This window comes from Sturnira hondurensis, unplaced genomic scaffold (assembly GCF_014824575.4).
Source record: "Sturnira hondurensis isolate 20B ecotype Veracruz unplaced genomic scaffold, ASM1482457v3 Scaffold0021214, whole genome shotgun sequence".
In the NCBI taxonomy this organism is placed as follows: Eukaryota; Metazoa; Chordata; class Mammalia; order Chiroptera; family Phyllostomidae; genus Sturnira; species Sturnira hondurensis.
The window spans coordinates 1325200-1469378 of NW_028093845.1; the positions used below are offsets into that span (position 1 = coordinate 1325200).

At 46.5% G+C, this 144179-nt stretch overlaps 2 protein-coding genes across 2 annotated transcripts; one reads left to right on the forward strand and one right to left on the reverse strand.

The window, feature by feature from the left end:
• The first annotated feature begins 8804 nt into the window (after positions 1 to 8804).
• PITRM1 (pitrilysin metallopeptidase 1) lies at positions 8805 to 42912 on the forward strand. Its single transcript, XM_037031871.1, has 27 exons — positions 8805 to 8901; positions 12143 to 12245; positions 15273 to 15379; positions 15880 to 16031; positions 16515 to 16629; positions 16709 to 16805; positions 17944 to 18104; positions 20453 to 20579; positions 20859 to 20947; positions 21759 to 21887; positions 22512 to 22625; positions 25320 to 25416; positions 26041 to 26175; positions 27582 to 27720; positions 32986 to 33102; positions 34517 to 34649; positions 35840 to 35960; positions 36065 to 36141; positions 36392 to 36557; positions 36889 to 36989; positions 38421 to 38541; positions 39234 to 39305; positions 39870 to 39982; positions 40998 to 41123; positions 42065 to 42210; positions 42592 to 42694; positions 42788 to 42912. Exons 1-27 carry the CDS (start codon positions 8849 to 8851, stop codon positions 42879 to 42881), a joined length of 3108 nt encoding a protein of 1035 aa, XP_036887766.1. The 5' UTR covers positions 8805 to 8848; the 3' UTR covers positions 42882 to 42912.
• Positions 42913 to 44390: 1478 nt separating this feature from the next.
• Positions 44391 to 99666, reverse strand: PFKP (phosphofructokinase, platelet). The gene is made up of 22 exons (XM_037031858.1): positions 99461 to 99666; positions 89475 to 89548; positions 78822 to 78899; positions 75837 to 76026; positions 74717 to 74882; positions 73979 to 74023; positions 73663 to 73771; positions 70719 to 70814; positions 68288 to 68380; positions 67487 to 67612; positions 65919 to 65983; positions 65337 to 65406; positions 64991 to 65137; positions 63186 to 63256; positions 61582 to 61669; positions 60604 to 60756; positions 52531 to 52695; positions 50787 to 50848; positions 50284 to 50395; positions 49267 to 49366; positions 44908 to 45010; positions 44391 to 44784 (listed from the first exon to the last, which is right to left on the reverse strand). Exons 1-22 carry the CDS (start codon positions 99573 to 99575, stop codon positions 44640 to 44642), a joined length of 2373 nt encoding a protein of 790 aa, XP_036887753.1. The 5' UTR covers positions 99576 to 99666; the 3' UTR covers positions 44391 to 44639.
• Between the last annotated feature and the right edge of the window lie 44513 nt (positions 99667 to 144179).

Here is a 144179-nt window from a genome sequence, read left to right on the forward strand (position 1 = left end):
CCTGCCACTGGCTGAGGTGAGCCTGTGGAGAGACCGTCACTGACTCGGGGGCCCATTTCTGTACCAGAGACCAGACCTACTGGATGAAAATAAGTCAAAATTTTGAAACCCAGTCTCACATCACATAATGATTGATCACAGACAGGCAATGGAATCCTGATCAGGCTTTCCCATGAAATAAATGGATCTATAAACCTACCACATACTGATTTCGAGGTTGCCTTTACAATGCAATCAAGAAATGGTTAGAATTCATTTAGAAGATCTTAAGGCAATTAATTCAATTACAATTAGTTGGTCCAAGTCACTTATAATGACAAGCGAGAGAGCTCAACAGGTTCGCCCATAACACATACTTCCTCTGAATATTGGATTTCATATTCTTCTTTATAATATTCTAAGAATTTGGATATTCAAAGGTCTTTTAAAAGTCAGACTCTGTGTTTAAATAGTTTATATACAATTTATACCAAAAAAGAGAGAAACCTGAGGTGTTTCAAGTCAGTGTTTAGATTTTCTAACACAAATGAGTAAACAAATACACAACAGCGGACGTGTTGACTCACGCGGTGGTTAGTGGAGATCAGTACACGGGCTGCAGATGCACCCTAGTGGGAAACAGTGTATTGACTCTGGGTGATTTTCTAAATACACCCTTCTGTATGCTAACGTCGTAACTAAGAGAGTAATTTCCAAGCCTGAGTAAAGGCACTCATAGAGTGGAAACCCTCTAGAGAAGCTAGAACACTAGAAGACAGGATGATTACAAAAGACTCTGACAGGGTAACGAATAAAATATCATTACAAGGGCTATTTGGGGGGCACTGTGGCTAGCATTTCAGATCCATTGTCTCCTCCCATTCTAGCAAAACATGGTGCCACGAGTTCTGTGATGGTTAGCTCTATCTTGTTTTACCCAGGAGAGTAGTTTTATGTGATGGGCTTTGAAGGGTTGACTATGTCCTGGAAAGGCTATAGTAACCTATTTGGGGGGTTAATTGAAAATACTCTTAAAATATAAATTTCAAATTGAAATTTTTCCAAGAGAAGAAAACTTTTGATCATTTATCAAAATTGTAAAGAAAAACAGATTGTGAACGGTTGTGTTCTGTTTATATGAATTTAAACTTTTTTTAATCTTCAACCAAGGATATATTTTTTCATTACTTTTTTAGAGAGAGAGGATGAGAGAGAAACATCCAGGCAAGAGAGAAGCATCAATTGGTGGCCTCCTGTATGCATCCAAACTGGGGATTGCACACACGTGATTACCCCCGATCGTGTCTGTGCCATGACTGGGAATCGAACCTGCAGCCTCTTGGCTACCAGACAACGTGCCAACCAACTAAACCACACTGTCCAGGGTGTTTATATGTATTTATATGTACATATATATGTTTATATGTGCATGTATATATATATGTGTGTGTGTGTGTGTATACATATATATAGTGATTTCTTTACTAAGTGGTAGAGCCAGTGAGAAATCTGTTTGGAATAAATTAGATTATTAAAATGACAATTACCACCATAATGGTAGTAACAGGTAATATGGGCTTTAAAGCTTTTAAGGGACCATGTATTCAGTTTTTTGCCATCTAAAGACACTATGCTAATTTTCTATCAATAGTATTGATAAAAGAGTAATTTTAATGACTAGTATGTTGAGAGGTTGTTGAAACAAATCTACTTTAATAATATATTCTATGAATTTAAAAAATAATCAACTGGGAAGTAACAAAAACAGCTTTCCCCAAGGAGATTTATGCTGTATAAGGATGATATTGCTTCTTGTTTGTTTCCACTAAAAAGACATCTCACTAATGAATATTTATTTCACTGCCACAAACAATAATGCATAACAATGTCATCGTAGGTGTTTTTTCCTTTCTTCTGTCCTCTAATCTGTACCCATTTATTTTTTCTCTGAGAGGTATTTGTTTCAAAGCTCCAAAAAGTGATGTCTGAAAAAAAAAGTTGTAATATTCCTTTCCTTTTGTTTCTGTCATATCAAAATTCCTCCTTCGTACATATAAACTAAAAAAATTGTAGAATATTTTGCCCAAAACACCAACAATTAGCAATAAAACTTGACATTTATTCTGTGAAATAGTGATTTTGACCAGTGAATAAAACTCAGGAAAGATGCCCGGGAGAAAAGCTAGAAAATATATGTACATGAGAGTGTGCAATACACAATAAACCTGACAATTTTTTTAAAGATTGTATTATTTATTTTTAGACAGAGGGGAAGGGAAGCAGAAAGAGAGGGAGAGAAGCATCAGTGTGTGGTTGCCTCTCCTGTGCCACCAAATAGGGACCTGGCCTGAACCCAGGCATGTGTCCCAACTGGGAATCAAACTGGCGACCTTTCAGTTCATGGAATGTCACTCAGTCCACTTAGCCACAACAGCCAGGGCTGACAATTTTATACTAAAATATCAATGACAGATTAGGAAGACATTAATTCAATCAAGTAAATATTTTATTTTTTAAGACTCTTCTTGGATTCCATAATGCAGGAAGAAGATTTATTTTAACATAATGATAGCCAGCATAATGACCCCCAAATATGTCCACATCCCAATCCCTGGAACCTGGGACTATATTATGTTACAAGACAAGGACAAATTAAGGTAGCAGATGGAATTAAGGTTGCCAATGAGAAGACTTTAAAATAAGGGGATTATCTTGAATTATCTGGGTGGGGCCATTGTAATTATAAGAGTCATTAAATAGGGAAGCAGGAGGCCCAGAAATACGGCATCAGGAGAAAGATGGGATGGAGGATGAAGGAAAGATGGATGAAGGGGACTCAGGCCAAGGAATGTGCATAGCCTCTGGAAGCTGGAAACGGCGAGAGAACAGAATCTCCCAAAGCTTCCAGAGGAACTGAACTCCTGCTGACCCCGTGATTTGAGCCCAGCAAGCCCTGTGAGGGGCGTTTGACCTCCAGAACTGGAAGAGAATGAACCTGTGTTAACTTTAAGCGACGACATTGGTGGTAGTTATTTTAGCATCAGCAGGAAACGACTCCAAGTGTGGCGCACGGTTACTAATTCGCCATTTGGGGGACATCCCCTTCGACTTCCTTCTCCAGGAAGTCCTCATCAGCCACCCTTTTGTGACAGGCTCTTTGCCCTAGCATGCTGCATTATATGGCTCGGTAACTTTCCATTTAGTTTTCTGTAACCTATGCTATAACTAGGGTTCCATAAATGTCGGGGCCGTGTCTTTATCTCTGCCTGAAAAGCTAGCTTCCAAACTTTTAGGCAAAACTCAGCAGCAGCAAAATGTGTTGCCAGTCCTGGAAAGCTCGGTACTTATTTATCCAACCAAAGGATGATTCTGAACACATTGCAGTCCTACCTTGGAAACCAATGACAAAAGGACAAACTATTACAAGTGTTATAAAATGACTGGGCACATGAATGCTGTGATCCGTGACCACAGGGCTAGTCCAAGGTCAAACTCGATAGTTGTGTGTTGTAGCCAACTGAATGAGCAGTGGATTAGTTACACCGACTATCGAGTCATTCTCAAGGAAGCCGCAGCGTTTGAGTTGTTGTTAAAAATGTTTGAACCACACAAAATGTTCAGAATTTGAGTAATGGCTGGCCTTAGAAAAGAAATTTATTTGAAGCAAATAAATATCATCTTTGGACATTTCCAGGTTTTATTTTCCCGTCTTCATTTTATCACTTCCACTTGGAGATGAAACCCTTTTCCCACATCCTTTGATACTTGCTATCTCTTTTCCCTGTGAATAATTTCCCTTACAACATTAGTCAGTTTGCTCTCAACATAAATTTAAGAACATGAGTATTTGCATTTCAAGCATTTTGCTCACTTTGGAACAGAATTCTGTCTCCGGCTAGAGTATTTCAGGCATCAGCACCTGCATGCCAGGGGAGACGTGTGGGGGCAGGTCCTTTCTCTGCCTGGACGCCAACTCTTGAGTTGTGCCATGAGTTTTGGTCGGGGGCGGGGCGGGGGGGGCGTCCAACTTAATGAGTTATTCTGAGGTCATTTTAACCTTGAGGATTTTCTACTACAGGAAGCAGAAACAAATTCAAACCATGTGCAGTAAAAAAAGTAAAACTTTCAAGCCCGTAGAAGAAACATAATTTCACTGTGGCCTTGGGGTAGAGGCAGAGTGATTTGAACTAGCCATTCAATTTTTTCCCCATACAATTATGAGAGTTCTTGACGGCCCTACTTCTAGGTGTCTGTTTCTCGCGTTCTCTGCATTTGTTTAGCCTTTTTGCCTGTCTCTGTGCTAATACACACGGTCTTATATGTTGTAGTTTTAACACTTAATAAGTCCAAAAGTCCTGAATAATAAGATTTGTCTTCATTTCTGCAAAAATAAGTTTCCTGCATCATCCTTCTTCAAAATTGGTTTGCCTGTTCTTGACTCTTTTCTGCATCGCCTGTTGTAGGATTACTTTGTGCTCCTAATCCGTTGGTATTTTTATTGGAATTGCATTGCATTTTTTTTAGCAGCAAATGGTATCTTTATCATATTGGGTTTCCTATCTATGAACATAGAATGTCGTGCCATTTATTTAGATCTTCCTAAATGTCTCTCATTAAAGTGCTATATTCGGTTCATAATTAAAATCTCATGTTGGCTCATTCCACTCGAATGGGAGTATATTTTTCTCACTCAAGTGAGACCTTCAGCTTGCATCTGATTTCCTTTCCCTTTACTAATTTGTGATAGATATGTGAGTGTGTATCACTATCTTTTTAATGTTTGAATAGTATTTAGTTATATCACAGTGTTATATTTTATTTTTTCCTCACCTGAGGACATTTTTTCATTGCTTTTTTATGATCATTGCTTTTTAGATAGAAGGGGAAAGTGGGGAGAGACTGTGAGAGAGAAACACTGACTGGTTGCCTCTTGTAGGTTCCTCTATTGGGAATCAAACCCTAGATGTGTGCCCTGACCAGGAATCCAACCCCACAACCTTTCAGTGTATGGACAACAGTTTAAGCAACTGAGCCACACTGGCCAGGCTGAACATGTTATTTTTTTTAAAACAAAACTTCTTGGTAGGCTTTCAGGTTGTTCAGTATTTCTTGTAATAAAAATTGCCGTAAGAACATCTTTACACATCATTGTGCTCTTGTGAGACCATAACTATAGGGTAATTTTCACAACGGGAAATTTCTGGTGAAGGAGTACATGCATTTAAAGTTTGCATTTAAAAAGCCACATCTTTTTATAAATATGTACTACAAACCAAATGGCTTAGAACAACATAGCTCTCGAGGCCCGAAGTTCACGATGAAGGTGTTGCAGATTGGTTCCGTCTGGGACTGTGGGGGGGCCATGTTCATGCCTCTCCCCCAGCTCCTGTTGTTGCCGGCAATCCGTGGTGTACTTTGTTGTGCAGGCACCTCAGCTTTGTCTTCACAGTCAATGTGTCCAAAATACCCCTTTTTATAAATACGCCAGTCATATTGAATTAGGGTCCATCCTAATGACCTCATTTCAACTTGATGCCCTCTGCATAAACCCAATTTCCAAATGAGGTCCTATTTGGAGGTTGTGGGGATTAGGATTCCAACATGCCTTTTGGGGGAGACATAATTCAACCCATGAGACTCTAATATTCACTTGATTGCCCAAGTCCCAGTCACAATCTATTCTGACCAGTGCACCCTTGCTAATCTTCCTGAAGCAATGAGTTTTATTATAACACAAGATATGTTTTTGTAATGTAATATACTGCAGAGACCATTTTTCATTTTGCATTGCAATTATTTGTGTTATTATAAATAGAGATGACGTGAGGGTGGTAAAATGCTAAGTGTTCCTCAAAATGATTATTTATAGTTTTTTATTTGGTAGATGTGTGTGTTTCTACATAGGTCAGCCAGCCATCAGTGAGATTGTATCCTGTGGGAACATACTAGCAAGTGGCAATTACTGGGTTTACCAGCATCTGTTCTTCAAAGAGATCAAAACAGCCTAACCTCCCACCCAGTACCCCACTCTCCTGCTCAGTCACGGGGTTAATAACACCCAGCTGTCTCCCCCAAGATCACAGAGCTGCTGTGATGAGTCAGAAACAATTATCACCCAAATCTTCACTAAAATGAAGGTTTCTGCAAGGAGTGTGTTTGTACCAGTAGCTTCTCTTCGTCACTGTTGTTTGTTCTGGTTTAGTTCGGTTGTCCTCTGACTAAAGAGGTACTTTGTTAACTGCGGAACCTGCTGAATTGAACGGTGGACAAGTTCCGTAAGACTCATTGCGGCTTTCCATCAGGGGCTGGCCCTCTGCACTGCTGCCAGTGTTCATAGGTTCAGACTGATCACACTTGGCTGCTTAGCCTTCTTTCATTTAAAAAAATAGTTTATTTTTATTGTTTTATTTCCATCACCATTCATCCCTCTTATACCCTCTTCTACCTCCACTCAGCTCCTCTCCCCTGGCAATCCCCACACTGTGGTCCCTGAGTCCTTTTGCCTTTTTGCCCAATCCCTCCAATCCCCAGTCCTCTCCCCTGCACCCACTGCCAGAATGGTCAGCCTGCTCTCTATCTACGAATCTGTCTCTTTTTTCTTGTCCAGTTTGTTCATTAGATTCCACATATGAGTGAAATCATTTGGTGTTTGTCTTTCTCTAGCTAATTTCACTTAGCATAAATTTCTCCAGGTCCATCCATGCTGTCACGAAGGGTAAAATTTTCATTTTTAAGGCTGAGTAGTGTTCCATTCTGTAAATGCCTCATCGTTGTTTTATCCACTCATCTACTGATGGATGCTTGCGCTGCTTCCAAATCTTGGCACTTGTAAATAATGCTGCAATGAACATAAGTGTGCTTATATTCTTTGGAATTTGTGTTTTGGATTTCTTCAGACAAGTTCCCAGAAGTAGAATAGCTATGTCATAAGGTAGTTGCATTTTTAATTTTTGGAAAGTAGCTCCATACTGCTTTCCACAGTGGCAGCACTAGTCTGCATTCCCACCAACAGTACAAAAGGGACCCCCTTTCTGCCCATCCTCACCAACACTTGCTGTTTGTTGATTTGTTGATGACAGCCATTCTGACAGGTGTGAAGTGATATCTCATTACAGTTTCAATTTGCATTTCTCTGATGATTAGTAATGATGAACATCTTTTCATATGTCTATTGGCCACATGTATGTCCTCTTTGGAGAAGTGTCTATTCAGTTCCTTGTCTCATTTTTAACTGGGTTGTTTGTTTATTTGGCATTGAGTTTTGTAAGCTCTTTATAAATTTTGGATATTAACTCCTTATCAGATGTATCGGTGAATATGTTCTCCCATTCTGTAGGTTATAGCATGATACAGAATATCCAAAAATTAGTTGCAATTTATATGCCAATAATGAACTACCAGAAAGGGAAATTTTAAAAAACAATCTCATTCACACATGCTTCAAAAAGAATAAAGTACCTAGGAATAACTTTAACAAAGAATGTAAAATATCTGTACTTGGAAAAAATTATAAGACACCAAAGAAATAAACTGAGGAAGATAAAAGTAGGTGGAAATACATACTGAGTGTGGATAAGACAAATTAACATTCTTAAAATGCCCAGAGTACCCCAAACAATCCATAGATTCAATGCAATTTCTATCAAGATACCAATATGTATTTCACAGAACTAGAACAAATATTCCAAAAACTTAAATGGAACCACAAAAGACCCTGAAGAGCAGAGCAATCTTGAGAAAGAAGAACAAAGTACGAGGAATCACGCTACCTGATACCAGAGTACACTATAAGGCCATAATATTATGCCATCAAACCAGCATGGTACTGGCATAAAATCAGGTGCATTTATCAGTGGAACAGAACAAAGAGCCCAGAAAAATAAAAACCCGAACCTTTGTGGTTGATTAATATCTGACAGAGGAGGCAAGCATACACAATGGACTAAAGATAGTTTATTCAATAAATGGAATTGGGAAAATTAGACAGATATGTGCAGAAAAATGAAACTAGACCACCTTCTTATGCCACACACCAGAATAAAGTCAAAATGGATTAAAGATTAAAACGTTAGACTCCAAACCACAAAACTCCTACAAGAAAACATAGGCGGTAAAATCTTAAACATTGCTCTTAGCAATATATTTTTTTCCTGATGTTTCTCAGGCAAGGGAAACAAAAGAAAAAATATATGGAGCTACATCAAACTAAAAACTTTTGTGTGCACAGCAAAGGAAACCATCAACAAAATAAATAGCTTCCTTTCTTTACAGCCTTGAAAAATGTGCGGGAAGCTTTGAGTCCATTTATAGTAGCACGTCAGGAGAAGAAGTAAGGGAGACAGGGAGAGGAGGCCAAAACTCTACGAGTTGAAGTCAGAAGTGGGTGCTGCCTTCTGACAAGTGCCCACGCGGGGTTAATCCCCGATGCCCCTCCCAATCCACAGCGCAGAGCCAGCCCATCCAATCACTCTCTGCCTTCTTTAAACGTCCTCGCCTCCGCGGGGTTCAAGACTCCTGGGTATTTCGGAAATCTTAGAAATCATGTGTGTTGTCTTCTCAGAGCAATGCAGGTGTGGACAATAGTGGGTTAACATCCCTCACCTAAGTAGCCTCTGTTCCCTCTGTACGCATCCCTTGCCCTTCCTCTGGCCCCTCGCCCATCCGCTAAAACCCGCCCTCTGCCGCGCAGGCGCTCCCCTCCCTAGCACTGTCACGTCCTTCTCTAGCAAAGGCCCGCCCCTCCACCGCCGTTTACTCGCCCACCGGTTGGAGGGGGCGTCGCTCCCAGGGGCCAACCAATGGGATGGCGGCCGGCTCAGTGAGTACGGATAAGTAGGTCGTGGTGCTGGCCTTACGCAGATCACATGCCATGTGGCGTTGCAGCGGGCAAGTACCAGTCGTGTTGCGGCGGCTGAACTGCCGGTGAGACGCGGATGGGAGGGAGGCGAGGAGGTGGAGAAGAGGGGCAGCAAGGTGGTGGGAAGCAGGCAGGAGGCCGACGCGAGCCTGGCGGCGGGGAAGGGGCGGGTGGCTTCAGGGGCTTGTCCGGGCAGGTGATGTTGCACCACAGCCTTCTGCTCTGGGGATTTGCTCATCCTTATACTTCGTCTGGGACTTCTGTACCCGGAGACCCCTCATCTGGGGCTGCTGTATTCTGAGATCCCTTGCTTAGGGCTCAAGGACTCCGAGATCCTGCCTCTCGGGGCTTACGTATCCTGAGACCTTGCACCTGGGGCTTCTGTATCCCGGGACCCTTTGCATGGGGCTCTCGTACCCTGAAGCCCCTCTTCTGGGGCTCCCGTATCTCGAGACTCCTCTTCTTTGGCTCTCACGCCCCAAGACCCCTCTTTTGGGGTCCCTAACATCGAGACCACTTTCCCGGGGCTTTAGTGCCCTGAGACCCCTCACCGGGGAATCCTGCACTTTTAGGCCTCTCTCCTGGGGCTCCCTTCTAGACTTCTAGACACCTCGACTGGCTGGGGCTCTTGTACCTCGAGGCTTCTTACTGTGGGGACCATTACCCCTAGACCTCTCATCTGGGGGTCCTAGACTCTAAGATCCTGAAAACCGTTTCAGGATCTGGGTGACAGATCCTCTTAGCCCCTCCTGATGAGAGTACAGCCCCCTCCAATGGCCTCCCTTGCCCCGCCCCAAACAAAGGGAGTTCTTGTTCAGGAACCAGGGTTAGGGTCATGCAGTGAGATAAGTCGTGGAGTAAAGCAAGGCCAGGCCCATGGAGCTGTCCTGTGACCTCCTTTCTCTCTGGGACATCAGAGTGGGATTGTCAAGGCTTTGGAAGTGGAGGTTGTCATTGATGTGGCTTTTAATACGTGTGATAAAAGTAACTGGCAGTTTATGGGTCCCATTAATATGTTTGCCTCTTTTTTTTTGTGGGTGGAGAGTCCTTAAGAGACCTGAGGCTTCCACAGGAAGTACTTGAATTTAAGTGCTATGTGTTTATAAAATTGTAGCCTCCAGGATTTGAACATTTTAAAATGACCCTACTTATGGGAAAAGATTACATTTAGTTTTCAACTGTGAATGAGTGTCATGCCCTATGAGTTTGTAAGTGTAACATTGTACTTATTTTAAAAACCTAAGTTTTGTTGCATGCGAATTCACAAAACTTTGTTAATTTATGGTGCTGTTAGCCTAGAAAGGGAGTGTGTCAGGGTGCCCTCGTGGTGTTGGGACATTGTTCATCTGTGTAGTCAGTTACCAGAAAGTGGTGTGGGGGAGGAGCCCTTGTTGCCCCTGACCGTTCATACACATAGCTGTTCATACATGTGGCGGTTTTGCTTTTCATGGGTTCTTTTTAAAAAAAATATATTTTATTGATTATGCTTTCACAGTTGTCCTATTCCCCCCCCTTATTCCCCTCTGCCCTGCACCCTCCCACCAGTATTCCCCCCCACCTTGCCCACGTCCATGGGTCGTACATATGAGTTCTTTGGCTTCTCCATTTCCTACACTATTCTTAATCTCCCCTTGTTTATTTTCTACCTATCATTTATGCTTCTTATTCCCTGTACCTTTTCCCCTTTCTCCCCCCTCCACCTCCCTAGTGATAACCCTCTCATGGTTAGGTTCTTGATAATAAGTAACTTCTTAAAATATCCCACAGTTCTAGAGTTTGCTTAATCAGTAAGGAAAATGTTGGTTGATTATAGCAGTCTTCATAGTATTGCCTGTTTCTTTTCTGTACGTATATTTTTGTGAGACACGTTAATGTAGAAAATCCTATGAAATATGTGATACAGCTGAAAGAAATTTTATTTAAAAATAACTCGTATCACCATTACACAGTTTAAGATTACCCCAATTGGTCATAATATTCCTTACCTCTTAGATGTAATCTCTCTCCTGGCTTACAGAACTTACCTCCTTGCTTTCCTTTATAGTTTTTCCATCTATATACATGCCCACAAAACAGTGCTACCTGTTTGGAATAACACTGTTTATCATTTGTATCCTTTATTAATTTATTCACTTATTTTTTGCTTCAGCATTACTTTACCCACATCTTTGCTACATGTAGTTGTAGTCCCTTTATTCTTATGGCTGAGTGTATTGGCTGAATAGTGTCTATTAATGGACTGAGGAATGGTACCCACCTTGTGTATGTGTGCCGGTGCTCCAGTACTGGTTTCCAGGACATTTATAGGTTTCCCCTGTGGTCCTAGAACATTCCCGTGAAACCTTTCCTAAGCCAAAATGGCATAAAGCAAAAAGCAATTTTTTAGCAGTCCCAAACTCCCAAAATAACCTATCAAATCATACCAGTTAATGCATAAAGCCCAAAATAGCACTAACATATAGTAAAAGCCAGAAGGCACAGGATAAGTTGAGGTACAGTGTAGTTGCTCACAGACCCAGCACAGAGCTTGAGCGGCTTGGTGCTGAGATGCTGAGTGTGGCTCCCCAGGAAGGAGCTTGGTGGAGCCACTCTCCCTGCTCTGCGGGCGCACGCTGCCTCTGTATTGGCTCCCGAGAAACAAATGCAGGATGCTGTTACTGATTTTAGCCTTAGAAAAATGAAAGTCCCTTTGAGATTTCTTTTGGTTGGTGACACAGATGGTAATGTAGGTGTCGCCTAAAGTGAAGTAGCAGAAGGTGGATTTTGAAAAGCATGGGATTACCCGTACGTCAGGGTGAGTGAACTGCCGTCCAAGGAATGCCAAATGCCAAATGCTGTTCCACAGTCACTGTTCCAGTTTTCACTCCCTGTAGCAGTACAAGAGTTTCTGGTAATCCTCGACTTCTTCATTTTCACCACTTATTAGGTGTATAATGGGACTTCACTGTACTGTGAGTTTATTGAGATACTGTGATGGGAAAAAACATTTTGACATGAGTTTTTTAAATACAACTAAGGGAAATTGGTGTCATAATTGTACTATAGTGATTTATGAACCTGTACCAATAAAGGTCTTCAGTGTTTAGTTATTAGTTCACGCTATGAATCTTAAGCTCAGTTGAGATAAAAGGTCACCCAAATTGAAAAAACTTTTCTAGAAATTCGTTTTCTGGAATGTCATTGGAAGATGAGAGGGTTTAATTGGAATTATCGCTATTACATGGCAGTATTTTTATTATGTTGCTGAACTACGTGAGCTGAATGTCCTGCAAATCCTGTAAGTTTGATGACTTTCTGTAACTGCAGCAGTGCCGACGGCAGATCATGGAGGTGGGGAAGCACCAAAGCGTGTGAGAGGGCACTGCGGCACACGGTCGGAGAGAAGATCCACGGATTCACCGTGAGCCAGGTAAGGTCTGTGCTGACTTCTTCAGTGAGAGACTGTGGGGACCTTTGGAGTGGAAGCAAATCAAACTCAGTAGTGTTTCTGCACCCTGACACCTGACCGTCCACAATGAGTGTGATGCTTAGAGACTCTGGATGCCCCACACCCGTTCAGGTCGGGTTTTACCGTCAAATGAGTGTGCTGCAAACTTAGCAAAAACTTTCTGGTTTTGAGCCATTTGGGCTTCCTAATTATGGAAAGAGAGTATGGTCCTATATTTACTTAAGTTTTTGTTAAAATGGATTTTAGTTTTGTTCTTGTCTTGCTTAAACTTTCACATTTTTTTTCTTTAATGCAATACAATAATTGAGAAACCTACACTCCCATAATTGCCTGGCTGTTGGCCTCCTGCTGTGCTTGACGTGCTGACACGTGTGGAGCCAAGCAGCTCACACTCTGGAGGACCCCTGCTGTCAGAGTACAGGAACAGCGTGAGGAGCTTCATGGCGGGAGTGCAGGGGGAGCAAAAGGAAGAAGGAGGAGAGGGTAGCTGCTCCTTGGCAGGGTAGGGAAGGTTCCTGGAGAAGGAGGTGTTAGAGAGAAGTTAAGTTCAGAAGGAGAGTCACCATCTCTCTCCAACACAAGGCAGGCAGAGCGGGGCACTGCTTCAAGGCAGGGGCCCAGAACAGCGGGTTGTGACGGGGTGACCCCCAAGGGGATGAGGATCTCTGATACAATATGGTAATGAGTGCCTTATTAGGAAGAGTGGATTCTTTTACTTTTCAAGGGTTTTTCCTCCGTTTTATTGAGAAATAGTTGACATCTAACACTGTATAAGTTTAAGGCATACAGCATGATGGTTTGATTTGCATGTACTGTGAAATCATTGTAACAACAGGTTCAGCTAATGCCTATCTTCTGTTATTCAAGTTTTATGGGAACTATGATAAACCGTGATCATCTTTGAGAAAGAGTTACCATGAAAGTTGTAACGAGGCAGACATCTCGCTGTAGTAGTGATTTTAACACATTGATCATCTCTTGGGAAGTGTAATAAGTTCGGAGATACAAGTAATCTAATAGCTGTAAATTACAGCTCAGCACTGAGGCGGACCCTGGCCTGCAGGACCCGTGTGTGTTGTGGCTGCTGGAGAACAAATACACACAGACTACAGAAGTCCTGTGGAGAAAAAGGGACCACATGGCCACTCTCTGAGAGAGAGAGGGCCAGAGCCCCCCAGTCCCTGTCTGGACTGGCTTTTATTGCTTCTCTGGGTACTTTACATGGAGGGTAGTCCTCGTACTATGCACAGGTTCACTGCTGGAGACTGCCTTTTACAGAAAACAAAGGAAAGAATATTGCTAATTACTTCAAAGAGAAGGATGTTGCAGACCAAGGGGAAAAGTGGTTGAACTAGTCACATTCCATACTTGAGAGGTTTAGCACAGATTTTAGGAAGTTACTGCCTCAATGCAGGGTGATGGAGTTTTAGCAAAAGCAACTCTCACACCGGCCTAGACACAATACAGGCCTGATTCCCCATGGGAAAACCTCTCTGAGGGTGTGGTCCTGTGTGCCGCTCTCTCCCCACTGGTTTTCCACGTGAGTGCTGAGCTATATTTCCATGCTAGCGGTTCCCTCCACAGCACTCCTCCCCCCATTTCTAAGCTCTGCCCTCCCAGTAACTTGCTGTAGTCAGTGTGGACAAGCCACTTCCATGGCCTCTGAAAAGTGGGGATGATAGCAGTGTGATGGTCACTGTGACACGGTGGCAGTGGGTGTTGTGATTGAAAGGAAAAGGCCCTGGTACAGTTGGGCAAGAGGGCAGCTCCTTCATTACTGCCCTGTGGAGATTTCACGAAGGCTGACGCAGAAAGAGATGGCCGCCTTCAGGGAGGGGGTGTTCCTTTTCAATGTACCGTCCTGGACCTTCTCCCCTGCCCTGTCCCCCACCAGGAACAAGTGACTGGTGATGTTCCCAGCTCAGCGCTGGGAACTTCTCATAAACTAGATCAGGCCAAGCATAGTCCCCAGGCATCCCAGAGGCCCCAAGTTAAGGCCCACTTCACATTTTCCTCTTGGGGATGTTCTTGTGATTGTGCTGGGCTCCTTGGCTTCCCCGAGATAGAAATTGAGAGGAAACGCCAGAGAAATTTCCGGACAGATTTTGTTAAGCTTATGCTCGAGCGCAAGGGAGGCAGCACAGAAGAGAGGAAGGTCCTCTGAACTGGCTCCGGGGGCTGGCGCTGCTTGCTGCTTCGGTAAACTGGGGACAAAGTGGGCTTGCATGAAGAGTCTGGATTTGGGGGGAAAGGGCTGACTTCTAGAATTTTCCAATGAAAACCTCCTCCTTTTATCAGGTTGCATGGCAGCTGTCTCCATGCCTGCACTGTAAGGGCGAACTGCACATTAACGCCACCCTAGCAAGGTTGTGTTCAGGTCCAACCTTGGTCACCTGGGCATGTGCCTCAGGAGTTTAAGCAGGCAGTTAGAAGGGAGGTAAAATCAGCTGCCTTTGAGATATGAGTGGGAAGTGGAGGGATGGGGACGTAGCTGTGGTCAGCTTATCCCCAGTTACTTCTGACCACCTGACTTTAGCTCAGCTTCCTGGCCACCCGGTATATTCTACTCCCGGACCCAGGCCCTGTGCCATCTCGTTCTGACATCCTGAGGGAACACGCTCATTCTTCAGGGCTCTGTTTGGACAGAAGGGGTCTGAGGGAGCTCTGGAAGGGTGGCTCTTGCTCTGAGCCTTGGTGTGAGGACATCTCCCTTATCGGCTGACCATGAACTGTTGAGAAAATGTCTGGCAAATACGAAGCATTCTGAAAGGGGGAGGAGTGTATTGTTGTCCGCATAGCGCTTTCCTCGTTTGTAAGACTCAGGGTTGGGGCCAGGTGGTTCCTGATGTGCCTTCGGCACCCACGTGCCAGTGTTCCGAAATGGACCTACTTTAAGGCAGACCAGCCAGGTCCCTCAGTGGACTTAACGTAACCATTCTGAATGCCTGTCCAGTTGCCTTTAGCCTGATGCTCCTGTTGTTGATTCAGGTAACATCTGTCCCTGAACTGTTCCTGACCGCCGTGAAGCTCAGCCATGACAGCACAGGAGCGAAATATTTGCACCTGGCCCGAGAAGACACGAATAACCTGTTCAGGTGAGCAGGCACCATGCGAGCCCATCCGTGCGCGGTTCTCCTTAGAGCAGGGGTGTCAAACTCATTTTCACCAGGGGCCATGTTAGCCTCTCAGTTGCCCTCAAAGGGCCGAATGTAATTGCAGCTCCTTAACAGTTAAGGAGTAGTTACGTTTACACAGTCCTAAAATTATTTCAGCCCTTTGAAGGCAACTGCGAGGCTGATGTGGCCCCCAGTGAAAATGACTTTCACACCCTTGCCTTAGAACATGGCCGTAGTTTAAAGCAATAGTACTGACACTTCCCTGGAAAGACAGGAAAAGATTAAGTGCATTTACGTTCTCAGGTACGTAAAGTTCATAGTTGCGATCAGTGATTCTATACACTGCAGTTGACAAACATTTCCGTGGGAGATTGCCATGTTACAGTGACAAACTCCAGTGATCCGAGGCGGTGGCACGTTCGGAGGCTGTCGGACGCTGTGAGCTTACACACCCTGTCGTGGCTCTCTTCTGTCCATAGCGTGCAGTTTCGCACCACCCCCATGGACAGCACTGGGGTCCCGCACGTTCTCGAGCACACGGTCCTGTGTGGCTCACAGAAATACCCATGCAGAGACCCCTTCTTCAAAATGTTGAACAGGTCGCTGTCCACCTTTATGAACGCCTTCACAGGTAAGACCAACATTCTGGCCCAAAACTGCAGCTGTGTCTGTTTCTAAGATGAGGGGGGAAGTCAGGCTCTGGAGATGAGAGTAAATATCAATCTCAGTTCTAGTTGAAAGGTGTCAGAAATTTAATCCTTTAGGAAAGCAGTATTGTGATTGGGTTATAAAAACTGGAGTTTTGGGGAAAGGGCATCTGAGGTTTTTCTGGAAAAGGTCAGAACAGTTTTTCTGTGGAACATAGCTGTAAACTTCAGCCTTTGTGGCTTTATGTCATGTTGGTGGTTGTGGTGTTGAGTTTTAGTTTTGGGAAACAGAGTGAATAGGCTGAGGGTGTGCACAGAAATGCTGTTACAAGTGCAGTTAAAGAGCAAATTAAATGGGCGTCCTCACAGACAAGCTGCCGTTCAGGCCTCTGAGGTAGTAATTGGTGCGGGACCATGGTTCCCATGAAAATCTGATTTTTACAACGCTTCCTTTCGTTTGCACTCAGCTAGTGACTATACTATGTACCCGTTTTCCACACAAAACCCCAAGGACTTCCAGAATCTCCTCTCTGTGTATTTGGATGCGGCCTTTTTCCCGTGCTTGCGAGAACTTGATTTCTGGTATGTAATGACTGATTGATTGTAGACTTCAGGATTAGAGGCGCTATCTTCATGTAATTAATTGTTCATCATTGTTTAGGCAGGAGGGCTGGCGACTGGAACACGAGAATCCCCATGACCCGCAGACAGCCTTGGTCTTCAAAGGGGTTGTCTTCAATGAGATGAAAGGAGCATTTGTGAGTTTTTTCCTTTTTATGTTGTGTTAAAATTATCTTACTCTGTAAAATAGTGAAATATAAGTAGGTTTGGAAGGTGGTTGACATTCTGTTGTGTCACTTAATATTCTCCTTGTATGGGATTTATTAAGTTAGCTGGGAGCCAAGCCCCCGGTCATCCTAGAACCCGGTCTCGCAGAGCAGTTCTGTGTGCCGGCGGCCCCGAGTATGGTCTGCTGGGGTCCGTGAGAGAAGGGCGCTTTTCCTGGCACGTCTTTTACTAAGACGTCTTTTCCACCCACACTCCTGCCGAGCTTGCAGTGGGCTTTCCCCAAGGCCATGTTACGTGGTGTGTGATGTCAGCACAGAAGCAGACAAAGAAGCCAGCTGTCTTCTATGAAGCCAGCTGTTAAAGAGATTCATAAAATATGTAAAATATTTTGAGTGTCAATTTTCTCAATATTTTTTGTTATGAAAAGTATTTTTTAAAATATACTGGTTAACATGTAATAATGATGGCTTAAGTTAGTGAACGAATAAGTAGTTTTACAAGTTTTCAGTTTTAATGTCAGATACAGAAAAGTTATACACATACGCCCCAGGATCAAGAAACCCACATCCCCAGAAGCTCTTTGGGGAGCTCACGCATGTTTGGGCGCATGCCGGGTCAGAGGCCAGACAGTTTGAGAACCCCTGTCCTGGGTCTTGTCCTCCCAGCCCCCTGACTTTGGAGCTCCTCCCCACTGCCGGCTGCTCCTGCAACTGGCAGCTGTTTCTCCTCTACAGTCCTCAGTTTGGGCATCATTTCTCTCCAGCACCTTCAAACTCAAGTTAGTGTGACTGTACCTCCCACACAGCTCGTGGGCAGAGTGCGCTTAGGACATCTGTCCTGTGGCCCTCGCCTGTGCATTTGTTCGTCACCCAGTGCATACGGCAATGTGGATGAGCCTCCTCTTCTGAGAGAGCCCGTCCCTGGGGCCTGTGCACAGATCGTGAGTGGACTGAGTGCTTTGTTAAACAGTATCAGTGTGGGTGCCCTTATCTACCATTGGGATAGTTTTACTCACAAGGTGTTACAGGTATATGCTCCCAGAATGGGACTAACTTGCTATGTTGTAATAATGTGTGTTACGTATATGTGTATTTTTTTAACTTGAAGACAGACAACGAGAGGATATATGCACAGCACCTTCAGAACCGACTCCTTCCTGACCACACGTATGGGGTGATCTCTGGTGGTGATCCGTTGTGCATCCCAGACCTCACGTGGGAGCAGCTGAAACAGTTCCATGCTACGCATTATCACCCCAGCAATGCCAGGTGATGTTTTGTTTTTAAAGCTTGGTGGGGGTTTGGTTAGGAGTCGCTTTGTTTGTTTATTCTTATACTAAATAATAAGCTTCTCTCACATTTAGCAAGGAGATGTTTGCTTAAGACCCATGTGACTTTAGACAGGCTCCTTCACGTCATAGATTGCCTGTCTTTACGTGGATGCTCAGTCTGAGAGTCAGTAGCAGTCACCCTTCCCGCCAGCACGGTGGTGACAGCACACCCTGGCGGAGGGCCTGGGCCCCACCCTCACTGGGCAGAGAGACGGCTGCCCCGGAAGCTTTGAGCCCTCAGTCCCAGCGGTGCTCCAAGAATGGCAGCTGCAGGTGTATTAGACCTTGAGTACTTGTGGGTTGGTAAATTGCGTGTCCCAGGAACACTACAAATAAAGCACTAATGTAAAGCCAGTTTGCAGGATTAAGTATAAAAACATTTAAATTTTAATTATGAAAATTTTCAAGTGTACAAAAAATAGAGACTGGAATAATGATTTCTCATATACTATCACATGGATATCTCCTTTACCAACTTAATTTTAAGGAAATTACAGACACGAGGGTTTACCCCCGATATATGGATGTATGACCCTAAAATATAAGGATGTTTTCTTACATAAGATAATACCATTTTTATATTTAAAGAAATAAAAAGACTTACTTAAAGCCCCCTTTCACTTACCCCAAATCAGACTTTCCAGTTGTCCCCGAAATTTGTGGCCTATGTGAGGCCCACAAATTGCCTTTTGTTAGTGTGGCTCTTAAGTGCCCTTTCATGTAGGTCAGTGTCCTGCCTTGTTTTCATAGAAATTGAAGAGAGTAGGCAGCTGTCCTCTGGATTTCGTCACCTTCTGGGGTGCACGATTGCCACCCTGTGGCATTGGTGGACATGTTCCTGTGTTTGCTGAGAGCTGGACTTGGCTCCAAGGACTCGGTTCCCCTCACAGCTGCTGCCTGTGGCGTGCCTGCTGTGTCTGACGTCCCAGGCCTGCCTACTCCAGTGGGGAGGCTGCAGCTGGTTTGCAGGTTCCCGCAGTGATGCCGACCCCTCCCACGTAAAGCTGTTTACTGATAGACATGTTGCCAGGCGGTAACCTGGCACCTTGTGGACATAGAGTTTCTTTTCACCTGTTCGTGGTTCTGACACTAGTGGGTGATTGTTGCTTGGAGCACTTTTTTCAGTAGAGTTAGCAAAGTTTGCTGAAGAACTCCTGTACATGAAGTAGCTGGGCTTCTGTGGAGGCGAGCTTTCCCCACCCACAGGGCTGTGGGCGGCCCCGAGGACAGGGTTCCGTGGGAAAGGCAGGGTGCCTGCTCCCCTTGGCTGTCCAGTTTTGGGGGAACACGGTGGCAGTCGCTCCTCCAATGAAAATATGCTTTTCTTTTTAGCTTTATTTGGTTTGTTTTATTTTTTAATACCACTGTGACCTCATACACTTTTTAAAACTTGTATGTATTGATATATGTATCTGAGATGAGAGAGCAAGTGGATTTTTAAAATTTATTATTTTTTTAATGCTCATGGTGGGCCAACTATGGCCCAGGGGAGCTCCCTCAGGCTTATTCTGTCTTTTGGACGAATTTTAATCTTCAGTAGCTTCTTCATTTTCTGTCCCTCGGCCCCAAATCCAGGCTTCTGCTGCTCCAGATGAGCAGGTGGTCATTTCCCGAGGTGCTCTGTGACTAATGGGGACATGCAGGGACAGGCCAGGGTCTGCACGGCACCAGGGTGCCCACCGCTCCCGGGCGTCGCTTTCTAAACCTTTGAGTGGACATTTTTTAAGGATGCTGAAGATACTCATTCTCAAACTTTTAGCCAAAGCTCAGGCAACATTATATTAGAGAAGATCAACTCTGTCATTGTCACTTTTTTCCCCTGGCTGAAAAAATGTGTTGGTTTCAAAACATGTGTAACCTGAAATTTATAACCTAAAATAGAACTTCATGAGACTCTTTGTCTTTCAGTCTTAGATGGATTATTGTGTCACTGTGGCCAGGGTCAAGGAGCAGCTTAATGTATAATTTATTTGTGTCTTACAGCACCTTCATCATACATTTAAAATAAAGAGAAACTATTGCCAAATTCACATTTAACTAGTTCATTCTATACAACTTGTGTTTGTTTGAACCACCTATCTTGTAAAAAGAGCAAAAGCTTCTGTTTGGTATTTATAGTTAAACTAAGCGAAAAAAAATGTATTCCTGTGAAGTTCATTTCCACTTGGAAGCTGGCTTGTTATCAGCTGCTATATATGCATACCCTCTGCTTATACCAAAAGCCATCTGTATTGATTTCTAATTTTTTAAACTAAAATAGAATAATATATTCTGTCACGTTTTTAGGTTCTTCACTTACGGCAATTTTCCACTAGAACAGCATCTGAAACAAATTCAAGAAGAAGCTCTAAGTAAATTTCAGAAAATTGAGCCAAGCACCGCAGTGCCGTCTCAGAAGCCTTGGGATAAGCCGGTGAGTTCCGGGCAGAGGGTACTCAGTGTTTTACCAACCGGATAATATATGGAGAGGAGGAGACCAGCTGTGTGTTAATAAGAGGATTTTGAAAGTGGTCGTGAGCTCTGCTGTATGTGTAAGGTTTTCTCAAGCCTAAAGATGGTTATTTGTTTGAAAAGAAAGTTAATTTAGTGGAAAGCTTTTCTTGGACCATTTTATTCGTGTAGATAATCTGCACTAGTTTGAACCCATGCATTCATACGCTGGGCCTGCTTCACACATCGCATGGTTTTGCAGAGGGAGTTTCAGATCACCTGCGCCCCCGACTCCCTGGCCGCAAACGCCTCCAAACAAACGACCGTCAGTGTCAGCTTCCTCTTACCAGAGTAAGTGTCCGTGTGACGGTGGGGAAAGGCAGGCGAGCAGGGTGGGAGTGGTTTCTCCAGTCAGGCCTGAGTGGGCAGGTGCTTAGGATTCAGGGTTACAGCAGGTGTTGGATGTCAGCAGAGTTTTGAACATCTGGGCTAGTATGAGGGGAAATCACTCGGATAGCCTAGAAGAACAAGTAACTTACTCCTCACTGCATTTTAAAGCTCACGCCTAGAGAAAAAACTGTCTCAGAACAGCAGGTATTACCATTGGTGGGGTCACCGGTGCCTCTGAGTATGAGCACAGCAATGTGAACACTGCCTCAGAAAAATAGGTGGCCCACACAGCTCCGTGTAATTGTCCGGAGCTGGACACTTGGAGGGGGTGCAGGCAGGAAGGAGCCCTGGCGCGCTGCATCCCCCAGGGCTGTCTGCCCTCAGAAGCTGCATGGCTGGCTGCGGTGCCCCATCTCCTCCCTGCTTCTCTGCTGCGCTGTGTGACAGCACAGTTAGAACTGAAGTCCTCTGTCGGAGTGCTTGGCACTCTCTCCTGTGATAGCATTTGATGTGCCGCTAAACCGACTCTATGGTCTGGGGCTCCCAAAAAAGCCCCAGTGTAGGAGAGCTTTCCAAATTAAACAAAAAACAAAAAACTTTTGCTGATATAACTATTAAAGTAGAGGTTGAAATGCAAGAATTTCTACTGGAACTTCAGCTTCTTTGGAAATAAGTGTCAATGGATTAGTGATTTTAGTGATTTTGAGAACATTTGTAAGGAGCTTTGGTTTCTTTTTTCTTGCACCCCTCGACCGATCCCCTTTAAATGAAGCATCACTGACACGTTTGAAGCCTTCACATTGAACCTTCTGTCTTCACTCTTGATCGGCGGGCCCAACTCCCCCTTCTACAAGGCCCTGATCGAATCTGGACTCGGCACAGACTTTTCTCCGGACGTTGGGTGAGTGTTGTTGTCGATCAGTTGTTCACCATCAGGGGCAGTTCTGACGCTTCACAGTGTCTGGACACATTTTTCCTTGTCACAAGTAGGGAGGGAGGGTTACTGCCATCTGCTGGGTGGGCCAGGGCAGTAGCATGCCTCACATCACACAGTGACGGGGTGGCCCCTTCCTGCCCCGGCACAGAACTGTGCATTAGAGTATAGGGTTTCAGGACAAGTTCCTTATGTCCCCCGCAGGGGGGATTCAGAGAAAGACAGCTCTGTAAAGACCTCAGAATAGCATACTTCTATCTGTTTTAAAAGTCAGGTCATTAAATATTGAAATCTTAAGGTTTTGTAAAACTGAGCAGTTCTCTAGTTTTTAGATTTAATTTGCTATCACTCTGAAGTTTAAGTTATAGTGATGTTGAGAAATGTCAAAAAGATGTGATGTCTGTGTGACCAAGCGTGTCTGAGAAGCAGGCATGTGCGGACGCTGCTTTCCTTGGCTTTGCCTTGGAGGACTTGGGAGTTCAGTGTTCTTAGTTCTGGTCTGCAGCGTATTTGATCTTTAAATGAAGCACATGGTAAGGGAGTGATGGACGCCACACGGACTCCAGTGCATGATCCTCTCTCCTGTTCTAGATACAATGGCCACACGAGGGAGGCCTACTTCAGTGTGGGCCTGCAGGGCATCGCGGAGAAGGACATTCAGACAGTCCGAGACATAGTGGACAGGACGATTGACGATGTCATCACGTACGTATGGCCCTCTGCACCAATTCGCTTGCCTTCTCAGTTCCTGAATACTTTACAGCGAGGGGCCAGGCCTCCTCCACAATAAAATATATATTGTTTGGCCATCTCTACACAATAAAATATTATATTTCTTCACATTTAGTTGTTTAAATATTGTCTCTGCTCCCTTGCTGCAAAAACATGTATTTTAGGACTTCAGTCCTTTTATTACTAAATAATGCATGTATGAATATACCACATTGTTTATCCACTCATCACTTGATAGATACTTGCATTGTGTCCACTATTTTGGAGGCGAGGATGAATAATGCTGCTATAAACATTTATGTACAAGTGTTTGTTTGGAGACGTGTTCTCTTTTCTCTTGGCTAGACAGCCCAGAGTAGAATTTCTGGGCCAGATGGTAGTGCTTTGTAGGAGGGTACCCGCCTCAGAAAAGCCCCCAAAGATTATTTATGAAAGATCGTGGATTTATTCTTGCATGTTTAAACTTCGGTCACCTTCAGAGTAGTCTCCATTTGATGCAGTACACCTATCAAGATGTTTTTTCCACTGCTCAAAACACTTTTTGAGTGTGTCAATTTTGATGCCTTTTAGGGCTTCTGCCATTTTTTGCTTCACCTTTTCCACATCAGCAAAACATTTCCCTTTGAGGACTTGTTTATCTGGGGAAACAAAAAAAGTTGCTTAGGGTGAGATTAGGTGTATAGGGAGGGTGAGGCCCACACCGTTTTTGGTCAAAAACAGGATCGTGCCGTTTTTGGTCAAAACTGGATCGTGCCATTTTTGGTCAAAAACTGCTGAACACTCGATGGGCAAATGCATTGAAAGAGTCTTCAGAAAAATTCGCTGAAGCTGAATGCAGCCTCTCACAAAAACACCAGCTGGTACAGATGGGTTTCTAGAACACTAACCTACCAAAGGAAGCCTGTACTACAAGGGGCCTGTTTTCTAGAAGATAATTCCATTTTCAGGAGGTCCCCGTTTTATTTAACTTTTTGAAGAACTTTCAAGTCAAATTGTTTTGCAAAGCACCTATACCATATTAAACCCCATCCAAAATGTATGAGAACTCCAAATTGTCTAATCTTTAGGACAGTCAAATCTTCACGGATTTAATTTTTTGTTTTTTATCATAGTCATCCTGGTGGATTTGACGTAGTCTTGATTCGCATTTTCCCAGTGATTAGTGCTGCTGAGCATTGCTTCATGTGCTTGTTGGCCACTGCATGTCTTCTTTGGAATAACGTTTATGCAGATTCCTGATCAGTTTTTTAATTGGGTTGTGTGGCTTTTTATTCTGAGATTGGGTTATAATATATCATCCATATATCATGTCCTCACCACTCAAAGTTTACTCTCCTCTCATCACCGCATTTGACCCCATTTATCCTTTTCCCTTCCCCTCTGGTAACCCTCACACTGTTATCCGTGTCTGTAAGTTTGTTCCTTTGTTGTTTTCTGTTTTATATCCCACATATGAGTGAAATCATGCGGTGCTTGTTCTTTTTCATCTGACTTATTCTGCTTAGCAATATACACTTCAAGATCCATCCATGTCACAAATGGCAATATTTCATCTCTTCTTATGGCTGAGTAGTATTCCACTGTACACATGGACCACATCTTCTTTATGCAGTCAACCACAGAAAAGCACTTTGGTTGTTTCCCTGCCTTGGCCACTGTGAATAGTGCTGCAGTGGACATAGAGGTGCATATATCTTTGCAAATAAATGTTTTCACGTTTTCCAGTTAGGTACCCAGAAGAGGGATTGCTCATACGGTAGCGCTATTCTTAAATTTTTGAGCAACCTCCAAACTGTTTTCCTTGTAATTATACCAGTTTACATTTCTTTCAACAGTGCACAAGGGTTCCCTTTTGTCCACATCCTTTCTAACACTTGTTATTCCTTGTCTTATTGCTGATGGCCATTCTGACCGGTATAAGGTGGTATCTCATTGTGGTTTTGATTTGTATTTCCTTTATAGCTAGTGAAGTTGGCCATCTTTTCATATGTCTGTTGGCTATTTGTTTTCTTGGTAAAAGTGTCTGATCAGGTCCTCTGCCCATTTCTTAATTGGATTGTTTGGATTTCTTGTGTATATTTGTGGAGTTGTGTGAGTTGCCTGGAGCTCTGTATGTATTTTGGGTATTAGCCCTATATTGAAGGTTTGTAAATGTGTTCTCCTGTTTGGTTGGATACATTTTGATTCATTGACAGTTTCTTGATGCACAGAAGCTTTTTAGTTCATTGTGGTCTCATTATTTTATTTTTGCTTTTCCTTCCTTTGCCTTGGGGTCAAGTTCATAAAATCCGCTCTGAGACCAAGGTGCATAAGTGTAGTACCTATGTTTTCTTCTATGTATATTGTTGTTTCAGGTCTTATCCTTGGGTCTTTAATCCATTTTGAGTTAATTTTTGTGTATGGTGTCACAGAGCCCTCTAGTTTCATTCTTTTGCATGTGGCAGTCCAGTTTCCCCATCATCGTTTATGGAAGAGGCCTTTCTCCGTGGTTATGTGTTTGCTCCTTGGTCAAAAATCAGTTGCCTGTATACATGTACATTTATTTCTGGGCTCTCCTTCGGCTGTATGTCTGTTTTTCTGCCCATACCATATTGTTTTGATTATTGCAGCTTTGTAGTAAAAAATATTTATTTCTTTTCAATGTCTTCATTTTTAATATTTCTTTAGGAAAGGATTTGAAGATGATCGAATTGAAGCTTTACTTCATAAAATTGAAATACAAATGAAGCATCAGTCTGTCAGCTTTGGACTCGCCCTGACATCTGTGTGTAATTTCTCAGCCATCGTTTTTATTTATTTATTTTTGTTACCTTTGAACTAGTGGTTCTTAAAAGTAGAGGGTGGGGCAAAGTAAGTTTACAGTTACAAGTACACATACACAGAGTTTATACTTGCAATAATATATTTACTGTATTATTTTCCATACAAACAACTGTAAACCTACTTTTGCCCCACCCTATACCTTGAAAGTGATGTTGTTTTGCATCTGATACAAATTTACTTTTAATTTAGTTTTATAATATTTTGTCTTTTTAGTTGCTTAATTGGCTTTTTGGTGACGTATATCTGCATGTAATGAGATTTACACAGAACTCTTAAATGGGTAGGGACTTATAATAACTGTCGGTTTGTTGGTAATTGTATGTTCTAAAAGTAATTTTCAAACCTATGCTTGTTAATGTTTTTAGAAACAAAAAAGGTTTAGAATGAGTTTAGTGTTTCTTCTTTTTAATCAGAGAATGACTTAATTTTTATTGCGGTTAGTCATCTGTGGTATTTTGAAACATAGACACAGATTTTAATAAACGCCATGCCATTGGTGTTAAGTGAGCTGATGTGGGGTCCCATCATGTAATGTGCTTCGTGGATTTTAAATTCTCCGCTGCAGTACGTGGCTTCCTGCTGGAATCACGACGGGGACCCCGTGGAACTCCTGAAGCTGGGAAGTCAGGTGGCTCGGTTCAGGCAGTGCCTTGAGGAAAATCCACAGTTTTTGCAAGAAAAAGTAAAACAATATTTTAAGGTAAGAAAATTGGAGAAGTTTCATCTCTAATTTTGAAGTTGAATTTTATGAGAGGAACATTCGGAATACAATCTATGTTATGTAAATCCATTTCTGTTAATGAATAGGTGACATGATTTCTTAATTATTATTTAAAAATACACATGCTCATATTAACGTAGACATTTGGCTTTCCACATTCAGATGTGAGTTGGCTTTATTTCAGGACTACATGCATGTTATTTTGTATGTGTGAGTATTTGTGTGTGTGTGACACCTGCATGTATTTCTGTTCTCTTTTGTTAATAGAACATGTAGAATATGAGAACAAGTCACCTACATGTGCCCTGGCTGGTGTAGCTCAGTGGATTGAGCACGGGCCTGTGAACCAAAAGATCGCAGTTCAATTCCCCGTCAGGGCACATGCCTGGGTTGCGGGCCAGTTCCCAGCAGGGGATGCACGAGAAGCAACCATACACTGATATTTCTCTCTCTCTCTCCCCTCCCTTCCCTTCTAAAGATAAATAAATAATTTTTTGAAAAGTCACCTATATGTGTGAATATTCTGGTTATTTTTATAAGGATATTCTGATGCTTGTTCCTTGTTTCTGTAGATTTCTGGGCATTTGTACTTGGTGTATGTCCCCTGGTAGATAGTTGTCAATGTGGTAGAACTTCTATTAAGACCTTGACCATGGCGGGGGTGGGGGGGAAAGGACTGCTATCTGTTGTAAAGGGTGACTGTTGTGCCCAAGGCTGTTGTTTTGGACTTCGGGCATTATTTGATCACTTGAACTGCAATCTCTCCAAGTTATTGTAAGCTGTTTTGCATAAAGTTTTTGTTGTACTAACTGTCTTGCCTCTCTGTAGAATTACACATGAACATTGGTAGGAGTGTTTTTAGTTGTGAAATAAATAAGGGCTGCACATTAAGTCACCTAATAAGTTTATGTTAGTCATCATCTATTTTGTCCTCATAATTTGTAATATATTGAGTAAAGATTCAGCCTTTGAGAGATTAATGGTATAATGAGGACTAGATAAAAATTGTTTTCTATATTGTCTTTAATTTAGACTTAAGTCAAAAATTCAGATGAAAAAGTACAGTTTCCTTGTACAACTAAGGTGTAAAGAAAAGGTTGAGTATTGATACATTTATGGTTACATCATAATAAGTGTGCCAGTAACAGTAGGAACAGCAGGTATGAATTACGCAGTTTCTGCACAGCAAGTATGACCGGGAGCATTTTATCTGCCTCCTGTGCCCTCTGCAGGACAGCCTTTGGGGTGAGTTCTGTTGTTGCCACTGTCTGAAGTAGAAGGTGCGTCTCAGGACCGAGAGCACAGGCAGAGAAAGGCTGGCCAGCACATCAGGCTTTAGTGTAACATCTTACTGTAATTGGGCTTTTTTGCTGTCGTTGCTGCAGAATAATCAGCATAAGTTGACTTTGTCAATGAAACCAGATGACAAGTACTCCGAGAAACAAGCACAAATGGAAAATGAGAAACTGAGGCAGAAGGTCAGCGCTCTTTCCCTGGAGGATAAGCAGCAGATCTACAACAAAGGTCAGGTGCTCAGTTTTGCTCCCGGTCATTCCCTATGCTTTGCCCAACCTGGTGAGCTTCTTACTGACGAAGTAGTTGCAAGAAAGTCTTATTTCAACCAATAGGTATTTATTGGGCCAAGTTCTGAGTTGGGTGGAGGGGGTTCAGCCCCAATAGGATGGACCCTGTTCTCAGAAAATTCACCCTGTCGCTGGGCAGGAAAGGCAGGAGTAGCAGAAATGAGGCCACATTTTAAAAGTACTTCTATTTATCAGGTGCTGTAGTGTGCCACTAACGTGCGTGTTGTGTTGCACTGTGTGGAAACTGCCCCTGAGCACTGTGGACAGTGTGAGCTGTGATAGAGAGGAGGCGGGTCTCGTCTCAGTGCTGGGAGAGGCGTGAGCTGTGGTGAAGCCACACTCGGGTCTGTGTGGTGCAGGCTCAGTGAAGACAGAAAGCTGTAGGATTTCTTGCAGCACTGAACATGAACTTACTCTTAGGCCCAGTAGTCCTACTCTTGTGTCGACCCAGGGAAAATGAAAGCGTATGTCCATACAGAAATGGAGACAACTCACATCCCACCAACATGCTGTGTCCACAAAACGAAATACTCCTCGGCCATAAAGAGGAACAAAATATGGATACATCCATTGTTGATGAATCTCAAAAGCCTTTGTTTGCTAAGGGAAATTGGCCAGTCACAAAGAATTCCTACTGAGTGAGTGAGTCCATTTATGTGAAACCCTACAAGTGGCAAAGGGACAGTGACAGAAGGCGGGGGTGGGGGGCAAGTGGGGGCAGGGAGAAGCCTTCGGAGAGCCAAGCGGGGACTTCCTGGGGTGTTGGAAATACGCTATGTCATAATGTGGTAGTTCCATTATTCTATACATTTGCCAAAACCTACTGAACTATATCTTCAAGTTGTGAATTTCAACATATGAAAATTATGCATTAATAGTCTTATTAAGATATACATGTGGTACACACACAAACATACCCCCTTCCATTTTCATCAAGCTCAGTTTGAGGTGATTTAATGTAACACTGGCAGCATTAGTACCCACATGCGACCTATTCTTTACCTCTGAATTCTTCAGACATACTGTCATTTTAGATCTGCCTGTGAATTCAACATGCTAATTGAATTATAAACACAGGCTTTTATTATGTGGTACTGGTGGACAAATTTCCTCTTTCATTTTTCTGTGTTTTTGGTTTTTTAACTGAAGGATATTGACATACTGATTTTGGGTGTACACACATGATTTGCTATACACGTGTGTTGTGATGATCCTCATGGTAAGTCCAGTCGGCATCTGGCACCCACAGGCAGTTTTTTTCTTGTGATGAGAAGTTTGAAGATTTACTCTCTTAGTAACTTTAAAATATGCAATATAGTATTATTATTTTTTTTATCCTCACCCAAGGATAAAAAATAAGTGCTTACTGATTTTAGAGAGAGGGGAAGGGAAGGAGAAGGAGAGGGGGAGAAACATCAATGTGAGTGAGAAACATTGATCAGTTGCTTCTCATACATGCCCCAACCAGGGATCAAACCCACAACCTAGGTGTGTGCAGTGACTGGCAATCAGACCCAAAACCTTTTGGTTTACAGGTTGATGCTCCTACCAGGTGAGCCGCACTGTCCAGGGCTGCCATGTAGTGTTATTAACTGGGGTCACCATGCTATGCCTCACATCCCTGTGACTGTGTGCCCATGACCCCTTGCACTCACACTTTCCACCTCCCACCCCTACCTCTGGAACCACCAATCTGCTCTCTGTGTCTGTGAGCTTGATTTTCTTTCTTTGTTTTGTTTCTGTATTTTGATTCCACATACAAGTGAGATCATACGGTATTTGTTGTTCTCTAACTTACTTCACTTAGAATAATGCCCTTGGTTCGTTCATGTTGTTGCTAATGACACAGGTTTCTTTTTTATGGGTGAGTGATATTCCATTAGACATATATACCACATTTTCATTAATAATTTAACATTTTTTAAATTTATTTTTCAATTACAGCTGACATACAATACTATATAAGTTTCAGGTGTCCCTCACAATGGCTAGACATTTATCTGCCTTTCAGAGTGACACCAGGTGAGGCAGGTCCCCACTAGGCACAGTTCACACAGTCTTACGACTACATTCCCCGGGCTGCACCTCACAGCTCAGTGACCATTTTTATCACTGGCACTTGGTTCTTCCCAAGCCCTTTCACCTTTTTCTTCCAGTCCCTCAACCCCTTTCCATCAGGTGACAGTCAAACTTTCTCTGGATCTGTAAGTTTGTTTATATTTTATTTGTTTATTTGTTTTGCTTTTTTAGATGCATATGTAAGGGAAATGTGGGTTAGTCTCTGTCTGAGTTATTTCACTTAGCATAATATCCCCTAGATCCATTCATATTGTCACAAATGATACATTCCATTCTTTTTATGGCCAAGTAATATTCCATTGTATAAATGCACACATCTTTATCCATTCATCCATTGGTGGACACTTAGGTTGCTTCCATACCTTGGCTGTTGTGAAAAATGCTGCCATGAACACAGGGGTGCATATATAGTTTCAAATTAGTGTTTTTATTTTCTTCAAATGAATATCCAGAAGTGGAATTGCTGGATCATGTGATAGTTTTATTTTTAATTTCTGAGGAACCTCCATACTGTTTTCCACAGCAGCTGCACCGATGTGCAGTCCCATCCACAGTGCATGAGACATCCTCACCACTGCTTTCTGGGGCTTCTTTGGTAGTATTCATCCTAATGGGCGTGATGCGGCATCTCACTGCGGTTTGATTTGCAGTTCCCCGATGATTATGGTCTTGTGCATCTTTTCATGTCTTTGACGGCCATCTGTACATCCTCTGGGAAAAGGTCTATCCAGTGCTCTGGCCACTTTTTAATTAGATTTTCTGTTTTTTTGCTCTTGAGTTACATGAATTCTTTCTATGTTTTGAATGTAAAACTTTAACAGACATATGATTTGCAAAAATTTTCTCCCATTCCATAGGCTGCTTTTTCGTTTAGTTGGTGGTGTTTCTTGCTGTGCAGGTTTTTAGTTTAATGGAGTCTCACCTATCTTGAATTGTTTTTTGGGGGGGGGTTGGTTTTTGTTTTTTTTTAATTTTGCTTTTGCTGTAGAAGATTTTTTAAAAATTAAATTTATTGTAACATTGGTTACTAACATAAATTTCAGGTGTGCGCCATTATAATTCAGCATCTGTGTACTCTCTTTGTGCTCACTGCCAAATGTCTGGTTTTCATTCATTACCATAAATGGGGCGGGCAAAAGTTCGTGTGGAAAAGGACGTGCAGGTTGTGATTTAATAGGCATACAGGAGCAAACTGTCTCGTGCACTCACAGTTGTAAACCTGCTTTCGCCGCCCCCCTCCGCCCCCCAGGTTTGACCTTTACCCACGTCGTCCTGCCCACGCCCCCTCTCACTTTTCCCTGGTTCTCATTCTGTTGTCTGTCTGTGAGTGTCTTTCTGTGGTTTGGTTAGTTTGTTGCTTTCTTGTTTTATATTCTACATGTCAGTGAGATCGTTCCCTTTCTAACTGAATTTGCTTAGCATAATGCTCTCCAGATCCATCCATGTTGTCGCAAATGGCAGTTAAATCGGTGCAGCTGTTATGGAAAACAGTATGAAGTTTCCTTACAGATTAAGCATGCATCTGTCATGTGACCCAGCAGTTCGTCTTCTGAACATTTACCCAAAGAGAGTGAAACACTGGTGTGTAAAGACGTGTGCACCCTGTGTTGGCTACAGCAGCACTTACAACAGCCGAGACTCGGAACCACCGTCCTCCGTTCTTGCGTGACGCCATTCGTAGAGGAGATAACCCCACACCGAGGCCCAGGGCAGACGCTCCCGCGGAGGGGTGTGCCGTTTTAGGGAAACAGTTACTCCAGTCCACACCCGTGTGGGAATAAAGGGAGGCCCGTATTACAGAAGTGTGTTTTTATTGTACAGGTCACTGCAGAGTTCGTTAAGTAGGACACAGTGCCAGTGCATTTAGTGGCTATTTCATCTCATTAGATCTTACATGTGTACTCTAGTGTGAGGAGTCCAAGTCCAATCTACAGATATGTACCAAGGGAAAATGGGAATGGGGAATCATCTAATTAATTAAAAACTCTAAATAACCTAACTTAGAGTTTTTGGGCTATGTGTAAAGTATTAAGTACAGTGAAGGGAGTTCACCTGGTGAGAGGGTGAGATGATGCCAGAGGTTACTCGGCATTCGGAAAGGAGCGGCGGGTGTTTTGGGGGATGAGGGAGGTGAGCCCCTGAACTGTTGCCAGGATTGGACTGGCAAAGAGGCAAGAGACCTTAGGTTTTTTAGGCCAAATGCACAGAATTAGAGACTGTCTGAGGGGCAAGGGGTCGGGAGACCTGGTTCATCGGGGTGGGTGACCCCCAGGTGAGGAGGGCCTTGAATGTCTGGGGGGATTGAGTGTAAGTGAATGGAGCCCTGTCCCCCGTGTACCCTGGGACGAGCTGGGGATGGAGCCACAGAGGGAGGGGTGGGCCAGCCTGTGCTCAGATCCCGGACCCCACCGCGGCAGGGCCTGTAATGAGCTGCCCCAAAACCCACCTCCGTCTGAGGAGCCAGTTTCGTGGTCACTGGCTCTAAGGGAACTTCAGGGAGACACACACCAGGGGATCAGTTATCTTGTAAAATGATGCATTCAGTTTTGTGTTTGAATCGTGCGGTCTGTTCACACACGTACCACTCAGCTCTGCCCTGGGCCACCCGCGACGCCGTTTGGGTCCTTCCCCGGGTGGTTGGGGGGGTTCTGTGCAGAGTCCGGGAAGGAGAGGCTCTCCCCTCTGATCAGATCAGTGCGAGAGCAGGCTCAGAGCATGTGTTCTAAGCATGTTTCTAAATTGGGCCGTGTACCTGATGGTACAAACGTTTTGCTTAGGTTAGTGATATGAAACAAGAATGAAGTACAAACATTACTAGATTTCAGTCCAGCAGCAAATAGTTTGAAAGTTCTAAAAATGAGTTTTATCAGTCTGTCTAGAATAAAACCTGCGAGGCTGGAACCCACCTGAGCAAAGTCCAGTTGTCCAGTTCCCGCCAGCACAACTGAGACTGAGGATTAGGGAAGAGCCACCTGCCGGGCAGCATACATATTGTGCTCCTATGTCTGTTTGCTCGGGATGGTAGTGCCCGTGGCCCCAGCACTGGGTGCCACGGAGTGATGGAGATGAATTATGTAACACCTTTCAGTTACCATCCAAATGTTCACCCTGCCCCTTCTTTCCCTAGGTTTGGAATTACAGACTCAGCAAAGCAAAGCTCAGGATGTGTCTTGTCTGCCGGCGCTGAAGGTGTCAGACATTGAGCCCAGAATTCCATTCACTGAGCTGGAGGTGGCCTTGGCAGGTCAGTGTGAGCTCCGGCAGGCGTGCTGCCTGGGCCCCTGGGTGAAGTCACGGGAATGGAGTTGGTGTGCTTGTTTGTCATAAACCATGGGAGCACCCCTGTAACTTTCTAGCCCCTGTCTTGGTGTTTCCGTATTGGTGTCACCACTCAGTGACAACAGACTTCTCTACTCAGGAGAGGCCTGTCCTTTCCTCCCAGTGGGTGTGGCAGGCTCTTTCACCCCTGCTTCTGGCATCAGGAGTCAGAGTGATGCTGTGGCTGCATTAGAGGCAGCTCTTAAAGGTCACAGGTGCCCTCTGAGCCCCTGCCACACACACCATCCAGCTCAGCCCGCAGTTTAGGAGAGGAGTCAGTGTGGGGGAGGGACGGGAAATGCGCGTGGTACCTTGTACTGCGGCATGGGGAGCCCCAGGGAGTTGCAGGCCACTGGTATCTCTGGTTCATCCTGGAGATTCTCCCTAGTCTGTCCCTTTGGCTTCTGGCTACAAGCATAGGAGGCCTCTCTACAACAGTGTCCCTTATCAGGGTGGCTGTTTAACTTCCCCGTGGCATGACTTGAACTCGTTGCTCCATCCTGAGGCAGTTCTGACAGCAGTCTCGCACTTTGACTCATCTCCTACAGGAGTGTAGAGCAAATTTGAGCATCACATGGACTTCTGTTTGTAACAGGGCCTGTCCTGACCATGTCTGAGTTGTTGCCGTGCCTGTGGTGCACACACACAGGGGAGGGCCTGTCCTCTGGAGGCCAGGGCTAACGTCTCACTGCTCTCCTAACCACCCACAGCTTGGGTTTATCCGTGAAGGTCATTGAGTGATTGTTGTAAAATTAAGGAGGACAAGTCGGTCATCACAGAGTGCCTTAGTCTTTTTGCTAGGTTAGGGCACTGTGCTAAGGATGTAAAAATAGAACACAGTACGTCCCCTTGGGGCATTTGGGACCACCGTGGGAGCTGTGATGCCAAGAGCTCTCAGACACCCTGTGGCAGGGGCTTCACGGTGGGCTTCAGGGTCCTGGGGAGGGAGTGTTCGGGAGGGTGAGTGTGGCTTTGGCTGGGTGAAGAGTGCTGCAGGGGTGACAGAATCCAGCCTGAAGGAAGGTTTGAGGTGCCCGGAGGCCAGCGGGGACTGGCTTGACTGCCAGGCAGTGGTAAAACCCGGGCACAGTGTTTCTCTCTCCCAACTCTTCAGAAAGCCCAGGCACTTTAGTATTGAGGACCGTTTAAATTTTCACCATAATAAAAGTACAGTAGGGAATGTGTCTAAATTACAGCAAGTGAATAGTATTTCTTTACCAACATAAGTCTTAAACCTTCCTCCTTGAAAAGCATTAGCATTTTCAAAATACTGAACAATGGTCACATGATTAAAATTGTGCTGATAAAAAAATGAAAGTTAAACGCCTCTGTTGGTGCAGCTGGAGATGTCCCCGTCCAGTACTGCGCCCAGCCCACCAACGGCACGGTCCACTTCAGAGCCTTCTCCAGCCTGAACGCCCTGCCCGAGGAGTTGCGGCCCTTCGTGCCACTGTTCTGCAGCGTCCTCACCAGGTAAGGCAGGCGCGCACGCACGCCGTCGTGCACACACTCGTATTGTATGGGTGGGTGTTCTCTGTGTATCTGTTTTGTTTTAGTACCTCTATGATTCAGTTTCCGTGAATCATTTATACAAAATTCATAGCATTGTTGCAGTACATAAAGGCTACCATATTTATATTTTCTTACCAAAATATACTACATTAAATATTTATAAACCTTGGGTATAAACAGTAAGTTCTTTATGGTTGCAAAAAGAATGATGGCTTTGCATCAGAAAATTTAATTAAATCTGACACGCGCGCCTGGGGTAGCCTTGAGAGGCCATGTCGCGTGCCCTTGTCTGCGGAGCTGGTTTTTGTGATCCTGTCGTCCCAGGTGAGCAGATTCGAGAGTGCAGGCGGGGCACGGGCACTGCGGCGTGCCTCTGTCCTGTGTCCCTGTTCTTGTGCTGGGTTTTGGAGGCTGAGGGTGGCAGGCTGAGTGGCAGTGATTGGAGCTGTCAGCTGGGTTCCCTCCCTGTGTTCCGGCAACACAGAGGGAAGGCAGACCACCACAGCGAACTGGGCTGGGCCCCGTGTCCCCTACGTGTAGGAGCCAGGTACGTGGGGAGCTGTCCCGCCCTGCTGAGTGTCAGACCACGTGAGAAATACCTTTGACCTTGCAGAGTTCTCTGCCTTTTTAAATATGGCTCCCATGCCTTGTCTTTTCTTGGCCGGGGTCATTTAGAAAACTCAATGTCACCGTGGATTAAATTACTTCTCCCGTTAGGAACAGCAGTTAGAATGTTTCTACCAAAAGCAACATCAGTTTTCAGACGACTTCAGCTTTTCTTGAAAAATGCAAAAAGGGCTTCGTTTTTAGATTTTATCCCCAACACTACCAAATATTTGAGCAAATAGATTGTGTCTGGTGTTTTGGAAGAACAGCGTAAGGAAGACACATAAAACATTTGAAAGCCGAGCACTGGGGGAGAAGTTCAGTGTTTTACGGTCAGTGCTGGACAGCGGCTGCCTGCTTGCTTCAGTGGACTAGCCCCTGGCTTCTCCTGGTGAGAGGGCCTGTGATGACGTGGTCTGCAGTGTGTGTTTGAGGTGGAAGGGGTTTGTGCGGGCTGTGTGCTTCCGACTGAGTTAAGCTTGTGATTCGGGATGATGAGGCAGAGATTGTGTTTCTGACTCGGGAGCGCTCTCTGCTGTTCACAGGCTGGGCTGCGGCACCCTCGACTACAGGGAGCTGGCTCAGCAGATAGAGCTGAAAACGGGCGGGATGAGCGTGTCTCCCCATGTGCTCCCAGACGACTCGCATCTGGACACCTACGAACAGGTAGCATTTGTTTTTCCATCACAGGGTGCTCAAAGCTTGGTTTCTCTAGTGTCTATTTCTTTCTTTTAAATCATGTCATAATCATTTTTTCTTTCCTGATTTAGGGTGTGCTTTTTTCATCTTTCTGCCTGGATAGAAACCTACCAGACATGATGCACCTGTGGAGTGAGATATTTAACGGGTACCTTGATTGACAGAGGTGTTAGTCCTGGGGGCGTATCACAGACCTGGTCTCAAGTGTGCTCAAGGCAGGAGGCTTCGCTCTCTGCTGGGTTGATTTCGGAGCCTGATTTTACTTTTAACTGCTATAGACTTGTAAAATTTCTACTTATGTCTAAGTGTCTGAAAACTTATACTTGATACATTCTCCGTGCTATTGGAGGGGGCCTAATGAGGCTCCAGGAACTTAGTATACGTTCCTCTGTGTGTAGCCCCCGCTTTGAAGAAGAAGAACACTTCAGAGTGTTGGTTAAGATGACCGCTCAAGAGCTGTCCAACGGAGTCCCAGACTCGGGGCACCTCTATGCATCCATCAGAGCCAGCAGGACGCTGACGCCCGCGGGGGACCTGCAGGAGACCTTCGGTGGGATGGATCAGGTGACAGGCGGAGGGGATCTTGGTTATTCTGGGTCAGCCAGATCTTGCAGAGTTGCTCATTTCTCTGGCACTAAATTGCTTATGTCTCAGGAAAGCTAGCTCTGACTGACCAGATTTCATGGGGAACTACTCTCCTCTTTGTCCCCGCACCCAGTGCCACCCTCCCCAAGGCAGGCAGGTGCCTCTCACGCACAAGCGCAGAGTCATGGGTCCCATTATCGGGGGTGTCTGGTTTCCAGACTGGGGAGCAGTCTCTGATCCCTGCTCCACCTCAGGGGCTCCCAACTCTGCCTGGGGTGTCTGGCCCTATGTGTGGATCCCTTTGCTTTAGGTGAGGCTGATGAAGAGAATCGCAGAAATGACGGACCTCAGACCCATCCTGAGAAAGCTCCCACGTATCAAGAAGTATTTGTTAAACTGCGACAGTATGAGGTAGGGGTTCGTGGTTTGTTTCTGAGCAAAGATCTTACAGTGTGTCCCCTTTCGTTAAGTGTAGTGTGGAGATGCTCTACGTGCAGTTGCGTTCACTACACGACAGACTGAACTACCACTCAGAAAGAATGCTTGATGCAGGTTACAGGATTGATTGCAGACTTCAGAACTCCCAGTTAAGAAATCGTTTCATATAGGAAAAAAGGAATGCTATCGTAAGTTTAATAAATGTTGAGGGAGGTGAAGGAGAAGGCAAGCTGATCTCATCCAACTGTGAGGTAGAGTGACTGCAAAGATTGAGGTGTTGCTCCTGAAAGTAAACAGCACATTTTCTGTAAATGAGGCATCAGTGAGACTCAGCATGGGTTAGCTTGCTCAAGACCAGAGTGAAAAAGAAAAGTTCTTGTAAGAATAATTATTATATGATAGTTTGAGGAAAACACCTACCAGCTTAGCCATTCACGTAGAGTTGGCCTGACCGCCTCAAGTTTGTGAGCGTGAACAGAGTATAAAAATGCATGCGTGGTGTTGTGTCATTAGTGACCTGGATTTATGTAGCTTGTAGCTCTCTGTGGAGAATTGTAGCTCTATCTTGCCCATCAGTTCCTAGGCATCGCTGGCAGTTTCCCCCAGACCACCTGGGTGGCAGGAGGGGAGCCCTGCAGTTGGAGCTGGGCCTTGACCCGGGAAGGACTGACTGCCAGTTTCAGGGTGCACTGACACCTGGACCCACAGTGTCTTAAGCATCGTAACCACTGGAACCGCCTGTTTCCTCTTCCACTAAACACTGCTTTGCATATGCAGGTTTATGGTGAAGAAGAAAAGAATAAATGCAATGCAGTTGGTATAGAGCCTGTAATGTACTTAATATTAATTTCACTGAAGTAAAGTTAGGATTTAAAGCCAAAAGAAGAAAAATGCACTGTTAATTTACTGTATAATTCAAGTAACTATTATAGTATTATCTGTGATTCTGTAGGATTTGGGAGACTTATGTAAAAATATTTTTTTTTTAATTTTGGGATGACAACTTATAATTTCCTACTTTAATGAGCAGTTTTCATCTTCAAACTCTTGGTTTCTCTGCTAGATGGGAACTGCAGTTTTCAGTCTCTGTGTATAAGTCTGAAGGTGTTGGCAAACGTATTCTCTGTGCATCTAGAAGAATGAAACTTAGGGTCAGAAACACTGTCTTGTTGTCTTGACAGCTGCTTATTAGCTGTGACCCACTGAAAGGTAGGATAGGCTTTCTGATGACTGGAAACCACTGTGGTAAAGTGTCAGCTGTGTTATTTCCAGAGTTGGCTACTGTCTCTTTTTAATATTTTTGAGCATTATCTTATGTGAAAATGACATATTATCCCCTTTTAATTTTTGTGAAAATACGAGATGTAGTAAGGGTTTTCTGTGCGTATGTGGTTTTTTAATCAGGTGTGCAGTGAACGCGACCCCGCAGCAGCTGTTCCAGACGGAACGAGCCGTGGGGGACTTCCTGAGAAGCCTGGGGCGAAGTAAGAAGGAGCGGAAGCCGGTGCGCCCACACGTGGTGGAGGTGAGAGCCCGTCCTGCGTGCGGTGCCACGTCCCCGTCTCTGACAAGGAGACCAGGTGGCAGAGGGGGTTCAGTCCAGCCCCTCACTGACCCGAGTAGAAGTGAATCCAAACCTTGTAGTTTGGACTTTGAGCTGTGCTCCTACTGTCACTGGAGCCTGCGGTGCAGGGTCCCCCTACGAGGAAGGACACCGGGGGCTGGGATTCGCTGTTGTCAGGGAGGCGCTCCCCCGAGTCAGTAACACATGGTACGTTTCTAGAATAATCACCCCTAGTAAGTTCCCGTCCATTTGATTAACCTACACAGTGGGTTTAATCTACCTCATCAAGATCAGTAGAGAAGCCTTACGTCCCCCTTACTTCCCCCACGAAGGTCGACAGTTTGCACCTTCTACAGAGGACTGACTTCTGCTCTCTCCTTCGTGATGTCCAGGCGTGCCTTGTCCGTCCGCGCCTGGACCTGCCTCCCCGCCTATGACCCGGGAGCCACATGGGAGGGGCGTGGGGCCCCGGCTCCCAGGCCACCTGAGAACCCATAAGGAAATTATATGTGTAGTTAAAACATTATTACTTAAAACACTTGAGCAACTGTGTTGTTAACACTTACTAGTTCTGTGAATTTTCTGGAATGTATCTTCTTAGCTGTTTCAACTGAATTTAGGATTTTTCTCATTTCTCTTGGAAACACTTTCAGAAACCTGTACCTAATGGATCTGGGGGAAACCCACATGTCCGTGGCTCCCAAGTCATCAGGAAACTGATCACAGTAAGTTATCACAGCCCCTGTCCTTTCAGAACCAGCCGTTCCCAGCTAGACTGTGACCTCCTGAGTGGCTGGTGGGGCCTGTCCTAGATTGCCAGTCAGCTGCCTCACTCTGCCGGGGTACAGGGCCAAGGGGTCCTGTTTCTTGTCTTAGTGCCCAGAAGACCATCCCTCACGTGGTCTCATCAGTGTGCCTCAGTTTTAATGTAACTGCCGAACCAGTGTTGATTCCCCTCCAGTTGGGCAGTGTTCTCGTTTCCACCCCCTCAGCTTGGGTGCTCTGGGCATTCACTTTGGTTCATCACAGAGAAGGCAACGGACCATGTTCCTGGGGAAAAATGGGGGAAAAAATTTTGCACAGTCAGTGAGCAAAGTGGGAATGACTCAGAATGAAGATTGCATTGTACTTGTGTGGAGTGACATAATCATCCATGGTCTCAAATATGAGACCGTGGCTGGTGATGCCCACAGGAAGCGGGGCATTCTGAAGCCCAGGTGGCCCCTCCACAGGTAGCCCCTGTGGGCCACCTCACCATGGGGTAGCCTGACCTGACCTTCCCTCCGCAGGAGCCCACGTTCAAGCCCTGCCAGGTGAAGACGCACTTCCTACTCCCGTTCCCCGTGAACTATGTCAGTGAGTGTGTCAGGACTGCCCCCTACACCAACCCCGACTATGCCAGGTACAAATGAGACAAGCGTGAAAACCACGACCAAGTTGGGGCGGGCAGCCAGGGAGAGAGAGGTTGTGGGTCCATAGAAGCTCAGAAACCTGAGGTTGCCATTAGGTTCCAGAAAAAGTTTGTGTAGAAAATGTAATCACAGTATGTTGTTCAGTGTTTTTGTTGGTTTATTTCCCTGTCTGTAGGAAAAAGACACACTCTCTATGCTAGGCTATCAGAATAGGAATTGTATTTCTTCTGTTAATAGAAAAATATAGAGTTAAACCATGAAAATATTGCAAAAGGTATCCCAGGGTAGCATGATTGATTATCAGTGATGATTGATATTTTTGCCTCATTTTATATTTTATAATTTTCCAACAGCAACATAGAAGTAATAGAAATTTCTAAAGAAAAACACATGGAAGACAGAGCCCAGTCCCTGCGGGGCAGGCAGAGCCCGTCTGCCTCGGACCCTGGGCTGGGCTCCCCCAGTGAGGACCACACAGCCACCTCGCTGCCGTCTTTAAGACCATGCGCCCTATTCCTCCCATTAGTTTCTCAACTGTCTTGTGTCCCCTGCTCAGGAGCAAGCGCTGGGCTGAGTGCTTGCACACAGCGGAGCAGGCCTGTGCCTCCTGTGGATGGCAGCCACGTTGAGGTGTGGCCCGGCTCACTCTGGCCTGGCAGGGTGCTTTCTAGAACCTTCCTTTTCCCTTCCCAGACATCACCTGTACCATTCATAATGGAAGTTAGGGGGAATGTAGGAAACATGCATTCCAACAGAATGGACCCTTAGGGAAGATGCCTGTGGAAAGCTGGTCAAGAGCTTTGCATGTGCAAATACACACAGAAGTTAAGAGGGAGGTGGAAGCGTGTGAGGGAAGGTGTCCCCTTCCCCCATCATCCAAGCCATTGTTCTTTATTTTTGTTTGCACTTAATTACACACTTGACATTCTTTTAATTACTACCTTTTATTATATACTTCCCCACTGGCCATGATTTTAACTTGCACTTTTTACTCATTTATTTCAGTCTTAAGATCCTGGCACGTTTGATGACTACTAAGTTCTTGCACACAGAAATTCGAGAAAAAGGCGGTGCTTACGGTGGCGGTGCCAAGCTGAGCCGTAATGGAATATTCACGTTTTACTCGTATAGGTGAGTTTCTGTCTGACCGTCTCATGCATGTGGACACGGCCTCACATCCTGGCCAGTCGCTGGCTCTGTCCAGGCACCAGCGTCATCCTCTCATACACTGGAGTGAACTGGAGAAAAACCGTGACCCCTTCTCCCGCCTCTTTGGCACTTCGCCCTGCCTAGCACTATTCTTTTGGTTTGGGGGACAACAGCAGGAGAGATCAAGAAACATTTCGCCTTAAATGAGCCCTGACATTTGGTGACAACTATTTTAGCAGGGGGTGGCTGAGCTGCCCGGCTGGTGCAGTGGTAGAGGCTGGGCTCCTGGGCTGCGCAGGCTGCTTTCGCCCTTCGGTGGGCCTGAGGATGCGCACTCTCGTGCTCTAGGGGAAGGGCAGCTCCTTTGTGCTCTGAGGCCCTCTCTTTGCTGCCAACTCTGAGCACTTCCCGGTGTGGGTGCTGGGAGCTGTGGGAGGACAGAAAACAGCCCCTGAGTCCCACCCTCCACGTCTGCCAAACCGTGCGGTGCTGGGTCTGTCGCAGGAACAAAGGCCCCCCCAGCTCCTCCCACTTAGACAGCGATGGCACTTGGAAGTTGGCCCAGACGCGGGTGGTTATTCGGCTATTCTGAGTGCATCCTTTGGAAGTGCGGATTTTCATTGAACCTTTCATGGCGTTTCTCCACGAGTCTTCCATGCGGTCTGACTTCTTTCCTCCGCCTACTTCCTCTCCCAGGGAACCTGGTGGTGAGGATGGGTGAACGGCCACGTCTCCAAGGGGAAGGAGACAGTCAGGTGGCCTGTGCAGCCAGGTACAAATTTCCAGAGCATTGATTTTTGGACTAAGCATTAAAGTGGAGCCATTTACAACTATGAAGTGAAGTTGTAATGTCAGCCAGCACGTGACTGTTGCTTATTTCTCATGGGTAAACGTGTGAGTGGCTGACTCTCTGGGTCTCCTAGGGACCCACATTCAACAGAAACGCTCCAGTCGTTTGCGAAGGCCATCGAGTGGGCCAAGTCAGGGAGTTTCTCACAGCAGGACATTGATGAGGCCAAGCTCTCCGTGTTCTCTGCCGTGGACGCTCCCCTGGCTCCTTCGGACAAAGGTATTTGGAGCGGAAAACAAGCACCCTGATGTGTGGCGTGACCGGGCACTTCCAGGCAGAGTTCCCGAGTTGTGTGCCCATCTCGCCCCACTCCCGCCGCCCCCTCCTTGCTGATGCACAAATGCCCACCTTGAGAGTGAGCATCTCAGTGTTTGCCACTTGAAAGGGGTCACGTTCCATCATCTCACAGCTTCAGTGGGATTGAGTGCCCGGGCAGTGTGACCAGAGTGGGGCAGAGACCATCCTGACTGGGCCTCACTCATCTCCATCTTCTCCGGAGGGGAGTGTGGGTCAGCGTCAGCACCTAAGGAACGGGCTACTGCATGCTGCCCCTAGCGCCCCCCGCCCTCCCCCCACACCAGTCACCTGTGTTCCCTTCAGGGCTGGACCACTTCCTGTACGGCCTCTCGGATGAGCTGAAGCAGGCGCACAGGGAGCAGCTCTTCGCTGTCCACCGCGAAGGTCTCATTGACGTGAGCAACAAGTGAGTGCAGCCATGTGGCCCGAAGTGTTTTCCTGTGAGCCCTACAGCCCCTGGCATGGAAACAGCCCTGACTCCCCCTACCTGCCTTTTCAGGTACCTCAGCATCGGGAGGAGCACTCACGGGCTGGCTCTGCTGGGACCAGAGAATTCCAAAGTCGCCAAGGACCCGTCCTGGCTCGTCAGATGACAAGCAACTCCGCAGCGCTCAGGCACTCGGCTAACGCAGGCTCGAGGGCCCCTAAGCAGTAAGCCGGAGCCAAATTTAATTTGAAAGGTTAGAGCAGTGAGTTTTCTCCAAATATCTTGATCATTTATCATCCTTAAAGTCTGCCAAAGGCGCATACTTGCCCGGCAAGTGAGACTCAAACTCTCCTGTCTTAAAGAAGGAAATGGGCAATTGTGAAGAAATTGCATAATTATGCATTAAGTGCCAGAGATGAACAGATAATATTAAGACTTTATAATGATGGTCAAAATGCTTATTTTATCTTATTAACCCTAGAATATTTATTTAAATGTTTACAAATAAAAGGCAACTCTGACCTACCTGTGCATTAGTCATTTTTAAATGGCATTTTTTTCCTGAGGAGTTCTTAGTACCTTTACTAAAATATGAGTGAAATGAATGAAGGTATTTCAACATGTGCCTTGTTTCATCAAGTGTGGTCACACCAAGGACCTGGGGAAGTTCTGAACAAATGGACCCCAAGCAGGGCAGCCTGGCGGACCCCCTTTCGAGACCCGGTGCGTTTGGAGTTACTAAGCGTTGATTTGTCCCACTATTGTCTTTACTGGAGGGTTCTGGCTCGTCTGTTACTCCCTTTATGCTTTTCAGACAGGAAGTCCACTTCTGAGTGCTAGGCCTGCCTTTGCCGTTTGGTCCTCAATCCCTAAGCACATCCCACGGGCAGGCCTCGTTCTGCTGCGTCCTACGGGTGCTGTCCTGCGGGTGCTGTCCTACAGGGGGGAGGGGTGTGGTCACTCTGCATCGAGCGGGTCTGTTAGTGCCAGTTTTCATCGGGCTCAGGTGATTTTTAGCTTTTTTAAGCAACTGTCTTTTAATTGAGGAACATACTGCTATCACACACTCAGTAGACTGCAGTTTAGTGTAAACAGCTTTTGCATGCTTCAGGGGAATGCTGGCTCTGCTGAGCGGTCTAGAACCAAGCCTTTATAGCTGTAAGGTCTGCCTGTATTTTTCATCATGCACCCTCTGCACACAACTCCTTCCACCATGGCTAAGTGCACAGGCTGGTTCCTCTCATCTCGAGAGCAGAGGCTCAAGAGAAAGAAGAAATGCTTTTCACTCCAGACCCTAAATCACAAGCCTTACCTTGAGTCTTACATTCTTTGGGGCACAAGTAGGACTGAGGTCAGGTGTGTACACTCACCTTGTTCTGATGTGCGTGCTCATGGTGTTTTCAGTTCTACATTTTAGAAGGAGCCCGTGGTGTTGGAGGTGACGTGGTGGCCTGGTCTCGGGCCTTCTCCGCACACTTGACATGTCCCGGGTTTGTGTGCACAGAGCTGCCTTTCTCCTTTATGACTGCTTCCCTGTGGCCTAGTTCACTGATCTCTACAAAAATATGTTGCTAGTACCCGCCCACAAAACTGCCACACAAACCTTTGGTAGCTGTTCACAGATCCTGAAGTTTAAACGCCTACTGTAAAAAATTAAAGAGCCACAGTACTGTGGTTGGAGTTTTAGCCAAATGTTTAATTCCACTGGAAACGCACATTTTAAAGCAGGAGACAGAGTACTCAATACAGCAGACAACTCACTGGAGTCTCGGGATCCATTGGGGTGTGAAGGGTACAGGATGGGTGTGTCGTGATTAGGGATTAATGTCAACAGTACTCACATAAAGTGCTGATAAATAACTTAAGTGTTACAAAATTGGGCAGTAAACAGGAAGTCGGAAGTGTCGCTGGCGGGCAGTGGTGTCTAGATGGCTGCAGGCTCCTGGTGGCCGCGGTGCACAGGCTCCAACTGGCCTAAGTCAGAGACATCGAGGCTGGCCTTGTACTTGGCCAGGATCTTCATGAGGGGCCGAAGCTTCAGCCACCACTGCTCTTTGGGAATTCTGTGCCTGTGGACAGGAGGCGGGAGGGGTGAATGCAGTGCCCATGACAGCAGCATCCCTCTGTCCTTGACTCCTGTCCTCCATTCCTTCTAACTGCAGTAAAGTTTAAACATGCAATGTCTCACTTACTCAAAGTCTGTCTCCTTCTTCAGCTCTGCCACAGGTTGGAAAACAAGGTTTCTTTTGCATATTCCCAGCACACAGATAGCATCATCAGTTATAAATTTTTTTCCTATAAAAGACAGAACAGTGACCTAAGAGTGGATACTGGATCATGCCGAGTGATCAGGTGAAATTGCCCCAGTGAGGACAGGAAAGGGGAGAGAGAAGGTTTGCTGATGGAAGGGAGCAGAGTCCTCACACCCTCCCGGAGCACAGGCCAGATTCCCAGGATCCCCTGGGGCTGTGAGGAGGCAGGCAGAGAACACCCTGTGAGTCCCCTTGAGGATGAGGAGGAGAGGCAGAGATGACAGGGTGCAAACGGAAAAAAGGTGGTGAATGCACATCCCACCCACCAAATAGTGAAAGAGGAGAATTGGCCTAAACTGTGGAAAGATTTCAGTTACATGCTGATAAAGTGTGTGCATGACTGCACCCACTGTGGGCAGGTGGGAATCATCCTTAGATGGCCTGCAGAAAGAAGGAAATAAACCCAAAACACAGGAACAAACAAAAGTAGAAGTTGATGTAGGAAACAAACTCAGTAGAAAAAACTCAAAGCCAGTTGGTTGAAGACTAAAAGTAGGTTGAAAATTTACATCACTGTGTTCGTATAAGTCAAACACTGAGAATAAAATTATGTACACCTATCTGGTAAGATCGATCAAGAAAGCCGAGGGCAGTAAAATACAGGCATTGGCACAAATAACCTAAACTTGGAATGAATGAGGACTAGAAATGCTGCCAGCATTAAAAAGAAAAGATGCTATGAAAAATTTTTTCATGTCAAATTTTTTGAAAATGTAGATGCATTTGGAAATTTCCTAGAAAATACAACAAAAGGGATTCAAGAAATAAACTCAAGTAGTTCTATAAACAGTAAAGAAATTCAGCAATGAGTCAGCTCTCCCTACAAAGAAATCGGTGTGGGGCCGGGGGACCTTTCATGGAGGTGGCAGGGAAGTTCTATCAAATATCCATGAATCAAAACATCTTACAGATTATTTCTCAGGCGGAGGTCCAGACTTCTTAGAAAGTTAGAACAAGCCATCCCCAGCCCCTGACGGGGATGTGATGAGCAGGAAATGGCCAAAGCAAAAAACCGACCAGGGAGGACAGAGAACACGCCCAGCTGTGGTNCAGCAATGAGTCAGCTCTCCCTACAAAGAAATCGGTGTGGGGCCGGGGGACCTTTCATGGAGGTGGCAGGGAAGTTCTATCAAATATCCATGAATCAAAACATCTTACAGATTATTTCTCAGGCGGAGGTCCAGACTTCTTAGAAAGTTAGAACAAGCCATCCCCAGCCCCTGACGGGGATGTGATGAGCAGGAAATGGCCAAAGCAAAAAGCCGACCAGCGAGGACGGAGAACACGCCCAGCTGTGTGGCTGGGAGGGGGGTGTCCACCAGGAAGGCAAAGCGGGCTCAGCACTAGGACACCCATTAAAGAAGACTTAAACGACCGTCTCATTTGGTGCAAAAAAGTATACAAGACCTTTCCATTACTGAAAAACCCTGAACTACAGGGTCCGGCAGAAGTAATGCCTGCGGACTATGGTTGGCAGGGTAATAATAATATGAGTGTAATAATTTATAGTTTTAATTTGAACATTTCACCTAAAACATCAAAGGGTGTGCTTGAGTGTGATGTCATTATGTTCCAGAATTACGTGCTTACAATTTTGTAATAAAAGATTTTGTAATAAAAAAACAGGCATTATCTGTGCCAGACTCTGTATATGTAATGAACAACAAATAACAAATAGAGGAAAGACTTCAGTGTGATGTTATAAGAGTTCACAGTCAACGGAGCGCTAAAGGCACTCCCTATCTGTTCAGGTCTAGAGAGGACAGGAGCTCTGCCACCACTACATCTATTCCGGATGTCCCTGGAGAGAGAGACACAAAAAGTTGTCATGGGAAAAAGTCAAAAGCTCACACACAGACTATAATGTCTGTGTGGGTGTAAAATCCAAAAGAGGAGATGGATCTACAAATAATTATTAGAATTAAGAATGTGAATAAAAAGTTGCTAATTGCAAGTCGACTTGGCAAAATTCTATTTCTTTTCTTTCTCAAGACCTTATTTTTAGAGAGAGGGGAAGGGAGGAATAAAGAGAGGGAGAGAAACACTGATTTGATAGAGAAACATTGATCAGTTGCCTCTTGCACATGCCCCAACCAGGGATTGAACCTGCTACCCAGGGAATCAAACCAGCAAACTTTCACTTTGTAGGACGATGCCCAAACAACTGAGCCACACCAGTCAGGGCAATTGTGGTTCTGTACATGAGCAGTAAGAAAAAAATTTAATACCACTTACAGTAATAAATTTTTTAAAGATCAAGGAGTCAGGAATAAACATACCAATAAATTTGCAAGATCTTTAAGGAAGACAGTGCTTTAATAAGACAACAAAAAGTCTAAAGTATATGGAGAGAGAGTCAATGTTTATTAGAAATTTTTTAAAATGTCATTTCTCTATCCAAATGACTTGTTGATAAAATACAATCCCCTCCAAAAAAATCCAACAGAATTTGCGGTGGACTTGGACAGTCTGATTTTACTGTTTCTAATGTCAAGAAAGGCCAAAACCTGCCACACTGGAAGGCCCAGGTAGCCTCCTCACTACCAGGTATCAGTAATTGTAAAGCTGGAATATTGGCAGTGATTGATAATTACATGCCCTCAAATGAACCAGAAAACCGAGAAGTAGTCCCGTATGTTTACAGATACCTGGTCTATGATGGAGATTACACTGCAGAGCGAGGAGAAAAGAATGGCTTTCTCAATAGATTGTATCCAAATAACTGATTTACCCACATGGTAGGAAATGAAAGGAGTCTTCAAACTTCGTATCAGCTCAAGTGAGTTAACGTGAAAGGAGAATAGTTTAGTAACCAAAAGCTCAAACCGTAAAGGAAAAAGTAAATTCGCTGCACTAAAATTAAGAGCACTCCATGCCCTGGCTGGTGTAGCTCAGTGAATTGAGCACCAGCTTGCAGACCAAAGCTTGCCAGTTCAATTCCCAGTCAGGGCACATGCCTGGGTTGTGGGTCAGGTCCCCAGTGGGGGGCGTGCAAGAGGCAACCAGTTGATGTTTCTCTAGCATATAGAAGTCTCTTTCGCTCCCTTTTTCCCTCCCTTCCCCCTCTCTAAAAAGTAGATAAATAAAATCTTTTAAAAATAAATAAAATTAAGAGCACTTCATTAAACAATGCCTTTGAGAAAGTGACAAGCCATGCACAGATTAGGGGAACAGGTGTCTGCAACGCAACTGACAAAAAATAACACAAATTTCCTATAAATAAAATATTAAAAAACACCTATAAAATACTATAAATATAACCATCACTTAGGAAAACAGTAAAAATAGCTTGACGGGTCCACAGAAGCAACAATGTTATATAAGCTGAAGAACCAGCCGTCTCAAAACTCCAATCAGACTGTGAGGCCCACAGCGTAGCAATAGTTCAACAGTGATGGAACAGATCAGTTCACCCGAAGGGGAAAGAGGGACTGGAGCACCCACAGCTGTTGTGAGACTAGTCTGGAGAACTAGCCAGAGGCCAATGTCCTGTCCCAGGGTCCACACGGCCCTGGGCACTGAAGCGCTACCTGCCAGCCAGACACCAGGACACTCGAGGCAAGGTCCCAACTGGCAGATGTCATAGTGGATGAGTATCAAGACAGCCGCCTCCCCAAACTTAACACCGCATCAACAATGCACCCTGTGCGTCCATTCACAGAAACCACAAAAACAAAACTGGACTAAGTAACATCCTGCAAGGTTTGGTCAGGCAATAAGCTCGAAGCAATGGGATGATGTATCACAATTCCGAGGTTCTGCTGGCGGGGAGTAAGTGTGGGAGAAGCACACAGTCACTAGTGAAGGAGGAAACAGTCTAGATATCTGCAATCCTTCCTTGCTTTCTCTAAAACAGAGTCATGAGTGAACCAGTGAGTAGCTCTTCAAGTATCTTAGGTAAAAGCCAATCCAAAGTGTCCCGTGTGGCAAAGAAAACGAGGAAAGATCATGTCTTAGGGTCCCGCAGAGGAACCCAATATGTGAACAGCCATCTTCTATTTTTTAAGACTGCCGTGTTCACTTGATACCTCCATCACTCATAAGCAAGAATAAAGCCCTTTGTATTAGTTAATAACCCTGAACATCAGAAATGGCAACTGCAGAGTTTGGTAGGAGTAAAACCATTTTGTCAGGTGCAGCCCAAGGCTGACCTTAAGCAGAGTGGAAACCGGCACCCAGCGCCTGGAGTGCAGACCCCTCGCCACCCAGGCCACCTCCCATGCATTCACTACTCAGTACCCTTGCCCTGAGCCTCCTTCAGTTTCGTGGTGATCCACTGCATGGCTCGGGCCGAGATTTTGGTTCCAAAGTTTCTGTCAAACGGGGAAGGTGCTCCACCCTGTTGGTTAGAAACAGAAATTAAAAATTACCATTATTTAACAAAATTCACATCAAAATTATAAATATGGGCTTTGAGGGGTTTTGCTTTGTTTTGTTTTTGCAAATTTTATCTCATATATAGTTGGAACCTGTCAAAAGTAAGCCCGGGGGCTTCTGCGGCCGGAGCTAAGCCTGTGAGGCGAGCATCACAGTGCTTCCATCACCTGGCAGGCTTCGTTATTGTAGCATCTCACTTTGGGATGCAGAAGGAGTTCCAGTTTCCTTTAAAATTCCAATCAACTCTGGGCCTTTCACAAAATACACACCTGCCCAGCAGTTCATCCCAGATTCAGGAGACTCGGGGACCCTCTGGAATGCACACTGGGCCAAGGCCAGAGTTCGGAAGACACAGGAGTGGTCAGCGGTGATGGGGCGAGGATGCACATGTGGCCAGGAGGTGGGACGTGTGGTTCAGACCCACCTCCTGTGTATAGAGCATATCCCGAGATTCCTTCCACCTCGTTCTGATTTTGGGCAAATCTCAAGTATCATTTGTTTGATATTCCAATTTGAATGATTATTTTGGGACCTGACAAAATGGTCCCAAATTAAATAAGATACCTAACTTGAATACACTTTTCCTATTTCCTGGTGCTACTATACAAAAGTTGAACATTTCCCTAAAGTGCTCATTTACCCAGAGATCACAATGGAATTCCGAAAGCTGGTGATATCTGGTATGACTTCTAAGTGGAACTATGAACGTAGTTCAGATGTCTTTCATCTTGGAATTTATCTATGAGTACACATTGTTTTTCCCACAATGGCTAACATAAGACCTCCATCTAAAAAGAAGCCGCATGAAGAACAGCCTCCCTTTCTTTTCTGTGGGACCCTGGGGGGCCACGCGGGAGGGATGCAATGCCGGGCCCCTACCTGCTGCATGTGGCCCAGCACGTTCTTCCTGCAGTCGAACACCCCTTTGCCTTCTTCTGAATAGAGCTGGTAGATGAAGTCAGTGGTATAGTTTTCACTGCAGCTCTCGTTCCTGAAACACAGAGAGCATCAGGCTCAGGGCGGGGGGGACACGTCGCCCGGCGTGCACTGACCTACCGGCCCACGTTCACCTGCGTCCCAATCCCGTGCATGGATCCCCACATTTTCTTCTCTTTATAAATGTCAGCAGCTTAATTAAAGAAGTGTCTTAGAGATATATATTTTTTAAATTACAAAGCAAAAATGAAAGTTTAGAGATTATCCTTTAGTTATTTAAGTACACACAAATTTTTTGTACACAGCACACAGTTACTCCGAGGCTTTGCCCCTCAGTGTTCAGAGTGAGGGTCCTGGTGGAGAAGCGATGGCTCCTTGCACTTTAGGGCATGAAATGGGTTCTGGCTGAGAAGCCAGGTCTTAAAGAACTCGAGAGAGCCTGGTACCTGAGCACGAGTCCTCTCTGAATGGTGGTCTTCATCTTCTCTGTCAGGTGCTCCACGTTGGCCTAGGAAGGAGTGTTCTGTTAGTCATGCGGGAGACTTATAAGCACCTACTGTGTGCCAGGCACCATGAGACCCTAAGAGCTGAACGTAGCAGCAGCTCTCGGACTTTACATTGTGGTGGCGAGGACAACAGAAAATACAGCAGGGTACAGGGCCAGTGGTGAGGATGACAAGTTTGTGTTACTGGGCGTATTTGGTGAGTGCAACGTAGCTTCCATGGGAAACACTTTCCAAAATAAATAGGTTTCCACCCAAAAACATTAATCTATATATTCTGTGTCTGTGCCTAAAGCTTATAAATTTACCTATTGCTTCTTACCTACTTTCATGACAATACTTCTTATCTCAGAGGGAAATATCTGTCACCTCACTTTATATGGACTTTCATATACACAAGTGCCTAACAAGCATTTTCAGGCCAAGAGAAATTTTTATAGACTCAAATCTGTGCACAGATTCTGTAAGAAAAGGAATACTTGAGATTTCGAAAATATGCAAAAAAAAAAGGAGACACTTACACATAAACAAATCCCAGTTGTAATTACATTCACCAAGCACCTGCTACGGGCTGGGCGCTGCAGTGGGCTGGCGGGCACAAGCCCAAGGCAGGTGTTTGAAGTACAAACATTGAATTCAATATTGTAGAGAAATTCATGGGTCAAGATAAAGAAATGACAGATAAGTAAAAACATCAAGTATCTCTCGACTTGACTTACTTGGTTCAGAAACATGACAAAATCATAACTTCTACAAAGTTATGTTTTATTTATGTGCTGTGTATTCAGTTGTGTTTTACCGGCTGATGCCTGTCCTGAACAGGCTGACCGCCAATCCGTGCCTGGGCTGAGCGACCCAACTAACCTGGGCTTGCCCAACTAGCCCTCCACCTAAAAAGCTGGGGCACCGGAGAAACCCTTATCGGTTTGGAAGAATAGGCATCATGATGTTAAGATTTTAAAAAGCAGTGACACCCGAGTGAACCCTCACGTCAGCCCCAATGCGGAATGAGAGTGTGGAGGGCATGTCCGTGCGGACCCATCGACTCTAACATGGCCCCACTCTGGCAGCGGGGCTGAGAGTGAGGAGGCTGTGTGTGTGAGGGTGTGAACCTGAAACTGCTCTAAAAATCCTAAACCTACTAATTTGAAAAAAAATTAAAAATAAGCCCACTGCTGTGTCCCCAGTGGGTGTGCATGGCAGTGGGGGGCTGGGGGGCATGCCACGCATTCCCTCGTTTAATCCTGCATTCATGGTGGACAGAGCTGCTTGTCCTGGGCGGCCTCGGGGCTCCAGGAAGGGTGTTCAACTACCACCAACCTTCCTACACTCGGACTGCAGGGCACCTGAGGCCTCTGGAGCCCGAGTGCCCATCCCATGAAACACTAGATGCCCTTGTTAAATGGCTGATGACCCACCTAAGGGAATACTGCTCAGTGGACGAAACAGGGTAGGAGACAAAGTCGTATAAGCCTGGGTGAAGAGAGAAAGCTGCCCTGAGCGGTGTGCTCACACTGACACTGGGCACAAGGCCCCAGCACCTGTGTCAGCGCATCTGCCCATGACCTGGATTTGAGGCGGTGGGTCACTGGAAGTGCCTAAACCTAGAATACCTTATGACACCATCAAAAACAAACGAGAGGGTTAGGCAGCAGCACTGAAGGACTTGATGAGCACGCCGACGCACCTGCAGGTCCCTGATGTCAAAGGGCTCCTCGAAGATATAGGCAGCATCGGCACCGGCCGCCAGGCCCCCCATGTTAGCCAGGTAGCCGCAGTAGCCGCCCATGGTCTCGATGATGAACACGCGGCGCTTGGTCCCACTGGCCGACTGCTTGATGCGGTCACAGGTCTGGCCACAGAGAAGGACACAGGTCATTCCAATGCATGGCCAGCCAGTGCTGGGACAACAGCAACCAAGAGCCCAGCAGGTTGTGAGTGTGCGGCCCTGGGTGTCACACCCAGCCACATGCACAGGGGCAGAGAGGGTTGGCCTTGGCCCTGACCTTAGCCACTGGGAAATTCTATTTTGGTTTTCTTCTAAAAGGCTCCCAGTGACCTTGGGTTTGGTCACCCTTAAGCTATCTCTGCATGTCACCCATCAAGCTATCCCATGATGCGCTCACATCAGGGCCCCTCTACTGAGCTGGACAGTGGCTCCTAGACAAAGGCCCCATGAATCTTCCAGACATGCACAGCAGCCTACTAAGGAGATGTCGGCCATCACCCTCGTCAGGACACAAAGAAACCCACACACTGCCGTCCAGGCTGCTGCCCTCTCTTCTCAAGTCCTACAAAGCCTCTCCCAGCTCTGTGAAGTGCTCTGATGCCGCCCTTGCCTTGCTCAGCCTTGAATAACTTCACCTCCTTCCTCAAGTACATCAAAGCCTTTCTATGGGTCCCTGGGGCCTGCCCACTCCCCCAACAGCCCCAGCGCTGTCCTGCACCGGTACAGCATACCCCAGACCTCCGCAGGGCCCTAATATGCACTTCCCATGGTGGGCTGGACAGTAGCCCCCAAAGACACCCAGAGGGAGGCCTGACCCAGGGACAGATGGAGCAAGATGCTGCCTGCAGATCTTGCAAATGAGCAAGGGCCCAGCAGCCAAGCATACAACAAGGCAGGTCTAGGAGCCGGAAAAGCAGAGCAGTTTCTTCCAGAGCCGACAGAGGGCGACAGACTGCCGATATTGACCTCTGCCCAGTGAAATCACCTCCAAAGTCCAGCAGCAAAGGAACTAGTGCAGGCCCCTTCCTGCCTTGTCACCATGACACAGACTTAAGTGTCATTTCCTCAGAAAAACCACCTGATGGCTGGGACAGGACAGCTCCCTTTGTAGGGGCTCCACCGACACTTTGTGATCTTTCTTCGCAGAAACAGCCCCAACCCATCTTCCTGAAACTCTCGTGTCATTATTTGATTTGGGGTGTCTCCCTCACTAGCCACAGGTTGGGCTCACATTCAGCCGTGCCTGGAACACAGGTGGCATTCAATAAATATATGGCCGTGAATGAAGTAACCGCATCCTGCCCTCCCATCAGCCAGAAAAGGCTGTGGCATGGGACCCCCTGCACTAAGCAGTCCTGCATAGAGGACTGCTGTGAATCACAGGGGCAGGGGAGTGGTGGGCCGGAGACCAGGGCTCATGCGTCTGTAGGGGCAAGAAGAGAAGGCTCATGCACAAACCCGCAACATCGATTCAGAGACTTTCACTTGAGCACTTGGGGCCACGTGTGAGAGCATTTTTATTTTCACACACAGGGCCAACTGCGGCCACTGCTAACTAGGCTTTTGATTTCTTGGATGGAGGTTCACCCTTCCCTAATAATTAGATTGATTTATTCTAAATTCAGCATGTGCTTTAGCTGGTGAGCCCCTCTGCAATCTATAGCAGGTGACGTGGCAGGAAACAGACACCACTGTGGGCAATCTTTGCCTCCCCCAGTTCTGCTGTGGGTGGGGGGATGGAACTAGACAGGCACCTGAAGACCCCTGACTGCTGCAGGGCCAGGCATGGAACTCCGGGGGGCTTGGGTGGGTGGTTGTGCTGGGTCTCTGATGCGGCATTCTGGGGCTTACACTGTTCTGCACAGTCTCTCTCTCAGAAGAATTCTTGGGGCAGGGGGGACAGGACACAGCTGCACACAAGGGCAGGATTCCCAGGTACCCCCAGAGCTGTAGAGTCATGGGGCTGTCCCCAGCAGGTCACCTAAGGTGGAGATTATTGTCACCAGTGCAGAACATAGCGTTAGAACCTCTGAATGACCGAAGAACATGCTAACAAAGCAGCTCTCCCTTGAGGCCAATGTGAATGCACACATCTCTGAGCACCAGCCCTGCAATGAGGGGGTCAGGAGCCTGAGTGGCCCTGACTACTGAGCCAAGGCCTCAGTCCCCTGTGAGTTACTGAGTGTCAGAGCAGGGACCACTGGCTGGCGCCCTCAGCCTCTGCTGGAGACTTAGGCATGCATTCCTAACTTCTCCTTCATCACCTTGGTTGTGCCTGAGGGTGCGAATTCCTTTCTTCTATAAATAGGACTTCCTTTCAACCTGTCTAACTCAGTTACTAAAAGCAGTACTAGCAAGTGAGAGGCCACAGCAGCACATGTGCCCCTGCCCCTAGCTGGTGGCACATGGTGAGGAGGGGCTCTGACTATGGGTGAGAGGAAGGGAGAAAGGAGGGCAGATGCCCCTGCTTGGCCTGGACCCCCTGCCGGCCCTACTGGTTCTGTTCACAGTGAGGATGCCCCCCCATGAACACTCGCGTCCTCCAGTGGCTGGCAGGTGATTCTTTGAAAAAAATCTTTGGACATTTTCTCACTGGAGGAAAAACCTCAAGTGACAGTTCTAATGCTGCTAATTTTTTTGCCAAACTGGTGTTTTAAATATATAAGTCGAACGTGAAAAGATAAAGTGGCGATGAGAACGGTGTGAAATTAGAAAAAAGCCTGTGGACTTGCGGAGACACGGTCAGTCTGGCCCTGTTAACATGCTAGGAGGTCAGGAGGTCAGCCTCCCATGACTCGTGTTCCCAGGACGTGGACCTAGGCTGAGCGAGGGCTGGACCTGGTTGGCCAGGGCCAGGAGAGGCGCCGCCCACCCTGGCAGAGCTCAAACCAATGGGGTGACATGCCAGGTGCAAGCCAAGGGCAGAAGTGGAATGAGCAAGTGGGAAATGCTGACCATGAGTGCAGAGGCTTGAAGGGGGACATTTGGAACCTACAGCACCCAGTGGCTGGTGGCTGCTTTAAGGGTCTATGACTGCATTTTACCTTCAAGAAGCAGAACTACAAGAAAGTACAGTGTGGGGCCCACGGGAGCCTCCAACTTGGAACAAGGCCATCGCCCCACTGGGAGGCTGAGAGCAGGCCCACCCCCAGCCAGTGACCTCACTGGGAGAAGGGATGAGAAACTCAGTTGTGGCCACCAGTTTAAGGGCAAGAAACTCAGGCAAGTGGGCCTGGAGACAGCCTTTCCTGGCCTCTCCCTGTATCCTCATCCAACACAAACAACAGACTTAGGCCGAAACGGCAGACTTCTGGGGGCCTGTGCCACTCTGAAAGGAGACCTCTGCGACCCAGTCAGGGCTTTGCAGGGGCCGTGCCTGACTAACAGAGGTTCTGAGTCTCTGCTGGGCTCTCTCTGGGACGGCCCCCTGCTGGGCCACCTTTCCCTTCCCTGCGTGGGGAGGGCCAAGCCCCACAGCAGAGGCCTCAGGCCCACTCACTGACCACACAGACATGACAACGACCAGAGCCTGGCGCTGAGTGGAAACCAGGTGGGTTGGTGGCTCAGAGAAAGGTGTCAGCTTCCGTGATGGAACAGGGATGCCAGCCCAGGCGCAGGGCCTGCCAGGCCTCTGACCTCCAGGAGAACACTGTTTTGACCTCTGAAGCTCTGCCTACTTCACAAGGAAAGATGCCTCCTGCTCTTCTGGAATGTTCCTCACCCATCACCTAACCCTGTCGCATGACCTTGACTTGCCCTGAGATCTTTAACAGAACTTGCTTCTGGCCATCACCTCGGGTACCAGCACAGGCCCGAGGGGTTTTAGGCTTCTCATCCAAGTAGGACAGAAGCTGGGAAAAACTACCGTGTCATGGAAAGTGTGATATAATCGCCCACTAATGGGGGAAAAAAAGGAGTAATAATAAATCTGGCTCATTCATTCTGGATGGTTGGCCAGTTTCCCCAGCGGAGGAGAGAAAGACCATCCAAGTTCATCCTGTGAGCTGTGCTGCTGGGGCAGGAGAAACACCTGGGAAGGCAGACACAAGGGGATGTCCTTACCTCTACAACCGCGTTTAGGGCAGTGTCACAGCCCACAGACAGCTCTGTGCCAGGGATATTGTTGCTAATGTTGACAGGCAGGACGCAAATGGGGATGCAAAGCTCCTGGTGGTCGCCCCGTGCCTGGGCAAACATGACCGCGCTCTGGAAAGCCTGAAGCAGCAGTGTGGGCGGTCAGCAGGTGTCTGGCTCTTCACCTGCCATTAGCAGGCAGGCCGAGCTCCTCTGAGCGTGTCAGCAGGGAGAGAAAGCTGCAAGCTAGTGCTGTGCAGGGGCAGGGTGACCTGATGGGGCCCGGCCTGAGGGCCCAGACTCAGAACTTTAGGCCTTGGTGTGGGGATTGCCAGGGTAGGGGGCGTGGGTGTGGGCCTCAACGGGGCGCTCACCACCCAGCACAAGGGGACGTAAGCAGGAGGCAGCAAAGCAGGGCCGGAAGCGGCATCGAGGTTAGTGATGGCTGAACAGCTGGCCTTTCTCGGCTCTCCAAGGTGAGGCAAGCCAATTAGGTGAAGAATCTAAGGGCCACCCAATCTGGTGACCTTTTGCAGTAAGTAGAGCGAGGGTCTGCCTGCTAGGACTCTACAAATAACCCCACATTAGTGATGCGGCCACCACGTGGCCCCGCTGGAGACCCACAGTCACATGCCTGGGAGGCTCTGCTCTGTGCTAGGAGGAGCCCCTCCCCGCATGCCCCTTTGCAAAGCAGCGCGGAGGAGACCGGGCCCCAAGTTGCTTTGGAACCCCACGGTGAAACTGTTCGGCTCTGATGTCAAAAAAGCCAGCTGTTCTTGGGGACATGGCAGAGATGCAGCTCGCCTGCCTCGAGTGTTAAAGTAACTCATTAGGACACAGGCCCACTCTCCACCATCCTCAAGCCCATGAAGCTCTAAGCATAGCCACAGTTTGGTGGACACCTGTGGGCAAATAGGCCCAGGTACGGTCTTTCTTTATCCCACTAATGTGACCACTGTGCACCCTGCTGCAGGAAGGTCACGTGGAAGGCGGGCTGGGACCCAGGCCTCCTGGCAGGGTGGCTGCCCCCGCCGTCCATCGGGTTCCAGGGCACCTGGGGCCTGAGTGTGTGTGGGTGGTGGACGGACAGTCGGTTAGTCCAGGGAGCCAAGAAGAAGATGAGGAGGGGTCACTCACCTGCCTGACACCTCTGTACCTCTGCCACATGCCGTTCACCCCACCCATGTCCTGCCTCAGGGTCCAAGTGGAGACATGTCACCATGTCATGAAGTGACACTGGAACTGTCCACCTGAGAAAGACTGGGTGGATCTATAGGGGACAGATCTGGTTTCCAATCTGTTCCACCGTAAACTGGGCTGACAGCAGGGCAGTGACCCTGGCCACTCGTGTCTTCCTAGTACTCAGAGTCCTGCACACGGCACTGTGATCTGACTAGATGGCGTCTAGTTCTGGGGTGTGGACATCATCCACTGAAAGCAACTCCAAATGCCTGCTCTGCCCTGGATGCCCCTCACCTCCCTGACGCCGTAAGTGCACTGGGACCTGCTTCCCGCACAGCGCCTGTGAGCTAAGTGTTGGCAAGAGCGAATGACTGAAGGGCGACGACCAAACAGGCAAAGACATGAGAGCTGCTTGCCTGAGACTATGCCAGTGTTCCTCACCCTCAGCACCTTTGATATTCTGGACCAATGGCTCTTTATTTGGGGTGTGTCCTTACATCATGGGGGCTCCACCCACCAGATGCCAGAGGCACCAACCTTGAACAGTTTTGAGGACCAAAAATGTCCCTAGACATAGTAGATGTCCCTGGAGGCAAAACTGCCACCAGGTGAGAACCCCCCAGCTCCCTGACCAGAAGGAGCCGTTGGTAGTGGAGATGCCTGGGTCTGTACCCCGAGTGTTTCCAGGGCCAAGCTGTTGGCACTACTGCAGTCAGGGCACCAGGACATAGGCCTGCAGGCGACCTGTCTGGGAAAGAGCAGCTGAGCAAGGTGGACCCACTGGTGTCGCACTTGCTCTGGCCTGGGATCCCCAAGGGCTTCCTGGCTCCTCCACGCGGACCAGGAGGGATGCAAAGCACTGTGTCTCACTGGCCCAGGCTCCTGCCGCCAGCACATGCCCTTTCCCTCTCATGGCTGCTAGCCCAGCCAAGTTCTGACCTGAATCTCAACCTCCTGAGAAGCGCTCAACTTTGTTTTGGCTTGAAAAGACAGAACTCTGGAAGAAAGAGCAGTGTCTACACACCGCACGCATACCTCACTCCCTGCAGCCTCAGGGGACATGGGACAGGCCCACAAGGAGGTCCCCCTAACTTCCCACTGTCCCAGACCACCAACCAGAACCAGAACCACGGCACCGCCAAGACCACCTATCTCACCTAGAAAATGTGGTGTGAACTATCACCAACAGAAAACCACCAGTGGAAAACCACCACCATCACGAGTGGTTACATTGTCTTCCAGAAACCGAATGAATACAGCACCGAATTTAAAAGGCCAAGCAATAAACCTCAAAGACTCCTTCCCAAAGGAAGCAAGATGGGTAATTTGGAACATCTTTCCTGTATACTTTAGTTTCCAAATTTTCATCAACACATGTATAATTATTAGGTCTTTATAATCTTGGAAAAAATATCTGTAGCTAAGGAGCCTGGAATTCCACAGTGGGAGAGTCCTGTCTCCGTGCCTGAAAGCCTGTATCAGACACCGAGAGGAATAAATGGCCATGACAGGACCTGCATGACACCTTCCAAAGCCCCCCTTCCCCACCTCCCCGCCATCCCCCACCCCACCAGGGTTCCGTTTTGATAACAGTTAAGAAAAATGAACTTCCGGCTGCTTTTACTGCAAGCTCCGCATAATCAGATCCAAAACCCAACAAAAGCAAAGAAAAGAGCGATACAAGCAAAGATGAAGTTCATTTTGCGACAGACAGGACCTTGCCATTCACACTTGAAGATCCATCGGGGGAGGAGTTAGTCCGGAGCAGGGAAAGCGGGGATGACAGTCACAGGGCGGCAGGAACAGTGCCATCAAGCGGTTAGGGGTGCACACAGCATGGGCCTCCAGTGCGGGGACACAGCAACACGGGACATGGCTTTTTAGTAAAAAAAAGTTTAGCAGAAAGTTTAGGAAGCTCAGAAAACAACAAACAAGCAGTAAGCATTACTTACCATTGACTTTTATTTTAAAAGCATTTTTTTTTATTTACCAGCACTGGAAACAAAACTGATGCCATAGGCTTGAGGAAAAGTCATCTTAGAAAATCATTTATAAGATCTAGGTCTCAGAAGGAAAATAAAACTTCAGAATTATCTGCAAAAATTTAAGAGCCAAATTTTAAAAAATGCATCCTGTGTTAGGTACTGATCTGCAAACTCCCACGTGGTTTCCCAAGTGTGACTTGCAAATACGATGCGTTTCTTGGCTACTGCCATTCAGCAAAGAGAAAACACAGCCCTCACACAGCACCAAGGGTGCACAGGTGTGATTTAACGGCCCCGGTCTACAAGGGACAATGATGCTGGCGGGCTCAGCCAGAAGAGTGACGGACACTAAAAGTGGATTCAGGTGGATGAATAAAATTACTAAATATTTAGCTCAGGTTCCGTCCTTAAACACCACAGCAGGGCCGTTGAACCCAGGACTCATCCCAGCAAGGCGACAGAGGCTAGAAGTAAATTTGACTCAGCCCCTCCACCAAAAACCCACAGAACTAAATTTAATGATTATCCAAATCACAAAACAGTGTGACCCATGAGGACCTGAGCGCCTGATGCTCACAGTCACCGCGGGACATGTCACCCTGGCACAGGAAAAGAAGAGGAATGAAAGTTTGGGAGCTGGAGCAGAGACACTCAGACTTTTTAAAAATGCTTTTGTGGGAACAAACCACCACCCTGGCTCAGGTGTCCAGTGTGCTGGTAGATAAAAATGGGCTGGGCGCCCTCGGTTAGCGCCGCTCCGTCAGCCTGCTTTGCTGCCACACAGACTTACGTCGGTGATGGTGTTCAGGGCGGTGTCGGCACCGATGCTGAAATCGGACCCCGGCACATTGTTCGACACGGTGGCGGGAACCATAACCATAGGGACACAGAGCTCCTCGTGTTTCCCCCGGGCGGCAGAGAGTTCCAGCAGTCCCAGGTAGGCCTATGGGACAAGCGTGTACGGTTGGGGGGAGGGGAGGCAGCAGGGGGGCACCAACAAAGCTGCTGCAAAGTCAAGGTGGACACACGTTAATGCCACAACAGGGGGAGCAGTTTTTGAAGCACTAAGGGGCCCATGGGATATCATCACGTAGATGCAAGACTAAGTGTCTCATTAACAAGCCGAGTGGTCTGAGACTCTTGCATTTTCTTGAGAGGAAATCATAAGGTTTTCATGCTACTGATCTTGGTTGAATAGAAAAAAAATTAACGTCTACAGCCCAATATGGGATTAAAAACATTATCTGGCCATATAACTTCCTTCATCTCTGAATAGTAAATGGGCTTCAAATTCAAGAGAGGGAATCACACCCTGGCTGGTGTAGTTTAGTGGATTGAGCACAGGCCTGTGAACCAGAGGATCGAGGTTCAATTCCCAGTCAGGGCACATGCCTGGGTTGCAGGCCAGTTCCCAGCAGGGGACGCAGGAGAGGCAACCATACATTGATATTTCTCCCCCTCTCTCCTTCCCTTCCCCTCTAAAGATAAATAAATAAAATCTTTTAAAAAAAGAGAGGTAATTATTTCTTCAGATTTGGGAAACACTGTAACTCACTGAACTGCTGAGCCCTGGTCACGGAGACAAGTGTCACTTCCCTGCAGCAGGGTCTCGTCATCGGTTATGCTCTGCATCACAGCTGTCCAGCGGCAGTTGGGTCTGGGGCTCTGTGACCCCAGTTCGCAAGGAGCTTGGTGGAGCCAGCACAGGCCACACCACTGAAGCCTACAGCATGGATGAACCAACCAGAGAACAGCGACAGTGACGTACCTCAAACCCCCCGATGATCAGCAGCGCACTGATGCTGTGCGTGCGCATCTGTGCCGCAATTTCCTCCAGGTACTTCCCCGGGAGTGTCCTAAAAATAGTTTAAGAGACAGGAGGTCAGACGGGCCTCACGCGGCAGACGAACCACCCACATCACCCACGTCTGTGGCGGAGCTGGGTGGCACTGAGCTCAGGGAGGTCTGCCCCCTCCTCCCCGTGGCTGATGGACAGTAGTGCCAGGGACCACCCACAATGGGAGTGGCCAGGGATCAAGTCCCAAAGGAGTGTAGTTTCAACAGAAGCAGGGAGAAAGCATTCCAGTTCTCCAACACCTTCACTTTAAAGGAATCCTGCAGACTCTTCAGTTAAAAAAAAAAAAAGAACCACAATAACTTGCAAATATTCACAACAAATATTTAAATGGAAACATCCAGTTTGTGCTTGATCCAACCTAGTCTTTAAAGTCACACCCACTCCTACTTGCTGTTTTACCGCCTATTTCAAGCATAGCCAACAAGTGAAATCAGACAAATGTTAGCTCCGAGGGCAACCTGACGGCCACCCGACCATCTGACATGCAGACTGGAGGAAGCTGAGTGTTCGCACTGTTGGTAGACTCACAAGAAGCCATGGGGCGAACATACTCAGGCCGTCAGAGCACGCAGTAGGCATGACATCAACCACAAGGTCCCTCCCAGCATCTGGAGGAAAGCTCTCGAAGCATCGTCAGGAGCTCCTGCCAGCTCCCCCGGAGCTATGCCGGGGCGGCACAACAGAGCAAACGGTGCCGGAGGCTGCAGGGGCTGCTTCTGATCAGGGCTTCACTGCCCGGATCACCAACAATGCGGGCCCTCGGGGGCACGGGGCAGCAGTCGCTGGGGGGAACCAGCCCTGTGGACCAGGCCAGCAGCTAGGACACAAGTGCCCTGGTTTCAAAGCAAAATGGAGGGTGGGGCAGTTTCTGCGGGACAGTGAGCTGAGCCTCACAGGGGACCCAACGTTTACTAGACTTCCACACCAATTATTTTCCTTCCATATTAAATGTGATGAATATTCACTTGCACTCCGGAGACTGAAGATGAGAAGACTCAAACCTAATACTAAATAACAGCGCCTGGTTAAAACGCATATCCCACCCCCACTATGCTGGAAACCGGAAGCTCTCCGTGAGTCAGAAAGCTGCGTTCTGCTGAGAATCCCGCGGGTCACACCTCGGGCAGTGGGAACTGGCCCCCAGCACCCGTGCGACTCAGGCCTGTTCCCACCGACAGTAAGCCCCTGTCAAATCTGCTCTAAGTCTGATCCGCACAGCACCGTACCCATGGCTCAGGGATGTCACTCATCTGCATCCCCTCCAATGAGCTGGAGGATTTCTCCTCACCTTCTGATTCTCCAAGTCAACGGAGAGATGAGGTTTGGGGAGGAAATAGCGCATCACCTTGCAAGGGCGCAGTTCAGCCTCGGACCCTAACCTAACCCGGGTGGGGCCAGGATGTGAGCCAGGGGCACCCTCCTTTGGGACCCTTTACAGCCTGGGCACCAGCTACTCCTCTAGAATACGACCTGTCTTCCTCCTCAAAGCTGTCAGAGTCAAGGAAGGAAATTACCGCTTTGTCCCAAGAATGGAGCCCCCTTGTCCGGTCCAGCCTCCGACATCCGACCAGCCGATTTCTTTTATCTAAAGTGCAAACAGGGAATGAGATGGCTCACGTGAGAAAGGGAGGCAATCGCAACTATTATAAACAGCTCAGAGGCCAGGACCGCCGAAAGCTGCCTGAGGGCAGGGTTCATGTGCGGTAGGAAACGGCTTCCATCACGCACCGAGGCCGGCAAGGCACAAACTGGGTGCTAAGGTCCAACCACCAGACAGAGAGCCCCCTGCCTGCGTCTCTGCCTCTTAGTCCCTGGTCAGCAGAAGAGATGAATTCTTTAGTTGGCCAAACTCCACAATGGGGAATTAAAGTAAAAATTAACACTATTATTTTTTTAATTGACATAAGGTTAAAAGAAAACTTCTTTAATTAAAATTAAAAAACCTATAAGGATAGATGGTGCCAGCTAGGTGTGTGCACCCACCCCTCCGAATGCCTCAGTCCCCTGGGCTAGGGCCCCCTCTCACCTCCTAACAGCAAAGCCCGCCCTTTTCACAGCCCAGAGACCTCTCTACGGCATAGTTTGGAATACCATCTGTAACCCCATGCCCCTCAAATCTGCAACTTTAGCCTGTGCATCATGACCCAGAACACAGTCTCTATCTGCTCCCTGGACACCTCCCCTAAGATGGCCATCAGACACCCTACTTAACGACTTGGAATCTCAGCATCTCATTTCCGCGTGTCCATCAGCTGCAACTCAGGCCACACGCAGCCCCTTCTCGTCCTTTATCACCTCCTCCTTTTCACCCCTGTGCACATTGGGTGACCACATTCTATTGTCTCTGCCTTCAAATACATCCAAGACCCTAGAAGATGTCTCGCCAACTCCACTGTTGGCAGACTGGACCAACCCGCCTGTGTTCGTACAGAAGGCCCCTGACGAGTGTCCTGCGTCCCACTTCTGCCCTTGGAGGTCTATATGTGCTAGACCCCTGCTCATACCCTGTCTTCTCAGAATGAAAGTCAGACTCCCCACAATTCCTATGAAGGACCTGCCCTGTCTCCTCCCCTGCCCCATGCCCTGCTGCAGTTATACCAGCCCCTCCCATCTCTGAACACCCTAGGCCTTTGCCCGGTCCCTTGTCTGCCTGGAACAGCATCTCAATGTCCCTGCAGGCCACTCACTCAGCCCTTTGACCTTGGGTCTGAAATGCCCTCCCAGTATCTGCCTTTAGCGTCTCAGTGCAGAACTCCCCCACTCAGGGCTCGCCGGCACAGGGCATGTCCTCATATACTTTACAGTTCATCAATTTTTAACTCTCATCTCCCTCCTTAAGATGAGAACTCCACAGAGGCAGTAGTTTTCTCTGCTTTCTTCACTAGTTTAATTCCACAACCTGAGAACTCAGTAAATACCACATTTTTTGGACTGTAAGACACAGCCCCCTGCCAAATTTGAGATGAATAATGGTTGTTAATGCTGCTGTTGAGATCTGTTTACATTTACATTGGTGGTATATTATGGTGTTTATGTTATTAAATATTTTACCACATTTTTTGCTTCAATATTTTTTCCCTATTTTCCTCCTCTAAAACCTAGGTGCATCTTATGGCCCCCAAAATATAGTACTTGCTTAGTAACCCAGTAAAGCGGGTTACTGAAGGGAAGGAGGTTACTGAAGGTTACTGTGGGATCCTGAAGCGGAAGACGTCCTTAAAAACAGCCACTGTGTTCCCAACAGAGCCCAAGGTTCCCGTTTCCCCACGACGTCCCCGTCCAAGACATCCCTTCTCCAGCCGCCTCCTGGGGGACCCACCTGGCCTTTGGCGAAGCCCTCAAAGCCGTCATAGACGGCGTACATCTTGTGTCCTTCAGAGATGCCAAACCGCACAGCTGAGCGCACGGCCGCATTCATCCCAGCAGCTGGCGCGCCCACATTGATCACAGCCACATTGAAGCCGCTCTGCAAGACAGGAGACATTCGGCACCTGTCACAGGTGTGTCAACGCTCCACGTACCTGCCCACCACCAGGTGCCAGGACTACATGGCCTAGTGCAGGGAGGCAATGGCACGGTCCAGGGCAGGAAGGCAGCCCAGGGACAGGGTGAGTGGGGAGCATTGGGGACACCCCTGGAAGCTGACACGTAGCATCATCGCCCACCTTTAGGATCTCAGAGTCCCGCATCGTGATGGAGAGTCGCTTGTAGGTGTTGAGGTTGCCCTCAAAGCTCCTAGAAGAAAATGATGCTGTTGGGCCAAATCTAGAATGTGTATGCACAGGTCAGAGCTCACAAGAGGTGGGGCGCAGAAAACAATGGTGCGGGGAGCAGAGGGTCTGCAAATGCTGCTCTGTCCCTCAGGGGCAGGGGATCCTGATGTTACCCCATGTCCTGCCTGCCCTTGCAGGGACACAGGTATATAGGACACACATCGTGTAATTGGGCTAAGGGACAAAGGCATCCAGTACTTCTTAAGTTTCTTTGCCAATATACTAGCCATTTGTCCTTGCTGTCCTAATCTCATTATACTCTAATGGCTCCCCACCCCACACCGCCCCAAATAAACAAAGGTATAAACCATTTCCTCCTAACCAATCACCTAGGCCCTCCACCTGCAAAAATGGCACCTGCCTTCCACCTTTGTTCTGACTGCTCACAGTGAGACAGAACAAGCACAGCCTCGCAGGGCCTTGTGAAGGGCCAGGCTGTCGTTACCACACCAGAGTCTCCTTCGAAATACTCACCTTCCTCGGAGCTGCACTGCGTCCTTGAACCTCCTCTCATCCATTGCCTTTTGGACATCCTGGGTCTTTAAAGAGATGACAAGAGGGAGGAAGCCAGATGAGGACTCAGTGCAGCCTTGGGCCCAGCTCGGTGCCTCCGCCTCCTTCCCCTTGCCTCCTGACCTTGTAGGCAGGCAGGCAGGCGGCCTGGGGTCAGCAGTCCACCCTGGGCTGCGGCTGGCCTGTCACTGTAGTGGCCCAGTAACTTAGGCCGCTACGTAGAAAAGGATGAGGTGTCCCTGCCTACCAATCCAGGGTGGCAAGTCCCGAATCTTAGGAATTTGGCTCCATGAGAGCAGAGCCAGAGAAAGTGTATCTCTCAGACAAGGTTCTGACAAATCCCCAATTGGATTCTGGTGACAAAAAAGCAAACAGGACCACCTGCCTTGGGAGCTGGGGGGCCCAGATGGGGTCTCGGCATGCAAAGGAGAGCAGCTCGGAGACAATACGCCGGACTGGCACCTGGCCTCCACCCCTTTCAGCTGCAGATCTCGGGCAAGTTTAGGTGCCCCATCTGTACAATAAGGGGGACACCCCCACCTCCAGTGCTGTCTTTGGTTATAAGACACACCGGACTCTGAAGCAAACTCCTGGCAAAGGGCAAGTGCCAGTGAAGGGCTCACTGTGAGCCATCTGGCTGGACTGTCATGATGTGTGGTCGTTTGAAGAACAAGCCAGGTCACACCTACATGTTTGTCTGAAGGAACAGACACTAGAGGTCAGAAATAGGCTCAGAACGGATGACTGCACACAGTTCAATGTCCTGACTGAGCCTGTCATCTCATCTTCTCACAAACACATGCACACACACACACTCATGTATGAATGCACACAAAGACACATGTAAACACATGTGGACACACACACACAGAGGCTTCATTCCCTCCCATACAGTTTTAGAAGTGATGTGTCTAAGGTAACTTCCAACATGTCTCATGACTTAGTTAGTTAATCACCTCTCTATATATGTTATAAAATGCGCATACTTCAGAGCCACTGAAGAAGACCAAGTAGGACGACGGTCATCGACAGACTTTGAAAAATAAAAATAAAAACTGTTTCTAACGCAGGAAGAACAGGGGAGGGCAACTCCTTGCCGCCTCCCCTGGTGGACCGCGAGGTGGAAAACCACAGCCCGGGGCCTGGAGGAGGCGGATGCGTGTCGGAGTGCCACCTGAAGTGTCCGTGCCGGGGCCACAGCACAGACTTGAGTGTCCTTGGGACAGGATGGAAGGAGAGGCTGAGATCTGAGAGGCCAAGGACACCTTGCGCCGCCCACCCCAAGACCTCTCCCAGCCCTTTTCCTGTACTTCCTCTTCACCTTTTGGCAGAAACCCTTGTGATCCTCCCTGACAGTATAATCTGCCCTTGGGAACCAGTCCAGGAGACACAGAGCTTGCTGCCACACCCACAGGCAGTTCTGAATGTCCTGATTAAGGTCACTTAACTCCCTGTGCAGCTTGTTGGCCACAGACAAGGGGACAAAGGTGCCTGTGAGGCTGGATGCCCCCTCCCCCCAGCCAGCTCACCATCTGCACGCACTCCATCAGGGGCAGGCGCACCACCTGGTTCCCACTCAGCGACACCACGCAGGCCGGGGTCTCTGGAGTGGCCTTCAGAAGGGCAACAACGGCATCCACCCCCATGCGGCTGGCCTGGAAAAGACAATCACGAGCGTCAGAGACAGGCCACCACCTGGCCAAGGCAGCGCTCCCACCAGAGATCCCCCGGGTATCCCCAGCCCTTCTGGTAAAGACGGCCCTGTGGTGTCCTAAATACATCCAGCCTCAACTTCCCTTCTGTTCTCTGGAACTGAGACCCAATTAGGTACCAAAGTCCTTCCTGCTTAACACACATCTAACAAAGGGCTTTCTTCAGTCTCCACTAAGAACTAGCCAGGAGGGGAAAGAGAGGAGAGGGAAGAGGAGAGGAGGGGCAGGGAGGGTCTGCTACATGAAGAGCAGTGAAGATTCACAATCCAGGACCTGGACTCTGGGCTCTGCTGTCCCCTGGATCTGTTTCCAGAAGCCTGCAATGAATGCCAGGCTCCCACATTCTGGGCTTGGTCCTGGAGTCCCCGTCATCCACAGCTGTCCATGTGGGTTAGGGTCTCTCAGACTCTGGGCCACTGGGGTCCTGGAAACCTGCACAGTCTGAGTCGCAAAGACAGCAAGGGCCCGGGCACCATGGAGACAAGCCACGTGGCGGGCAGACGCTTTCGCCATGTTGCACCACTGAACCGCTATCAGGCTTTGGAGCCAGATGCTCCCTTTGGGCTCCAGAAATGCTCCTTTCCTTGTGATTTGCTGGACATTTTCCACTCTACTTACCAAAATCCTATCAAAGGCCGACGGCGTCCCGCCCCTCTGCACGTGTCCGAGTATGGTCACTCGTGTGTCGTATCCCAGCTGTGTCACCACCAGCTGCGGGAAATAACTTCGTCAGGGGACACAGGACACATGCAGGCAGATCAGCTCCCACGGGGGGACAGGCGCTGGATCTGAGAAAGTTTTCTACTCTTTCTTCAGATATATATGGGAAACGTTCTGATTCCTGAGTTTTGGTCCTTAAAGTAATACTCAGTTTAATGGCTAGCTGAAAAATTTTAAGATGATGCTTTCACTATCAAATAGAATTTTTATTTTTCCTACCTCACAAATGACCACGCATGATTATTTTTTAAAAGTTTCTATAGCTTGTGTTGAAAACATGGTTAGTACTTTATAAAACTGTGAATGTGTCCTGTATCGCCCTACATTTGTGTGGCTGTGTTAGAAAAACACAACAGTCTCAAGGCGCCCCCAGGCCAGGGCCCCTAGGAGCAGGGCTGGGTGGCTGGGGCAGGCCAAGTATCCTGACTTTGTTCAGTCCTGTCGAACTAGCAGGGTTGCACTCTGAATCCATGGTCCTTCTTGTTCGAATGCTCCAGGGTTCAATCTCAACTTTGGTTAAGTGGGAAAGCAAACCCTTTGCTCTGACTTTGCAGATTACTTCTTGTGATACAGTAAGCAGTTAGAAAGGCATGAGCAGAGTAGGAACAGGCCAGGTACAGAAGAGTGGAAAGCCCCAGGTGCCCAGCAGCAGACAATTACAGGGCAAGACCTCACTTCCAGGGTAACCCTTCCTCCCCTAACCTATCACTGGTCATGCAGTTTAGGCTCCCTGACCTTCCATATCACTGGTCATGCAGCAGAACCCCTCACAGGAGGAACAAGGGGGTCTGAGAAAAACCTCATCTGACTTTCATACAAGCCCTTGCACGACCACTCCCTTAAGCATTAAGCCTTTAAGGCAATGACTCACATCAAATCTCAAGAATGAAGTCTCAAATCTGTGGACCACAGAGACAGACTCTGGTCCAGAGTTAACATCTAGACCTCAGCTGCATTTCAGCTCCTGGCCCAGAAAAGCAGCATGGCCAGGCAGGGTGACACTGAGGCTGATGTCAGAACGACCTGTGATGAGAATGATCCCCTGCCCTGGTGCGGGGACCAGTCAGCGGACCCTGAGGTGACATACCTAGAAAGCTGATGAATATTCTACACAGGTCCTCCTCTAAGGCCTCTAGATAAAAGCTCCCCCCCCCCCCAAGGGGACCCAGCAAGGCTCACTCTCTCTCTTGAGCACATCTGCACCTTTCCTCATCCCCTACTTCCCCCAGCATTCTCTCTCCCTGTCTCTCTCTCTCTCTCCCTCTCTCTCTCTCTCTCCCTGTCTCTCTCTCTCTCCCTGTCTCTCTCTCTCTCTCCCTGTCTCCCTTTCTCCCACTGTCTCTCTCTCTCTCTCTCTCTCTCTCTCTGGAGCACACCCTAAACTTTCCCCCTCTCTTGGGCTCCTGCAGCCCAGCTGGCTCACTTCTTCCACACAGCTCACTTCCACCTCTGTAACTTTCTAAACAAACTTTTGCTTATATTTGGAGTCTTGGCTCTGGATTCTCTCTTATCCAAAACTTAAGAACCGAGGTCTAACACCTGGTGCTGTTTGCCATAAACACCTGGAAATATTGGCTGATACCTTTCACAGCTCTCTGTCAATATTTTAAAATTTGGGTGCATGGCTGCTATGGGAATAAAGAAGGCAAAATACAGAAACCAACTTGCAAAGCTAAGTTGATAACATCCTTTGCCCTGATGGGTGGCTTCAACCAGAGTCTGCCTGTTTGCCTGCCTGGTCTGCCCGGTACATGCCCAGTTGCCTCTCTAACTAGGAGGGCCTGCTGATTCTGCCACAGGCCTGACAAGCTGTACCCATGGTTGAGCCCTGTGGCAACAGGACTGTGCTGCCAGTCCCTCCAGCAGGGAAGGGCAGTGGCTCACGTCCAACACTCAGCTGACTCACTCAACACTCACGTCCAACACGTCCAACACTCAGCCTTCATTGCAAGGGGAAGCTCGGCCAATGCTCCCAGGGGAGGGAGGGCTCACTCTTGGGGGCTGACCCTCATGGCTCTCAGGGCAGCTGGCACCCAGAGCTGGACCCTCCTCTCCCAACCTTCCCCATTTCCCCCCTCTCTGTGTGGAAGCTCTGGTCCTTAGGGATATCCCCCAAAATAACATGAGTGTCACTGGCTCTCCAAAAGCCGGGAGTTGTATAATTCTCGTGTCATTGAAGTTATGAGTCATCAGGAAAATACTTTTTACTATCAGGGAGAACAAAAAGTGTTTTTAAAATAATAATGCCAAATCTCCCCCTTGCCAGTTGTTACAATCCCCCCTTTCCAGGCAGGTGGCAGTGGAGAGGGGAGAATCTGGACACACTCACGTCCTTGATTTGCTCCGAGGTAATGGGCTTATTTTGGGAATCGATTGCTCCTTCAGCCACAATGATGATATTCAGCCTTTTTTTCCGGGCCCGGTTCTAAGAAAACAGAAAGTGAAAATCCTCTAATGCCTGAAACGTTCTTAACAAAACCAAAGCCAGTTACTCCCCACTGAGCTGGCCTCTTGCCAGGTACAAACTATGACAATTTCACGAGCACTATTTGCAAAGGACACAGGAAGAAGGTGAAGGTGTTCTGTGAGCAGGTGCAGGAGGGTTGGGGGGGTGGGGAACGCAAGGTCTGGTGATATCACCACAGTGGCTGGCACCTGCACAGCCCCAGGCTGGGAGGCTGTGCTGACTGACCTTGGACTGTGACCCCCACACGCAGACACACCCACAGCCTGGCCTCCCCAGCAGTCTCCACTGCAAACCACATTGCCCATCTCCCTTGGAAGCCAGACTTCCAACCACCTCTCGGGAATCCTATCCCAACCCAGAAATTCTGTGCCATTGGGATCAGAGGACTGGGTCCCAGGCACAAACAGGAGGCTAGTGGGCACAGGGGAGAAAACGGAAGGACTTAAAGCCCAGCCAGGTCAGAAGCTGCGCTACATTGGAACAGGCAGGCGGGCACTGCTGTGAGACCAGGGCTGCTGCTGTCCTCACAGGCTCCAGACAGCACCGCAAGGATGTCCTGAGGTCATTCTCCAGGAGGTGCTCTCTAGAAAGGCCCCCACTAAGGACCCTCCGGCAGGGGGTGTAAGCGCCGTGGGGCAGTGAGGCCCCGAGTGGGCAGTGCTGGAGCTGCCCCTGCCAGGCAACCCAGGGACATTGCCCACAGTGGGCTGTCCTCATGAGGCTGCCCCATCCTGCAACCAAGGCCACAAATACATATGCCCTTTGGTCATTTTTTAAAGTTGATTAATAAGTGTACTACATTCAGAGAATATATTAATTAGAAATTTTCTAAAAGGTGTAAAGATATGACTTTAAGAGAGATTACTATAGCATCATTTGAAAAAGCAAAATCAGAAGGAATGACAAGTCCATGAACAGGGGCTCAGCCAAACAGCCATTCTTCATCCATAAAACAACATCCCCAAGGTGGTGAGAAGTAATGGAGTTGTCTGCACACTTACGTTGGGGACATGGCCTTGTTTGTACAGGTCACTGGACACCTGATGGATCCCCAGCTAGACGAACTCACTCACTCACTCACTTGTCACAAAATTGCTAAGGAGCAGCATATTCCCCACTTCACAGCCCAGGAGCTAAGGACACGGGAAGGTGAGGAGCCCGATGTCCCCCCGGGGGCGGCAGAAGCAGGATTCAACCCAGGCCTCCCGATTCCATGGAGTCTTTCCCAATTCGATACTTAAGTGCCTGTGGTGGGGTGCCCTGGGGTCTGCATCTCGGGCCAATTTATGCAGAAAGGTATTTGGAAAAGCCCTCCCAGTGCCACATTAACAGCCACTGAAAATGCACTACAGATGTGACAGCATCGAGTGTTTTCACGCACAGGTGAGTTTAAACCATCAGTCCTCACTCTGTCAACACTCAGGGGGCCGACATAGGCTGACTCAGGTCCTGCCTGACAGCGCAGCTTATCCAGTCTGAAACCCAGGGGGCTTGCAGACAAGACCACACGGTTCCAGTTCCAGTCAGTGCTGCAGACTCAGCACTGGCCTTTGACCGGCTGTGTGCACACTTCCTGACTGGGGTGTGTTTCCATCTCCAACAGCTGCCAGCACACCCTGGCCTGTGACGGGGTTGACCTGGGCCAGGCCAGAGACTGTCAGGGAGGTGGAGGACAGTTCACAGAAACAGGCATGGGCCCTTGGGGCTGCGATCTTACACAATTTCCCATGAGATGGTGATTAACGACATCCCCGGGGACACACAGGAGTACCCGTCTAGGCGGGGGCCGTCCTCATCTCATGCAACCAGCCACGGCTCTCCTAGCACCAGCTGGTTGGTGGAGAATAGCACCACGTGCCCAGGCAAGGCCAAGAAACAGTGAACTCATCCATTGCTTCCATGCCAGTGTTTATACTTGACATTCCCTGTGACCACGGGTCTATTTCCAGCTAAGAGCTCCAACTTCAAACAGGGGCCTAATTCTTCCAAGTAAGGAATTCGCATCTTCAAATCTGTTACCGTGAAGGTGATGGCAAGGTCTTACTGCACCTGTGTCCCCACTGTGGGTAGTGCTTATGTGTTTGCTGTATACAACTGCAACTAGCCTATGCCACAGGCTCACATCCTTTCCCTGGAAACCAGTGAAAACAGGGTTATAAAAATAAAGGGTGGGGAACTCCCCCACACACTAGGGTTCTTGTCCCCAAAGGCGCTGTTTTAAGTGAGACCTCACATGCCTTCATTAGAGGGAAATTTGCCTCGCATAAATAATCCACGGTGTGAAACATGGCCACACCACAAACTACAAACCTGATGGGAAAGCCTGCTTCAAAGTAATTCATCAACCTGACATCAGGCCTAGCACACTGGGAACACACGGCTGAGGGAACCCTCGCAACACGTGTCAGTGTCCAGGGAATTTCAGATTAGAGTCACAACGCAGGTCTGTTGATACTGTCATGTGGAGCTGAAATAGAAACCGGTCTCTGACCAACACTGATTTGCTTTTAACAGCTCCGATCTCGTGGTACCTCCTCCACGTAAAACCAACTGCTTTGCCTGAAAAACAGAGCTGATGTCGCTGTTTCTCTATCACCTCACTCTCTGCAGCATTGGGAAGCAAAACCCCATGGGAACAGCCCATCAGCCAATACATGCAGGTCCCATGCACCCAGGTTCACTTTAGAATCCGACAGTGTTTCGCTGTCCAAATCTCTGGGCAAACTGAAAGCCCTAAGGGTACTCAGAGGGGACGGCCAGGGCAGGGCGGGCGGTTGGAAGCCGCGGGAAGCAGAGGGTGAGTTACCTCTGACAGCTTGATGCACATGGTCTCCTGCCAACCGTCTTCTGGGGGAGATTCTGGAAGGAACACCCAGTCCGCCCCACAGGCCAAGGCGCTCACCAGGGCAAGGTACCTACGTGGAAATAGCAAGGACCCCATTAGGCTGCTGCTGGGCACCCAGAACTCGGCAATGGCCTTGGGCAGACGGAATGCCAAGCCTGTGTGGGAGCCGCCGGCCCCTTGAGAACCACCCCCCTGCAGCATGTGCACGGGGGCACAGGGCTCTCCAGGGGCCCGTGGGAGGGTCCTTTCCACCTGAATCGTGTCTGCACATACGTACCCGCAGTGTCTCCCCATGACCTCGAGAACGAAGGTCCTCTGGTGGCTGGAAGAAATGAAGGAGCGCCCACTTACCACCGCTGGGAAGAGCACAGGGCACACAGAGACAAGTGCTGGCACAGCCGTATCAGACAGAAAGGCCACTCTGCGATTATGGCAGGTACCCAGGCCTCCAAAAATGGACCCATTTTCTACAGGGGTAGATGCTACCACAGGAGTATCTCAAACTTTCGTAAGTAAAGGGGTGCAGGGGGTGAGTGCACTTTCCAGGTCCACATTTTACAGCATCCGCTGGAGCCTGCACCACCGTGGATAAAGGAAGTGCCGTGGCTTCATATGCACTTCAGTGCGCGGCCAGCTGCAGACGTCACCCTGCAGGGAAGGGGGCGCAGACGCTTCCCCACATCTCTGACACGGGCTGTGGTGACACACGCACAGTTTTACGTTCCGCCATTCCTGCAGAACTCTGGGCAGGACTGTAGACAATGATAATTTTTATCTTATAATTTTTCTCCAGCAAATGCATTTTCCTTCTTTAACGGGGGGAGAGGTAACTTTATAAAACTGAAAGTAAAAAGTCAAGCTGAGAACAGTTTTCTTGCCTTGTTTCTAATACTCAAGTGACAAGAGCCGCACCAGAACACCCTCCGTGGAACTTTCCAGAGCCAGCAGGAGTGTCTAGCCGCAGCGCACTGGGTGCCCCATGCCACCCGCCCGCCCACCGGCTCCCTGCGTCTACCTCTGGGCCGTCGTCATGATGGCGTCAACGACTTCGATGATCCGGTGCAAGGCCGAGTCTGTGCCAATGGTCATGTCGGTCCCGCAGAAGTCATTGTCAATGGAGCCCACCATGCCCACGACGTTGAGGTACCCATGCTTCTTCACCTCCTCCTTGTTGATCTTGCCTGGGGGGGACACCGCCACACTCTCCATCACCGGGAGCAGCCAGTGAAGGGAGAGAGGATGGCCGTGCCTATAGAAACCCACAACTCTGAACACATTTTCCATCTATTGTTGTTTTCCCGGAACTCTCCATGACCTACACTCATGGCAATAAATGCCAGATGTCAGTGGAGGTGACGACGAGACGGGAGCTATCACAGACAAGAGCATGGGACTCTAAAAATCAAAGCAGGGGTCTGCACAGTGCAATCTGTGGGTGAAATCTGACTTCTGTCTGGTAACGGCCGGAGAGAATAGCATAGCTCTCAACAAGGAAACATCACAATCCCAGAATTAAGCACATAAGAATATTATACAACTGTGGAGTTGATTTCTCATAGGCTTATGGGGGACTAGTCAGTTGGCGCTGTTCACTTAAAGCCCTCAGAAAAGACTGATGAGCAGATCTGCCCAAACTGAGTCACAGTGGTCAAGGTTGGGGACAGCTCAGGCAAGGACTCAGGTGGCTATTCCTCTTCTCTGTCGCCACCCAGCCTGTGTCGGACCAGAGTACAGTGGACAGGAGCTGCTCTGAGGCCCCTGCTGCCGGCATCTGGCGGCCACTCTCCTTCTGGATAGATTTTACAGAACTCAGGGCAAGTGCTTCAGGGCAAGTTTACGCCTTTCGTGAAGGGCTGTTTGTTCCAGCAACACAACTCTGCTGATATTTTGTATTGCATAGAAATCACGTAGCAACACATCTACCATGGCACACTGAAACAAATGATTCTCATTATTGCCATTATTTGAGGTCCAACATAGGTCCTGAGGTGGTGGCTGTAAAATCTGACACCACAAACACCTCAGTGGCAGTTAAACAGGCAGAGCAGATGAGGTCAAAGCTCTCTGCAGGAAGAGAAGACGACCAGGGTCGGGGGAGAAACCAGGAGAGGGACGCAGGGGACGCAGACACGCACCATTCTGGGCCAGCTCCTCCAGCAGCCCGCTCCACTCCTCCCGGAAGATGTTGGCCCCGGTGAGACTGCCGTCCCCACCAATCACACACAGGTTGGTGATGCCCCGCTGCACCAGGTTGTGAGCGGCTTTCAAGCGACCTTCCCGGGTACGGAAGGCTTTGCACCGGGCACTGCCGATAATGGTCCCGCCCTGAAAAAAATGAAATCCTGTTTGTCTGTCTCCTAACAACCTGGTGCAATGAGGGATAGATGGGCACATGTGAGTGCTGATGTAGACAGGGAACTTTCCAAAGTAAGGGTTCCCTCATTTTAATCTCTTCACTTGGTCCACTGTGGAAGTGCGTTTTCCCATTTTTAGCTCCATCCTGGAATTCAATAGAGATAATGGCTTCATGCCCAGGGGGAGCCAAGTAGGGTATGGAAACAAGGACCACTGTCAGCTGAACATGCAGAGGAGAGTGTGCAAGGTGATGACAGCCACACTGGAGGCTGGGCAGTGCGGGGCAGCTGGATCCCTGGGCCCCATGCTCCCTGAGCCTCAGACAGGCCCAGTGCTGGCACCACCCTAGGTCAGAGAAGCGCCGTGCCCAGTGGCCCCTTCCATTACTCAGAGCTCACCACTCATAAGGGCAAAATAAAAATCTGTGACAAAGAGATTTATTTTTGACTACATCTCCCCCCAGCCTTAACCCTTCTTAAAGGTTAAATCTTAAAAAAAAATCTTAAGTTGGGCCATCCCAACTTCCAGAAAGATAAGTCATGATCTTTCTCCCTTGGTGCTTCAAAAATGAATTTCCAGCTGTATTTAGAAAACCCAGGGTTCCCTTGCTTACGTCTGGGATGCACTCATTAAACTGGAATTTGCGTCCAATCCTTCAAATGCGTGCTCCCTTTAGAAAGCTCACTCATCGGTGATTCTGGGTTAACAGTCAGTGTGACAGGATGACGTTATGACTCACCACAGCATAGGTGAGCCTGGGTGGCAGGTGCAGGGCAGAGCAAAGGTAAGCTGGTTCTCTGCTTTTTGATTTGACCAAGAGCCATTAATTGCAGGGTCATGTGATTTCTAACAACTGGAAGCTAAGTCAGCAGCCCATAAATAGTGAGGAGATAACACGGCCAGGGCCTCAGGGACGAAATCACAATTGACTAAGATGCAGACAGGTGGGCCATGCACACATGCGCGCCCGTACACTCTCCACAGCCGCTTTTGTATCTCCTGTCTCCTGCACAATCACACCAGCAGGAAGGAAATGCTCTTTTGCACACATAGTTCGCTGTCTCAAATTCAAACAATGCTGTCCTGATTTTTTGCAAGTATCACTCTACTAAGTATTGATGGGTGCCAAACTTTCTTTGGTGTCTTTCTGAGAGAGGGGGAGTAAAGGTTTACTTGTAGACCTGCAGGTCTGTGACCAGCATTAAACATTCATGCTGCTACCATCTCCTCCAGAGTTCGAGATATAACGGACATACAGTGCGGTGTGAGCTTGAGGGCACAGTGTGACCAGCTGGTAAGTGCATATATCGTGAAATGACTACCACAAAAGATTAGTTCATACATCTATCAATTTGCATAGCTACCTTTCTTTTTTGTGGTGACAAGTTTTAAGATTTACTCTCTTAGCAATTTTTAAGTATAGAATACAGCATTGTTAACATGTTTAAGGCATGTGATATGATGACTTAATGTATGTAGACACTGTGAAATAAGTACCACAATCAAATAAATGAGCATTCATCACCTCCCATAGTTACCTTTTGTGTGTGTGCTACGAGAACACTTAAGATCTCTTTTCTTAACAAATTTCAAGTATACAACACAGTATTATTAGCTAGAGTCACCATGCTGTACGCTAGATCCAGAATGTATTCCCCTTATAACTGAAAGTTTGTACACTTTGGCGGTCATTTACCCATCTCCTTGGCTCTCCAGCCCCTGGCAAACACCAATTTATTCTTTGTTTCTCTGAGTTCAGTATTTTAGATAACAGGTACAAGTGAGATGACAACAGAATTTGTCCTTGTCTGACATATTTTATATTTTAGCATAATGTCCTCAAGATCCACCCATGTTGTCCCATATTGCAGGAGTCCCTTCTTTATATGACTAAATAATATTCCATTTATTTTTTATATATTTTTCCATACATTTTTCATCCATTCATCTATTGCACTAGCACCTTCACAGGGAATGTACCCATTTGGTACTTCCAGTGAAAAAGTACTCAACAGGAGTCACATATTAATACATGCATTACAAAAAATAAAACCACAGGAATATTTCATGAAGTCCACTCCCTTCATGTGATCTCTTTATTTCTCAACTCTTTGCTACGCTATACAGGAAACTTCTGGAAATTTTTTTAGGCATAATAAAATGTAAACATAAAATAATGGGGCAGGTGTCTTTTAAATTCAAATTAAGCAGCTGTTTCTTTGCTGCTTAAGTTCCTTAAGTGGCGCTTACTGCACTCTTGGGCACATTGAGGAGATCCAAGCAGCCAGGAGTGGGCAGGGCAAGGCACCCTCTAAACCCACAGCCCTCAGAGCCCCTGGCTGGGGTCTCTCCCAGGCTGTGATACCCTGAAGCCAAGGAACTTGAGAAAACCCAACAGTTGCAGATATTTGCCACTAAACACACAGCATCAACAAACAAAACTGCCTCAACATTAATCTGGTGTAAAAAACACACACACAAAACCCCCCAAATCTGCTACAAAGAATACTACAAAGAATGCTAGCTAGTATGCATGACTTTTTATTGCAAGGATAATTCCTCCATTTGCATGATGTAAAGTGTTTTTATAAAATTTAATTAAGTGACACATTAAGAATGTTTTTTTTTTCCTGTCGAGCAGGTAAAAATAAGGCCAGGCGGCACACTAATCTGTTTTAAGTCTGACGGGAACATGCGGACCACAGGCTTCAAAGGAGAGAGATACTTGCTCCCCGAGGGAAACAGTCTGTGGACGCGGCACCTACCACTTGCAGGATGCTGGACACGCTCTCCCAGTCTGCTTCCACAATGTTGCTTCCACCGTCCACCATGCCTTGGTAGCCCTGAGGGAGAGGGTCAAAATCTTGTTAAAACGGAGTAAATGTTGGGGCATTAATTAATCCCAAACTACATGAAATGTAGACACAAGTGACAATGACGCTAAGCGCCCGGGAGCCCAGTGTTTTGCAGACATGGTTCGTCTGAGGGTCGCGCATGGTGGGGATGGTGCGAAAGCCCCTTGAACTGAGTCTCTAAGAGTGGGAATGTCAGCCCAGGCTCCTCCATGGCACCATTGCCTAATGGTGCCTGAGAGACGGAAAAGGCATGAACTTACCCTAAAACTGTTTGTCATTCAACACACACGTTCTTGGTGTCAGTCCCAAAGCAGACAGGAATCCATTCCTGTCAGGGGCTCCCTCTGCCCAGGCAAATCCACACCGCTTTTGATACACACGAAGTATCGTTCACAATCACAGCTGAAGGTCACCCCACTAATTCCATGGCCTTCCTTCCGACCAGTGACATCTTACTATCAAGCCTGTGAGTGAATTAGGATTCAAGTGCGCACTTTTGCCTACAACTCCAAAGTAATCACCTTTCAACTCTAAAAAGCATCTCTTCTTACCCACAGAATATACAAGATTGGGAACTACAGAAACGTTCATCTGTATCTTCATATTAGTGAGTCACCCTCCAGGGCATCTACCCTGGAAAAGGGATAAGCCTTAACCACCGACCAAGGTTCATCACAACAGATTATTATTGTGAATTCATGTCCACTACCCAGTGAAGGCTAAGAAAAAGAAAAAAGGAACAAAGATTTAAATAATGAAACTCCCACTAAGTACAAAGCCTTCTGCACAAATTAACCAGTGGTGCAGGAATCTTGATGATTGATTAATTTGTATACTTATAAATGCAAAATTTATATTAATAATATAATGAATATATTATATAACATTATACATTAGTATCTTATTACAGCTACATGGTAAATACTATATAACACAGAATTATATGCATGCACATATATATATTCATATTTATGTATCTTAATATAAAATATTATATACTTATGTGCAGTTATTAAGTATGCATGTATAATATCTAATTATAATTATACTTATTAATGTACATTATGATACAGTATTAGATTTTATATTATATAATACATACATATATTTTAATATATAAGTACACATGTATATGTGCATGTGTGTAAAGTCTCGTGTTGTATATATACATACGTCACATCTGTGACAAACAGGAAAGGGAATGCCAGCATGAAATAACACAGAACAGAGAAGGTGAGAGCAGGTTTGCCTTAGAGGGGCAGGTGTCTCTGCAGGCTGTGGTCACTGAGGGTCTGGCCCCCAGCCACCCACTCACCCTTCGTCCTCAGCCCCAGAACAGGCAGGTCCAGATGGCTCACTACCCACCCACTGTCTGTGTGGGGAAGCCATGGAGGTTCTTCCAAACACACCCCACCTGCCTTTAAGGATCCCTTCTATCTCTTTGTTCCCATCTCCCTTCATGTGTGAGCTTACAGGGTGCACAGTTGTAGTCTATTTCATTTCAAGTATGGAACCCAGCATGGCTGTCACTGTGGACAATGGGGTGATAAGCAAGAGAGTGACTGGATCCAGGCTGCCTCTGGGAGGGGAGCCCTTATCAGAGCCAATATTTATGTTACACCCTGGTACGTGAGAGACCTCTGGGACAAAGACTGCGCCAGGCACAAGTTATTCCACTGTTCTAGGACCAAGCGCAAAACCTGGCTCCCTCCTCCTTCTCAGTGATCCCCAGGTATCTTATTTCAACAGAAGGAGGGAGGGAGGGAGGGAGGAAAAGAAAAGAAAGGAAGGAAAGAAAGAAAGGAAGAAAGAAAGATAATAGATGATAGGTGGATGGATAGATGATGGACAGATGGATAGGTGACAGAGAAAAATAGATTATGGATGGGTAGATAATAGATGAGACAGATGATAGAAAATTGACAGAGAGAGAGAGCACGAGAGAGAGAGAGAGAGAGAGAGAGAGAGAGGGGGGGGGGGCGGGGGAGAGGGGGAAAGAGAGAATACCCAGTCTTAGGGTTGCCATTTGACTTATTTCTGCCAGCGCACACTCCGGGTCTCTGTGAAGAACGCCATCACTGCAGCCCAGCCCAGCACACCATTGGAAACAGAGGAGACCGTTAGGAACAGACTGCAGTCAGGGGCAGTGCTTTCTGCCTCATGGCTATGAAGCTTGGGAGGTGCCCACAAGCAGGCCTGTGGCCCAGCTCCAAGTTTCAGACGCTCAGCCCCTGTGCTGAAACAGACCCTACAGAAAAAGATGATGTTTTGACCTTGTCCAAACCTGCATACTTCTGAGAGGAGAGAAAACATTACCATCAATTAGGCTAGAACAGTAGGCATCAATCAAGACCATGCTGGGCAGAGGCAGAGGGAAAACCAACTGAACTAACCACAGGTTTTGACGGAAAAGAGAGAGAAAACCTCCCAGCCTACGCTGACAGCCACTCCAGTAATTTTTCTTTTTTTAAATCCTCACTAGAGGACTTTTTCCCCCTTGCTTTTAGAGAGAGAGAGGAAGGCCCGGGGAGAGAGAGACAAACATCAATGGAAAAAAGAAACATTTATCGGTTACCTCTCATAGGCATTGCAAACCTGTGACCTGGGCCTGTGCCCCGATACGGAATCAAACTTACGGCTTTTCGGTCCATGGGACGATGCTCCAACCAACTGAGCCACACCAGCCAGCCGGGGCACCTAATTTCTGTACATTCACTCGTTAGGTAACTGAACAGACAAGGAAAAGAAGCCCTCCAGCTGCAGTGGCGCCTGCAGGAATGACACGAAGGAGGACTGTTCCTGCAGCACGTGTCCTCCCGTCAGACACCACATCTGATCTGACACTCAGTGCCTGCCACACTGGGAGTGGGAAAAATTATTTCCCTTTATTATGGCTCAGAACTGAAATGCTGATTTAATAAAAACATTCATAAATCCTTTTTTGTGTCCAGAGCTAGAGCATGGAAAAGTTTCACAAAATATAACACATATTTTGAAAAGTGAAATTGTTCTCCAGACATATTTATTTCATGTGGCATAGATACATATGGTGAAACCAGCATCGAAGAATAAAAAGGATCACTGTGCACTGGCTGCATTCACAGCGCCCGCCCTAATGCACACGTGGGCCAAGTTATAGGAAATGACTCACTCTTCAACGGGCAAGTCATGAAACTCATGTAACATTTGAAAAATAACTACCAACTGCAGTTTTGGGCTGTCTTTTACAAGGAAGGTATTACCAAACTGAGAAGCCTGATTTTACACAAATGTACCATCTCTTATACATGCAGTAATTCTGAGGAGGCCTCCCTGAAGTCTGAGTACCTATTCCAGTACTGCCAGGGCCCAAAACATGTTCTAAAATTCTCCTGTGGAATTTGCCCTCAGAGCCAGTTCAGTGAGTGACTCACGTAAGAAGAACAAACTATAAAAATTTTAAAGCTGCACTTAGTTTTTGAGCTCAAGTAACACTCCCTTTCTTGCTGGTCCCAATTCATAGGATGAACCCAAGAGTCCCTTAGGCAGATACATTAAATCCACTGTCCCACAGAATTTTTACATGAAGTCATTGGGTCACTTTGTGTTCATTTTGACTTGTGTTTTTAGACATCTGTTAACGGCAGAGCTAGTCCATCTGTGGGTGGCGTTCTCTTCTAAGAGATCTGCGTTTCTGTTTTTTTCATTGGAGACCCAGAGGGAAAATGCAGCCTTGTGCTACAGCACAGTGGGCTTCTTCTCTTAGGGTGCTTTTGTCCTGGGTGTCCACATGTCTTGTCAACTCTGTAGTGCTTTCTCCATCGGATTTCCTGCATGCTTCAGGCAACACCTCCCTGTTTAAATGGCAATCGATCCAAATACCTACTCAAGAGAACGCACTGTACAACTATTTTCTAGATATTGTTATCACTGGCATTCAGAGACTTTTCCAGAGGTTCTGCTGCTTCCGAGGAAATGCGTATTTTTTTGTTTCGTATATATGGTTAAGGTTTTCCTGGTTAATTCCATAGTAAATTACAGCATTTCACTTACAGAGAGCTTGAGAGCAATTATGTGGAGAGATCACCTCTGAATCCCTCTCATGTGTCAGATTCAGTAAATGCCACCGTGCAAAACTAGATGCTCATGAAAATGAGACAGGCCAAGATTCTCCATGTCAATAGTTTTCAAAGTCTAGGAATTATGAGTTCACTTTGCCCAAAGGAAAGTCATATGTAGATCCTCTGATCACGCATTCCCCTCCCCGTACCCAGAGCCTGCTGACATCTCCCCTCCCCAGACTCTGAGGGCACAAACGCTCCAGTCTAGGGAACTAAGTCACCCCTGCTCATCGATTTCATGACTTCAAGGAAAATGCCTGTATTGTCTTTGGATTTGTTCTTGGCAAGATTCATCAACTCCAAAATCCTAAAACAGGTAAGAACACCACAGGTCATTGTGCAGCCCTGGTCCTTGTATTTGTGGAAACTTCACAATATACTGACATGACTTACTTATCCCACTGGCATCCCTGGATATCTTGAAGCTACAGCTAACATTGCACAATTCCAGGGAAGTCACACAAAACTGGAAACCACAGCGGGACAAAGCCAGTCTCCAACATCCCTGGCAGAGAGATCCTTTCGCCATACAGTAAATTATTTAGTCAGCCCCACGGTGATAACAGTGGGCGGGGACAAGCAAAGGCAGGGGAGGGAGATGATCACTTCTGTGATTTGAACACTAAAATGTTGATAGTCACTAGATTTCATCTGAAGTCAAGAGCACTGTCCTGATGGCGTCAGGACCAAGTCACAGACCCCACGGGAAGCACCCAGCTCGGGGCTCTGTGCTGTCATCTCTACTGTTCAATGCACCAGCCAACGCTCCTGTGGAAAGGAAAGGAATGCAGGGACCCAGATCAGCTGTTTTCCTTTAATTAACTTAAGAGACTGAACCATCCTTGTAATGTTCATGCACAGTAGTTGAACATAAACATTTACCCACCAGCTGCAGAGAAAGACACTGAACTGTACATTGGAGCATCACTATGACCATTTTTAGACATTTAGTGATTAAGTAGCTTTGCCTTTAAGGAAGTTAAAATGCAGAAAGAGTTATGTGTAAAACCTTCAGGAAAGAAGACAGTGTGATTCTGGTCAGTTTGCGTGGCCCTCAGGGAACTGTAGGGGGAGGTGGAGTTGGTGACAGGAGGGGAGAGAAAAGGATCAGCCAGATGAGTTCCCAAACATCAGCCCTGACATTTAAGCCTGTCCTTGGTCCCTTCCATCTGGCCACATGGTCCAAGACACAGGTGGCACCCAGAGCTTCAACGCCCACAGGGAGAGGTGACCTGCATCTGTCTCCGGGTGCTGCCCTCCTTGGAAAGGGCAGAGGGGTTTTCTTGTGGCCATTTTTTTGTTTGGGCACAACATTTCTCACTTTAAAAACTGACAGCGGGTGTTTCACTGTATCTGAGAAGGAAAATAACAAACCCCGTGGCAAAGAGAGGGTTTCTGTTAGGAGAGGGAAAACCATACCATGCTACTAAATGGCAATCAGACCTTATTTATAGGTGTGTTAGGTCAGGCCATGATGCTCAGGGTTCCAAGCCCGGTGCAGCTTGGATTCAGGGTGGTCATTCAAACTTGGAAGGGAAAAAGAAAGGAGAGGAAAGAGGGAAAGAGGCAAGGATGGTGGAGGGAGGGAGGGAGGGAGAGAGAGAGAGAGAGAGAGAGATTGAGAGAGAGAGAGATTGAGAGAGAGAGACGGAGAGAGACAGAGGAAGATAGAAAACCACAGGGGGTGGGGAGTGGGGCATGGATAGTGAGAAAGCTGCTCCCTGGACCTCCGGGGAGTAAGGCCAGGCTCCTGCAGCCGCCAGCCTGTGGACACCTGGCTGTTAGCTCCTGGGGCTGCTCTAAAGCCCTTATTCTTTAACAATAGGAAGCCCTGACTCTCTGACATGAAGAATGCCTTATGTTTAACACCAGAAACAGCAGCTGCTGGACGTGATGGGCATCATTGCTAGACTTTCTTCAGCACTCTGAAGACAACAGCAGGTGAGCCCTGCTGACCCTCACCAGCGCTGCCCCTGAGCAGTGCCCCACTGTCAGGAGGCATTTCACAAAGGGAAGGATTTTCCACGAGTCATCGTTAAAGAGCTGTAATAATAATGATTTGTAAGTGGAGAGAAAAACCTTTAGGTTATAGGACATTGAACCCACGTATTATGCTAAATTACATCCAGCCAACTGCACATGCAGCCAAGACAGCACCAGCTGTGACGTGGGCTCTCCCACCCTGTGTCTGTCTGGTCCGCCTAAACCCAGGGCAGGCCACACCCCCGTGCAGTCTGCTCCAAAAACGTGTGATGTACTTGCCCTCACCATCTCCAAGAAGCTGAAGGTACTCACTAAAAAAAAAAGTCCTAGCCTAAAAGAAAAACAAACAAAAAAATCAACAACTGGCACAGTACATGGAAAGAAGGGGTTAATCACACCCCGCCCTGCCCTTCCCGAACAGCGCCCAAGGGCTCAGCAGGCAGCGCACGAACAGAGTGCTGCCCCCGATCCAGTGCTCGCCCAGCCCCATGGAGCAAACCTGGGGCCAGACCTCCGGCCAAAACGCAGCGGTTTCTGACCCACACACTTCCCACACGTTTTCTGCTCAAGAAAAAAAAAAAACCCAAACTCCTTCTTTCAATAATTAATCCTCACTGTTTTGATGTGTGTGTCACCTTGAAAAGTCTAGGTAGACTTAGAAACTAGACTAAAAATAGAAAAACATGTTGGATAAGTTACTGAACGAGGCTCTAAAAAATAAAACCAAACATCTCCTTAGGTTGAGCTCAAATCAAAGAAAAAGAGTTGGCTCACCAAGGACACCTGCCGGTGTCTGGAGACTTTCCTGATGGTCTCTGCTGTGGGCCAGGGGTGTGGTCCTGGCTTCGGGTGGGCAGACGCAGGGATGCTCTCTAAGCAACCTGCACTGCACAGGACACCTCCACACACCCTCCCATCAACCCCTGCAAACACCAACAGCACTCGAGTGTGTGGTGTAGAAGGGAACCCTGTTCGTCAGGGCAGGGCCCACACAGCAGAACACATGGACATGTCTGCAGTTCTGAGAAGGTCTTTACAGAAGTGAATTCTGTTCACCCATCCCCCCAATGCTGTGCCTGGTTCTCAACCAACAGCACCAAAGGCATACACATCATTGCACCCCCACCCAACAGTCCCACAGCCCCTTGCCTAGTTTATGTTAAAGCTTCTAACTGTAGGAAGGGCAGAGAGAATTTTCACTGGACAGATGAGGAAACGAGGCCAGAGAGGTTAATTTATTCATCCCCTGTCCCTGGGCTACGTACACAGGTGCACAATCACTTCCCCAAACCCTTGGGGTGGGAGAGGTGACAGCATGCAGACGGCTGGGATCCTGAGCACCGTGGACACACAGTGAGCCTCTGTGAGCTGGCACTGGCAAGAGCAGGAGCCACCTCCTCCCCTTTCAGGGACTGTCACCCGGGGTGGGCGAGAAAAGATTGCATGCGGTGTCACCAAGGTTGGTTGCCCAAATGACTTAGGAAGTAAATGGCTGATTTTAGACATTTTTGAATTTCAGAATAGCAGATACAAGGTTATTACATCAGTCAGAGAGAAATGATGACACCCCAAACGATTTTATTCAATGAGATAAAACTAATCACCAGTGCAAAGTCCTGTGGGTCTAAGGGGACACTGGGCTAACCCCAGGTAGGGCAGACACAAAAGAGCCCCTTCTGCTCACTGGTACAATATTTCTCTCTTTTGAGGGGTGGGGAGGGATGTCATAAGAAGCATTGCATCATCTCCAGACAGGAGATTTCTGTTCCAATGCCTCTCTCTGCAAGCCGTTCCCTTTTCCCTCCATATCTAGGAATGCCAAAGGCCTGATCGCTCCTAGTGCCAAATCACACACCCTGCAATCAGCTGTACGCTCTGCGGTGCCTTCCATCAGAGGTGCCAATTACCAATAGAAGAGTTATTATGAAAATTAGCATCCTCCTAACACCATTCCACACAAGGATTCTCTGTGGCATCCTCCCAGTGGCTGCAGAAATTTCCTGTCTTTCCCTAATGGAGGCGGATCTACTCAGACTCAGGGCCTCCCTGCCGGAAGGAGCAGGAAGCAGAGCTCACTTCCCTTCAGACAGGGCTTGAAGAACGCAGCCCCCCTGGGTAAATACAGGTTTCCAGACCTCCGCATTACTGCCGTGTAGGCAAGATAATTCCTTGCTGGGGGCTGCTGTGCATTGAGGGATGTTGAGCCGTATCCCTGTCCTCCATCCGACAGATGCCAGCACCTCTCCCCATAATGGGACAAACAAAATGTCTCCAGATATCAATGAATGTTCTTGGAGGACTGATGTGGGATTCAAGCTCTCTTCCCAGCCCTGCTAGTGATGAACAGCGACACGGAGAAAGTGAACGGTCCACAAGGACGAGTCAGTTCCTTTAACTACGAAATAACTGAAATGACTTCCCCCCTTCCCCCCACACACCGCAAAGTCATCATGAAGACAAAGTGCACCTCTGTAGCGAGAGATCTTCAGGATCACCTGCAGGGTCACACAAACCACCGGAGCCAGCAGCCAGTGAAATCAAAGGCTGCCAAGAGAACATGCTGGAAACCACAAGTCTAAATAAATTTGTCTTCAGAGAAGCTGAAATCATTTTGTTAATTATAACAGAACCTGCCCTGAGGGTGGACCAAACCCTGCAAGATTTTGAAAACCATATGTTAGGAATTGCCATCAGGCCAGGTGTAGTGTCTTCTCTCAAGTTCAAAGGCAGAATGCAATCCTCTCTTCTCCCCAAAATAAAATTAAAAGGCAGAGGAAGCTGTGCTCATGCAGGCACACTCCTCAGCAGAAACAGAACTGTCATCTGAGTGCAAATGTAAACACCAAAGGGAGGAGAGACGAGAAGCGGGGAGCGAGGAGCGAGGCCCTGAGTCTCATGTGCTCATTCCGCATCAGTGCACAGAGGGCAGTGGCTGCAGGGCCAGGCCCAGGACAGACGTCCACAAGGGCAATTTGACCCTAAATACACCCAAATAGAAAATGACAGGGCAACGGTCTGGGACTGCTTTGATGGGACCCATTATTTTAACACTGCCCAAATCAGATGGTTGCAACCCTAAATCCACAGAACCACAATTTAGAAAAGCAAACCAAAGCACCAGAAAAAAACACCTTTGCAGCAAACAATAAAAAAATGGTTATTCAGACCAATGAGCAAAGACCATGACTGGCCACATCACAAAAGGAAAAAATGATTTTTGCCAACAGTCCTGTAACCTGCACCAGCTCTGGTGAGTCAGACAAGGGCTGTGCACACAGAACCAGTGGGTTTGGTGCCACTTTTGGGTGTGGCCTGGGGGGTGCAGAGTAGGCTGGGACAAGTCTCAGAAATCACTGGTGAGACACATGGAGACCCATTACAAGGGCCATGTCTTCTACCCCAGTCGATGCCTTGGGATCACAATAATAATACGAAGCATAAAAGAGCCTCACATATTAATATGGATCTTGCTGTATTACGGTAGTTGAGAAATGGGCAGTGAACTAAATAGTCCCATGGTGTGGCAATGGAATGACCCAGTAAATAAATGGCCTAGTAAATGTTAAAGCATCAGTGTGGTGGAATATTAAATAAACATTTAAAGCAACAGTTGTGGGATGTGTATAGCATATAGAAAATCACCATAACACAATGGTTGGGAGAAAATGTACTATATTAAATACATCTGCTATAATCTTTAAAATGTACATATTTTCTTTCAGTCTTCCACATATAAATACTGGAAGGAGCCAGCATAAAATACTAACAGTGGTCTTGAAGGAATTAAGTCATTTAAAAATACATTCTCTTATTTCCTTTTAATAAGCTTTATTATGTTTCATAAATTGAAAATCTAAATATAAATTATTTTTCCCCAGCAGTTCTTGAAATAAATCAAGTGGTCCAAACTACATTGGCGCCCACAACTCCCTTCTACGTCGCCCAGACCTCAAATGCAGAAGATAATGGGCCATGACTGCTATTGGCGTTAGGACTCCTCATTCTGAAGTGAACGGATAAACAGACACTAGGGAGGCGGTCTGGGTGTTACATTAATAATAAAAAGCTCAAAGTGGCCGGTGTTGCCCACTCATCTTAATATTCAAATTCAACCCCATTTTAAGTGCATCACATTCACTTAAGTAAATCACATTATAAGGAATGAGAACTACAAATAAATACAACCAGTTTGAGGTCACTAATCCTACAAAGCCAGTTCATATCAAAATGGCATGTGGTGCCTATCTCATCTCCTTCCACTCCCTCCACCTCTAACACCCATCTCAGAGGTACATCTGGACAGGGAGCACATTTGGACAGGTCAGCTCGGGTGGGCCTGGGCTCCCCTGCTGGCCCCCTGAGCACGCTACTACGGCTGACCCTGGGTTGCTCTCAGCAGGGCTCCACCCTGGCAGGCATGAGAGCTTCGGGCCACTGCCAGGCAGGGACACCAGAGGATCAGGGAAGGCGTGACACTGACCTCATAGATGAAGTACACCTTGGCTCCTGCATAGATCCCCATGCGCACAACTGCGCGGACGGCGGCATTCATACCTGGAAAAGACACGACAGAAGTTACAGAAGAGACCAGGCACACAACTGGCCGTGACCACAGGGAAACTGCCACCTCTCAGAAGGTGCCTCAGGTGAAAGGTGGGCAGGAGGCAGGCGCCCAGGATTAGCATCAGGACTGAGGGAAATCACAAAGCAGAGGGCCCAGCATTTGTGGGCTCATCCACAGGTGAACATCCTTGGAGGAGGGCCTGCTGCACATTTAATTTACAATAGCTTTGCTCATAGGCTTGGGACACAAACTGCCTTGATCCCCTATACATTTTCAGGCAACTCCTCCAGTTACAAAACCACCCAAAGGACTGTCCTCTGGGTTGTTTTGTAACTGGAGGAGTTGCCTGAAAATTTATAGGGAATCGAGGTATGAACACTGAGCCCTCAGTTTATTTATCGTTAGCCAAATTCAAAGAAAATAGTGCTGAAAAGGACCATCGGTCTGTGATTTGAGGAGGTGAAGAATAGACAATCACCAGTTACCAATGGCTTTAAATGTAAAATAAGTCACACAATTTTATAAAAAGAAAAACTAAACCAATATACTATAAGTAATACCAGATCAAGATAAATCTAGGACATTCCCTGCATTTTCTCAGAGGACTTCAAAGAAACTAAAAGCAGCTTTGTGTGATGCCCGAGTCTGGTCACTCCCCCCTGCTCCCGCATGGAACTGCTGTCTAGAGCTCAGTGAATAGTCCAGATCTCACTGTCAGACAAGTCCTGTACCATCACCTTAGCTGATGCATTAAAGCCAGGCAGAAAGAAATGACAAGGGATGAGGGCCATTTCTTTCAGAGATGACACAATCCTGTGCCTCAGAAGGAGCAGCAAAGCTTATTCCAACCAAGTGGCTCCTGGACACCCAACAGTTCCAATCCGCTGCCTTCGCAAATTTAAATTTTGGAAACAGAAGTCAGGATGTTGGAGAAAATGGACCAGCAAGTGAGTGACACTTTTGGTGAAGAAAAAAAACAAAAGCAAGGCACTGTGCCACCAGGAGTCCACTCAACAAGGACAGAGACTGAATTTGTACATCATAGTTGAATGGCAAACCCGCTCAGAAGACAGTTAAAAATTCCCAAATTACAGGTGTATGTTGAGCCAGTTCTGAAAATGCTGTAGTAAGACTGTTGCCTCTGAAAGGTGACAATTTCGAAAGGCTACAATATTCATGTAGCTGATAAAGTGTGGTGGGGTACATATCTTAGAAATAAATCCATGTTTTTTTTTTAATATTTTATTTATTTATCCTTAGAGGGGAAGGGAAGGAGAGGAGAGAAATATCAATGTTTGGTTGCCTCTCGTGAGTCCCCTTCTGGAAACTGGCCTGCAACCCAGGCATGTGCCCTGACTGGGAATCGAACCACGATTGTGAGGTTCGCAGGCCCGTACTCAATCCACTGAGCTATACCAGCCAGGGCAATAAACCCATGTTTAATATCTATCTAATACATATGTACACGTGGACAGTTATATTTGGTAGGCTCATTCCATCATGTTCAAACCTAGTTCATCACACAAAGACTTTTAATAACTTGCCTATTAATTGGTGGCCATCTCTCTAGAACCTCAAGTTCAGCATTTTAAGATGCAGTAAGTTATTTGACCATTTTCTCCTTCTCCTTTATTCTCTTTCTCTTGCTGAACAGCACAACTTTCTCCTCTGTTGCTCAAGCTGGATATTACTAATGCCCTAGATAACTCGTGCCCATAAAACAGACATTTTCTCAACATCTCCCCTGAATCTTGCTGCCTTCCTCTAACATTCTCCTCACTATAGTCAGAAGGATTAAAACAGCCTTTTCTCTCTTGTTTATTACTATACAAGTAATTTATAAGCGCATTCTTTTGTTTAAAAAATTTACAGATTCTGGAAAAGGTAAAAGACCCGTGGTTTCCGGGGGTTGGGGGGTTGGGCAGGATAAACAGGCAGAATATGGGGTTTTTAGGCAGTGAAGCTGCTCTGTGTGACACTACAATGGTGGGACTATCTCATTAGACATTTGTCCCAAACCACAGAATGTACAAGACTGACCCTAATGTCAACTATGGGTAATGACTACGTGACAATGGCGCACCAGCTGTAGCAAATGCTCCATCTAGTGTGTTGGAGGAGGCTGTGTGTGGGGACGGACAGCGGGGATATGGGAACTCTCTGAATCTTCCCTTCAGTTCTGCCATGAACTTAAAACTGCTCTAGCCCTGGCTGGTGTGGCTCAGTGGATTGAGCACCGGCCTGTGAACAAGAGGGTCACTGGTTCAATTCCCAGTCAGGGCACATGCTTGGGTTGCCGGGCCAGGTCAGTAGGGGGCGCACAAGAGGCAACCACACATTGATGTTTCCCTCTCTCCCTTCCTCCCCATCTGTCTAAAATAAATAAATAAATAAAATCTTTAAAAAAATAAAATAAAGTAACACTGCTCTAAAAAATAAGGTCTTAAAACAACAATTACAGCTCAGGTAGAAGATGTCCTTCTCCCCCACTTGCCCACCTGCCCCTCGGGAGACTGCTCACAAGCCCTACAAAAACCTCCCTCAGGTGGTAAGAGTTGTGTTGTCCCTATGCCATCTGTACTCCACCCGCGCCCACTTTTTTAAAGGTGTTTTCTGCATCAGCTTTGATGTTCTGTCTCTAAAACACAAATGTGCCCATGCTCCTCCCCCAAGGTCTGGATTCAGAAAACCAGATTCCTCAGGGAGAGAGCTCTCACCACAAGAAGTATTCCTACCTGCTCAGCCCACGGGGATACTCCTCCTTGAACCTCATGCTTCATCAACACTGCACAGCCCACAGTGCCCCAGGGCCACCCAGTGCCCTCTCTGAAACTCCAGGGCTGGACCCCTGCATCCGCAGGGAAGGTTCCTGGCAATTCCCCACCTGACTCCTCTTGTTCCAGGACGGGAAGAGATGCTCTGCCTCAGGCTCACACCTGTGGTAGTTTATGGCATCTGACCAAGCTCACAGGGTCACTTGTGCACGGAGCCTCCTGCACCCTCAGACTTTAACTGATAAACGCGCTCTTCACAGTCCCTCCCGTCAGACTCCATGAGTCTCGGTCTCTATTCTACGGCCACTATAACTGGTAAATTAACCATCAAATGCTGAACCATACCAAAGCTTTGTCTCCAGAAACTTTGGAAGGCTAAAACTCCACTTCCCCCTTCCTGAAGCCCTTGTTCCTGGGGGAAGTGAGGGAGGGGGTCTTCATAAAGGCAGACAGGGTAAAAGAAGACAAATAGGGGGATTTTAGAGGTGGATAAGACACACCAGTCAGAATGACCATCATAAAACCAAACCAACAAAAACAAGTCCTGATGCGATTGCAGAAAAAAGGGAACCCGAGTACACTGTTGGTGGGAATGCAGACTGGTGCAGCCACTGTGGAAAACAGTATGGGATTTTCCTTAGAAAACTACAAGTGGAACTGCCTTTTGACTTGGTAATTCCACTGCTGGGATTATACCTAAGAATCCTGAAACATCAATTCAAAACCTATGCACTCCAATGTTCATAAATTGTGCTGCTAAGCACAATTTACAATAGCTGAGTGCTAGAAGCAACCTAAGTGCCCATCAGTAAACGAGTGGTCAAAAAACTGTGGTACATTTACACAATGGAAATCTACTCAGCAGAAAGAAAGAAGAAATTCCTACTCTTGGTAACATCATGGAGGGAACTGGAGAGCATTACGCTAAGTGAAATAAGCCAGGCAGTGAAAGAAAAATACCATATGACCTCACCTATAAGTGGAACCAAATCAACAAAACAAACAAGCAAACAAAATATAACCAGAGACATGGAAATAAAGAACAAATTGACAGTAACCAGAGGGGAGGGTGGAGGGATAATGGGGGAAAATAGGGGAAGGGCCATTCAGGAACATGTATAAAGGACACACAGACACACGGATAGGAGTAGGACACACAAAGAGGAGTAGGACTGAGGGTGGGAGGTGAGGGTGGGTGGGGTGAGAGGAATGGTTGAGGGAAATGGAGACAACTGAACGAAACAATTTTTTTTTAAAAAAGCGGATAAGAAATGGCAGGAGTAAAACTGTGACAAGGGGGACCTGACCCAGAGGTGATCCCAGGAGGCCCCTGTGCAGTGAAAGCCTGCCCCAGCTGTCCTCTGTCCCAAGAAGTCTGAACTCCCTTCAAACCCGCCCCTTGGCCTCAGTCTCACCCTGCCTCCTGGGGCGAACCTGTACTCACTGCAGAAATGGCCTGTCACTCCTGGCTTGCAGCAGGCCCCAGGTAGGGAGGACCAAGGTCCGCCAACCCCTAGGGTTTCCCAGGCAGGGCGGGGCCTTCAGCATGGCCTCCTCACCAATCCGCCTTACCCTCCTAGGGTAAACCACAATCCGAGAACCAGGCCCCAGACTCAAAGGCTTTCTTCATTTGCCAGTTCCTGTGATTTAGTAAAACCAGCTGGCCTTTCCCCCAGCTGGGAGCTAGCAGCCTCCTGTTCGGGCCTGAGGGCCAGGCGTCCTGTGCTGACAGCACAGAAGTAACTGAGATTAGTTAGTGCTCCAGCATCTAGGCTGATGCACAAGGCAGCCCGCAAGGTCCTGGGTGCTGCCAAAGGGATGGGGAACTTGGGCTCTGAGCAGATAAATTGAAAGCCAAAAGCAAAATTAATAAATGGCAAAGTTGGTGTATAAACCTGGGTTTTTATTTTATATATTTTATATATTTTATTTTATTTATTTTATTTTATTTTATTTTAAAAGATGTCCTAATTCGCTCTAGGTCAAAGGTTGTGCTCTAGAACCACCAAAGGGTGATTTTAAGAAAAAAAGGCCTGCAGGTCCCCGTCCTGTTTTGTTGTTTGGGGTGGGGCCTATTCCATCACCCAGCTCTCCTCTTCACCTCAGTGCACAGCTGGGACCCAAACTGCTGCAGTGGCTGGGCCCTTGCAGGTGGCTGCTTTCCAAGGAGAAGGGACCCTGGAGGACAAACACTAAAGAACACAGGAAAAGCCAATTTTCACCCATGGCCTCGTACACACAAGACCACGGTCAAGACACAAGTCCTTTGCATTGGAGTCTGAGGCTTAGATGCCTGTTTCTTCAAGCACAAGGGCTGTAATCCCCAACTTGAGCTAAGTGTACAGCAGGAAGACACATGGGATGAAGGGGCTTGCTGGCAGACACTGCAACAAATAAAAAGACAACGCTCAAGGAAGCTGTCTGAAAAAAGTAACTGAAAAAGTGACTCAACTACTTTCTTAACATATGTTTGTCTGTTCTTTATCCAAAGACAGCTTTTCAGCCAATCACAATCACAGTGGATGGACAGTTTTGTGTTCTGATGTCTGCTCTATAGAATGGCCCTGCTCTATCTTCATGTTTCTTTTTTTTTTTAAAGATTTTATTTATTTATTTATCTTTAGAGGGGAAGGAGAGAAGGAGAGAAATATCAATGTATGGTTGCCTCTCGTGAGTCCCCTGCTGGGAACTGGCCTGCAACCCAGGCATGTGCCCTGACTGGGAATCGAACGCAATCCTCAGGTTCACAGGCTTGCGCTCAATCCACTGAGCTACACCAGCCAGTGGATTCTTGTTTCTAATTATAATTGCTCCTGACAGCCTGTGGGACATGTATAGCATATTCAAATGGCCCCAATTCTCCCTGGTCAAAAGTGGGAGTTCTATAGCAAAGCTTTTAATTTTCTGTAACCAAGAGGGAATACAAGCTTTTTTGAAATATGACAAAATGTCACATAACAGTGTTTGCATGTGTAAATAGGTATGCAATTGTACAGACTTCCCACAGTGTACATGAGGTTAACACTATCATTTTAATACACTGCTTCCTAGACCTAATCACTTTTGCTAAGTTATTACACTTTAAACAGAAAAGATCCCATAACAGAATGTATAGGTACAGAGTTCCAGGACCATAATGGGCTGGCACTATGAGGCAAGATGCCCACTGTTCTCAGTTGCCCATTGCATTTATGCCAGCAGAGCTCTGGGTGGGTGCAGAAGGAACCCACCCAAACAGAGACCCAAAGCAATATTCAAGAAACACTCATTCAGTAAAGGACCAACCAGGTACCTGAGCCCAGTGCACAGTACCTCATGCTCCTGATGACAAATCTGCAGGCATCCATCATCTCTAGACATTACTCAGGAGATGAGAGTGCTTTGGATTAGAAGAGATTTAATTCATTGACGTGACTTCATGAGAAAAGATAACAGCTAGAATGTCTGGAGGAATGAGTTGGTCCACACTCCTTAGTGAGCTGCCAACCCCTGTGCTGGGTGCCAGAAATGCACGGGAAATGGCACCTGTGTCCCAGTCCCCCATTTCCACTGCTACCCTATCTCTTAGCAGATGACATCTCAAAGTTCTGAGAGGTACAAAGACATTTGTTTCATCTCAAAGCTCCCTTGCTCACTTGTCAAATGAGGATGAGTTAATGCATGAAGCATTAGCGCCTGCCACATGGCAAGTCATTAAGTGTTAGTTGTTCTCACTATTAATGGGAAGACATACAGACTCAATTTATGTGTACTCTCTGTTTACTTTGCCACAAATAACAAAAAAAGGGCAAAAAAGCACTCGGCCTTCACATTCACTCTGCTTTTAGGATCCACTCCATTGCTGAGAGCTCTCAGCCCCATTAGGCTCTCCAGAAGCCTACAGTGATGCCTAAGATGATGAGTCATTTTTGGTGTGTGACACAATTCTGCCTGAGGGTGGGTACCTAGTCATGATTAAGCCTGTCCATTTGGGTTAAAAATGAAAGCCAGTTTGCAGATTGCCTGTGACAAAAAGAAGAAACACAAAAAAATAAGAAAAATAATTAGCCTTAGAAATACTGTTCCCTAATGGGTGGGGCTAAGAGGTCAGAAACATAGATGGGGAATTTATGGGTTTTTTAAAATAAATATATAATATAAATTCCATTGGAGGGAAAAAGGAATTTCATTACTTTGGAATTAAGCATTACATCACTTTAGCCACTCTTGCTGTATTTCAGGTGATTGCCATGACTGTAAAAAGGTACTTACTGTTCCACTAACAGGCTGCTTAAAAACCATCTGTGTAATTTTCAGCAAGCTGGGTTTTGCTCACTTTGGAGCATTAACTAGACTTTAGAAAGGCAACCTTGCCTGAGAAAGGTCCCTTAAGAGCACAGCTGACTGGAAACTAAATTCAGATGTCATAAAGCTTAGTTTAAATCCTGCCACTGCCACTTATAAGCTACACAACCTTAGCTAAGTCACTTATCTCACTGTGGGTCTTTGTCCCTACCTCCAAAACAAAGACACACATGTCCTGGAGTCATGTATAATAATCAGGATTGGAGACAAGACCTGTAAAACTCCTAGCACATAAAATGTGCTAATACACAGCAGCTATAGTCGCCTCAAAATGGAACTTGACCGTAATTTCACATCTGATTAGATAAGTACCGGAAAATAAAGACATGGGTAAGTTTCTTTTTGTGTGTATGTATGTATGAGTACACTCTTTTTCATCTGTAGCTATGAGCAAAATTTTTCTGTCTCGGAGGAAACCCAACACTGATCTAACTTAGAATCAAGGTTAAGTGGTGAAACAGTGGTGGGCAATAGAGAACATTCTAGGAATAACCTACTCTAAGGGTCAGTAAATATGCTGCTGCTAAGACCAGCCCTTCTGAGCATGTCTGGGCGGGGGGGGAGAAAGAATGCCTCCAAATGCTCAGACAGATGCAACATGGAATCAAAATAGGAGATCTGACATTTTGCATAAAGTCCAAGAAAAAACAGTCAACAGCTTCAGCTCTGCCCAAGGGCCCCAGACAGTCTGGTCATGGTGGGTTCTCAGGAATGTAGGACAGCCCAGATGTGCCAATTGAGAGCATCAGCCCATCAAATATGGTGTTAGCCACCTGAATGACACCAACCAAGCAACCTCCTCCTAGAATTTTTGTTCTCAAGGTATCCTTTCCTCTGAGAAGAGGTGTGGACTTACTGAATGAACTCTTTTATAATGGCTCACAAGTGCAGAGCCAGGAAAAGTAAAAGTGAAAATGCTGGTTCTATTGCACCATTATCTGGAGTACCTGTATGCCAACTACCAGGTAGTTGAGCAAAATTTTGAACAAGGATTCAGAAGAATGACCTAGATTTTTTTTTTCAACAGACATAGCACCTTATTTGTAAAATAACCTTGATACTCTGAACTTGAAGCCTGGAGGCTTAAGACCAGTTCCCCTTCCTGTACTAAGGCTTTACTATCTTTTAAAGGTCAGAATGCCATTCATTTAAGATGCTTCCTCATTTGTGCTAGTATCTCGACACATGTGCTTTTGAAGGCTTTGACAGAGAAGCCACTCTCAGCCCCACAACGACCCCACCTGGTTCACCTTCTGATGTTTACTTAAGTGATGTGGGTAATGTCATCTATTTCACTCTGCCATTTCCCTAATCCCGGCCTCTGCCGTTACTAGAATACCAAATCATACAGTCTAGCTTCCCTGTGATGCAAAGGCAAGGGCCTATGAGGAAGGGGGCGGTGATTGACTCTGCCCTAGACACCTTCAAGAGCGCCGGAAGGGTCTTGCTGGGGATCCACTCTCAGGAAACCAAGTACCTAGGGCCATAGGCACAGGGACAGCGACAGGCCGGGCATCACGTAGGCACGCGCCATGGGCGCCAACCTGCCGCGCCCGCGCCAGCCCCGCCTCGCTCAAGGGCAAAGAGAAGGTCGCGGAAGGGTGGGCACAGACGAGGGCGCTAGACTCGTCAGCCAAGCATCCCTCCACCGTGCGAGACCGCGAACCAGGTGAAAACAAGGACTCTGGGCCTTTGAATTAATCTGGGGGGTAACGGGGGATGGGGAGAAAACAAAAACCAAACGCCAGCCCCGGGATGCGTCTGGAGCCTACACGATTCTTAAGTATCCCTTTCCAGAAGGACGCCTCCGCCTGGAAAACACCAATCCACTTCCTAGCGGTTGGCTTGCACCACCCAGGGATTTGCCTGGATCGGGAAAACCCACCGCTTGGGAATCCCTGCGCCCCCACGTGCACACAGCGCGACGTCTTGGGCGTGGCTGTGTCACTCTTTTCACCCATTAAATTGAAATATTTTCTTGATGGGTCCACGGGACCCGGTCTCGAGTCCCTATCTCCCCAAAATCTGCTTCCACGTCGGGTGTGGGGAACCTGGAGTCTGCGCCCGGTGCGGTGACTTCCCGGAGTCCCCGCTTCCTGATCCTTCCCTTTCAGGGAGGCTGGCGGGAAGGCCTAGTGGCCCATTTTAGTTTTCGGTTTGATCACGAGCAGGAACAGACAGGAGATTAGAGTGGCAGAAAACCTTTTTTTTTTAAATCTCCCAGCGGAAATGTAAAGCATGCCGGACGTCTGGCAACCCCTGTCGGGTAGCCATGCGCCCCACGTCACGTCCCGCAAACAGCAGCGGGGAACCCCGCCCGCGCTGCGCACGGGGCAAGAGTCCTCAGGACGCTAGTGGAGATCTGTCGTTTCTCCACAACACGGTGGGGGGAGCCGTGGCATCGCAGGTGGCCGCGAGGGGGGCCTCCCTCCCCATCTCACGACTCGGATGAGAGATGACCTACGAAGGCGGTGCAGACGACCCTGTCCCCAGTCTCAATTTAAAAAATAAACGTGAAGGTAGAAAATCAATTGATCTTCCTGATGAAGGATTCTGCTACCATACCCCTCCCTTCCGCGTCCCTGCAGTGACTCCGAAGGTTGCACGGCCGCTCGGTCCCCGGAAGGTACCCCCCGAGTTCCCGGGCGCCGGGCTGCTCTCCCATGCCTAGCTTCTCCCGGAACCCCCATCGCTTGTCCTGGGTCCCCACATTTTCCCACTGGTTCCTCCATCCCTTCTTCCCGGTGTCCCCCTCCGCCTCGGCCGGGAAAGGCGGTCTCGCACCTTGAGCATCCCCGCCGCTGGTCAGTACGCCGATGGCTTTGCCAACCCCGGAGAGTTGCTCCAGGAACTTGCGGAAGGAGGCCCTGGGGGTCGAGGGAACCTTGTCGTGGTCCATGGCCAGCTAGTCGAAGAGATCGGAGACGGGGGACCGGGTGTTAGGCAGTCCTCGCTCTCCACCGGAGCCAACGCTTGGAACTGCTAGCTCCGCCCTCTTCGCGTGCGCCAATCGGAAGCCGGGGGCGGGCACCCAGGGCGGGGCCAGCGGGCAAGGCGCGGCGAGAGAGATACGCCGCGGGCGGGGCGAATAGCCTGGCACAGCGCTTCTGAGTGGGGTGCGGGGCAGAACGCCCAGTCAGTGCAAGGGCTCCTCAGGTGCGGAAACACCGCTCCGGGGAAGAGAACTCGGTGGGGAGGTGGTTACTTTATGAGGAGCCGAGATCGCAGGGGGACCGGAGAATCAGAGGTGGGCGGGATAATCGCTTTTGTCGGAGCCTCCTGGTGGGTAGCAGCGTCGAGTTGCGGGAGCGCCGCAGGTACGCGGAGTGTCAGCAGGGGGCAGCACCGCGGGTTGAGAGGTAACACCACAGGCAGAGCGTGGCAGGTGGGAGAGAGCGCCACGGGGAGGGGGCAGTGGGCCACGGCGGGTGGGCGGGGCGGACCACCACATTTGACGCGCTACCCGCTGGTGGGTGGGAGCACTGGATGGGGCAGCCGCCACAGGATGAGGATTCTGACCGCGGTGGTTGGGGAACAGAACCTCAGACGAGGTACGCTCCCTGCGGCGCTCAGTGCGGCGGGAACCCCAGCAGTTACCCGGGCTTCCCCAGGTTTCCCCTCTGGCCTCAAGTCGGGAGATGGACTCAAGGAGGATGATATTCAAGTTGATGGGCCAACTTGGGCATCGCTGTCGGCAGTGATGAAGCCCTGACCTCTGTCTCCACAGGGGCCCCGAGACCTCCCTCCCCCCTCGACCGCGCATACTGGGTTGGGGTGAGAAGGAATGTGACTGTAGAGGGGACCTTAGGGCCACCCTGGCGCCCAGCCTGGGAGCTTAGCATGGGATGGAGTTGGAGGAGGGCAGGAAAGGCTGGCGGTGGAGATAAGGCCCAACTTCCTACCTAAGGAAACCGAGTTCCTGCACTGTTAGGCACTCTCAGCCCTGCTGGGAGCTCTAGCCAACAGGTGGCAAACCCAAGGTCCGGCCAGTGAATCCGGCTGGCACCTTGTTTCTACCCAGCGACAGTGCCTAGCGCCTTGCCTCTAGTTAAGGAGTAGTTACATTTATACAGGCCTAAAATTACATTAGGCCCTTTGAAGGCAGCCACCAGGCTGACGTGGCCCCCCCGTGAAAATGACACCCCTGCTCTAGACCTAACACACTCCCAAAGGGGAGGGGGGATTGGTGAACAAGCTGACTCTGTGGAGCTTAACCTTTGCCAGTCCCCTGCCACAGGCACCCAGACAGACCCGTCAGGGGCATTGTCTCAGGAGTTACTGTGCTGGGGTGCAGTGACCTCAAGAGTTTCACACAGGGCACCATCCATCTGAAGGTCACGGTGGGGATGACACAGTGCCTGAGCCTGCTAGATGCATAGTAAATGTTTGCCAAGGCTCCTTCTGGCAAGAAAGGCTCCTTCTGTCTGCCCAAAGAAGCTCATGGGAGCAACACAGTCAAGGTATTTGCTATAAGACCAGCCCAGACAGAAGGGTGGTGGGATGAACAGACTTAGGTTGGATGCTTACAGTAGGCACTGTCCTCGTCTCTCCTCTCATCTCTCTGAGAATCAAAATTTTATTGTAAAATACGTAGAGAAATGACTGCTGTGGACAAGTCTGGAGGTCTGATCTGTGCCCTCAGCTAGGATTAATGAAGAAATTCCTGAGCCCCCATGATTATGAGAATCACCTAGCCAATTTTTTCTGGCTCCATCAGAACCACTGAAGTCCCATTTCCTGGAATGCTGCCAGGGAGTGTGTCTTTTTAACAAGCTCCCAGCTGTTCTGATTGTTCCAGAGTCTGAGAGCAAGTGGCTGATGGATTGACCCCAGCAGGGCCAGTGATGCTGAAAAGGACACTGGGTATTTTGACAGTGGCATGCAAGTGACCTTCACTCTCCAAGGCTCTAAGCACCTCCGCTCAGAGGTTGTCAGTGCTCCTAGCCCAGGATTTGTGCTCTAGAATCATCCATCCCTTTCTAGAGCATCCTACACTTGGAAAAGTTAATGCACACTGAGTTTAATCTTCTTGAAAATTGATGTTTTTAATAATTTAGAGGACTGGTCATTTATCATCCAATTGTTTGTAATATAGAAAATGATAGATACAAGCTAAGAATTCACAACAGTGTATTATGTAAATTATAAAAACATACACACAATTTTCAAGTGCTGTTTCAGTTATGAAGGGAATTATCTATTGACATGTAAATACATTCAGGAAATACTAATAAGAGGCAGGTTTAGAAATAATGGAGGCCGTGTGTGCACATGTGTATGGATGTGTAAATAAATCTAAATGTTTTTATTTCTTTTGCATATTGTGAGTATTTTTTTCCTCCAATGAACTAGTATTGTTTATGGAATAAAAATATTACAATATAATATTGTAATATTACAGGAGATGCATCATTCTGCCCCAGCTAAGCTCATGAGCTCTGATCCGTGGCTCAGTTTGTCAGAGAACAACATATAGATCTCAGCTAACCTGGAAAGACAGGGCCATCTCTCTCTCTCTCTTTTTTTTTTTGCAATACATGTATCTTAATAGTTCAACTGGAAGTATTATGCTTTAACTTGGGCCTTAGAAGAGCACTCTCTAATACCCAAGGGCAGAATGGCATGTCCTGTTGACTGTACAGCTCCCCTCCAGTAGGACATATGTGCTTTATTCTCTGTCCCTGCCTCACAAATTCCACCAAACTTTTGTAGCTTATGCCAACCCACATGTATCACAGGAACAATTACTCCAAGGGTCAAAGTTCAGGTGGACTTCACTGGACCCTCTCCTCTAGGTTTCACAGGAGTGGGCCCTGGTCTGAAACTCACCACAGGAAGGGAAGGTCTGAGCACACTCCCGTGGTGCTGTGGTAGGAGTCATCCTCTGAGGGTTGCTGGACAGAGGGCGTTATCCTTTGTCAGACGCAGGCTTACACTCCACCTCTCATCTTGGCATTTCCCCTAGGTTCTGAGCAAGAGCTAGCTTTCAGCTAATCTGCAACCCCAGCTACATTTCCATCTCCCTTTTTCTCGTGTCTCCCCTTCCCTCTCCTTCTCCCCCAGACTTTGGAAAGTCCAAGAATAAATGAAACCATTTGCTAGGCCAGAAATGCTGCCTTCAACCTGTGTCTCCTGCACAGTGAGCAGGAGCAGGACAGCAGGCAGCAGCGTCCAGCGGGCAGCACCCAGGTCCTCACACATGTTCTCTGTCAATACTGTGGACACCCACTTGCTTTTCCTTTCTTCTCCATGCAAGTGTGTGTTAATTTTTGGTTAGGCAAACTGTCAATAGTAAAAAGCGAAATTTTCTTTTGTTAACACCCCCCCCTCCCCATTAATGGCCTGTCTGATGGGTAAGGGAAAGAACCCATGATTTTGAGGTCAAGACCTGAGTTTGAACCCAGCTCTGCTGGTCAAAGATGGAAGCTCTGGCCACTGTTTTAGTAGAATATCTCTCACAATATCTCCCACTTTCTCGTCTTAGTGCTGTGATTGATCCCCCCTGTCTTTACTCTGTGGTGATGATACAGCAATAACTTCTTACCAGGTTATTCTGCTTCCACCTTCTAGTCTTACATCTGATATTAAAAATACTTGAGTTTAGACCCAGCAAGAGGTCATGTTATAAACCAAAGCAGTATTACTATTAGCAAGGATGCTAAATTATTCTGGGAACAATGTAATTGGTCATTAGAAACATTAAGATAATTTGTCTAGCAATGGGAATTATCAATGATTCAGTTAAATGGCAACATTCAATGTCGTCAACAACTTTAATAGTCGCAGTCCTCGCAGACATGGGGAGACAGGTTGGCTCTGTAGGTGCCGGGTCTGGATTCTCTCATGAAGAGATTCTGATGAATTCCAGCTTCACCCCCACCCCCACACGACCCATGGGCCACACAAACCCCCACCCCCACCTTGCTCCCACGGGCCTGGGAGCAAGAAGCCTGTTCTGTGTCATTGCCACACTTGACCTCTGCCTCTTTGGCTAAAACACGCTGCTTCCCAAGGCTCTTGACAGTGGAGCGGACAGAGAAACGTTTGTCCCCCAGGCTGCCTGGTCCTGGCTCAGGAGGCGCCTCTCTCAGGCTGCTTGGCTGCTGGTCTTCTGCCTCCGTGCCAGTACTTTGACCTCAGTGGAGGGTTCAGAAACTTCCTTTTTAAATTTACTCTCAGATTATTTTAAGTCAAACAATCCCCCAAATTAAAGGGCACATCTAAAGTAAGGTGAATAAGGTGCAAGTTGAAAGTTTAGGTGATGAGCCGTCATAGGCACACATACTAACGGTCAACATGGCCTCTACACTCAGGTCAGGTTCCGCCCTGAGCTTCCTATCACCCAAACCAAAAAGAAAAAAAAAAAAACATAAAAAAGAAAATGCTGAGATTTTCTGTACGGTCCTACTTTTTGGTGAGTGTTTTTGTGAAGTTTTCTTCCCTTTAACTTCTAGTGATTTGGAATCATAGAAATAACACAACAGAATTTCATAGGAGTGCAGATTTTTCCTGGTGGGCCAAATAATAAGTAACCAATGTACAGAGAAGAGGTCAGTTTAGTGTATGTGGATGGAGTACAGAGGATGTTGTTGGATTATCTTAAGGGAGTTTTCTACCAAAGTGTTAAATGGAAAGACAGAGACAGAGAGAGAGAGAGATTCAGCACTTTTGCCCAGAAATCCTGGCCAACTTTCCAGAGCCTCCCCTGGAACGATTTGGGGAGTCTGCTGCAAGTAAGGCACTAGCTCTTTTTTTAGGACATAACCATCTCTGGCTGTTCTGGTTCTGTTCTTTACATCCACTTTAAAAAATGAGGCTCTTGTGATTTGAGCTTGTTTTCCCTTCTTGTTATCTGTGTCCTGGTGAAACAGCTTCAATTTTATTAGCAAATGGGTGCTCATTTCTTTCTATGAAACATGCTTTTGGAATCCTCCCTGGAGATGGCTAATCTTAGATAGTGTTTATAAATTCCTGAACTTCGTTCAGTTTCATTCTCTTCCCTGCCTGTTCTTGTCCTCCTTGTCACTAGGCATGTGGACAGACACATGCACACACACTGTAGGAAGGACAGGAAACGAGCTTCATTCGTATTCCCAGCCTTTAGGAGGCCAAGCAGTGGGAGCTCCAGCCTGTATTTTTGCTCAGTGAACATTCGGCTTTCCAGCCACAGACCAGCCTCTGTCCCAGGATCCGGGACACTCTTCAGGGACTTCCAGCTCATCCTGGGCCTTGGCCTCCTCCATCTCATGGACTCCCCTGTTGCACACCTGGCACACCATGTCCCCACTGGTGGTCCTGGGCCGGCACTGGATCTGCAACCGTCTGATGTCCCCCCTCTCTGGAGGTGATGAACACAAGTGTGTCAGAATGTTGGAGGGGTCAACCCAAGTCCCCTGGGGCTTAAAGCCCAATTCTGGTAATAGTGATGGATCTGTCATTAGAAGGACAGAGAAGGTGGTTGAAATATTCTGAGTGGAAGCTTTGAGAAAGAAGGATGTGTACAGGGCAAAGCAAGGTATGTGTGGACACTGCTGCGTAGTAGCCAGTAAAGGGGCCTGGGAGTTTGGGGAGAAGCTGCAGCTAAGTGGGGAGAGAGAGGGAGGAGAGAGAGCAGGGGAGGAACAGGGGGAGTAAAAGTGGAATTAGCGGGGTAGGGAGAGCAGTGGCGGGGAAAGAGCAGGGAGAGAGAGAGCAGGGGGAAAGAGCTGGCTGACAGCTGCCAGGTGCTGGATGAGGAGGGACCCTGAGAATGTGAAGTTTAGACTCATCTGAGTCCACGGGAGCTCTAAGTGGAGATGAGAGGCTGCCCTGGCACTGTGCACTGCAGAGCCAGCGCTTCCCAGTGAACGTGGAGTTGTCTCTAAGCCCTATTGGACAGAGCTGGAGTGTTTACCCCCAGGGTCAAGGGTTATGTGCAGAAATTAGTTCACAACTCACTCTTTCTCCTCGACCTTGGGCCCCACTTTATTGGTTCCAGGGAGGTGGAATAGCAAGTGGTCACTGAGTGAGGACCTCTGGCTTCCACCAAAGGATGTGTCAAAGCAAACATGGTGTGTGCTGACAGCAAGGCCATCCTTCCTCTCCCCGCCTGCTGCTGTGGGCCAGGGGCTTAGTCATCCTGGCCAGAGGGGACTTCCTTGTATGGCCGAGCCCTGGAACAGGAAGAGTGAGCTAAGGGGCCGAGGGCTGGCCCTGGGCTATCTGGGCTGTTGGGCAGATCCCAAAGGCCAGAGTGGGCAGGGAGGGAGATGGGCCCTCACACAGGCTCAGCTGCAGTCCCTGTGGTCACAACACAGGACACTCTGGGACTCTTACTAGCGGGGCTTGGCAAGTTTGGGGCATTTGTAAGTCCTGGGTGTCCTGGTAGTGACATAAGCTTTGTAGGAAGTGACCAGCATGTGTCCTTTAATACAGTGAACATAGGGAATGCCCAAATGCATCACATTTAGTAAGAGCAGCTGGAGCTCTCTGTACCTGATTGCAGCCAGGTGCAGGTCACGTAAGGTGTTTCACTGGAATAGTATGAGTGCATTATATCTCAGCGAAGCTGTTACAAAATCATTTGCTCTGTTTTTTTTCCCTAGCTAGGTAATTTTGCAATGTAGAAAACACGAACATATCTAAAAAGTAATTTTAAATAAAAAGTTTTATGTGTTACCATGAATGCCATACTGACAAAGCATCGTTCTGTCCAATCCAACTTGTGATTTTATTAATTTGGGGGCAGTTAACAAGTAATTTTTATTCCCAGACTGAAAAGTTAGGAGAACCCTTAAAACCGATGCTCAGACATGTTTAAGTGGGAAATGCAGCATTTTTAGGTACAGTTGCCATGCTGGGCATCAGACCCTCAGAACTTACTCATCTTGTACCTGAAACTCTGTGCCCTCTGACTAACATCTTGACCAATGTTAAAAGTTAGAAGATGTAAGAAAAAGTTAGAAGAAAAAAAAGTTAGAAGATGATGACTAATTTCCCTGTAGAATAGATTTGGACATCTTCCCAGGGATGTTCTTTGCCACCTATCTGATGATTTATGGTCCCAGGCATGGCTTTTCTTCCTTTCAATACAATATGCTTTCTCAAGGTAGCATGGCTTCAGCACAAATAATAACCAATTCTGAGGATGTGCTCCTTTTGTAGGACCCCAAGACGAGCAGAACATACTCCCTGGCTCTGGAGTGGACTGCTTCCCACTGCTTCCCCCACTTGTCCTGTTAAGACAAGTCACTGCCCATCAGGGTGGGGGTGGAAGTAGAAACGATGATGCCACACCGAGCCCTCTGTGGAATGGTGCTCAGTCTACATCTGCTCGGCCAGTATGTCAGCACAATCACCGAGTCTCAGAGGTTTCATGTTTGTGTTTAACCCACATGACATTGAGCTTGAAATGATGAACCAGTGATGTTCTTGCATACTGGTGTGTGTGTGAGAGAGAGACAGAATGTGTCACAATGCTACTCAAATGGTTATTTTCAATTCCTCTTCTAGGTATGAAGTGGTTTCTTAGGGGGGGCGGGAAGAGGCCTCAAAGCCCCACCCTCATTGCCACAGCCGAAAGATGAAAACAGACTCCCTAAGAGGAATGGAGGAAAAACACCCAGTTGAGAGATGCATCATTCCTATAAGCCATGTCCCAACTCTTCTAGAACATCTAGAAGAGAAGCACAATCTAGCACGGATCAACTGGAGGTACTTAGAAGAGGTTCATAAGTAAAGACTAAACTTCGGAATAAAAGCCTTGGAAGGAGAAGCGGCCATCTCCATTGGATGAGTTCTGATAGCAAAGTGGGACCCAGAGGAAGCATAGTCTTGACCAGCAGAGAGTGTCCCTGGAGCAACAGTAGGCAACAGTGATCACCGATTCCTTACCGAGAAGGAGTGAGTGACCGGAATCAGTCTATTGAATGTCTCCCGTTCTACTGAGTACTCTGAATAATTTGTTGATATTCATCTTCATGAATTGCTTTAGATTTACTGACTTGACATTTCCTTACAGTGAAGAATGTGGTGCCAAACAACATAAAACATCAGGTAAAGATCCTCTAATTAAAAAACACACAGTGCCTTTTGTCCATTGCAGCATTATTTACAATAGCCAAGACATGGAACCAAACTAGGTGTCTATAAATACCCCAATGGATAATGTAGTATGTATACACAATAGAATATTACACAGCCCCGAGAAAGCATGAAATCTTACCGTTTGCGACTACATGGATGGACCTAGGGGGTATGATGTTAAACAACATAAGTGAAACAGAGAAAGACAAATACTCTATGATTTCATTTGTATGTAGAATCTAAAAAAAAAAAACAACACAAACAAGCAAAACAAAACAAAATCAGACTCATAGAAACAGACCAAAAAGATGGCTGCTGGAGGGGAGAGGGTGGAGGATGGATAAAAACACATGTAGGGAATAGAATCAATGATACTGTGATAGGTGATTACTGGGATTAGTGTAGGGATCCCACTGTAAGGTATAAGAATGTCAAGTCAGTCTATTGTACACCCGTAACTAATATAGCTAATAGATATTGTATACCAACTATATTAAATTTAAAAAAGAAAAATAACTAAAAAAACAATGTGGACTTTAGAAAGATGCCTTCTGATGGAGGGTGCTGTGTTGCACACGTTTGCTGCATCATTTTCCACACCGTTGGGACCCAGTTCTCAGTGTTTCTCTGGATTTAATAAAGGCCATATTTGCTTTAGAGAGAGATGAATTAATTATTACTCTGAGCCATTTGAATAGACTCTTTGAGTAATGCTGAATCATGAAGACTATTTTTTGATGCTGAGTGCTTCCTCTGGACATGAAGTTCCAAAGTTTATAGAAAAATTTGTCCTGTTAAATATTGATATGGGAGAAGAAAAAAAATTCCTAAGGGTTTTTAAAAGAACGACTTGATTGAAAACAATACACACAGAAAATGTCCGAAACTTTTGGGAACAATCGGTGTGACGGTGAAAGGAATGATCGGCCTCCGATGTCACCACTGAGGACATTGGGGATTTTTGTTAACTAATTGTAGGTTACTTTATTTTTAAAGAAAGGGCGTGGTCAGCGTTAGCTATTTTAGTCACAGTGAGAAAATGGGATTCAGTGTTGACCGAAAGACTGGATAATCATATCTTCACTCTTTTTCCTAATCCTCAGAGTAATGGGGTAATTCTGACTCACTCAACTCCTTCAGATTCCTCAAAATTTCTTGTTTAAACAAAGCTATTTTTACAATTATTCAGTAACCAAGAGGAACTTCCAAATGCAACTCAGCCATATCTTAGTTTCTGCTTTGTTGAACAAAGATACCTCACCTTTTGGCCTTGAGATAATTGACATTTTTCCTCTATACATGTCATTCTCACTCAATCCAAGAAACAGTTTTTATCCTTAGAATATCTTTTCATCAGTAGTCATAAATTCATGAATTCACTCTCCTTGGCAACCTTTTATTTTCTCCCATGATGGTTGTGGGGTGACTTTCCTCACAAGTCCCCCCATGTGCCAGGAATGAAAGTAAACACTACCAAGACATGATCTGCTTGGGAAGGAAAGGTGGCCAATCACTCAAAGGGGAAGAGTCCAGAGCCCCCTGCTCAGGGGTCTTTTATTGAGTTTGTTTGCACAAGAATACAGGTAAGGATCAAACAATAGATAGCATTCAAAGAACCATGAGGGCTTATTCTCAGTCAGGGTCAGACAGCTAATGAGCCATAAAACTTTGAGGAACCAACTTCTTGCTTGGACCCTTATCATTTAAATGAAAGCATTCTAAACAAAGCTGGTTTCACAGGATTTTTACATATTCTTTCTTATGCCTGATTTACCGGATAACACTGCAGTCAGGTAAGGAGCTACACCACCTCCCAATCATAGGTTTTTCGGCTTAGAAAAACCAGGATTAGAGCCAGGAAGCACTTTTCCCAGAATGGCCTCTGTTTAGCAATGGGACAAGATCCATTGCTCCCTCTTCGTTGCAGCCCCCACCCCCCAGTCCTTCCATGATGGCCTCCCAAGTGGTGGAGTCTGGACTAGGTTGCCCCTCCTCTGACGGGTCTTACCGGTCAAGGACTTCCGACCATGCTTTGGGGGCAGGGAGGAAACTGAGGCAGAATTTGTTACCAGAGACAAGCCTTGTCTCCTGCGGCTGGAATTCCAGAGGTCACTGACTCCTCCTTAGCCACAGGGGGCAGAGTTACAATTCCTGAAACCAGGTAGAGCAGTCCACAACAGATGGTCATGTTTATAAATCACATCTAACAAATGCCACACGGATCCTGATATAATGTCATCCAGAATAACACAGGTCAGTGGTGGGGGCTGATCTCGCATTAAAGAAGCTCTCGCTGGCCAGTCCTGGACCTCAGGAACACGATCTGGGGTTGAGCACAGTCTTCTGCATTGAAACCCATCCATCCTACTAACTAGACTTTCAGTGATGTTGTGCTGTGTGCTGGGCAGTATTCTAAGCCCTTCGAGCATTTTTGACTCACGTATTCCTCCTACAACCTTATGAGGAAAGTCCGATTAGTGTTCCCAATAACCAGGTAAGGGCCTCCCAACCGTGTTGGAGGCCCTTTGGCGACTCGCCCACAGTCCCACACTGGAGGGGCAGGTTCCAGCAGCCTGGCCTGTGCGCTGTGCCACGGGCTCCACTGTGGCGCTCCGGGCCTCCTGGTAAGGAAGCGGTTTGAGCTTTAAAACAGAGCCCAAAGTGACTTCTTGATAAGGAGCTTCAACTTTGCACTCAGACTGGCTCAGATCTAGCTCAGCCACGTACTAGCCGGATAGTGAACTTCACAAGTAGATTCAGCTGCCTTTGCTTCTGCGTCTTCTTATCTAGGAAGTGAAAGTAAGCCAACCCATGGGGTCATGGAAAGAACAATAACAATTAGATTTTCTTATGAACCTAAACCTCAATGGCATTGCTTTGTTGGGTCCATGGCTCTAGCCCTGTCCCAGGCCAACATGGAAACCCCTCCTCTGGGCTTGAAAAAAAAAAGGGGGCAATAAAGAGAAGGAAGCANAGATTCAGCTGCCTTTGCTTCTGCGTCTTCTTATCTAGGAAGTGAAAGTAAGCCAACCCATGGGGTCATGGAAAGAACAATAACAATTAGATTTTCTTATGAACCTAAACCTCAATGGCATTGCTTTGTTGGGTCCTTGGCTCCAGCCCTGTCCCAGGCCAACATGGAAACCCCTCCTCTGGGCTTGAAAAAAAAAAGGGGGCAATAAAGAGAAGGAAGCAGTCAGTTACATTTTAAGCTAAGAAGCACTTCTTTCATATTTGTGCAGAAAGTAAGACGACCACTTCTGTAAACAATCACTTAGGTTTCAACTATTTAAGATTGCCGATGTAATGGGTAATTGCTCACTAGTATCACTCGGCGGTCTATCCCACAGAACAGCCTAGCAGACCTTCCCCGTCTGGCCTCACGGAAACCCGTGGTTGGCCTCTGTTTAGGGTCCCACTAAAACAATTCACCACTCCCACCATCTGCATGCAGCGCAGTGGCCATCTACAGCCAGCTAAGGTCTGTCAGCAAGGACAAAACTTTATGTGTTCCTTGATTACAATTATCTTTGATATTTTAAAATTGGTTTCAAAGATAGATTCCCAAACAATGTATGCTCTAGAATCAAAATACAGAATAAACACGACTTCCTAAGAGAAGCAGTTTCTCTTGACTGAGTGCCATCGACCCCACTTTTGAGGGAGTGCCCCCTCGATGTGACAACAGTGAATGTCACCCCTCCTCCCCTCCCCCCCGGGACAGCACTGGGAGGCCCTGGGTGTCCCTGGCCCTGATGGCCAGATAAACTCCCACAGGCCAGAAGGACAGGGCCGCCTTCAACTAGTCCCTGTGCGGAAGAATTTAAGAAGACCTATACCTGTCACTTCTCTTTGTACCCACTACATCACTCATTTAGTGGGAAGACATTCGAGATCATTTAAAAACTTATTTTAGCCTCCTTTCGTTGGAGGTTAGGGCCAGGCTCGCTCAGGGGCTTTGCAGTCCTCACTCTGGCCTCGTTTGTGGGACTGTGGTAAGTTATTTAATGCCTTCCTGGCCTCAGGTGAGTACATTGGTCTCCTGAGGCTGCTCAACAAATGACCACAAATGAACTGGCTTAAAAGAACACACACAGCTTGCAGTTCCTGGGGTCAGAAGTCCCAAATGGGTCTCACTGGGCTTACTTAAATCAGGGTGTCGGCGTGGCTAGCTGCTACCCAGGCTTCTGAAAGAATCTGTTTTCTTGGCTTTCCCAGCTTCTAGAAGCAGCTGATTTCTTGTCTTGTGGGCCCTCTCACCGTCAAAGGCTGGAAGGCAGCGTCTCTCCTCTCTGCCCTCCCGGCCACCAGGCACCTTCTGATCACACCAGGCCCATCCCGATACCCAGATAATCTTGCCATCACAAAGTCTTTAGTACAATCACATCCATAAAATCCTTTCAGGTCACGTATTCAGATTCCAGGGCTCAGCACATGGGCATTTTGGGGGGTTGGGAGTGCATTATTCTATCTTTGATAAGGTTTGCCGAGATCCGAGGTCTGCGCCAAATCTGTAAGACCACAGATGTTCTGTCCATATCCAATTTCCTTGTTTTCTTTTGCTGTAAATTGTGGATGTCCTTCTCATTTCCTCTCCCTTTAGAGCAGCTAAAGGAGATGGAGATGGAGAAATAAAAGAAGTGGCTTACTCAGTTATTAAAAATAAACATTTAAGTGAGAGGTGGAAGCTGAGCGTGTACGTCTTTGTGCCTGAGACATGCACGTGTGATGAGTGAAGTGGAGGATCACAGTCTTGGTCCTCGCTGCCCAAGGTGTGGCCTGGGCAGCTCTGTTCAGGGGGCTGAAAACTATTTTCTCTCACTTCCGAATATTACAAAAGGCCAAGTCCAGGTTCACTTCGTGTGTTTCTTGGCTGATGTGGGCATGATGGTGTGCAGCCCTCTGTTCCTGCTGTTTCCTATCCCGTCTTCCCCGCCTTCCCCACCTACACAGGTAGACATGCTTTCACAGAGAGTCAAATAGTGTCCTCCCGTGGCATTGCCAGGAATTTCCTCCCAGTCTTGGAACTGGAGTAACCCACTTCCCGCAGATCTTACTAAACCTCGCACAGAAGCCGGGAGCAGAACCCGAGTCCTTTCCTCTCCTGTCCCAGCCTGCTGGAATAAGACCAGTACCACATTTATTCTTTCATTTTAGGTCCACCTTCCTGATTCTAAGGAAAACTGCACCAGACGAGGGAGTGGAGGCGAGGAGAGGAAAGACTCGTGGGCTGGGAAACCCAACTCTGTTCACACTTTGAAGGGTGTGGATTTTTGCTTGTTTCCAATTCTCTGTTTTTTTCCTCTTTTCAAATGCACTTCTGCATGTCTCCCTGGGACGGTTCAGCACAGCCAAGAAAATCAGAGGCTGCAGAAACAGTGAATAAATGAAAGACAACACAATGCATTCCTGTTTGTGGGCGAATCCACCTTATACGCCATTTTCCCCTTTGGTTCGTGATTTCCCTGATGGGACTATTTTCCTAGCCAGCGGTGGTGGTTCATCTCATGCATCCACTCGGCTGGGCCATGGTGCCTAGGTGTTAGGGGAAGCATTATTGTGGATCTTCCTGTGAGGGAGTTTTTACATGAGATTAACATTTACATCAGCGGACTTTGAAGAAAGCCCATCGTCCTCCCTAATGTGGTGGGACTCCTCCGATCAGTGGAAGGCCTGACTCGAGCAAGGCTGACCCCCCCCCCCCCCAGCATGAAGGACGCTCTGTCGCAGCTCTTCCCAGGCCCCCAGGCTGGTGGCCGCCCCCACCCCATGAAAGACTCACCAAACCTCCACCATCGTATGAGCCAATTCCTCAAAATAAATCTTTCCAAATATATATATATAATAATACATGTACACACATCCTGTTGCTTCTGTTTCTCCTGGGAACCCTGACTAACAAACTGGCCTTCCCTCAAACATGTAACATATTTAGGAAAACAGGGTAGGGGCCGTGTTCGGGGGTTGGAAGGGGCCAGGAATGACGGATGGAAGCAGTGGAACAGGCAGAGGGCCTGCAGTCAGGCTGACCGAGGTTCAGTGACGACTCTGCTGTTTCCTGGCTGGGGGCGTGTGGGCGGCTGACGCAGCCCGTCTGGGAACAGACTATGGGAGATGGTATGAGCCTAGATTATGACAGTTACGGTGTGACAGAAATGATGTCCCATTATTAGGATAACTAGGAAAAACCTCTACCAGGTTTTACTTCAGAAAATGTGCCTTCTCAGGAATCCGAAGAAAGAATTATAGACGATGGCACTGATGCATTGATGCGTTGCTGTGTTGTGACTATACTACAGACAGAGCGTTTCTGGTCACAGGAATATTGTTTGGTAAGTGTGACCTCCTACACAGGGAATGAAATGTGTAATGGACTCAGTGCTAAAGTAACTGCCTCATTTGCCCCTGCTTGGGGTTACACGGTTCCCACTGGATAAAATTAGCATTCATAACTCACATCTAAACTTTCTGAGAGATTCTTTTTTAAATAAAAATCTTTCATGAGTAAATATTTGGAATGTTGTAATAGATTCTTGATGTATGTTAAGAGGTTAACATTACTAACTGAACACAAAAAAACAAACCCAAGTTAAAAATGGGAGAAAGTTTACTTAGTTTACTTAATATAGTCACAACACAGCAACACATCAATGCATCAATGCCCTTGTCAATATTTCTCAAAGAAGACATGCAGAGGATCGATAAACATATGGGAATATGTTCAGTGTCAATAGTTACTAGGGAAATGCAAATAAAGACCATAGTGACAAAAACACTTAACATACACAAGGGTGAAAAAAAAACAGAAAATAAGTGTTGGCGAGGATGTGGAGACACTGGAGTCCTCCTCGTACACTGTTGGGAATGCGACCCGGTGTGGCCACTGTGGACAGCCGTATGGCGGCATCTCAAACATTTGAAAATAAAAATACCACAGGATTTATTAATTCCACTACTGGGTAGTTATCCAGAATGATTGGGAGCAGAGACTCAAACAGAAATTTGCACGCCTCTGTTCACAGCAGCGTTGTTCTCAACAGCTAAGACGTGGAAGCAACCCAAGTGTCCATCGATGGGCGAGTGGGTAGCAAAATGTGGTCTGTACTCACAGTGGAATATTATTCAGCCTTAAGAAAGGAAGCCTGCCCTGGCTGGCGTAGCTCAGTGGATTGGGCACGGGCCTGCGAACCACACGATCGCGGTTCGATTCCCAGTCAGGGCACATGCCTGGGTTGCAGGCTGGTTCCTTGCAGGCTAACTCCCAGCAGGGGACGCACGAAAGGCAACCATACATTGATGTTTCTCTCCCTCTCTCCTTCCCCTCTAAAGATAAATAAATAAATAAAATCTTAAAAAAAAAAAAAAAGAAAGGAAGCCTGACACATGGATGGGCCTTGAGAACATTACATTGACAGACACAAAAAGACAATACTGTATGATTTCACTATATTAGGTACCTAAAGTTGTCAAATTAATAGTGACAGGAAGTGGAATGGTGGTTACCAGGGACTGGGGAGAAGGGGGTTAAGGGGGTAGTATTTAATGGGGACAGAGTTTCAGTTTGAGGAAGGTGGGAACATTCTGGAGATAGGTAATGATTGCAAAACAATGTGAATGTACTTAATTCCACTAAAATCTACCCTTAAAAAGTGGTTAAAATGGTAAATTTCATGTCATGTATATCTTACCACAACAATAAAAAGAAGTTAGCCTTATTTCTTCTACTCTTAGCCTTCTTGTTCTTGCATAAATGTTTGTTTTAGATTATGCCAACACCATTTGTACAGTTCCTGAAAGTAAGTAGCATTTCTTCATCAACTGACCTCACAAGATAATTTCCCAATTTATGAATCATCTCTGCTAATGCTATGGGCATTTCTCTGCAACACTTTCCAGGAAGTCTATAAATGGTAGATCAAGTTGAGTTTGTGGTCATTGAAAAACAGTGGTCTTGTTTGGTTAGAGTTCCGAAAAGGCGAAGTGTAGCTTGCTCACACTGCACGTTCTCGGGGGTGTCGGCCTCGCGCTTTAGACCGCACTGCCCCCGATGTGCACAGTGAGGAAGGTGCACAGTGAGGAAGGTGCCCAGTGGCTCTCTCAGTATCTCTTACATGCCTAGGACTTGGCTCTTGGTAGTATAAAATTAACATTCAGTGAATGAATCATTGAACGTCCTTTCAAAGCCACTTCTGGGTCAATTCATCTTGAAGACACATTAAATTTATTCTTTCAAAGATTTCCTGAGCTCATGTGAAGCTCAGTCTGGGCTGCACATGGGGATACCAAGAGTGACAAAAGCCTGGACTTGAACTTGGCTGGACACTCAGCGTAGACCCGGGACATAGGGAATGGCCCTGCAGGGACTTGGAATAATCCTACAGCTGGACCACTTTGGTCCTCTCTTGAGGGTCTCACCAACGAGAGCGTTGGGGTCTTTAGCTGAAACATGGACTCTGGGGAGCCGAAGTCCTGGCTCCTGCATCCCCTTTGACGAGATCTCTGAGGCTGTTGTTCCCTGACAGTTGTGTGTAATTGAATGAAAAGTAACCTGGAAACTTCAGATTCATTGTTTCAATGAGGAAATAAGGACTTAGAATGAAATGAAATCCAAGTCAAGGCTCTGTGGGTTCAAACACAGTTGGTTGACACATAGTTGCGGCTATTACTGTGCCCTCTCCTCAGAGGTAAAATAATCCTTCTTGAAAACAGACACAGGAGCCCCTTTAAATTCATGAGTTAATTCGAGCAGGCACTGCGGAATTGGCTAACTCTCAACTTCCTTGTAGAGTCAGAAGGAACCATTCTGTCACTATGAGTCTTCCACGAGGGAAAGGGAAAGCTGCAGCTCCTTTGTTTTGAGGACTGTTTAACAGAAATTAACAAGTCCTAGGCTTCTTTATTGTCCCCTCTCTGTCCTCTCCTGTTGGTGATGAGATGATTACCCCTCAGCATGTTCCAGGTGTGGATGCACCTGAACGAAGGTAGTAGGTAAGTACCTCTGCACCAAGGCTGCCTGCACAGACTCTGGTGGCTGCACACCTGAAGCTATCTCCCCACAACTCCCTTCTTCCTGTTAGGACCTTGGTTCTGCTTGAGAATGAGGAGAGGTGACAATGTATTTGAAGATAATGGGCCCGCTGCCATTCCAGAAACTGTGCTATGATTAGTTTGCACCGGTCCTATCAGTTTAGTTTCTCTTGGTCAGTTTTTGCCTTAGGGATGGGCAAACCATCGGTTCTGATCAACAATTCCTGCGGGAGGTCTGTGGGGAAAGATTTTTTTCCACGGTGAAATAGAAGACTGTTTGGGAGCTCTTGGCCTCCTTTTCTGCCAAGGAGATACTGTTTAATGATGTGATGTCTGGAGCCACTCTTGCCACTTTGTGACCATGAGGCAAAAAACAAGAGCATCTCAGAGACACTTACCTAGGACATTGGCAATGTGGAGCTGCTGGGCAACCCTTTGGAATAGCCTGGCCTCTGAACATGTTGTTATAGAAACTAGTTACATGGCCTTATTGTTTAAGCAACACTCACTTGGGCATTTTGTTACTTGCAACAAAACAAAAGCAAGAGTTACTTGGGTGGCACGTTGCCTCTAAGTTTTCCATCTAAGAAATAAACAAATCTTAGATTTAATTGACTAGAAGAAAGCAATGTGTAAGTTTCAGAAGAAAGTGGAGTGGGTTTATAAGGCCCAATCAGCGTCTTCAAAAGTGAAACACCCATCAGTGATTCAGATATTTGTCTAGAAGGTACGGTGTGTGTGTGTGGGGGGGGGGGGCGGCGGCGATTAAAACGTTTCATGGCCCTGGCCACCAACAGCTGAGTCCTGGTTGCATTTGCGGGGTGATTAGGCTCATCCAGGGGCCCAGGCCTGAGGACCTACTTCCTGGGACCACTTCTGGTCCCAGTGACCTTACCTGGGTTTCCTCAGAAGGACCCCAAGTTAATTTGCTTCGCTGTGTGGACATGTGCATATGTGTACATACACGCACACATTCTGTTCTTTTCTTTTCCATGACTCTGAAATGGCCTCTTATATGTTCATACCAAATTCTGTTCTCATTATTTTTGTTGATGGATTTATTTAAGTTGTTTTTACTCCTTCACTCTCATAAGCCCTGCTTCAGTGAATAATCTTATACGTCTCCTTTTGGATCTCTGTACATTTTTTTTCTGGCATGTGCTCTGATATTGGAATGGCTTATTGAGTGGGCAGATAACCTTAAGTAATGCCACAGTGAACCGTGTCACTCTCAAATGGGGACAAACCCGTGTGTTGTTACTTCTGCACTATAAGATGCTGCAACTCAATAAAAAAATTTGGTAGATTGACCAGCCATTACAAACCCCTTCAATACAGATCTCTCCTCTTCTTTACTCCCACTTAAGTGAACATGTATGGTTTTGTTAGGGTAGCACCCTGGATATATACTCGCAGAGAACTTTTATCTAGGTGTGGTTTTGTGTATGCGAGCACAAAAAACCTTTTGCCCGTAAGAGAGGAAAATGTGGATTTAAGACAAAGCTGTTTGAGCAAAATGTATACGAAAGCTGTAAATTGTCACGAAGAGAATGGAATGTTAGCTCCTCCCACCATGTGAAGACACAGTCAGCAGATGGCTGTCTGCAGCCTGGGAGAGGGCTCTACCAAGACCCCCCACCAGGCCGCTATCTTGTCTCAGACCAGCCTCCGGCACAGAAGGGTCAGGCCACCAACTATCTGTACCCAGGAAAGGATTGCCAAGGCCTTCCGCAGAGTCCATCCTGCATGTTCAAGGTTTTTGGATTTTTTTGCATTATAATGTTCAATCTAAAACTACAGAGCTTATAGCAAAAGCACATATAAAAGGGAATTATTTCTCTAAGAATTAAAGTCCTAGGTCTAGATGAGTTTCCAGATCTCCACTGTCCGATAGTTATCACCATCGACACTGGCCTGAGATGCATAAAATAAAATTTAAAATTCAGAAAGAAAAAAAATGGAATGTTATGTTAAGGAGGGAAAGTAAAATCAGGAAAAAGAAGCCATCCCATTCTCCTGGAGCCCAGAGCATTGGAAACAAAATCCTGCAACCACGGGAACGGAACAGACACCGCACCCTCCAGTTTTAACCGCCAAAGCCAGAGTTTGGCTGAGAGCACTGCCCCAGAGTGGACACGGGGCTGCTGATAAGGACATTTCACTTTATTGCAGTGCACCCTGCACCCCCAAGTGGGTGTTCTATTTGCGAGGCAGAGGCCGGTATGGCCTTCAGGGAGTCACTGAATCCTCTCTGCCTCTCAGTTTCTCCACTTGCCACATCGAGAAAATTGCTTTGGCCTTTCAGCTGCCTTGTGGGCTAAGCACCTTCTACTTTTCTAAATGTTGTAAGCAGGTACTCACACCTCTCGAGATGATGACTGTGGTCTTTGGGCAATAAACACAGAGTCTGCAGTGTACTCAGGCTTGGCAATGAGTTAGTCCGACTTCATTGCCACCCATGATTGTGGCCGGGCCCGGTAGTTAGACATGAGCGGTACCAGATACCTCTCGAGAACAACTTGAATGTGAGCACACACACAGCCGGGGCTACTTGCAAATTTCTAGTTTTCTGCAAGCTTTTAATCATGAGTCATTGAAATATTATCCAACATGGGTCAAAATAATTTAAGACCCTTTTACTAAAAAGGCACATGTTCCATATCTTCTATCAACTACAGTAATCTGTGATCCTCACATCTTTGTGATTGGAGGCTCAGCTGTGGGACTGAACTTCAAGGTGTGGGGACACTGGGATTAGACTTTTATTCATTACTCTCCTTTGGACAAACAGTATGCACAACAGCCTGAGAGTAACAGATAAGGGGTCCATGTCTGTCTTCTCATGGCACCTACCCTGTGATGTCACAGTGACTTGCTCACAGCTGAAAACATGCATTCATCACACTGAGGTTTGACAGAAAAGAACAAGAAACCCCAGTAGTTAGTCCAAGGCTAAGTGGTCCCACCTCCTTCTGTCTACCTGCCCAGCCATCTTTAGTCTCTAGTCCCATGGTTACCTCATAACCCCCAATGACTGCTGCAGATCTAGCCATCACATCTGCATTCCATCTAGCAAGAAGGAAAGGATGAAGAAAATGGGGTAAATGTTACATGGTTCTGAGAATTTACCAACTCCAACATTCCACACCAGCCAGTGAGAGATGCTGAGAATGTACTACTTATTCTGGCCAGGTGCCCAGCTGCAAATCATGAGCTCTTTTTCTAAGAAGAAAAGAAAAATGGGTAGTTAGGAATAAGCAGCAGCTACTACCACAAAGCTTAAAAATGCAGATTGAATGGAAGTGGAAATGTCAGCAAGAAGGCAAGGTCGGATGCACCTTCAGGGAGTGAGGGCTGGGGAAGGAGGCCGTTATCTTTCTCACGGAGGTGATGATGGCCGCCAGGAGACACATGGGGTCTCTGAAGGTGAGAACCTTGGGAGAATAATGAAATAAAGGGTAAACTGAGGGTAATGCTCTATTGCCGACTGAAGGAAAGTGAGAAATGACAGATGGAGAAGGTGGGCAGGGAAGCCCTGCTCCTGGAGCTGCAGGGAGAATGGCTGGAGACCAATTGCTACAGCGAGGGCTCAGTTGGTGTCCCCGACCTCTGCTATCCAAAGGTCCCAGTGGACTTTTCCTCTACCTGAGCTGTCCACTCACACTCTCAGAATCCACCCTAAGCTCTTGTCAGGGTCTCCCCACTTGTCCCTGGGGTCACCTCGGATCCAACCACGATGAAGGGGCCTCGCTGGGCCCCTGGGCCTCCACACTCCCATCTTCAGGGTAGCGGTCCTCAAGCTCTCACTGCACCCGCCTCACTCGGGGGCCATTTGAACACCCACCCCAGACAGGGCCATGCTGTGGGTCTGGGGCCCGCAGGAACCTGGATCTCTAACCACTTCCCTGGTCCTTGGATGCAACTATGAGGACTGCTCTCCTCCTACAGTAGTTTAGTTTTGTTCTTTAATCTTTTTAAATCCTCACAAGAAGATATGTTTTTATTACTTTTAGAGAGAGAGGATAGGTGAGGGAGGAAAAATTGATGTGAGAGAGAAACCTCAACTGGTTGCCTCCCTACGTGCTCCAGCAGAGGACGAGACCTAGGCACACACCCTGACTGGGAGTTGAACCCGCAACCTTTCCGTTGTGTGGGGCGATGCTCCAACTAACCTGGCCAGGGCTTGCTCTTCACTTTGTTGAACATATAGTGACTTTTTCTACAATCCTACACTCAAATCTTGGGCCCCAAGCAAAGCAGATAAACCCCCAAGCCACCCAGACACAGAGGAATGACAGGCAGGGAGACCTCCTGATGCTGTTCCTGTTGGATATTTGTCCTGCGTCAGCCACCTGAGGAGTCGGCTCTGGTCAAGCGAGGGCTCGTCCACTGTCACAGGCGCGGAAGACAGAGGCGCATGTGAATGAATGAATGTGGAGACAGTCTGTGCTTTGAGAACAGCCAAAGTAGACTGTAGAACCTTCAGCTCTCCAAACTCTGCCAACTCTTCTAGTTACCCATATTTTACCACGTATAATGCACACTTTCTAGCCCAAATTTTTCAGGGGAAAATAAGGATGCACATTATATATGGGTAGTATCTGAAATGCCTTGTATCTGGTCTTGTGTTTTGTAATTATTTGCTATGGAAAATTTCTTGTACCATATTATGTTAAAAATAAATGCAAAAGTTCCTTTGTAATACAAAAACCCAAGTATTTAAATATAAATAAATAAAAAATTGAATTACAAAAATTAAAACAAAAGATTTTTTTCCTGAAAGTTTGGGCCAAAAATGTAAGTGCACACTCTAGATGGCAAAATGTGGTAACCTGACGTTTGTGAAGTGTGTTCCGTGCACATTGACTGGTGTCTCAGTCCACTGGGCTGACAGCACAGAAGGCTGCAGACTGGGAATCTCACAAACAACAGATACTTCTCTCTCACAGTCTGGAAGTCTGAGATCGAGGCAGCGGCAGGCTCAGCGTCTGGTGAGAGGCTTCTTCCTACTTCATAGATGGCGTTTTCTTCCTGTGCCCACACATGGAGGAGGTGGTCAGGGAGCTCCCTGGAGTGTCTTTTATAAGGGTGCTAGTCCCATCATGGGGGCTCCCATAGTGGTGACCTCATCACCTTCTAAGGGTCCCACCTCCTAACCATGACCTGGGACTTAGGTGTCAGCGTATTAATTTGGGGAACATAGTCAATCCATCACACCGGGTTCTGAATATCCCTCGTGTGTGCCTAAGTATAAAACTGCTTTTATCTGGAAACTGCACGGTGTCTCTCATTAGATCTGATAAACTGAAATGAGACAAGTACCCCTCAGGGGACTATGGTCTCCGAGTTGCCCTGTTGTACTCCTTCCTGTCTGTCCTTGTCACACTGGAAGCCGCGCGTGTTTTCAGGTGGCTGGGGCCGAGGCCCTGCAGAGGACTGCCTGAGTGTGAACACCTGCCCGCTTTGTGGCTCCGCCCGCGCTGGTGACCGGGGAGGATGATGATGCCCACATCACAGAGAGCTCCTGTGAGCGTGAAACGTGTCACAGTGATGTCAGCGCTTCCAACGGTGCCAGGTGCGTGGCCACGCCAGGCAGCCTGTGATGCCTCGGGATTCCCCGCTCCGAGCGCGGTCAGTGCATGGATGCAACATGAATAAACATGTGTGTAGCATCGGTGATTATGACCGACTGATATGATCCTCCTCAACTTTTTGATTCTTGCACTAAAGCAAACACTGCCCTTTAATCCCCCATGGCCGGCAGCTTTCAGAGAAAAGCAGTGTCTCCCCACTCCCTCCCACGCCCCCCGCCCCGCCCCGCCCCGCCCCGCCACCCCGCACTCCTTCCTCCCACCCCCCTGCGACGGCCTCGCCAAACCTTTTCACTTCGCTCACCTCAGGAGCACAAGGAATCCTGTGCTATCACGAAATCCTTCTGTGTCAAGGGCTGTTTGATAAATAAGGCACCTGGAGTATTTTACTTGCAGTATCTCTCCACCTGTCCCTTGGAGAGGCAGGTTTGCATGGAGCAGAGAGGCCACCAGAGGGAGTCAGGACACTGTACCTGCAGCAGAAGCTGCCTCTGATGAGTCCTTCCCTGTGCCTCCTGAGCAGGTTGCTGGCCCAAGTCTCAGCCTCTGGCTCCCTGCAGGACGGGCTCAGCATGAGAGCCAATTAGAAAATGGAGATGAATGGTGAACAAGAATCATAAGTATTTCACAGGGGTGTTGGGTGTTGGAGGGAGGGTCCATGCCTAGCTCTGCCAATCCCTACCTGGGCAGCCTATGGCAGGTTGCATAGTATATCCAAACATGTTGATTCATCTTGAAAATGTGGAGAGTTTTTATACTCCTGATGGGCCAAAATAGGGTCCTAGTGTGGTTTGCGCACAGCCAGAAAGTGGCCAGGGCACCTTCCGAATTGCATTGTTCTGTGCTCAGGCAGCGCACAGCTCTGAGATCACAGAAGAGCGAAACTGTCGCTGGTTTATAGATGAAGAGGCCTCAAGGAGTAGCAACTCTGAAGCGATGCGGCAGAAACCCAGCCTGTTTTAGAACACACATGTCTCTGTCAACATGAAGCTCTTTTCACCAAGCTGGGCAGGGCTTGGTTTTCTGGAGGAGGATAAATCCTGCAGGGCCAAAGGGCAGACATTTCAACTGTGGGAGGGCAGGAAGGTAAACAAAGGCTGAACGCCCCAGATGCAGCAGCTGTGGTGGGTTGAGTTCTGCTCGGTGAGCACAAGGCTGAAGGACAGGGTGAACTGGAAATGAGCTTCACGGTCCTGTGCCATCGCCTGATGGACAGGCGATAGCTTCGTCATCTGCAAAGAAAGGATAAAAATAATCCTGCCTCCAAGGATTGTGAAGGAGATTAAATGAGCTCATATTTGCAGAAAGCTTAAAACAGTGCCTGGTAAATAGTATACACAATAGAAATGCTTGTTTAAATAAAAAAGTAATAATAAAAATCAGTGATTTGTGTACAGAAAATCCCAGGGAATCCACTAAAAATTATTAGAAGTAATAAATGAGCTTAGCAAGGTTGAAGGATACAAGATCGATATTTAAAAATCAATTGGGTTTCTAGGCACATGCAATGAACAATCTGAAAAGGAAATTAACAAAACAATTTCACTGATGATAGCATCAAAAGAATAATACACCTAAGAATAAAAATTTTTAAAGATTTTACTTATTTAGTTTTAGAGAAAGGGGAAGGGAGGGAGAAAAAGAGGGAGAGAAACATCAGTGTATGAGAGAAACATCACTTGGTTGCCTCTCGCACACCCCCAACCAGGGACCTGGCCTGCAACCCAGGCATGTGCCCTGACCAGGAATTGAGTCAGCAGCCTTTCGCTTTGCTGGGTGATGCTCAGCATCACCAACTGAGCCATGCCTGTCAGTGCAGGGATAAATTCTACCAAAGAAATGCAAAACTCATGATTTGAAAACAAAACTACTAATGCTAAAAGACACTCAAGAAAGTGTAACTCAATGGGAAAACCTCTCATGTTCTTGGACCAGAAGACTGGACATTGTTGAGACAGCCATAGTCCCCACAATGGCCTTGGAGACTCAGCACCATCTCTTTCAGGATTCTGCTCTCTCCTCTGTAGAAATGGACAAGCTGATCCAAAAATCTATATGGAATTGAAAGATATCTAGAATAGTCAAAACAGTCCAGAAAAAAAAAAACAAAATAGGAAGATTCACATTTCAGAACTTACTGAAAATCACTGGCAGTGAAGACACTATAGTATCAGCACAAGGGTAGATTGATCAGCAGAATAGAGTTGAGAGTCTGTAAGTCAATCCTCACTTCTATGGTCAATTGATTTTCAGCAAGAATGACAAGACCACTGAATGGGGAAAAAGTAGTCTTTTCAACAAATGGTGCTGAGACAACTGGATAGTTACATAATAAAGAATAAAGTTAGACCCTTACTTCATACTATATGAGCTCTGCCCAGAAAGTATGTCGTCATGCAGTACAAAAAACAGAGACGTTTAATGAAAAAGAGGCAAGATACAGGAAACACTGTATATAGGACAATGACGCTTCAGTACCCTTCAAAGTAGGCACCTTGGGACCTCACACAATTCTCTCAGTCTCCATCAGCTTCTCCACCATATTTTCCTGAATCACATTGACAGTCTGAAATCTCTTCCCGTTCAAAGGTGATTTTAGTTTTGGGAAAAGCCAGAAGTCACAGGGCACCAAATCTGGGCCCTAGGGGCTGCCGAGTCACTTGGGTGATTTGATGTTTCACCAAAAAACTCTGCAGGAATGTTATGCATAAGTGGGCACATTGTTGTGATGAAGCTGCCAATCACCAGTTGCCCATAGCTGCGGTCTTCTGAATCATCCAAATAGTTTCTGCAAAGGAATGTTCAAGCTTAATGAAAAATTTGATGCAGATTAGTTGCTCTACTCACTTAGTCATTTTGAATGCAAAGGCCGCACAGTACACATGCTCACTCAGCGGTGTCTACCACCCCCACTGACTAATACAAGTGAAGTCATCATTGTTCACACATGTGCATTCCAGTCCACTCTCCTGGGCTGCCAGGTTACGTGGACATGGCACAAACCGTTCTCGCTATATTAACAACAGCTGGACTTTTTCCGGACAGACCTGATGTAAAAAAATTAATTCAAAATGGGCCAAAGACCTCATTGTAAAAGCAAAAACTATAAAACGTGTACAAGAAAATATAGAGCTTAATCTTCATGAATTGGAGTTTTTCCAAGAATTCTCAGATACACCGAAAGCATACTCCTCAAAAGAAAAACAAATAATAAATTACACTTCATCAAAATAAAAAAAATCTTTGTGCTTCAGAGTTTCTCTCAAAGCCACTGCCACGTCTGAGCTCTGCTGTGTGCGTGTGGCAGTGCATTGTGACGTTCGGAGTTGATTCACGTCACGTCGCTCCCTGAAAGGTGTAACAGACCTGCTCCCTGATTTAACAGAAGGGACTCAGTCCCTGACCCGTTTCCCACACCTGCCAGAGCGTGAAACCATGGAAAACACAGAATGTGGAACAGACAGGTGTCAACTGTGAGAACGCATGGAGAGAGAGGATAAAACCAAAGGCCGCTTTGAAAACTGCTGTGCAAACCAACAGGGCATTTTAAATCCAAGTGCCAATGTGTAGCATCTTTGATTTCTTGGCTTCTGTTTGAGCAACAGCAATGCGTTGTGCAAACTCCTGCTCTGGGACACAACCCCTCAGCAATGTGTTGTGCAAAATCCCTCCAGGGACACAAGCCTTCAGCTTTGGAACCTCATTCAGTGTCATGAGGTTGCTCACGTCACTGCTGAGCAACTGGTGGAAGGAGTGCTGCAGCCTCCCAGGAACAGTTGCTCATCTAAGATTCTACTTGTTACATGCTACATCTAGGTAGATGCATTTCTTCATAGATGGAAAAGATGGGCAGGGCTTGTCAGAGTGGGGACTGGGCCCATTCACCACATCTGTAGCCCGCCCTCTACTGGCAGACACCTGACACTAGACTCACTCTGGTAGCTTGGGACACACCGTTTATGTAGCTAAAACGCAGTGTGTGTGCATGTGGGTCATTTTCAAAAAAGGATTTTTAAAACAGTGTCAAAAATACATATAACATAAAAGTTATCATTTAAACCATTTTTTCGGGTGAAGAAAAATGCTTTAAAAATTGTAACCATTTTATGTACAGTTCAGTGGTGTTAATGCATTCACCATCACCACCACCTGTCTCTAGAACTTTCTCATCTTCTCAAACTGAAACTCCATTTCCATCAAACAATGCCTTCCTATGCTCCTCCCCAGCCCCTGGCAACCACTTCTGCTCTCTATCTCTACAAATTCGATGACTGTAGGGACCTGGTGGAATTGAAATCAGCAAGTGTTTGTCCTTAACAACCAGCTAATGTCACTCAGCATAATGTCCTCAAAGGTTATCCTAACCAAACTTTTATTAATTTTATGTTTCATTTACATATTTTGAAAAGTTTAATTTAAATAATTTAAATTCAATCAAATAAATGCCTATTATTTCAAGCACATACAGCGAAAGCTTCTTTCAGGCATAGTAGCATTTTATTGATGGGGTTACAGATGGTTAGATTGAGGAGCGCTGCTGAGAGTGGGACTGTTTAACTCCAAGGTGTGGGGACTGGGCCTCGCCGAAAATACGGGAGGCGGGCCACTCCGTGTCTGGACAGGCGTCCTGCATTCTAGCACAGTGTTCTGGCCACACAGACACGATGGCTTTGAAAGTTTCAAGACCCAACAATCTGCAGCAATTTCAATTCATTACTGAACATATGAAATTTACCACGTTTAATTTAAGCAGTCTAAAGTGCCTGCCTTTCCTTTCTTCCGCAAATAACCATAAATATTACCACGTTCTCATCTTTGACTCCCGTGATTACACTCTTCTAAAAGTCCTTCCTCCTATGAATTTCTGCAGTCATTTGGTCATCTGACCCCACAAAGTAACACTTCAACTGAAGGCCAGGTCCGTTCCAGAAGGCGCCGTGAGCGTATGTCATGGGGAAACGGCCTGTCTGCCGGGTAGAAGACGGGAGGTCCCGTATAGACCTCAGTGTTTTCTTAAAAGAAATTTCTAGAATGAGATTACACTCCCTGCACTGCTTCTGATTTCTTCTGGGAAATCAGCGGGCTGGCGGAAAGGGCTCTGTCACCTCGGGGTCGTGAAGGAGGACTGCCGTCTGAATGGAGATTTGTTTGGGCGGGCCTGGGTGTGGACAGGCTGGCTGAAAAGCATGGGGAGCCTGCTCATTTTTATGTTTGATATCATCGTTCACTAGAGGTGAAGATTTCCTCATGCTATGGCCCATATCTATCGATTCATTGTAACAAAAGCTATGAAAACACGTATTCTCTCTTTGTCTCTCCCTCTCTTACTTGTATATCTGACACATGTACTGTATGGCAATAGATATTTTTTCACATATATCATGTACATCTTGAGACGTAGTTATGGTTAGCCAATTTAGTAGTGTAATTCCAAAATAAGGATACTCCAAAAACAGGTGTTAGTGATAGGGTTAGACATTTTCTTAATGACTTGAAAGCACATTGTTTTTGAAATAAAATATGACAGTCTTTTTCTTATATGTTGTACTTAGTATTTAGGGTAGCAAACTAATTATGTACATAGAGATAATTAAAAATATTTTAGTAGAATATTAGCTGGTCTACATAATATTACAAACCATAGAGAGAAGTGGGGGAATTGATGACTAACACACGGGAATCTTCCTAAGATGCCCTTTCTGAACTTGGTTAAAATTTAATATGGGGCATGAGACAAATATCTGGTCGACTTTATGGAATACACATTTTTGGTGCTAAAGATAATATTTGCTAGCATTTAATATGTTGAAAATCACGCAGCTTACTGTTTTGTGCCAGCCTGGGCGGTCTGATGTGAGCAGCATCGGGTGTGCTGAAGGGCGGTTTGGGAGCCTATTTACAGAAGTAGAGAAAATATTAAAGGGTTTGGAATTATTACTGGAGATGCTTTACATTTTCCAGGGAGGAAATGTTGTAATAGTTAAACATGAAAAATAGCATATCTCAGTAGTCAAAGCTGAGGCGGCATTTCTCTTGTTCTAATTTTGGGGTGTCTTTAATGTCAGTGTCCTGCTTTCGACAAATGTGGAGCCGCCCACAGCAGACTTTCCCATTCCATTTCCATTTCCAGGTAGTTTTGGAAAAACATGAATAAGATTTTAGAGATAAAAGACAACGCCTCTTGGGTGGCTGGCTGGCATATGCTTGCTTCATTTCAGGGAATTTTGTGAGATATTCACTAGCCATGTTTATCTGAAATGCGGCCCCCCAGTAGTGGAAAGAAATCCATGAGGAGAGAGTTGATGAAAACTGGCCAAACTTTGTATTTGAAAGCATTTGAACAATGCTGTCCTTAGCTGAGGCAAGAGGGGGCCTGTCCTGCATGCATGCAATGTCCAGGGCACATGGACACACTTGTCACTCAGTAGTGCTGCTCAGCTCTGGCAAGTCCATTGCAATCCATAACCTTCAATGTTTACCCTTTTGACAAATGATACTCAAATCCCAAAGGAATCATTTAGATCTCACTATTCACAGATTCTGTATTTTTAAATTCACATACTCATTAAAACTTATTTGTCATCCCCAAATGAATACTCGTGGCACTTTAATATTCACTCATGGATTTTAAAAAAATTGAGTCACCTGGTCCCAATTCAAGTGGAACAAAACAACAGTGCCTTTTTCTTCCAGCTCTCGTACTGTAAACAAGTGTCCTTTGCACAGTTTATTTAGTGCCACATTTTGTGGTTTTGCTGCGGATGTGCTGTTCAAGTTGGCCCCCGCGTGTGGTTCTGGAGCGCCATCTAGTGTTTCTAGCACAAACAGGCTACGGGGTGTCTAAGGAGATTACTTTGCTAGATCAGCTTCCTTTGCTACATCAGCTTCCTTAGAGGAGCACGAGTGAGTTAGTTGCTGTTGGCAATGAATTCACTGTTAATGAAGTAACAATAGATATCAAACAAAATGTCTTTAAAAAGAAACACACATACCACAAGGTTTTGATTGGTTGGCTGACTAATGTGACCAGAGGCTCCCAGGAACTTAAACCTGTATTTTCCTGAGAGCAACTGTGGAATATTCACTAATTTGGTGAATTATTTGCAACAACGTCATAGAGCAGAATAATTGTGAATCAGAGGAATCCTCCTTACCTCTACCTATACCCTGGAAACAAAGGTAAATGTGTCAAAATGCCAGGAGGGTTTGGGGTTGTGTCTCTGCCTGTACTGGAAATGAACACAGTTTCAGAGCATGGAGTGTTTTGAATAGAACTTCGGTCAGAGAAAAGCCCAGGTAGTTAACTCGTCACATCCTCTTTCACACGAGACATGCATACAATAAATGTGTGTAATAAGATATTATTTTCCACTAGAGCCAGGTGTTTGTTATCTTGTTTCACTTCACGTTCCATTTACAAGTTGTGACCAAACAATATCTTGCAGTTTCAAACAATGTGCATTACTGTGAAGTTTGCAAACACGTAGGTGCACGAGACATAATGATTCTCCCCTTTAGCAACTAGATAGACATTGAATTCTAGAACAGAGAATAACTTTATAAAATTAAAATTATTTACTTTTTATAAATTATTCACTAAGATTTTTTTTAATGCAAAACAAAAAATCATTGCCTGATTTTGTGTTAAAATGTTACATTCATTAATTATAATTGTTTTCTTTTTATTTTATAGTTTTAGAAGTAAAATTTAAAAACACATTTGAAATATAATTTAAAAATTTTTATATATTTACTTGAAATTACATTTTAATGAAAACATAATCAAGCTTGTATATTTTGAATGTAGTTACATTTAATTTTTACTCTTTTGTAAAGAGTAAAAATTTGAAACAGAACAAATATAAAAAGCTTGGTTGTAAGAACATAATTAGTAATTTTGCTGAAATAAAGGAAAGAAAATAATTTTTATAGAAAAATATATAAAAATTTATGAATTGTGTGTGGATTTTGTGACACACCCAAACATTCCTGGTTCTTTAACACATACACAGGGCTCCTTTAATTGTTTGCAAACTATCAGTTATATAAAACCACAGCTTTCTAATATATTTAAAAATTTTGTTAGGAAGCGTTTGGCTAGAGCACTTCATTCTTTATTAGACAGTATGTAAGTTAGATTTCATTTTTAAACCTCTCTGACTTACAGCTTGTGGACCAAGGTGTGTACCCTTGCTCAGGACACTGCAAATATGAGGACAGGCCTGACTGTGAGCCCAGGACTCGAAGTTTGCTGAGACCCCATACAGATCTGACTTGTTCAAATGTCCTCAATGCTGCCCGGCTTCCTCTCTTCCTTTTGGCAGCTTTCAACTTGTTCTTTAATAATACATTGAAAATGATTAAAAGTTCCCATAAACTTAGAAGCAGATGGGTGTTTCTGTAGCTGTGGTAGCACAAAGCCACGAGACCAGTTTTAAAGTTAGTCCACGGATCAGTGGTAACTGCCTCTGTGAACACACTTTGGAAGCCAGCAGAGGCAACTCCCAGAGTCAGTCAACCAGGTGTAGATGCATTTGTAGGCACACGCTGAGAGCCAGCGACCAGTAAGTAGTCTTTGGACTCCACCAGACCTAGTTCCTGCAGCAGACCAGCACTTGACTCTGTACTGTGGAAACTCCCTTTCCCGGGACAAGCAGTCCATTTGCCTGTGACTCTGTTTCAGGCATTGTGTGAGTCTCACCGCACGTTGGTAGCTCCCCACTTACCTCTTCGACTCCTTAAGCAGCCAGAGTCAATTACTGTGGCTTTGGACCATGGGCACGAGGACTGGGATACTGTAATTGCTCAGTGTAAAGTTCAGGGCGGTTGAATGAAGGGACTTGGCGTTTATGGGTGTGTGTCATTGTGCGTCGTGGCTGGAATAATACACAGGGTGACCCAAGGCTTCTCTCACGGTGCTTCTGGTCTATTAGGGAAACGGAGGAGTAAGCAGAGCACTTGCGTAGGGAGGCAGGCTAAGCTCACCTCGTCTCCTGCCCTGGGGGGTGATGACCGGATTCTCTCCAGAGATCAGTTTCATTCACCCATCTCATGAATGAGATGTTCCTGGAGCAGAGGACAGCCATCACCAAGTGCTGAAGAGGGAGCTCATTGAAGGACTGGGTCTAGAGGATGGTTTCTTACAGGGGACAGAAAGGGACATTTCGGGGACATCGCCTCCTGCTGACCATCCTTCTGCCCGGAGAAAGGGAGCCCAGCTTCGCTTCTCGGGGTGCGGCACAGACTAGAGCTGCCGCAGCAGGAAGAGTGGCCTGGACATTGAAGGATGAGACGCACGTGAATGGGACGTTGTACAGGTCACATGACAAAGAGGGCACCCTGGGAGAGCTGGACAGGAAACGTCCTGGTGGATTCTGCTGGCCCTGGGTCTGAAGAAATCTGTGAGCGAGGGCGTAGGAGGGCTCTTAGCACCATCAGCGTCCCCGAGTAAAGGAAGGCTTGTCCCGAAACCACAGGGACTCACAGAACCCAGAGCTCCAACAAACAAAACGTGACAAGAGGTGGAGAGGAGGGGAAGAGGACTGGAGAGAAGGAACAGCGGAGAAAGGAGGAGGGAAGCCAAGAAAGGCATGCTTCCCTCACTTTGTTTGGGGCCCCAATGTCTAATCGCTGTGTTGTACACCTGAAATAAATACAATATTGCATGTCCACTCTACATGACACATGAAAAAATAAGAACATTTTGTAATGACTACAAACAAAGCTGCCCTTTCAGTCCCTCTCTTCGGCTTGTTCATTACAGCAGCTTCATCACTGAGAAAGAAGCACACTATCCATTTGCCCTCCACACAGTAATCTTCAGATGAAAATCTGGAAACAGAGGGCTGGGGGAAGCACTCAGCGTGGGAATGGATGAACACAGAAAGATGAAGTTTTGCAGACAGTCAGGGGCCTCCTTTTTCTGCATCCCAGTTAGTCACTGGAGAAACCTAAGTGGGTAACTGTGCTCAGGATCTTTCTGCAAATAGAAAAACAGAACTCCCATTTAACCAGCCATTTGTCTTCCGACATAAACGGACTTACCCTTGAAGTGCAGGAGAGGATATAATGTCCTGCAGGACTAAAGAGGAAATAAAATCACACCAGAGGGAGAAGCTGTGGAGAGAATGGGAAGAAAAGCAATATCATGACCATGAAGTTGTAGGAATATGAGGTTTTCTGAATGGTTTACTGTCCCCAAAAGCCAGCCGGATAGGAAAACCAGCCTCCAGATTGAAGGGTGAAGACAAATGTGATGGCTTCTGGGGTATTTTTTTATTATCTTGTGAGGCCAAATGGCCTTTCTCCTCTTATATCACTCTTTTCCTATTTCAATTCCCTTTTAAAGAGTATTAAAAGTATTTAAACACAATTGTTCATTTTGAAAACAAAGCTTCATCTTGGCCAAGATCTGTGCTTTCTGTTTTCTGACTTTAGGTACCATTAAACAAAAATGAATGGTTACCGAGTTTTTATCATCGCAGTAATTTTATTTTTAAGTGTTACTACTGGTTTTTCTTTTTATTATTGTGACATGACTCATTTTTACAGGGAGGTGAGCACGGTGCAGATCAAATACGTGAAACCAGTCAGAGGAAGAAATAGAGAAGGTGGACGTTTAGAGAGTAGTTCCATTTTCCAACGCTAGGGGACCAGTAAGCGTCGGACTCTGAGAACAAAAGCGGTGGGGTCGTGCTGGGCACAGATGAAGGAGGAACGCTAGTACCTCAGTCAGGGGTTTCCCAAAAAACACAACCAGCTTGGTACATTGATAGACTGATTTTTAGGAGCTGTCCCGTGCTAAAATGGAGTCTAGGAAGCCCCACGATCTTCTGTTTGCAAGCTACAGACCCAGAAGAGGGGGTTGTATGGTCCAAGGCTCCCAAGCCAAGCGTGAGGATGGATCACCGGGAGACAATCTTCTCGGCCTCCCAGAGCTTTGAAGCAGGGACTAGCAGGGGTCTGCACCTCTATAGTTCTGCACTCCACATACTCATTCTGACAAGAAGTCAATCCATGAACACAAACCCTTTTATTTCCAAACCAAGCAGCCAACATAACACAGGCGTCGGGTTGGGGCTGGCCTCCTGACATTCAGAGAAGTGGTGAAGTCACACAGCAATAAAGAATAAAGTCCTAGGATTAAAACTGCTCATCTGTATCCCCAAATTGACTTAAAAAAATAGCAGGGATTAGTATTTATATAATGATTAGGCAATGCTTAAAGTTCATTAACTGTCTCTCTGAGTCTTTGATTTATTTTTTCAACCATATTCTCAAATATTTGAAAACAGTCTCAATTATAAAAACGTGTCTATGTAGAGAATGGATCTTAAGCTAAATGCATTGTGTTTATGATAAAAGACGGTCCCTTGGCTGCGATGCCATGGCAACCAAGAACTCACATTATTGTGTGCCTGTGAATAATTGGTATGGAGAACAGGCAGAAGCCAGTTGTTCTATAGTTTATGCCCATTGGAATTCAGAAAAACTATCAGTAACATTTTTAAAAGATTTTGTTTATTTATTTTTAGAGAGAGGGGAAGGGAGGGAGAGAGGGAGGGAGGGAGACATCAGTGTGTGGTTGCCTCTCACACACCCTTCACGGGGGACTGGGCCTGCAACCCAGGCATGTGCCTTGACTGGGAATCTAACCGGTGACCCTTCGGTTCCCAGGTCCACGTTCAATCCACTGAGCTACACCAGCAAGGGCTCACTAACTTGTTTTTTTAGTGGAGGTCCTACTCTATCTAATCTGCAAATCCCCTTGATAGTTTGACAAACTGAGAGGACATGAGACGGGTCAATGAAAACAATCCTGCCTCCAACAGCTGTTGGTCCTCGCCAAGAGTCTCTCGCTGAAGTTTAGTACATTAAACAGTAAGAGTGCTTGAGGTTGTTAACATTACTTATTCATTCAAATGAGTATTTCCTGAGCCTTACTCTGTGGAAGGTCATGGGAAATTGCAGAGTAAAACAACAGTAATAAGCGGGTAGTAATCAGTTCCCCGTTGTTCCTTAATGGAGCCAATGGAGTGCAGGGGGGGCAGGCAGGCGGGAGCAGGGGGCAGCCTTCTGTGTCCACACAGTGTCACAACTTAACTAAATATTAGGTAGTTCATCATTTCCTTTCTTAACTGAACAGTGGGCAATTTCATAATCTCAGTAACTACTAGATAACCACAGGAAATGGAGGGTCAGAAGAATGGATGGCTGTGTCATTTCCAGAAAGCTGCAGTGAGCGCTTGGGAAGAGACTTGTTTGAAAAATGAATAGCTAAGAAACATTGTCCAGCTGGGTGGTGTGAATCTGCTACAAATGCTTGAGAAATTTAAAAAGTCCAGTGGATTCTGCATTCAGACATCTCTCGTGGTGTCAGTGGGAATCCTTGCCCAGTGGCTTGATTTAAGGCAGGAACAAGGTGCGGAGCTCAAAGCGGACGTTGGTGCTCTGGGGAAGGAGTGAGGAAGGACTCACGCCTGCCTAGATTTGGCCAAAGTAAAATACTGTTTGCATCTTTGTGTGTTTAATTTTGAGCTTCAAAATCATAAGTAACTTTTAAATTCAATTGATCCGACTCTAGCTGCGTAAGAGCTTTGCCCGGCGGATGGTGGGTCCGTCCACCGAAAAGAGACAGGGATACGCTCAGGTTTGGGGCGAGAGCACATCTTCATCTGGTGGGATGCAGCTATCCAGTCATTCCTTTCAGGTCTGTGGGCTCCTTCTTATGACCTTTTAAATGCCTGAGAGCACTTTAGTGTTATCTTTCTCTATTCTGTTGTTCCCAGCACACATCTGAAAAGAGAAGCCTGTCCAGGGCTTGTTTAATTTTACTGCAGGATTTAGGAGCGCAAAGCCACGAGACAGAGTTAAACTGGGAGTCATGTGATTCCCAAAGGCAGCCCCATTAATACGATACGGTCCACGTGCTGGTGGAGGGGAAGCACTCCTTTCAATAAGACGAGTAAGACAATACCAAAAGCAGATTGAGTTTCTTCCCCAAGGGACTGCTTTTGTACAAGTACATTTTTATTTCTCCTAAGGACACCTTCGGTGTCACCCGTGGGCTGTGTAAATCTGGGCAAATCAGACTGGTGTCATAGGCCTGCTAGCATCAGCCACATCCTTTGAGGTGACGCTTAAATGAAGAGAAATATTCAATGAGGCTAAAACAGCAGCCAGCACATGGTGAGCACTCAGGCTTGCAATCCTGTTTTAGATTTTCTCTGAAGATAGATTATGCCTGAGATGCTGCCAGTTTTCTTGGACTTTTTACAAACCCAGAGGACATGTAAGAATGATACAATTTCCAACATCTTCCACACCAGGAGAAAAATAACTTAAAATGTCCGGGAGGTGTGAGTATTTTGTGTAGCACTGTCAGCTGAACCTGCTGCTGCCTGTTTAAGCTGTCCTGTAGCATTCAGGGCCCAGTCGTAGCTCAGAGGGTCTTCAGTGAAGAAAGAAGCCCTCACCCCTCCTGCAGGAAGGAGGGGATGCTGGCTAGCACGGAGCTGGCCCCATCCTCTCCAAGGCTTCCTGTCACCCTGCTGATGCCCTCCAGGTTTCCTTCTGACCCAACTCTGCTCCTGGCAGTAAGGTTTGGCAATGCTAACATGTTATCTTCTCTTTCTTGGCACATGTGATATTTGTCACCAAGCCGGTCATTGTTCAATAATGTGGATGGCTTGAAAACCTAAGAACAATGTCTGCGTTAAAATATGGAAATGCCTGAAGTGACTTAATATTTTCTGTGTCACAGTGTCCCATTCAACATTTCAGATGAAAAACCTTTACTTTTGATTATTCCATTAGACAGTAACAATTCAGATTTACAAACGATGGTTTAAGATGAGGAATGAGATTACAGCTGAAATTGTAAAAAAAAACAAAAGCCCCAAGCCTAGCCAAGACGACCAACTGACCACATAAACAACAGAGACAGGAATCTGGCTCCAAACTTCTGGGAAACGTTATAGTAATAGATGATTGTACAACACGCAGGCAGAGTTGATTAGCGTCGTGAAGATTCAGTTTCCTTGTATAGTTTTTCTCAAGCCCTGGGATTTAAATCACTTGGAGAAAGGGTAGAATAATCCACAATTTGTACTGGTGCGAGCCAGATGAGTAATTATTTTACTATCTGTTTTTTTCTGGGTTGTAATTAAAACGATCCTAAAGCGGTGTGGGTTCTGGGCTGAACTTAGGATGCTTTGTTCATTATCTTTCGGAGCATGACATCTGCATTCTGTATTTAGGACACTAGAGGGCAGCGCTAGACTGGACTAAAGTTCCTCGAGAGCAGAGAAAGAAAAGCAAAAACAAAACCCTCCCTGTGGTAATACTCTTTTTTGTTTTTTCCCCCTTTCTCTCCCTATCTTTTCCCCTCCCTCTCTCCTTACCTCTCTCCCATACGTTGTCTTCCCTTTTTCTTATAATGGCACTCTTTTTTAAATGTTCAGAGAATGAAGACATTGTCAGGTGACCTCACCAAGTTGGGCACCAATTATAGTTTAAACAACAGTGCCTGGTTTTACTTTTGGAACACCATTCAACGCATTTGGTTTGATGCAAGTTATTGGGGGAGGGGCGGTTACTTTGCCATTTTCTTGTATTCTCGTTCTTTCCGTAAAATGTTTCCCTCTAAAACGGTTCGAAGCGCAGCCGGACCTGGACACTCACTGGTCCTCAGACGCACCCTCGGAAACCTCCGTGGAGCACTGGCTTCCACGTGGCCGCCAGCCCCGCGCTCTGGCCTCGACGGCGGCCCCCGGCGCGCGCTGACATCCCAGCTGAGCCGTCCACCCTGCGGAGGGGGAAGGCAGCTGTGGACGCCCATCCGGGCTCTTCGACTTGAAGATACTTATTTCTCTGCATCAGAATTGTTTTTTCCTCAAACTGTTAGAGTGTTAATTAACAGTACCGATTTCGTAGTGTTAGGCGGTTGATAGGACCCTGGTTTCTGGCCTCTGGGGAGCAAGCACTCAGTGTTTACTGTTACTCCTTCCGTTCTTCTTCCATCTGCACTTCTTACCGAACTCCTAGTCCTTCAACTTTCCTTCCTGCATCACCTAAACCTGGCGATGAGATTCCAGATCTCGTTTCATGTGTAGGGCATCATCTAATCAAGACATTTAGAAATAAGAAATGCCTTTTAAAATATTTTTGTATTTGACTTAAAATAACGCTCCCATTCCACAAAACTGCTATATTTTCACCTTCTGAATTGCCAAGAAAATAATGTTGTAGCATAGAATATATTTTACGATAAAATTTGGTTTAAGAATACCCTATTTTGGAAACTGGTAAGACTAGATATTCTAACTCTGCCTTGTCTGACAGGCCCCGTGTGAGCACGGGAGGGCGTGAGATGCGGCCGGTCCAAACTGAGGTGACAAACTGAGCTGACCTTGGGAAGCACCCACTGGGTATGAAGGTTTGGCATGAAAAAAATAATGTAATTACTGCATTACTATTTTATGTGTCATTTATGCATTGAAATACTATTTTAGATTAGGTTAAGTAAATAGGAAAATTACTGTCATCTATTTCTTTTAATGGATTAATGTGTTCTGGAAAACTTTAAATTCCTTATGTGGCTTGCTTTGGATTTCCAGTGGATAGCGCTCCCCTCAATAATTTTGCACCAAGGGAAAATTCAAAGCGCCATTTGTTGTATTATTTTTAAAAGTAAAATAAACTCATGGAGGAAAAGGTTTTAAGAATACACTCACTTAAGAGGTATTTGAAATAGGTCCACCAGTAATTTGTTGAACCCCTTTCTCATTGGCTATTTCTGTCAGTTTCGTGACCTTTGAGTATCGTGTCTTTGTTGAAATGTGACCCGGGAAGCCTTTTTCCTTTTCTTCTTTGCCTTCTTGAAAAGGCTGCATCTCAGTGTGAATTACCCGTAAACCCACCAGGCATAGACAAAGGAGAGTGGGGATTCTAGGAGCAGGAGCCCCCTTTGGTGGTTTCACTGCCCGGCTGGCGCCAGCGGCTCTGGGTTCTCTGAGGACAGACACTTGCCATCCCAGCCCTTGCTCATTAGGATCCACCTCCCTGAAAAACTCACACGTACTCCTTAAAAAAATGTATTGCGTTTGGGGTGGAAGAAGAGCCTAGCACGTATTTTTCTCTCCTTGAACGACATTTTAAAATGTGCACGGTTTATAAACATTCCTTTTCAGATCAGAAAGTTTTCCCCCTCACTGTCAGTGGGGTGGAATCAATGGTGACATAGTATTAACTTATGTTTTCCTGCTACATGTAATGTATTACATTTTTATTAGGTTTATTGCCACGTTGTTTTCAGCTTGTGAAGGATCACAGGTCACGAGGAGGCCAGGAGCCTGCCTGCTTCTCAGTGGCCACATGTGCCCCCACATATCTCTCTGATGTGAATCTTGCAATTCCCTCCTTCATCACAGCCCTGCTGTGCTGTGTTTTATCAGATTCTAAAAAACATTTTCTGACACCCAGGGCAGGAAAGGAATCATTTATAATGCATGCTAGTGACTTGTCTTTTATTTATAAATCATTTTGCTTGGAAGGCTTTTATTTCCATGCATTCGGCACAGCCTCAGTTCTATTTAAACAAATCCTCTGCCTCCTGTGTTCCCATTGCTTTTCACATGACTCTGATATTTCCATAATGAATAATAAAATAATACTTCTGGGGTTTTTGGCTGTGGGTGTTTGCAAAACCTGCAGATACGTTCTTGGGCTGGGTCCACATCGCACTGGCTCCAACCTGTCAGGGTGCCCTGGGGCGTCTGCTGGGTTCTGGTGTTATGTGGACAACCTGGCCCACACTGGCTGTGAAGATGACCGAGTACCTGAGAGATAAGGCTAGCTCCTAGTTCTTCATTTATGGCACAATATTTTGGATCTTAAAAAAAGGTTATTCTTTTTTTCAAATAATTAGAGCTACTAGAATAAAATCGAGTGGCTTTGGGGGCTGGGAATGCAGTGAAAAAACCCTGGAATTTGAACCACACGCCTCCTGCTCTCCACCTGCCCTGACCACACCACGTTGCTCAGCTTTTCTGAGCCTCAGTTTCCCCATATATAAAATGAGAGTACAATAATACTTTTGGGATAGGACAGTTGTGCTGGTTTCTGTAATGATAGTGGAAGGAACCATGCTGTAAATGACACAGCAGGATACAATGTCACCTTACTTTTATAATTTTTGATGTTTGACAAACAAAGAAGGGCCCAAACCCTGGTCCGCCTGCCAGGCTGCTTTGTCAGGCGAACTTCAATATTCTTACTCACGGAGCGATGAGAGAGAATTGGCAGAAGTGCCTGATAGAGAAATGAACACAGAATATTTCTCTCCCTGGTTTCCACAAATGTGTGGTTTTGACAAATTTTAAAAACACAACCCAAGAGTTCCGAGGCCAGGGAAGAAATCTGATGTGTGCACCCGTCAAGTTGCTGGTGGCTGCCTGGTTGCTTGGGAGGTGCATCTATGCCTTGGGGGCTCTGGTAGTCCAGGGTTTGATTGTGGTGACTCTATGGTGGAGGGAGGAAAAGGTTGGGGTAGGACCGTGATGAGGGTCCATGTGACCCCTGGGACTTTCTTCCCGAGGTCTGAAAAGGCTGGAGGTCTGGTCGCTGCTCCGGCACCAGCGAGGTGCGCCGTGTGGAGAAGACACTCAGGAGGCTGTGTCTCAGTCTCTCATCTTCTTGAATGTCCTGACCATGGGACTGTCCCCATGCATGTCCCTGCTGACGAGAGCGAACGCAACCTGCCAGCTTGCCGCAAGCCACACTCACACTGGAAAAACCAAAAACCAATGTCCTCATTTGATTGTGAATGAAATTTAATAACAATGGTTAACAGTCTGCTATAGATTTTAATAGACTTTATTTTTTAGAGCAATGTTAGAGTCACAACAAAATTGAGAGGAAGTTACAATTAATTCCCACGCACCCCTGGTCCCCCGCACATGCACTGTGTTCTCTGTGCCAACATCCCCACCACATGACACAGTTGTTAGAGATGATAAACCCTGATCAACAGGCCATCATCACCCAGAGTTCGTGGTTGGCTTAGGGTCGCTTCTGATGTGGTACATTCCGTAGGTCCCGGCAAATGTCCAATGAAATGAGCCCACCGTTAAGAGTATCAGGCAGAGTAATTCACTGCCCTAAAGATCCTGTGCCCTGCCCACTCATCCCTCAATAGTTTGCTTTGGAATTTTATCCTACATTTTATATCTCAGTTTGACATTTTTCTTGTTGAAACTCTAAGGTGATTCCGACTCAGGGACTCTGCATTAAAACTTCTACATATTTTACTTGAAAACAGCCATTTTTTTAAAGAGAGGTTAGCAGTGCCTTGCTAACTTTATTTTTTAATTTTTATTTATTTTTGGAGAAATTGCTATGTTTATCCTTTCATTTAACTGACATAATTTAGAATTACAAATTTTAAATTAACATCTTAGTGCATTTTGAGTACAAATAGAATATAAATTTTAAAGGACTTGGTGGGTCCTAAACAATAAAAAGACGCATATTTGTTTCATTTTATTTAAAAAAATGTATGCGTTTACAGTTGTCCCAGTTTTCCCCTCTGCCCCCACCACCCAGCCCCACAGTCAGTCCCCACACTGGCCATGTCCATGAGTGATGCCTGAATGTTCTGTGACTGGTCCCTGCACCTTCTTTCAACCGGTCCCCACCTTTTCCCTCCCCTGTTAGAGCTGTCAACCCGTCCCATGTTTCTATGCCTCTCATTCTGTTTTACTCATTAGTTAATTTTGTTAATTAGATTCCATTTATAAATGAGATAGATCGTATGGTATTTTATTTCACTGATTGGCTTATTTCACTTAACCTGATAGTCTCCAGTTCTATCGATGCTGCTGCAAAAGGTAAGGATTCCTGCCTTTTTTGCCGCTGTGTAGTATTCCATTGTGTAAATATACCACAGCTTTTTATCCATTCATCTACTGATGGGCACCTAGGCTGTTTCCAAATCTTGGTTATTGTAAATAGTGCTGCTATGAACATAGGGGTGCCTATATTTCTTCAGAACACTGAAGAAAGAAACAATTAAGTGGAAGCACATACCCTGTTCATGGATTGGAAGAATTAACATCATTAAAATGTCCATACTACCCAAAGCGATCTATAGATTCAATGCAATACCTATTAAAATATCAATAAATATTTTATTTGTGCTTATGGTATTTTATTCGGTATATTTCACAGATCTAGAACAATATTCCAAAAATTTATATGGAATCAAAAAAAAATCCAGATAGCCTCAGCATTCTTGAGAAAGAAGAACCAAGTTGGAGAAACCCCAATACTTGATATGAAACTATGCCACCAGAACTCTGTAATCAAGACAGCCTGGTACTGGCATAAGAACTGACACAGAGATAAATGGAAGAGAACAGAGAGCCCAGAAATAAACCCATCTCTCTATGATCAATTAACATTTGACAAAGGGGGTTTGAGCATACAATGGGGTAAAGACAGTATCTTCAATGAACAGTTTTGAGAGAACTTGACTGTACATGCAAAAAATGAAACTAGGCCACCAACTTATACCATACACCAGAATAAACTCAAAATGAATAAAAGACTTAATATAAATCATGATACCATAAAAATCTTAGAAGAAAACATAGGCAGTGAAATTTCTGATATCCCACATAGCAATATTTTTGCTGATATATCTCCTAGAGCAAGCAAAACAAAGGAAAAAACAAATGGGACTACATCAAATTAAAAAGCGTCTGTAGAGCAAAAGAAACTACTGGCAAAATGAAAAGGGAACCGAATGTATGGGAGAACATATTTGCCAATGATACATCTGACAATGTTTAATCTCCAAAATATGCAAAGGCCTGCTAACTTTAGGATGAAACTTTCCCTGTTACGTACAGCACGTGATTTCTATCAGTTGGTGGAATTTAAGAAGCGATTTCACAGAGCACAGTACTCTGACTGTGTAACTTGATATTATGTTAAATTCTACTTTCTAGGAAAAAAGAGTCGCCCAGGCACCGGTGGCCTTTGGAACGGCTGAAGAAGCTGATTGTTTAACTCAGCGTGAGGACCTCAGAGTACTGCGGTGAAGGCGGGGCCTCACCTCCGGATCTGGACGGGAACTGCTCTGCCTCTCTCCTTTGGTAACCCTTCCAAATGGCCATTGTTATCACTGTGGCTTCTCCCAGCCTTGAGATTAGAAGGTAAATAGTACAGAAACAATTAGCTGACTTGTGGTCTTGTCCTCTTTTTACAATAATACCTTTCAGATAATGCTTAAGATTAGCCTGTTATCCTAGAGTCCCTCCCTTTACCCCCCCCCCACCTTTTTTTTTTAGTCTGTCTTCAGATGAATTAAAAGTTCTGATTTATTTCCAGGGCCTTAAACAAAAAAAGCTCCCCGAAAAGCAAATACTATTTGTAGCAGTGACAGGCAATTAGCAAAGCATTTAGATTTATTATAAAGCACCTGGAAAGTGGTGTTTTATTTTGCTTTTACAGGAGTCTTAAAAACCTACTTGTAGATAACAGGCTGAGATTGCTTCTTTCCCACCGATCAGGCTTGGTCCAGTGGGTGAGGCACAAGTTCCCATCACTCTGATGTCTCAGTGTGACTTACCTGGTTCCTACATCCAGCTTGCTTTTTTCCTAATAAAATTACATGTTTAACTTCTTACTTGAACTTCATTTACTCCTGTAATTTCCTCCTAGTATAAAATTGATTTCAAATAATGGTTAACATATTGGATCCCAGCACTGGGTCAGGCATAACAAAGGTTTGTATCTCCTGAAACTTGGAGGGAGGTATTTATTCTTCCTTTTAGAGGCAGAGGGGCAGAGATGCAGACTGAACGGGGGATGAGAGAGCCCCAGGGACAGGCCTGGACTCAGCCCAGAAGGCCTGGGGCAGTGTGGCCACGCGCCTTCTCAGGGGAAGCCCACTTCTTGGCTCAGCTTCTTCGTTTTCTGCCAACAAAATTAATTTCCTTGGATTCTCTTCCAGCGTCTCCCCCTCCTAGTTCGTACCCTCCTCCAAAACATCACACATCATTGTTTATGCCCAGACCACATAGGATGAAAATAGTTCATCCACCCCACACCTGCATTTGTGGCCCCGAAGTGGGCTTTGAGCCAATGTACAGTCAACAAGAAAATGACAGCCCTGATGACTTCCCACATTGTTACCTTCTCCTGAGTCAAAAAAATACCCTAGTGTTCTTTTAAAATTCAGTTTTTCCTAAGGAATCTGTTTTAGACGAGATCGGGCACATTCAGGGTGGTGTGGCCACAGGCAGGAGTCTATTTTATACACATGCAAGTGTACACATACCACATACAGACAGACAAAACGGACATGTTTATGAAATACACAGATATCAGTTCTTTAGAATGTAAATGTCACTATGCTCCCTGTAAACACCATTGGCAAAATATATTGCTAATACTAATACTATAAAATAGTATATTATCCGTAGCTATATTAGTATATGCATATTATTAACACTCGCATATTAATAACTACACTGTCATAATAATAATAATATTTTTAGCAACAGCCATACCATCAGGAGCTATATTATTACACTAACGGCAGCATGCTGTGGAGTATCGCACACTGGAGCGTTACTAACAACTTTGAGAAGGGCAGCAGTGAATCAGGAGCTGTGTTACTACAACTAGTAACACAGTTCCACTATGATTAGCCACTGGAGCTCCAGCAACCGTGGTGTCCAGAGCCCTGCACACCCACAGCAGCCCTTGTAGGCGGCAGGTAAACCCCACTCACAGAGGGGGGCCTGGCGTTGTCG

Excerpts from the sequence above, each read along its gene's own strand:
- PITRM1 (XM_037031871.1), top strand. The coding sequence starts at position 8,849 with ATGTGGCGTTGCAGCGGGCAAGTACCAGTCGTGTTGCGGCGGCTGAAC. Across the intron at positions 15,380-15,879 it reads GACACGAATAACCTGTTCAG|CGTGCAGTTTCGCACCACCC; the intron begins GTGAGCAGGCAC and ends TTCTGTCCATAG. Across the intron at positions 41,124-42,064 it reads TTCACGTTTTACTCGTATAG|GGACCCACATTCAACAGAAA; the intron begins GTGAGTTTCTGT and ends TGGGTCTCCTAG.
- PFKP (XM_037031858.1), bottom strand. The coding sequence starts at position 99,575 with ATGGACCACGACAAGGTTCCCTCGACCCCCAGGGCCTCCTTCCGCAAG. Across the intron at positions 65,138-65,336 it reads GGGACTCTGAGATCCTAAAG|AGCGGCTTCAATGTGGCTGT; the intron begins GTGGGCGATGAT and ends CCTGTCTTGCAG. Across the intron at positions 50,849-52,530 it reads TTGACATCAGGGACCTGCAG|GCCAACGTGGAGCACCTGAC; the intron begins GTGCGTCGGCGT and ends ACTCCTTCCTAG.